The sequence below is a fragment of the Agelaius phoeniceus genome, chromosome 6, assembly GCF_051311805.1.
Source record: "Agelaius phoeniceus isolate bAgePho1 chromosome 6, bAgePho1.hap1, whole genome shotgun sequence".
NCBI classification, from domain to species: Eukaryota; Metazoa; Chordata; class Aves; order Passeriformes; family Icteridae; genus Agelaius; species Agelaius phoeniceus.
The window spans coordinates 54089391-54197120 of record NC_135270.1 but is presented as its reverse complement, the minus strand read 5'-3'; the positions used below and the strand labels follow the sequence as shown (position 1 = coordinate 54197120).

The 107730-nt window shown below is 43.2% G+C and overlaps 2 protein-coding genes, 1 long non-coding RNA gene and 1 other non-coding gene across 19 annotated transcripts in view; 1 reads left to right on the top strand and 3 right to left on the bottom strand.

The window, feature by feature from the left end:
- Positions 1-10962: 10962 nt before the first annotated feature.
- Positions 10963-73263, bottom strand: MARK3 (microtubule affinity regulating kinase 3). 15 transcript variants are annotated; one of them, XM_077180735.1, is made up of 21 exons: positions 72533-73263; positions 64432-64470; positions 59945-60136; positions 54128-54181; positions 47271-47319; positions 46491-46556; positions 43921-43991; positions 38718-38774; positions 37586-37822; positions 37360-37479; positions 36574-36673; positions 36216-36328; positions 35323-35476; positions 33644-33861; positions 29030-29107; positions 28266-28369; positions 23548-23712; positions 22536-22751; positions 20165-20191; positions 15476-15520; positions 10963-13409 (listed from the first exon to the last, which is right to left on the bottom strand). In XM_077180735.1, the coding sequence occupies exons 1-21, from the start codon at positions 72581-72583 to the stop codon at positions 13064-13066; spliced, it is 2502 nt and encodes an 833-aa protein (XP_077036850.1). In that variant the 5' UTR covers positions 72584-73263; the 3' UTR covers positions 10963-13063. The 15 variants fall into 15 exon arrangements, with proteins under 15 accessions (XP_077036850.1, XP_077036847.1, XP_077036854.1 ...); XM_077180732.1 differs by having other exon boundaries at positions 22536-22793; positions 72533-73259; XM_077180739.1 differs by lacking the exon at positions 23548-23712 and having other exon boundaries at positions 22536-22793; positions 72533-73262.
- A 2573-nt stretch (positions 73264-75836) lies between these two features.
- On the top strand, positions 75837-83540 carry LOC143694421 (uncharacterized). The gene is made up of 3 exons (XR_013182900.1): positions 75837-78836; positions 79309-79400; positions 83154-83540. It is a non-coding gene; the product is annotated as an uncharacterized LOC143694421 (long non-coding RNA).
- An 18935-nt stretch (positions 83541-102475) lies between these two features.
- Positions 102476-107730, bottom strand: part of EIF5 (eukaryotic translation initiation factor 5) — a 7602-nt gene continuing 2347 nt past the window's right edge. For both annotated transcript variants that reach the window (XM_054635886.2, XM_054635887.2), the window contains 10 exons: positions 107281-107560; positions 106940-107021; positions 106561-106733; positions 106144-106255; positions 105327-105466; positions 104663-104821; positions 104300-104461; positions 103882-104046; positions 103527-103661; positions 102476-102874 (listed from right to left, as the gene is read on the bottom strand). In XM_054635886.2, the coding sequence (XP_054491861.1) occupies positions 102782-102874; positions 103527-103661; positions 103882-104046; positions 104300-104461; positions 104663-104821; positions 105327-105466; positions 106144-106255; positions 106561-106733; positions 106940-107021; positions 107281-107352 (1293 nt within the window). In that variant the 5' untranslated portion in view covers positions 107353-107560 and the 3' untranslated portion in view covers positions 102476-102781. The remainder of the gene's footprint in view (positions 102875-103526; positions 103662-103881; positions 104047-104299; positions 104462-104662; positions 104822-105326; positions 105467-106143; positions 106256-106560; positions 106734-106939; positions 107022-107280; positions 107561-107730) is intronic.
- On the bottom strand, positions 105668-105791 carry LOC129122300 (small nucleolar RNA SNORA28). The gene has a single exon (XR_008534569.1). It is a non-coding gene; the product is annotated as a small nucleolar RNA SNORA28 (small nucleolar RNA).

The following is a 107730-nucleotide window of genomic DNA, read 5'->3' as shown; positions in this document are numbered from 1 at the left end:
GCCACAGCAGGGGCCCACCCAAAGGATCCCCAAGAAGGAAAGGGGGGAAAAGCAGGGAAAAGCTGGGCAGAAACCGAGCGGGGTCAGAAAGCCAAGGCCAGGGCTGAGCTGCCGTGGCAGGCTGCGTTCCCCGTGTTCTCATGGAAACGGGAGCCGTGCCCTCCCGCCTGGCTGTTTCCTCAGGTTATTTTTAAAGGCAGCTCCTGTGTAGGCAGAGCAGCCCCTTCCCGGGAGGAGCAGGCAGGGCCGGGGCACAGGAGGGAGAGCATTATCTAATCTGTTCGGCGGGGGAGCCCCATAAATGGCAGCACCAGCAAAACCGGGAGGCTCTGGCAGGGCGGGGATGGCTCCTGGGCCTGCTCCAGGTCCAAGTCACAACCGGCAGGGCCCAGGAGCAGAGCTGGTGCCTTTCGACTTCCCCTCTACACTGAGCAGGCCAAGCATCCTCTAAATAAAAAGCCTCCCTTGGCCTCTGCGTAGGAAACAGCCGCACTTCGAGCAGCTGGGTCGAGCAAGAGACTTCCAAATGAGGGCATGGCAGCCCCGCCGCGGCCCCGGCGCTGCCTGAGGAGGCTCTGCCGCTCCCTGCGCTGCGAACTGCGCTGCCTGCTCCTATTAAAGGATATTGTTTACTCTCCAGCCCGGTGATGCTCACGCAGGCTGGAAGCTGCAGCCCAGGAGAAACCTTTGGCAAGTGTCATTAGGACGTCAGGTCTGTTTTGGGATGCCAAGCAGGCCCGGTGGTGCTGCTACAGCCGAGAGTGCTGAGCCCCCACCCCACTGCCTGTGTGGGGCTGCACCCCCTGCCCTGCCCCGGGACAGACCCACACTGGTGTGGGATTGTGAGTCCTGCAGCTCTGAGGGGTGCTCTGTGAGCCTGGGTGTCACTCTGCAGGTGACAAGACCACGTGTCAGGCAGGAGAGGGGGACATGGCCCCCTGAGGTCTGGCAGAACAAGCTCCACCATGGGGGTGACAGGTCAGGTGAGCACCCACCAGACACTGAGGGGTCACAGCACGCAGGTGCACCAGGAACCCCAGCACCTGGCTGGATTTGGGCTGGGCTGGCAGGTGAAAGCTGCCTGCACAAACAGTGCCAGCAGGAAGGGCACAGTCCTTCACTGACCAGGGTTTGTGACCTCCAATTTCACTGCTTTCAGCCCAGGCTGACCCCACAGCAGCAGGTTGTGGATAGGATTCCATTTCCCTTTGAAGCTCTGTTTCCAGGCATTCACCTGCATGTCACACACCTGAGGCCACCAAGGGTTACTGCAATTTGTGACCCGTTTTAAACCACAAGCGGTACTTACTGCCACCTCAGAGTCCACCAAGCTGAGAGGGGCCAAACCTGACACGATGTGTCCTGCAAAGCATTAGGATTTCTTCTGATGTCTTCACCTCACTGAGGTGTAGCTTGCCTCAGAGGTTCACAAAAGCCATAGCTGATGCCGTCCAGGAGCAGTGAAAGGGGCAAAGAGCTACCTTGCTTTTTCCTGCTCACACACCAAGGCATCAAACTTTGCCTTTAGTCCAGGCACAGCCAGGTCTGTGTGCACTAAGCCACCTCCATCCCTCCTGTCTCCTCCTCCTCCCAGCTCCCCAAAGGCAGGGAGGGGTGCAGGCTCATCACAGGGGCAGATGACTTTTTCCACAGAAACAGATGCCTGCTTCAGCCAACACATTGTCTTTGTGTTGAGCTCAATCCCATCTATTCTGATTGTCACTGTTGTTATTATTTCCATAACTGTTTTTCCTCCAGACTTCTGGCTCCAGGAACAAATTACTTCAGCCCTGCCCACTCCCAGGGCTGTGAGGCTTCAAAAGATGTCTGAAAGACCTGTCCTTCCGGGTGACAAGTGCTCCTTCCTTTGTATTCTCCGGGGGCCAATGTCTGCAGCATGTCACAGGTAGGGAGGAGCTGCCCAAGAGAGCAGGACCATGGCAGGAGGGATGGAGTTCTGGCAGCCAGCTCAGGAACAGCTCAGAATGGGGCAGGAGGGGAAGGGGTGATACTCCTGGCTAGCACCAAATCAGAGGTGGTTTCACTTCTTTGCCAAAGGAGAAAGCTTCTCTTGAATTCAAGCATAAGACAGTGTGAGCAGGTGCCTGGGCTCAAGATTTTTATGGATCACTGCAGGCTGAGAGGTTCCCAAAACAGCCTGCTGCTTCCTTCAGCAGTGGAAGTGAGGCAGTCACAGTTACCCATCCAGGGAGACTTCAGCATGGATCCCCCAGCTCCCTCCCTGGGACATGCACAGGATTCCCCAGGTCCAGCTGACACAGGCAGCCATGCCTCAGCCATAGCCAGGGCTGTCAATGAGATGCACAGTCCTTTTCAGCAGCTTCAAACACACATTAGCTCTGTACAGTGAAGATCCAAGAGACTTTCTGGCTCCCCAGAGACTTCACTGGCTGACCCTCAGAGCTGACTGACTATTTATGACCTCCAGGAAGGACAGCAGCAGCTTGAGCACAGGACAAGTAACCACAGGGCTGGGTATTGTGCTTCCTCCTAGTTGTTTGCTGAGCCTTGTGACTATAAAACAAACCTCAAGGTCCTCCTTGCATACTGTGAATCCCTTCTCCAGGACAGAAAATTTCAGGAAGGTTCTCACAGCACTGTGAAAACATATCACCTCACTTTGCCAAGAAGAAAATTTGGGACCTTCTCAAACTACTCCACTTCCATTTACCAACAGAGTGCTTTTGTTGTCCTACACGTCAGCGTGGCGGCCAGACAGAGATCTAACTTGAGCCTTGGGAAAGTCTGACTCCTACTCTTCCTGCCTTGTGACAGACACTTGTACGAGCTGCACCACTCCCTCTGAGTGAGAGAGCAGGACCTTCCCTTCCTCTTTCACACAGGCACCAGTCTTGGCCACGTGGAAGGGCAGCAGAAAAGCATCCAGCCAGCCAAAGAAGAAGTTGGTTTAGCAACTAGACAAGAAACCAGGGCTCAGAAGTGTCCTGGCCCCAGCCCAGTGTGTATTCAGACCAGAACAGAGAAACGAAACCAGCTGAGACAGGAAGAAACTTTTTGCTATCATCAGGCAGAGTTTTGTCCTTCACCCTCCAGCTCGCCCCTATCTGGAGCAGCTACCACCCCTGCCAGCCAGAGCTCTGGGATACAGGGTAACACAGCAGCAGACCAGGGTGCTCTGCTGAGGAAATCCACGCCTGGAGAGGGATGTGCCAGTGGGGCTCTTTTTCTTGTGGTGCTCCCAGGACTGCCAGGCTGGACCCTTGCTGCAGGCAGGGGTGACCACTGTGACCATACACTGGTACTGGGTCCCTGTCATAAGCACTGGGAGAAGGAACAAGTGACTGTCCCAAGAACTGACCCAATCCTCCAGCAATGCCTGGGAGAAGTGTGCCAAGGGAAGGAGCTGCTGCTACTCCCTTTTCAAATGCATAGATCTATTCCACCTGCTTGAAAATAGGAGCCAAGATTAGATCACCCCAACCTGTCCTCCTCTAGATTTGCCTCCATTTCTGCTCAGTCTCCTGCCTCAGGACATGGCCTATTTAGGGACCCCCATCACCCACAGACACAGATTTTAGTACCTTTCCCTAAATCTCAGCACACTCTAGGATTTTCCACATGGCAGCTGGTGAGTGGGATTGCTGGCAGCCCTTTGTGTCTCCGGTGGCATCAAGGCTGAGCAGGGCTGTGTTCTAGCTCCTACTGGGTTTAACACCTCATTTCCTTTGCTGTCTGCCCCAGAAACATGAGGAAGGGAGGCTCTGTGCCCTTCAGGCTCAACAGCAAGTTGTACAGCACCACAAGCACCAGCAGCTATGAGCTGAAGAACTGGTCTGGGAGCCCAGGTTTGCTGGTGCAGACTCTTTGCACATACACTGATTCCTAAATGAGCACAAGCAGCTCTTGGGTGCTCCCAAGCTGCATAAATTTGGTCTATGAGCTAAATAAGCTGCTTATAGAGTCACAGGTAGGGTAGGAAGGGACCTTAAAGACCATTTAGTTCCACCTCCCCTGCCATGGGCAGGGATACCTCCCATTAGACCAGGCTGCTCAAAGCCTCATCCAAGCTGGCCTTGAACTGTTCCAGAGACAGGGGATCCCCAACTGGAGATGGCAACCTTTTCCATGGGCAACCTGGTTTTATGCCCCTTGCAGCAGAAGCCAGGCTGGAGGGTGCTCTGCAGCCAGGGGGGTGTTCAGTCCCCTTTGAGAGGAGACTAAGGCTCAGTTCTCAGCTTGAATGTTGTGCCAGCCTTGGTTAGTCACCATCAGGACTGGGGGTGCCTCCTCTTCTTCATTGCACTTCCACACCTACAGCCTGGCTGTGAGGGAGCCAGAAAATCCTCCAGCATAGCCAGTGAAACAGGTGCAATCAGCATAGCCACAAATTTCAATGCAGCACAGTGCTGATCCAGAGCTTTACTTCCAGGCTTTTGGTTTTTCCTTTAGCAGCATGTCTATCTTTGGTTCAGTCCCAATTTAGGACTTGTTTTCATCCCCTGCCTTCCCTGAACTCTGCTGCTAGATCAATGAAACTCAGCTTTGCAATGAAATGTGGAATGCTACTGCTCCCAAGACAGAAACTGGGAAAAGGCATCATCTGAGTGACAAAAAAAGGATTAAACATTCTTTATTCTTACACGTTGTTGGAGGACAGAAGGGTAAGGTAGAGGCAATAGTAAGTTAATGAGAAGTGCTGGATGCTGGTTAAATAAACAGCATGTGTCTGTCCCTATAAACCTTGGCTCTCATCCCTCTGCTTTATTTTTAGCCTTGATGAATGCTTTTGTCACTGCCTTTACTTCTACTGCTTTGCAAAGGTGGTTCCACAATTCCCCACTTCTGCAGCAGAATTAGCCAGACATAAGACCATTTTTTTTCCTGACTATTTTGCATCATGCAACGCCCACCCGACAGACCCAGCTCATAATGTCAGTGGCAGACAGAAAATTGGAGAAGCATCTTTAATATTTTAAACTACCCAAGTTATTTGGTGCACAAATCAGAGCTCAGCTCCCCTTTGCACCCAGCAGAATTCTCCCCGGTTCCATCAGGATTCACCCCAAGTGCAGCTCTGACCTAAAAAGTGACCTTTAGAGACGAGATACCTTTTGGCTAGCAGCTCTGGTCCCTGCTGTGAACTGTCACAGTTTTGGGCTGGTTTCCCAGAGAAACAAGCCTCATGTGGCCACACACTGTGTGTGAGAGCTTGGGCTCAGTCTGTGCCCCCTGGAGCTGTGGCACCTGCAAGTGAGCAAGGCAGAAGGGTCAGAGAGAAACCTCCCTGCTCGTGCCCTGAGAGGAATGAGCCCCTCCATGCAGCTCCTGTGGGCTGCAGCTTCACTGCAGGAGCTGTTTGTTCCAACAGACTGTGAGACAATATGGAAAACAGTACACTGAGCTCCAGACTCAAATCCACACAGGCAAGGGGCCCTTTGAAGTGGTGCTCACTGAGCTCCTCTTCTGTCACGGGTAAGCTCCCACCATGTCTCCCTTTTCACCTTGCAGTATTCATTTCCATGTCTGAGTGGAGCTAAAGGGCAACCAGGAAGAAAAATGGATTTCCCACAGCAACATGGCCAGGATGAGCTTTTGCTCCTGCGTGTGGCAGCCTTGCAGTGAGAGCAGGCTGCTCCATGGCAGCCCCAAGAGCAGGACAGCCCTGCCCTGTCCATGAGCACCCGGAGCCTCCCAGCCCTTCTGGGCTATTCTGTGCTCCTTGCCCATCTCTGCCCCATGCATTAGAGAATACACCCAATAAAGAGCGTTCTGGTGAGGTGGTTGATTCCCTAATGAGAGGCCTGGAAAACACCCAGGAAGTGAAGCTATCCAGAACTGATGTCTCTCTTTTCCCCTATCCCAGGGACTGCTCTAAATGCTAGATTCATTACAGCCTTGGCTTTAATTGAGCTAAGCCATCCTGCAGGTCTGGATTTACTTCAGCCACTGAGCACTGAGGAGATCCCGTTGCTCTTGCCATGCTCTGCACTATGGACCAGCATGGAGATGCTTCAGGGACCCCAGAGCACTTGGACTCTTTCTCCAGCCAGAAAAGCACTCACAGATCTGGTCTGTAGAGACTCATGGAGCTCTGACACCATAGGAGACCTTAAAAAGGGACTGTCCCTTGAAGCAAGACTTAGCTTAGAAGGGTTCAGCCAAGGCTTGTCTCTGGAGATACGGAGTAAGCAACAAGTTTTGAAAGCCAAGGATAAAGAGGTTCATCAAGGGGTCAGTTAGATAAAACCACTAAAATATATTTGACCTAACAAAGTGACTCTGGTGCTGCTTCCAGATCAGTGATGAGGAACAGGACTTCCCAACAGCAGAACTCTGCTTTTACTGCTCCCACTGCAGTCACACACAGCGGGGTGAACCCTGTGCACGCCTCTCACCACAACCAACACTCCAGGAATTGCCTTGGGAGGCTCAGAAAAGGGCTCAGCAGCAGCCCATGGTTCTGGGACTGCAGGAAGGAGGGGATGAGACACAGACTCCTTCACAGAACAAGCACCAAGGAGCCTGAAATAAACAGCTTCTCCATTCCCACTTGCCAAGTCCAAACACCCCAGTGATAAATATTAGTACCAGTCACTATTAATCCCACAACAGCAAAACTTGGATTACAGTACAAGTGAAAGCTGGAGCAAAATATGCAATTTGAAAAAAGCTCCTGAGCAAATAAGGAAGTTTCACTTCTTGCCTACTTGAAGCACATGTGACATGATTTGTTTGAAGAATAAAATAGACTGCAGGCATGGAAAATGCCAGGCATAAAGCTTTAGAGAGTTACTAATACTGTGGAATATAAATGGCAAGCGATCCCAGATTATTTTAGAAAAGGCTGGCTGCAATTTACAGCCTTGATTAGACTGATTACTAAAGGATGAACAGCAAAATAACTTCAGTAATTAAATTTCCGAAGAGGAAACCGAAGGTTCTTACTCGTGAAATGAGCTGCAAATGAATTTAAATATTCTGTATGACTTTTGTCCTTCTCAGCAGAAGAGCATACTGCCTGACATGGTCATTTTCTAGGAAAGGAGATTGAGCAAGGCTTAACAAAGAAATGAAAAAGGGCTTTGTAGCCCTTTAGCTTTTCCATGGGAAAGCCCATTGGAACTCCACTTCAGCTCAGAAAGCAATACAACTGAATGGGAAAATAGAAGTATCATTAGGGTGTGTTTCAAGGTGAAAAATAAAGTTTCCATCAATACCTTGTGGTCAGTTTCCCTCTGTAATTAAGTGAAAGTTGTCCGAGCAGATGGTAACACCGATAACCGATGTAAAATCGCAGGGAGGGAGTGATCCATGGAGTTCTTTTCTAAAAAAATTCCAGGAGAACCCCAACCAGAGCTGTCTCTGCGTTTGGGAGACATCCTGTGGCCGCTGCAGACACTGCACGTGCCTCTGCAGCTCGCCTTGCCGTGCAGAGGGGACCGACCATCCATCCATCCATCCATCCATCCATCCATCCATCCATCCATCCATCCATCCATCCATCCATCCATCCATCCATCCATCCATCCATCCATCCATCCATCCATCCATCCACCCACCCATCCATCCATCCCTGACATTTCAGCAGCCACACTCCACCACTCCTCTGGGCACCACAGACACGGGACCATTGTGACAATGCCTCCAAGCTCCTATCAGTGTTTTTCCCATCCATCTGGAAACACGTGTGAAAACACTTCATTTCATGCCTTTTGACTGCTCCTGTGTGAGCCAGGGGAGGAAATTATTCCATGCTCAGAAACTTTGCTGTTTGTGGTGCTCAGGCTGAGGTCTTGGTAAGAGGCACCTCCAAGCAAAGAGGATTTTACCTCAAGACAGGAAAATGATTGAAAACCATGTGATAGAAATGCCAGTAGAATTTTACTTTCTGATTTTGCATCCCCATATATTTTAACAGAATTATTTTCGTGGTGAGCTATTTTGTTATCTGATTTTATTCACCTAATACATTCAATGTGATCAGCAACTACAAGGAAACATGAACTGTACAAATATTTTGTTTTTATGCCCTGAATTTTTAAAGGATGTTAAATGATAACATAAGGGTATAAATGGAATGAGAACTGCAACATATCTATGCCTTGAAACTCCATGCTGTGGTTCCCACAGCAACCATAACCATGGCCACTTCTCATGGATTTTACATCCCAGTCTGACACTGTTCCAAGTGCTCAACACACATAAGCAAAAACCAAGCAAAAGCATTTTTTCCCTCTGCAATAAACGTCTAAGTCACAACCACTACAAGGTGTTCATGGCACTCCTAGGTGAAGGTGAACTCCCAACAGCTGACAATTAATGCCCTGAATGTGGCTTCTGTGCAGAGATACTTGCAGGATTCATAGTTGGTATTGACACCCTTCTGTTTTCTGTTAGTGCTGAACAAGAGCCTGCTGTTTGTACCAAAGGTTAAAGCATTCTTAGAAGGCTAAAAGAGAACAGTTAAGGGTCTTTCAAGTTCCTTTGTTTTGAATACCAAACTGTTTCAACTTCAGAAGCACTGAGTGGCTAAGAGACTGTTCCTCCATGGTTTTGCTCATTTTATCCAGCCCCTTTGCTGGTAGGCAGTACCTGGTAGTGCACTAAAAAGAGACTGGCAGAAACAGGAACATGGAAACCCTCACGTCATCCAAGTTTACTGGTTTGCCTTTTTCTTAAAGGCAAACATTTTTAAAATTTTAAAAATCAAACTTTTTCTTGCTCTTAAGTTTGCCAGAAGTAAGGAGCATGCACAGAGACAGCAATTCCAACATCCCCCTTGTTCCTGTTTTTTTTAAGCATTTACTGCTGTTGCAATGCAGGAGTCTGATTGGCCTTGGGTATGAAAAAGTTGAACTTCTAACAAATTATTCATTTCTCTAGGTTGAGCTTTATCCAAAGCTCACGCCCCTTCCTGCTGGATAACAGTTTATTCTATGAAGTGATAGAGTAATTGTCAGTGGTGAAATCAATGAAATGATTCACTGCTACTGGAGGGGAAAACCTCCAGTCAAAGGTGGAATTTTCAAAACTCCACTTCATCAGAATGTCAAATCAAGGGTTTAATTGGCAGCACCAGTGACCTGTAATAACATGAGCCTGTCTTTACTGGAAAGCTCCAGGACTCTTCTGTGAAAACTTACAGAAATGAGATAGTATAGACAGTTACAAGCCTACATATTTAAAATTAAAATGTTAATCCACAGTGGTACCAGTTTTCCAAAACTGTATTTATTCCTAAACATCTGCTGTAAATCAGAAACCAAAATGTTACATTAGTATGACCCCCCCACCCCCACCCCAGATGGCAGAAATACCATCAACTACTGAAATTCTCTAAATATTTAACACTTTATGTTACTAAGAAAAGATGTGGTCCTGGATAGCAGAGCAAGAAACACCCAACCAGCCCCTCCCAGAGATACAGAGAGTGACTCTGGCTCAAGGGGCCTCTGCCCACACCCAGGGGGTACCTGAGCCCTCTGGGGACAGTGGCCACTGTGACTGAGCAGGTTCCAGCACAGGGGCACACACTGCTGCTCCAGGGCTGCACAGGGGGAACAGCTCTCTGGGCTGGCTGCAGGCCTAATTAAATTGCAATCCACAACATGGTCTGTGACACAGCAGCTGTGGGAAATACTGATTAAAAGCATCTACACATTATCCCAATGGGCCCATGTATAGCTGAGCTTTTAACTGGAGACAGCTCTTATTTAAATTCCAGATATGCCACAGTCTTTCCATATGACTGGGAGGACTACTGAACCCTGCACTTCATTCCTACAACATAAACGTGTGGATATTAATTCCATATTTTTATAAATAATCTAATTTATCTTGACACAAACTTCTGTAATTAAAAAAAAAAGGATACAGTATTATGGTATATTTGATCTTGAAGCCTCACTGTAATGCAAGAAAAAAAGCTAAACCTTGCCCAAATCTGTATACTATAAGTCTTTAAATCCCCAAAGATTGGACCAGATGCTGTAGCTTGAACAGAAGTAGTGTGTAAAACATTTAGCCCAGCAGGACTAGCTGTTCCTCCAGCCTACCTCTCTCTACTTCTCAATATGGTCAAGGACCTCAGGTCCTGTAAAGAGGTCAAATAAACTGAAGTGTTTCAGAAATCCTAAGTACAGGGAAGGTTTGCATAAGAAAAAGTGTATCTGAATTTGTTCCTGCTCAGTGTTATTTTGTTTTATGTATGTATTTTTAAATGCTTTTATTTAATAAAGTAAAACCCCACAACCCAAACTCTTAATACATTTTTCTCTGCCAGATTCAGCAATCAGATGATGCCATCAGTGCAGGCTGACACAGGTTTCAGTGATGCAAACCTTCAGCCATGAGCCCATTCCAATCAGCCCGTAACACAGCACTCAGACCACACGCTCCAGGACTCAGCCATGTCACAAAATAAAAACAAACAAACAAACAAACCAACCAGCTTCTTGGTCTTTGTTCACATACCTCAAAACCTCGAGACCTGCTGCTGCCTCCTCACCACACACTGACCTCTGATTATTTTTAAAACTTGCCCCTTAAGGTGAGAAAACCCGGGTGTGGTTCTGCAGAGTCCCATCAGCAGTGGTGCCTGCAAAGCTACAGAGATTCCCAAGAAATATGGACAGGTAAAAAGCCTGTGCTGGGGAAGCAGTTCATCTTTGGTTCGGAGAGCTGAAGAAAGAACTTTCCTTCCCAGGCAGCCCCCGAAGGCTTGAACACCAAGCATGCAGGGTGCTAAATATTCTCACACAAGGTAATTTTACAAGACATTTGGGAAGGAAGCTGTTAAAAATATTTTTCTGATTATAATAAGTGATTTTTTTTTAATACCTCAAATAAAGATTTACTGAAAGAACCTTTTGAGAACACTTTAAGAAAAATACCAAAGTACAAACTTTAAATATCCAAAGTATGATACTGGTGCACTTTTTAGAAACACTTACATACTTAACAGGTGAAGTAGGAAGAGAGTATTTCAGAAAACATTTAATATGAAACCTTTTGGAACTTCCATCGAATACAGATTTACATAATTTATCAGAACACTTTTTCAGTTCAGACAACAAAGTGCACTGCCAGGTGAAAAAAATACATTTGGAGGAGTGCTTAAAATGTAGGGAGTGAAAGGATAGGTGACCATTCACCTGAGAAAGTACAATGACTGCCCTGAAATGTCTTATTGCTATTACAAAATGGAGTTTTCATGGAAAAAACCCATACTGAGCAGCACAGGCATGGGCAGAGCACTGAAAGCCAACTGAACTCTGGTAGCACCTGGAGTTCTCAAGCCATGGCATGATACAGAATATACAGAGAATAAAATGCAAATTCAGGAATATTTACTACATTTAACAACTATGATTACCCTTTAAACTAGCATAATCAATACCAATGCTTAGGGGGGAAAGAGAGGGGAAGTCTGCTGCCTTCACAGACTACAGATCACAAGAGCTAACTTGCAAAATATTAAGGACTTTGCATTTTCACCTCGGGTCAAATCTGAACTGTGTACTATGAGTAACTATTAGCTCACTGCAAATTTAAAATGCAAATTTAGGCTCCAGTTGAAAGCACATGTTAAGTACATGCGTAAGTGCTTCACTGAAATATAACCACAAAACATTAATACAAAAAGTCAAGTAGATAATGCAGGGTATTATCTACACAAGTCCTCGATGAAATAAACCGAGTATCGGTAGGAAACAACGCGCGAAGAAATCTCCTCGTTCTAGTTTGCAAAATCAAATCCCTTTCACCGCCGTGATGGTTACAAGGTGGGGGCTGTCCCAGAGCAGCTCCATGTCCTACCCAAGGCTAGTTGGCCATCAGAGTTCATGGGGGCAGGTGCCACACTGCACGGGGCCAGGGCCAGGGGACTCCCTTGGCAGCATGGGGACACAGACACGCTGGCACAGAGCCATCCACAGCAGCAAGCCTGAGCCAAGGGGCAGCGCACTGGGAGAGTGCAAGGAAAAGCTCCAACTGCTTCGGCCTATGGCTGTAGTTTGGCAAGCTGGACTTTGGACAGAGCAGATCAGGAGCCAATCTGATTCCCATTTTTGGGTTTCAATGCTGAGGGTGTCCAGGAGGCCAGGGACAGCACTGCCCAATGTGCAGCAAGGCCTCGGAGCTGGCAGAGAATGGCCACGATTTGGGAGTCCCTTTGTGCTTTGTATCTGACCTAGTCTAACGTGGCAAACTCGCTCTGAAAGAAAACCACTACTCAGCAATTAGCACCTCCTTTTACACTGCCTCATTCCCGAGAGGAACAACAGAGAAACGTTCTTAGCTGCGGTCAATACTCGTAAGCCAAAAGGACAAAGATACAGTTTTAGTAGTTTAGCAGAAGCAGAAGAATGGAAGCGTTTACCCAAATATTAATGCACAAATTAACTACATTATTAAAATTTGATTCAGACTTAAATAATAAATAGGTGGGCAAAATATAATGCAAGACTTACTCAGTAGAAGTGAATTTTTAATCATCTCATGAGATCTACTTAGAAAACAGGACTAATAATGTTCACAACCATAAATCCAAACCCTTCACACACTTTTTTCTTAACACAGCAGTGAACTGTAAACCTGCATTTACTGGTTAATGCTTCAGTCATTTTAAATATTAACTCAAGTGTTTCCTCCTTGGCCATTTCAATTTTTAGCACCAAAATTAGCCCAAAAAGAGGTACTGGTACAGCTCGATGTTGTAAATGAATCGTTTACATATAATACTTTATATATTATACACACATACTGTACATTCACACATCCACACAAACAGGAGGCATATTTAAATGAATATATTCTGTGTTTCAATTTGTTGTCAAAGACTTAGGAGCAATGGAAATAAAGCAGAAGGGGTAATATTTTACATAGTAGGCAACTTTAATGCTGTAGTGCACTTATAAAAAAGTCCAACTCTCCCTCCCAGCTCAGCAGCTTTTTTTTTTAATATCACTATTCAGAAGGATGCAGAAGTTATTGCCTAAATGTTATTCTATACATTTCCATCGGAATTCTCAAAAACACTTTAAATTGCTAACTAATTTACAACTTAACTATTTTTTTCTTGTTACAGCTTTAACTCATTGGCAATTTTGGAAGCAATGTTTTTGAAAGCTATGGATGTTCCCGATATCCGCTTAAAGCGAACTCCGTTCAGGGACAGTCTTGGCAGTTTACACACCTCCATCTCCCACTGTACGAGGTTTTCTGCGTGCCCATCTCCATGGACACAGAAAAGCAAGAAACGCTCTCTTTGTTCATAGTCACAATTATTGGCATCCAGGACCTTGCGGATTTCCCTCATCATGTCATTGGGATCCATGGAGCTGGTGGTTTTCATGCTCCAGGTAAAACGCAGCGACCGAGGCTTGGCTTCCTTGTTCTCGTCCTTCTGATCCACGGCTACATTGCGGCTGAAAGACAGGAATTCTGGAGTGAGCAGGGCCAGCCACCCTCCCCAGGGCCACCTTAGTGAAGCCACCACTCAACCCACACCAGAGCAGCACTGGAGGCTCTGGCTGTGGCCCAGCCCAGCTCCCCCAGCTGCTTACACACACACAGGGAAAGCTGTAGCTGCTGGGGCTGGAACGAAGGAATGGCACTCACTGGGACACAACTGGCACTCACTGGATTCAGGAGCATGGGGGCAATGACCTTCTGGAGGCAGAACTACATGCAGCACCTACAACTTGATTTTAAGGCAGGTTCTGCTCAAAACTCTACTCTCGGGCCATGTGGGCAGCTGAAACACCAGCTCTGTGCTAGAAGTTTCTGGAACATTGAAATAACAGCTCCCTGTGGCACGAGGGCTCAGCCCAGGCCTTGGGAGGTGCCCACTTACACAGAATGGAGTGAGCCCATGCACAAAGGTGCTGGCGTTCCTCTGCACCTCCTCCTGGGCAGCAGCCAGGAGACAGAGCCCTGGGAGGGCCCCTGGAGCCCCACAGCAGCTGGCTGCAAGCAGAAGGAAGGACAGCAGGACCAGGGTCACCCACCTGCTGCCCAGGGTCACCCTGAGCCCCCCGACCTGGGCTGGCTCAGTTCCACTCTGGCCTTCCCGCTGGGGCGAGTTTGAGATGATCCCTAGGGACACACCCTGGGGGCTGCTCAGAAAGGAGATGCCTCCTCCTGAGTTGGTCAGAAATTCATTAAATACCAAGCACTGACTGAGGTACAGTGATGAAATCCTCTGCAGCTACAAGCTCTGCAGTTAAGTGCCTCTGAGGGGGATGTGGAAGTCACTATTAGACACCTCTTCAACACAGTTTGTAAAGATGGTGAGAGGGTACCATTATTGTCGCACTTTTAAGAGATGAAGCACCAAATATTGAGGGTGCATTCCCAAATCTGCAACTTTTTTTTTTTTTTAATAATAAAAAAAGCTTTCCTTTTGGTATGGATAAGTGAAGTTAAACAGGACAAGGGAAAGAAATGTTCCAGAAATTTCTAGTTTGTAATCATTCTTCTACTTAAATTAAAATCAGTAGTCATGCAGCTAAAGAATAAGGAACTACATTTGGACCTCCAGGGACAAAATACAGATTTGCTTTGTGAATATTTGTACACTGCCAGTCACCTCTTCAAATTTAATTAACTATATTGACTGTCATACTTAACTATTAGCTAACCTGACTGGCCCCCAACCATGCAGTTTAGGTCTCATGTCGAGCCTCCATATTAAGCAAGCTGCCCTTTGAAATAGATGGCAATGGTTACACTAAGTTTTATTTCTACTACCATTAAGCAGGCAGTTATGAAAAAGTTAAATAAAAAGTGATAGCAAGGCCACAACTAAATGAATATATTTCTCAAATATAACCTATTTCATAATTCTTCTATTAAAAGATTTCTTGTGACTGTGAGAATCATAAGACTATGCAATGTGATTTGCCAGATGTTACAAAATTCATCACACAAATTAAACAGTATTTTGTTTTGAGGTTTTAATTTAATAGGGCTGTAAAAGACCAGGGAAAACCCCAATTTTTATTCAATGCTCATTTTCTTTTTGGAAGCTTTTTCTACTTGAAAACAGTCGGCAAACCCAGCAGTTTGATAATTTCTAATATTTTTTTGATATGCTGATTTTGCAAGAAGTACAACATGAAAAATATTTAACTACCTGTGATTTTGGAGATGAGAAATATCTTATCACCTTTCAGTGGTTATTCCACACATTTGCAGCCTCACTAGAGACCACTTATCTACACATCTACACGACAACAGCAAATTACAATGACTAAAATGCAAAAAAAAAGAAAAACCACACAAGGAAAAAGGCAACAGGAAAGCTGAAAGTTTAGAACCAAGTCAGTCAGTGCTTTAATAGCTGTTTTGCAGACAGAAATGCTTCTTTGTTTAGTTCCAATGACTTACATGAAAAAAAAAGCTGCTGCCTGAAGCCACTATGCCACATAATCAAGGGAAGAAAGGTTCAAACTCACCTAAGTAACGTTTTAAACAAAAATTTTACCCTCACCTTGAGCCCTCAAATCTCCCGTTCCTCTCATATTCAGTCGGGAGCCTCAATGAAAAGAATGCAGAAGCAAAAGGAAGTGGGAAAGAGAAGACAAATCTTACACTACAGTATATAATATCTGAGTAGTTGCTAAAAGATACTGCAATCATACCAAAGGTGTGTTAAAATACAAAACAACAAAGATGTAAAGAACTTGGTAGGTCAGGACAAAGACAGAAAGTAACATATTGTCAAACCAAATGGAAGTCTATAAACTTCCATTTTTTAAGTTTTTAAACTGTCCATAACTAATTTTAACAGTATATGTTTATATTTTAAATCTGTAGAACTCATGGAATAAATCTGAAGTTCTAAAAGCAGAAAATGTGAAACTAGTTACAAAGCATATTGAAGTGACTGTATTATTTACTAAGTACCTCCTAAAAGAGAAATAACTCCCAAATATTTTTAGGTTAATGTTATTTCAAAGTTTTATCTGGAATAAAGTATATATTTGAAAAAATCCCCATAACTATTTACAGACAAGTCTCATCACCTTGTGTATTTGCATGCTCATCAGATCTGCATGTTCAAACAATACCAAAATACCTTAATGCAAAAGAAGATGCACATACATTTTAACAGAACTTTAAGAGCCAAATCCAAGATTTCTCAAGCTGTGCTAACTCCATCCCAGTAATTCCACACTGATGCATCTTCCCCATCCAAGAACAAGCTTAAGCTTTCTGTCTTCTTGCAGTGCTTAAGGCTACACTGCTGGTCACTACCATCTATTGAAAGCCCAGGGTCAAGAAGAATTAAGGGGAAATTATCTTTCTCTACCTTCCCATTGTTGAAGGAGGATGGTTCAACACATCAGCATTAATTCTGCTCAGGGGGATGCTGCCTGTACACTGATTTCATCCAGACCAAGGCATACATGGCTTCCCTGAGTAACACAAACACTGCAGTTTGGGTGGCAGGTGTCTAGGGACAGCAATGTAAGACAGTAACCTTATTTCTGATGCAGAGAGATATTTATATCAGGGTGTGTGGGGTGTTACAAGGTGTGATTTCCTCCTTTCCTTCCTTTTGAGAGCTCTGGTGAGGGATCAGCCTTGCAAGGTGCCTCTGGCAGTCCGTGTCACAGGGGACCAGGAGCTGTGCTGGCACTGTGAGGGGCAGGGTGGCAGCACTGGCTGCATGGGCCACAGAACCAGCCCAAATTCAACTCAGGGGCTACTGCAAAGCAACTGCAATTAACAGAGTGCAAAGCTGCTCAGCTGAGAGCTGCTGGTCATGGCAGCATCCGAGCAGGACCCTGCTCTCTGAGCTACCACACAGCTCATGGCACAACAGGGACAATGCCACTGGCAAATGCACAGCTGTGAGCAGAAAAGATACAGAAAAAATGAGAAGAAGACAATTGGAAGTGCCAGTGCAAAGTGGGCAGTTGTTGAATTTATTTTCAAGAGATCTCATGCTGCTAATCTATGGTGGATATAAGAGAAGGTGGAAAAAGATTTTTCATGCCTGTATATACCAAGAGCATGAAGTCATCCCCTATGAGAGCTCTACAGGACCAAAAAAGGGGTAGGTAGGAACCACCACATGGACCAACTGAACATATCCTCCCCTTTCAGATGATTATTTTACTGGGCAAAGCCACCAACAAGTTAGAAAACACTTCCCAACTGAAAAATTAAAGAGTACTTAAACTTCAGAGAGCCTTCTGTGTTCCTAGGAAGTGGAAGATGGCAGCTTTAAGAGCTGCAAACATTTACAGATTTTTGTTGGGTTTTTGGTGTATTGTTTTGAAGCTTGCCAAAGGTTGTAGAAAATGGGAGCACAACCAGTTTCCCCAACAATGAACAGCCTTACTGTTGCTGGAAGCTGTCCAGAAAAGTCTGTAAGGAAAAATCCCTAGTGATGTTCTGACACACTTCTCAGTTTGAAATTAAGCCAAAGTGTTCAGTTTGTAAACCACAGTACTCTAAATCTAAGAAAGGTCATTATTTAGAATATACCTGCCACTTTGAAATAATAAACATTCTCATGGAAGCCTCTCAGAAAACCCTCACTTTGCTCAGTTTTTCCATGCATCAATGTTCCTTTCATTGAGCAGGAGGAGCTGCATAAAGTGACACAGAACCTCAAATGTGAGCCATTATGCCAAGCTTAAGAGAGCTGTGGCAGTCTCTCAAGGTGCTCCTTCCTTCATGGCAGACATGGTTATGGTCCAGCCCTGCAGCCCAGCACTGCTGCTCTGGGAACAGGCACTGACTGTACTGCCAGGATTGTTCTGCTTGGGCTTTGAGAGTCAGAGGCAGCCCTGAGGCCTCCTCAATTGCCAATGCAATCTTCACTTCTGGGCTAGTTTATGCTCTAAATTTTCTGCTTTGCTTGTGTTTTACATAAACTGATTTTATGGACCAAGATGCTTCTTGGTCTTGAGAATGGAACAAATACATAGACAAGTTCTGTTCTCATTTGTCATGGCATGCTTACACATTATCTACCTTATGGTTTATGAAGGGCTTTCACAAATCTGATTGTTTCCACACATCTGTCCCAGATTATGCTGTGTTTCCTGTTCTTTACATCTTTGTATGCTGTTTTAAATATCCAAGTAAACACAAAGAAAACTGTCTAAAAAGATATTGAAAATCAACAAAAAGTGCAAGATGATAAAATAAGATCAATTTATGGAAACAGAGAAATGATGCTGCAATAAAATCCAGAACATTGCGTCATTTTTGCTGTCAGAGAAGAAAAAAAACGTTAAGACTTCCACAATGTGCAGATTGGCAAAGACAGTGCATAGTACAAGATAGATATATATATATACTCACACATATATATATATTTGATACTTCTGTGTACTGAGCACAATATTAAAACTCAGCAGTTTAACAAGGAGTGCCTGATCATCTACTTTCATTCAGCTCCCCAGAACTGATGTTGTGGCACTATGTATACATGCTACTGGGCTACTGTAGTTCTTTCAGAACTAAAAAGACAGTGAGCTCAGGTAGGATTCATAGCAGATAAAGCCAGGAGAAACTGCCAAAAGCCCCAGCATTTTCAGTTTTTGTACCTACATACAGATCAGGAATGGAGGGACACCACAGATTCTTAAAACAGAATTTGAAAAGCACACTGCTCCTGTTGCAGGTTGTGTGAGATTTAACAAATTTCTTATTCAAAAAGACACATTCATGGAAGCTGTAGCAGATACTTCCACCACGGTCTAGGACTCCTGGCCTCAAGTCAAAGGTAATTTTTAAAAAATTACTTTAAAATTACCTGAAATCTCAAATTTAAACAATAACCTTCTAGTTTAAAACTGTACCCATATTAGCATTTCCCATCTTTCTTCAGAACAAATGTAGATGCATCCAGCTGTGGAGGGTTGCACAGATCACAGAGCTTTGTTTTAGAAGTGGGCTGCCCCCCACAGCTGATGATGCACACTGGGTTTAAGCCACTGGCCCTGCTCAGTTCCAGCTGTAGGCTGAGTTGCATGGTTTCTTTCCTTAACTAAGTTGTTGCATTTTCTCAAGTCAGCTGTGACAATGCCAGCCAAGCCAACCAACACCAGTTCCAAACATGGACATGTTTGGGAGAGCACTGATTATCATCACCATGGCATGGAATTCACTCAGTTCATCAGGTAGGGTACTTTCAGCCTTGCACTGTACACAATAAATCCAGATTCAGGCAGCAATTTACATATGTCAGGACTCTCTAAGCATTTCCTTGAAATGGTCTAACTCCAAATTACAGTCACAAGCAGAGCCTTGTATTCTGAAGGTTAAAACAGATGCCTGGTTTCTGGCCCCATCTCCCTGGTTTTGATCAGTAGTAGGAAACTGGAAGTACCACCCTTTGAGAAGTTCCAAGATGTGGTAGAACTAAACAGGCTGTTACAAAACTCTACTGGAAAATTGACCTGCACATCAAAATTGTATAAGCAATTTTCATGAATCATAATGGATTAATGAGAAATATAGCAGCTTGATTCATTCCCAAATTGCAAAACTAAATTCAATCCTTTGGTTTGAAATGTGAATCAGACTTCTGAGCTTTTCCCTTTTGCTGATAAATTTGCATAAATGTTGTACTTTTTGTTTAGAATTGAAGAGCTCTATTTGCACTTCAGCTGCAACTCACTTCAACAAATGCACCCCATTTTAAAATAAATATACAGCTATTGAATCTTCATTCAATCTTCCACACAAAACTTCAACTCACAGCTGTGCTCAGCTGCAGGCAATGATTCAGACCTTTTTTCTCTTCAATATCATAAAACAGACAGAGAGATAACAAATTTAACAACACTTACCTTTATTTGCTTGTAACCTTATGTTTTGTTTATACTTTCATCATTGTTATCAAACACCTCATTCTTCAAACATAAGCATGCTAAGTGTATTAGTACAGAGAACAGAATTACTTTGGCACTACCAACTCTATCAAAGAAAGAAGAATTCACAAGGCATGCTTAGCATCTTGTTATACAACACAGATGGTGCCACAGATTCTTAGGTATCATCATGAGTTAATGGATTTATTCTATGCTTTCCTCTGAAGAAAGAAAGTATTTAGTTCTCAGCAGGAAGTTTAGTTTTCAGAAAACCAAGGCTAGAAAAGCCAAATCTTTTGTTAATTGCAGGAGCCACTTTTTTTTTAAATATAAATAAATCCTACCTTTTGATAAACCTGAATGACATGTTTCTAAAAGAAATTAAGCCAAAATAATAATTAACAAAAAATTTGTACAAAATAAATTGAAAAAGGCATTTAGAGCGAAACATGCAAAAATATCTCATTTTAAATGCACAACTAAATTACACTTCAATACATTCTCAGATTAGGCAGATGATTTAGGGGCTGAAGAGTCAAACTCCTGGCACTGTTACTTTCACTTTTTTCAGGGAAATATGTAACCAGTATTTATTATGAATTAAAATATGTACTGGTGTCAAAACACTTGAAAACTCAAAATCTGCAAGGTCAGGTAAAAATATGTTTGGATCTTCTTCATATATTTATCATGGAAAGCAAAAATCAGTAACACTACCATGATTCTATCTTGAGTATCTTCAGAGTTAGGTTGCCTCCTTTCTTCATAACATTAGGTCAGCCATGTTGTGCTAAAAACTGCCTTAAATATTTAGCTTTTTTAGTGGCAGAAGCTGTAACAATTGCCTACACCAGAACATAAGTAGTTAATCACCAAAAGAATTCTGATTCCCCATTGAGAATGCTACAATAAATTAATGAGTAATAAGGTTTAAAAAAAATCTAATTAACAGGAAGAAACATAACCATGTCCTTCAGTGGCACTATCCACCTCCTCAGTAGTTTGCACAGCACTGAATATAACAGAGCCCCAGCTGCAAGAGATCCTCCAAGAGCAAACTAATCATCTGTAACTGTGCTATTGTGTTACAATTGCTTGTTATTTAATCAAGTCCAGATGGAATTTAAACTACTGTCAAAAGTCGTGGGGAAAGACTTCTTCAAGAAAACCACACTGCACTGCAAAAGATGAAACTCTGAGGTAATGATAGAAGTTTGAATGCTGCCTAAACAACTGAGTGAAAAGTTTGCATGTTCACAGTTTGAGCGTCCACATTTGGAACGTCAAATGGAAAATTAAGTAAGGATATTACAAACAAAAGTACAGAAAGAAAGACATGCCAAAAGGATGTGCCTGATTAAGACTTCACTTGACAGAAAGCAGATGGCTTAACACTTAAAAAATATTCAAATTAAACTTCTCTCTCTCTCTCTCAACATAAAAAGATGGGGAAAAACCCAAACCAAATTTCCTACAGCACAGTTTTTCCCAGAGAAGTGTTACCTGGCAGAGAACTGTGCAAATTAAAACATTTATCAAAGGCTAGGCTCTCATGTTCTTGTTTTGCAAAGAAGCAACTTCTACATTTTTAAGGAAATTCACCCTCTAAACTGAAATCAGCCATTTGTGAAAAAGTGGAGTGTGGCTTAGCACTATTTTGTAGGAATGGGAGTCTGCAAAGGTGATACTGAGAGGGAGGCATCCATAGCCATAAAGTAGATAGGAAGGAAATGGCTTGCTGCTGACGTGGAATAAGCTTAAAACAAAAGCTAGCAGGCCAAGATTAGAATGATCTTGTCCAAAAAACTTCATCTGATAAGGAATGTACAAAAGCTTGATGATTATCTTAGATCAAAGACAAACAAGCCCTCAATTCTGCAAATGCAAGTTGTGGAGATCAGTGGTCTGAAGTATGTGGTGTGGGAACTGACAGGTTTCAAATAGAGAAGGAAAAAAAAAATCAATTTTAGGGTTTGTAGTAACTAATCTAAATAATACATGGATTTGAAACTAGAAGTTCAGTTAGAATAAAATTGTTAGTGCAGGAGCAAGACCTGCTGAAGCTCGGCTTTGGCTGGACCACCACACCTTCACACCTAACACAGAACCTGCACATCAACTAAAGGCCAAAGTAGGAGTAAATTTTTTTAGGTTTGACCAGACTCCTGTCTGGTCTGAAACAGACTGAAACACTAATACTGCCATGATTTTAAGATGGCCTGTGACAGCACTGCTGCCAACAGAAGCTTTTTTCTCCTGCCCCTACTGCTTCACCTGTGATATTTCTATTTCTGTGTGGCTAGCAAGGTTATACTGGAAACACTGATGGACTAAGTGACTGGAAAACACAATCTGAGCTGCTAATGCTACATGAAATATCTAGACTGGGCTCCTAGTTTATACGATCTACTGAGCAGCTTTTCAACTGAGCTGAAATGTTTCATCTCTGCAGACATGAGGCTGAAGAGCACAGAAGAAACAGCACAGACCAAACTGTTTCCCATTTAATCCCATTTGACTCAACACCCAAAAACAAATGGCTTCTGTAACCAAAATAGAAAATATGAAAATATCACAAGCAACTGCATTTTAAGTCGCAGAACTTCAGCCATTAATCAGTGAATGTGGACAAAAATCGTTTAAGCGATGAAGTATTCCTACTACAAAAAGGAAATAAAAGGCAGCCACACTGCACTGGCATTTTAAGAGGCTTACCTTCTGGTTAGTTTGGAAGTGAGTTTGCTGAAGAGGTTGGTGGAGCCGCGGGCGCGGGTCTGCGAGAGCGGCGTGGCCTCGTGCGACAGGCTGGGCGAGGCGGGCGGGCCGTTGTAGGTGGCGGTGCGGCGCTCGCGCAGCTGCCCGTGGAACGTGCTGCGGCTGGCCGTCCCTCTGGGGAAACGAACACGGTCAGGGGTGCTCGCACTGCTAATGCTGTGGGTGGAAGCAACGGGAGTTCTCTGATCGGGAATAGCGCTAGGGCAGAAAACAAAACAAAGAAACCAACGCTAGAACGCCTCCGCACGGGCACTGCGGCTCAGCAGGAAACACAAAACGCTACGTTCTACGGTAAAGCGTAAGCACACACTTTGGTATAGGCCGAGGTTGGAAATACCAACATCATTACAGCACCGTATGGAATCAAAACTTGTAAGAAGTTAGGATTAAGAGGCTGCCGAAACAGAAACCTACATAGGCAGAAAAGTGCAACAGGAGTATCCTGGAAAAGACCAGATAAACCAGGCCTACGGTGTTTTGCTGAGAAGACTGATAAAAGAATAGACTGGTAAAGTTTCCTCCCAGGAAAGAGAATAGGTAACTTTAATGTCTCTCCCTCCACGTTCTGTACATACATCTTTGAAAGTCTTGCTAATTTGAAAGTATCCTACACAAAATTAATTTGAAAGTCTCCTACACAAAATTCTCTACAAGCGAACCGCTCCAAGTAGTGAAGTCCTTCGGGATACACAGTTAAAAGTCTCCCACAAACTTTGACAATAGGGAATGTCCAATACTCCTAACAATAGGAAAAAATTAAGGTTCACTATTGCAGGATTATGTCACAGACAGCCTGACACACCACAAGACAAATGTAAACGAGACTAAAAAAATGAGGAAACACACATCTTGTGGGCAAAATATACTAGAACAATCTAGGACTAAAATTCCACAGCACAAAGTTAAGAAGCAGTGGGTATAAGTTAGTGTCACAACGATTTCTGGTTCTTACATAGGCCTGAAGTTATCTGCGCCATTGTCTATTGGAGGCAACATCATCTTCGTGTGCACAGAGGCTGACATGGACATCGACTTCTGATGTCGCAGCCGAACACTGGAGAAGGATGTGGTACAAACTGAAGCAGGGCTAGCTGCGTAAGCGAACATTTCTGTCAGGCTGCGAGGGGGTTTGGGTTCAGGCAGAGGCAGAAAGAAGAGCATGATGGACCAACAACAAACTACTGCATAGAAAAAAAAAGCAAACTTTTCCTTCTATTAACTGGTTTATCAAAGAACACGAACTCTAACAGCCCTCCTCTTCTATGTAACAGCAATAACTGCCCTACACTCCCCTTAAAAAGCATCCTTACTTACATGGCACTGCACATCTGTACGTGCCCATGCTCTTACCATTAGCATTAGTTTGCAGCGATACCCTCCTTGATGTACAGAACCTGAATAACTCAGAATTCTATGCCAAAGCTCTACGATAAAGCACTGATGTAACTTGTATTGCTCTTAACAGTAAACAATGCATTAAAACCCCCACCAAATGGACTTTCCAAAAGACTCATGATAGTTCCATTACTACAGCAAAATCCTTTGTTTTCAGAATGTTAAAAGAAATTAGTGAAAGCTGGTCAAGCTGTTAAATCTACATCAGATAACTGAGAGACTTCACAGGTACAATCAAAACCAAAAATACCATGATCTTTAACAACTCCAGAGATGCCAAAAGAAAAAGGCTGCTAATAATGAACCTGTATGTGTAATAAGCACTGACATGCTTGCTGCTCCCTGAAGAAAGAAGAATGACTGTTGAAGAGCATCTTGTATTGCTTTGACCATGAGCATTAAATTTTCCAAATTACCGTTCAGGCTTTGAAGGAATGTATAGAGCACTGTCTTTGCAGAATGGCCAGTAAGCTGCCAGCTGCATGGTATGTTCAAATAGGAGCATTAAATTTAGTTATTTATTTAAGCCAAAATACTTTTGCAGCCTTCACATTATCTAGTAATGATAAGGATAGGAGAAAAGTGAGAAGCCACAAGATGTTTTGGCCCTTTCAGACTACACCACCACCTCATTCATCTGAAGTTTGCTTTAAAAGTAAGACAGCTATAATTCAGAAATTCTGCTTGAGGTTAAGAAATCAATAATTCTCAGTGACAGTTTCATGACACTGCATGTTCACTTCCAAGTTACTTCTTGGTTACACACAAAATCTCAAATCCTGTTACCAAATTCTGGCACATCAGACTCTGGAGAGAAGAATGCTAGTGCAGCTACAAGTGTCAGCTCCCCCACTTCTCAGGCTTGGCTCCCAAAGCACCAGTGCAAAGCACCACACAGCTCAGACATCTGAACTGCTACCTAAAATGCTTAGCAAAACATACTTGTTTTTGGTTTGTTTTTAACTTTTCAGGATCTGAAAAACTTCATCTGAGTCATGCATACATCTCAACAATGTTGAATCCATCAGGATGACAACTACAAGCACTACTTACAATGAAGCCTTCAATACAGGCACAGCATTTACATTACTCCGGGGTTTTAAGGAATTTTCAGAAAATGAACATTCATCCCAAAACTAATACCCTGAAGTCACAAAATTGGTCACTAGTCTCTCAAGCTCTTCCAGCTCATTTCCTGTACATTTACTACAAAAGATAAAGAATCTAGTTTTACAATACAAGACTCCAATTTTTAGTCACCTGCCTCCAAAGATGTGATATCTAAAGATATCAATAAAGGACCATCTCTTCCTCTGATGCTTTACTAGAAATCAGCTTCTTTGGATTACTAGCCTGGGAACACAGGAACAGTGAACTAACAATCACCAATTAGTGCCAAGGCTTATTAAAAATCTGAAGCTGTTGTAAATCATTTGTGTTACAAATGATTTAAAGCAATTGCCTATCATTATGAAGAGTGTTTCATGAGTCCCCAAGTGCGTTAATTAATGCTCAGGCTTTGGAGGAAAGCCAAAGGAGTTGTCTCCAGCAGAACGCCTGTGTCAGCCACACAATGTGTTAAAGAGAGATGGGAGACTCAGAACTCTTTGCTTCCACCAGTCTGGCATGGGTCTTCAAGACTACTGTCTCCAACATCAGATCTACTGACTATTGATTCTTTAAAGCTTTCACACTTTCAGAAACAGTGCCTTCTCATAATTCAATGTGCAAGATAAAAGCAGAATAAGCTTATGTTTTAACGCTTTCTCTACAGAAAAAAGTGGAGATTTTAAATGTGTGCATCTTGCCTTTTATGGTAAGTCTCCCAAGTTTTTACTGAGTCACAGTCAGTATCTGAGTAGCTATGGAAAATCTAAAATCTAATCTGTAATAAACCAATTCCAGCAATTACTCTAGCCTGTAACATTTGCCACCAACAGACATTTCAAAAGCATAGAAGTAATTTTTAACTAAACCTTGTATATGTGCAAAGCCCAGGTTCAACTTCAGATCTTGCTTTATAGAAGAAAAAAGAACAAGTTTCTAGAGTTACTTTCTGCCAAGCTGAGAGTACAGTAACATTAAAGATTAATTCTGAAGAGCCAGTCCCATCAATCACCACGTTGATTTTTCCTGCATTAAAGGTCCCTGCACTTTGTGTGACCAGTCAATGCTTTACCCAGTTACAGCAACAAAATACATTCAGATGTAAATTCTGAATTCTGTGCCAAATCACAGTAATTCTGAAACTGTGCCAAAATGAACATGCAGTTTAGTATTGAAGCATTTCAGACAATGAAAGGTCTCCAACTGTAATACAATTAGCAATGCATTCTCATTACCCTTTCTGTTTTTAACCCTCTATGAAAAGTAATGAATGTAATAATCAAAAAATGCACAATAAAAGCTATAAAGACATTTTTACATGTGCAAATATAAATTCTCAGACATTTCAAATGACCCACATAAGGTTGGTTTATAGAAAAAGCTAATGATGTTTAAATACCACATTGACAATAAAAGGTAAATTACACAAGGATAACCAATTATGAATATAAACCACAACTAATATAGTTGTCAAGTGCTACTCAATCTTAACTTTAAGGTCTATATGTGACAAACCAGAAAACATCAGTTTCCTGAGAAACTGAAAGCTGGGGAAATAAAATTACTTCATAAGATAGTTCTTTATGAGTATGAACTTACTCCAAAATTAAGGGAACATCTAAATCTCAAGCATTCCCAGTAAACAATATCTAGTAGCTTTTAAAAATGCAATAAAGAAACTGTAGGCAAGATATTAGTTTACGGATGAACAGAAATGGTACTAAACCAAGTAATCAAGTAGTAAAAATTTATCAAAACTATTACGGACAGAAAGATTCATTTTTTCAAAGAGTGCTTGGAAAGAAAAAAAGCTATTAACACATCAAATCAGAGAAAGGATGGTGACTTTTACCCTAAACAACTTGGTAACATTAACAAGGAGTAACCAGTGTATGCTGAGACAGACACACTAAGGGACAGCACCAAAGAGCTGGGCTGTACTTCACAAAACAGGTGACTGCACACCCAGCTGGCCAACTACACTTTTGGCAGTCTTCAAACTTACATCTGACTCTTTCCTTAAGCACTTTCCATTTGCAGAAAGCTAGGAGGAAGAGACAGGGTCAAAATCATGCTCTTTATCCCTAGGCTCCAGGAATCAAACAGGGAATAGACAGGCTTTCCAGTCAACATCTCAATTCCTTATCAACTCCCAAAAGGAGGGGAAAAAATTTGTGCAAAAACACAAGTTAGAAGATATAATACTAGGAAGGGCTGGAGAAAATTGGGAAGCACAGTAGAAGGGAACACATTCTTTTAAGCACCAGGCAAGGGTTAACTATTTAATTGTTACCATCTTTTGACAGCAGTAAAATTCTGACAAGAAGGGCTGGATACTAAAAAACCTCAGCCAGCCAGGAAATTTGGTGGTGTTCCTCCCAACTGCTACTCTATACCTGACATCTATGTTCACTATAATATTATTTCTGACAGCTCTTCTCAGTCTTCACAGCATGGCAGTAGATGTGGCCACAGTGCCAACACATACAGTGGTTAGCTCCAGTTCTACTGCATGCTCTACTCAGGCCTTCATTCAGTAAATTAAAAAGAAATGTGTTATTTCTCTGACTGTTTTCACTCAGAATATGGAGATATTGCCTCAGAAGGGAAGCAGCTGAGTTCTGTAAATCCTGGGAAGCTAAACTGCCAGAGTATCAGCAAGGAACACTGTTAGCCCCAGACAATGGTGGATCACCATTTCATCTTTGCTCAGAAAAAATTACCTTCTCCCTGAGACTTTGCAGCAAAACCAGTATTTCAAATAATTCCAGTGAAGCAGATTTTAGAGTGAAATAAAAAAAGAGAATGGCTCAAGAGAGATGGACTTTGTAGTCTGACACTAAACAAGGCTCTTCTGCAAGCACATGCAGAAGAGTTTGGCCACAGGGGTTCATAACAGATTTAAGATGAAGGCTGCTACAAATATTTCATTTATTTAACCAGAAATTAGAAACTTCCTTTCACATTCTAAGTATAAAGACTATTAAATGAAATACAGGAAGAAAACCCAAGCCCCAACATACTTACAGGTGCTCCATAACCAAAGATCTGTACTCACCTTTCATCATGAATTACATTAGAATACCACTTATTTTAAAATAAGGCATTAGAATTTCTTTGGAAAGGTGAAGACAAGTGACATACACCATAGGAAGACATTTCATATACCTGTTCTCCTTGCCATTTTGTATCACTGAATGCCTATCAGCAGTGGTTCTTTCACTACAAACATAAGTGTTGCGCCGTGTCATTGCTCCAGGGGTAGTATTATTCTACAATTAAAAAACATAGGTTTGTTATTCCCCACAGAAGGCTTTTCTGAGGTTAGTCTGCATATAACTGAAGGCTTTTTACTTAATGCTAGTTCTACACAGCTCTAAAACTTACAATAATGAAATAACTTAATATACAAACTCCATCTAGTATTTGTAAGGAATATTGCAATCAGAAAAATAATTCTAACAAGTTGTTCTTGTATTTCATACTGATGGCTCAAAATTAATATTCCTTAAAGGTTTTAATTACAAATGTTCTGCATTACAAATTCTCAGTATATACAGCATTCTTCTACATCTGCATAGCCTGTGTCTTTATAACCTATTTTTGAAATACTTTACCACTTGTAGCTTGGAGAATTTTCCTTTAAGTTAAAATCATACCCTTAAACAAGATAGGAAAAGCAAAGACTTAACAAACAAATGTGGTAAAATTCAGTGGGAAGGTAAACATGGACTTTTAAATATTAAGATACTATGAAACACTAGACAAGTTTTAAAAACAGGGAAGAATAAGAGACAAATTGCAGAGAATTTTAGTACGACAATTTTTAAAAATACACATTTCAATGCAAGCATAATACATTGAGGACAAGAGAACCAGGGGGACTTAAACTACAGACCTTACTTTAGAGGGGAGAAAAGAAATAGAATTACTTTGCCTCTGTCTTTACAGAGAAAGAGGGTGGAGATATGCCCAAGTTGGCGGTCAATTTTCCAGGAACGACTGAGAAGCTATAGGTAATTCACAGATAACAGAATTATAAAGAGTTAGATGCAATTACTGCAGGAAAAGCAGGGTGGTCCAGACAAACATGCACCCCCAGGTCGTAGAGGAAGTAAAAGCTGGCAAGCCTTTGTATTTTTTTCTCCCCACCCCAAGAACAAAACACAGGAAACTGCAAATGGTTGAAAAAGTAGAAAAAAATCTTTCAACGTTTTCTTTAAAGAAAAGGATCACGGGGCAAAGCAGGAAGCAAAAAAGGCTATAAACTTCAAACATCACTGCTGGGGAAAGTCTTGGAGGAGGTCAGCTTAAGGGAATGACTGGTCAGCACCTGGATAAGCACATGTTGAGTAAGAAGGGCCACTAAGAATCAGGCAGGGGACTTCATGCTCAACTAACCTTTTGGAGCTCTTTGAAGAATTATGCTATGACGGACAAGGGAAACTCAGCAGATTTTAAAAATAGCATTAAGAAAAGGTTTCGCATAAACGGTCACAGGAGAGAATCATGGCAAGAAGGATTAAAAAAAAAAGAAAGGAAAAACTAGTTCAAGCACAAAAGCAGAGTAGCCAAACCTTTTTTGTTTCCGAACCTGAAATAAAACTGTTAAAGTGGAGTATTCCCAATAAATACCAAAAGCTCCTCCAGTGCCTTAAGGCAAAATATCTGCTATGTAGGGAGTCTCAAGCAACACATTCCCTGAGCTATTTAACCTTGAAGCCATCTTGTCTAAGGGACTGCTGACCTGTTTGTTACACAGCTTTTTACACAAATGTACAGTGCACAACCTCCTGGTGTTAAAAAGTACAAAGACAAAGGATATTTTAGATTGGCAGAACAATTAATTAATATGTTAGATGCATGCAGCTGTCTAAAGGGTTCTCAAGTATTCTTCACTATAGTCCTTAGGGATAAACATGTGGCAAGTGTCACATGCCTTCCTGACCCTTTCCTTGTGCTTTACTCCTTATACATCACTTGTCTTCATATACATTTATTTATTTTAAAAAACCCCACCACCAATTCTTCCACTCTGACATTTATCACTGTATAAACTCCTCTCTCTTTACTAAGCATGCCAGCAATGAAAGCTGTGCACCTAAGGTGAAGTTTTGTTTATCTGTTCTTGGGAAGCCACACTTTGCAGGACACTTCATGCAGGCCTGACAAACCAATGGTACAGCAAAATATTGCTTATTAGTATTTGCAGATCATTTTGTTCCTGAACATACTAGAGGATGAAGCACCTCAAACATCCAACACTGCTCTTCTGGTGGGAAATAAGCAAAATAATCAGTGGCTTCCTTCTTTCCACCTGCTCCCTTTGAACATGAAATGTTGGTTTCCCTTGAGAAAACACCACATAACATTACAATGTATTGTCATGTGGCACATCTGGAAAGACAAGACTGCAATCTCTGTGCTGGACCAGACTTTTAAGACTATGCATTTTCAGGTTAGAGAGTTTTGCTATTCAAATCTGAAATGAGAGGACTGCAAGGACAGGCTCTCCCAGCTCATTCTGAAATGCAAAGATGGAAGCATCAGTATACATTTTTTCCTGTTTGACTCAAATTTCAGAGGTCAGAGGAAGAGATTAAGCACTTCAAAGTTTCAAATTTCAGTTTTGGCAAGAATAGTCTTGGTATTGAGGCCTTTACACTTTCTAGTGTATGACCTTTCACGATTCATCAAGGAAGCTCTTCAGCTGTGACTTTTTGTTCAGCCAATCTCCAGACTGTTAATCTCTGGACTTGACTAAACAGCACAGGTGCACAGCACTGGAAACTGGTGAGAGCAGCCTTCCCTGATGGAATGACAACCCCCAGGCTCAGGGGTGGCTGCCTAAGTTCATCTTCATGGCATTGTGTGCCTTCTTTGCAGGAGGAGCTGACCCAGCCCAGCACATGTTGAGACTTGTGAGCACATGCACGAGGTCCAGTCAGAGCACAAAGGATGAATCTGTGCTACAGAGTCCTCCTCTTTTCCTAGAGAGAGTCCTGTGTGCACTGCTCAGACAGGCTATTTCCCACTAAGACACACCAGGGGAAGGACTGATGGAAAATTTTCATATAAAACTTCTGACTTACAGCAGTGAACCAATGTATTTAGTTAAGAGCACTAGTATGGTTTTTGGTCCTGGATAACTTTTCAAAGGTAACACCTATTCTCCTATTTCAGTTTTCTCAAAGCTATTCTAAGGGTTCTGGGACAGCTTTATTACAACACTGAGAAAAAAATCCAAAGCTCTAAGAAACAAAAAAGGAATTATTAAGACACAGATATATCAGTTCCTGCTAACTATCCAATGTCTGTAGCAGGTTTTCCTTATTAATTTGGTATTTGCCCAAATAGCTTGAAGATTTTTGATCTGTACTTGTTCAGCTTGCAGAACAATTTTGTTTACAAGAGTTTAAACACTCTTATCAACTTTAGAAGTACAGCTTGGAGCCCCTCACTCCAGTCCCAGACTCAGCTATCTGCTCTCCAAGCACAACTCTTATCCTCAAGTGCAGGCTTTTATGCTTTGTTACTCAATAACAGCAGCACACATCTGACTAAGGGTCTCCAGCAAGGACTGGTTCCACTGCTTTTGCTTTTGTTCTGTGAAAATTCTGATTGTTTTTATAGGATATTTTTACATCTCTTCAGTGGTTTGCCATCATATTACAGATTTCAGGACTTCAGTGCTCAGTAAAACAGAAACTCTCTTCACCTTAAACTTTTTTCAACCTCAGGACAATATGGTAACTCCTGTATTTTTTTTTCCTTCTGGATGCATGCCAACACTGTAAGAAACAGAATTCCCTACTCAGCTGCAGGAAATGACTAAAAACTCATTTTTTGAGTGCTTCCCTTCACTCCCAACAACCAGAAAGCCAAAGTGTCATCTTTGCAGTCTTTTGCAGGGGAGAGAAAAAGGAAAAGGAAAAAAATGAGTTTGAACTGTCTGGTGTGAAGAGCTATAAACAGATACAATTTTAAACACTAATTATTGAGTGACAACATAAGTCTGATTTCCTGTTTACCACCTGGTAACACTGCTAGTAAAAGATCAGCTGGACCAGTTGCACACTGAGTCAGGGAAGCATTGAATGGTTATGAGCTGAAATTTTGTTTCAGGTCCAGGAGTAAGAAATTTGAAATAAGCCTACTGGAATAAATCCCCAATATTTGGGAGTGGCACAGAATAGCAGATGAAAAGCTACTGAATGTAAAGTATGTTGTAACTGTGACACAAATCTTTTGAACAAGGCATCATACAATACCAAGTGAAGTCCAAAGTAGGACAAAAACTGATTTGTTTATCCTACCATTTTGAGATTCAATAGCTAAGAACTGTCTTTTAAGAGAAAACCAAATCTGAATGGTTTCTGGACTGATCAAGGACAAAGGGAAACTGTGGAGGACCACAAAAATAAAAAAGGGTTCCCCAAAATCCTGAATTCTCATTCACATTTATGAATAACAGCTGCTACAGTAGAAAATGTGTTTTTCCAAGGAAACTCTTGGGCTGATATCCTTGAGCCAACTCACTACTAGCCACTGAGTCAACTGACAATACAGGGCCAATGAAGTAAACCAAATTTCATTTCACTTCTTTTGCTTCAGACTGTCCTGCAGCTCAGGAAGTTATGTTCTCATTTGCTGTAAGTAATGGTGCTAATTATTGTGACCAAAGGAACTGTGACAGCTTTGTGGGATGAGTTAAAAAAAACAAAAGTTCTGTTGCAAGTTGAACAAATTGAATAAAGGACTGAGAATTTTTTTCTTCTGAAAAGAAGGAAGTTTTTCAATACAAAATCCCAAAGTTTTAGAAATTAAATATCACATGACTGAAGCATTATGTGAAAACAGATTTCCAACTTTGCCTTTGAGGGAGGAACCACAGAGAACACAAGTTAAAGCCAAAATGAACAAAGGATTTTCTTTCTTTTGGCACGCTGCCTGTTGCTAAACCATGAACATTTACTACTTTTGCTCCTTTGTATGTTTTTATTGTTGTTGTTGTGGTTTAGAGGCAGGTGGGGGAAGCCCACAAGGACAAAAGCCAGGAACACTCCTTTTGAATACAGGCTGAAATACATCTTTAAAGAGTTTTTAGAACTACATTTCTTTGATATTCTTAACAACATAACTATGACTTAAAATAGTAATGTTTGAGGACAAAGATTAGGTGGCTCCTTATACACATGAAACTATAAAACAGGATAACAAAAGTAGAGATTTCATTCTTCTCTACAGAGGCCACAGAGGAGTGGTTGGTATCAGGAGTAACATAACTAACTTTTCCTGCTTTACTTTTTCTTAATACCCAACTCATGTCTGTTTACCAAGAGCTACTAATGCTAATTATGAATACTGACTACTTCAAGACTATTAAGAGGTAAAGTGAATAGCTGACATTGCAAGGGAAAAAATACCTACATTTACTCTTGATAAATGAAAAGTAAAATCAGCACCACTGATAAATCACATATTTAACACTTTTTTACATCTCAAAAAAAAATTTAAGGTTTTGATAAATAAACATTTCTACTTACACTAGGGACAGCTGAACTTTTCTTACGTTCAGGAATATCAGCCTTATTGGGATTGCTGGCATTCCCAAGCATTGGGCTAGCTGGTGCAATTCCTCTTCCTGCAACAGCACTACTGCTGGATTTTCTTGACTGAATTCCTTCCTCTTTGAGGTCACTGTCTGTAGTACTAGTCTGGCTTCTTTTAGGATATGCCACTACTGAGGGGATGGATGGTCCAGCTTAAAAAACAAACAAAAGAAACAGGAAAAGGATTTTTCTTCTCAGAAGTTCAGTGACTATTTTTTATCACAATGGAAATGTATTCAGGAGAACCAACACAGTTAACACTGGGAACCAGAGATGCAAAAAGATAATTAAATTATTGAAATAGATGTATTTCAGGAAACAGTAGAACATTGTGAAAAACAAAAACCTTGTAAGGTGAACATACAACTTGATTTCCATGAAAGTTCCAAGAATTTCATTAAGGTTTCTCATTTGGCTTGCTAGAAAAATGCTTTAGAGACATCTTAAAGACACTTAACAAGTAACTGACTCATTCAAACCAGAGCATCCCTCATTAGCACAGAGCTGCCGTGTGCTGCTCAAGCCAATTTCCTGAGACAGGCAGGTGGTGACACAGCCCTGGTGGCTGCTGCTCTGTGCTCCTGCACCAGTGGCAGTGGCTCAGCCTCCCACGTGTGCCAGGAACACAAAACTGCTCCCACACCTGAGAATGAGGAAGTCCCTTCAACAGTGCCAGGCTCCCTCTTGCTTTAAGAGCCTTCTTCAGACTGGGTGAAGTCTGTGGGGTGTGTCAGGATTGTGTTCTCTGACATCTCACACCTCTGAAGAGGATACATCACGTTACATCAACTTCTTAGTTAAATGTTTTAATAAGAATGAATCAAAAAGTGTATGTATGTATATACACAGACAGAAAAAATACATTTAAATGCATAAACATATAAATATATAATATGTAGCTAAAACATGTTTTACAAGTATCAAAACCCTCAGTAACTGGCATCCCAGTAGACTCCCCAAGCAAAGCAACCTCTGAGTGCAGAGAAAGCTCATGAAAGGAATCCCAGTTTAGGCAAAGTGTCTGAGCAGGAGGATGTTTAAGACATCTAGAAAATCCTAATCCCAACATTGCACTCTCATTAAGCAGAAAAGTTGTAAGTTTGTCAGAGTCATTGTTCTTTAGAAATTAAATTCCTGGGGGACAACCAAGTGACACTAGCCTCAGGAAACAGGAAACCAGAAATATTGGCAAACTGACATTTCTTCAAGTTTTAGACACAAGCTGACCTACTAGTGTCAAAAGAAAACAAAAGCTGAACAGACATACAAGAGGATGGGGGAGGAGTGCTGTGCTTTTCATGAAAAAGGGGGTTGCAACATTCTCTTCAATTTGTGTAACAAGATTTTGCCAGCACAGTCAGGAATTTATGGGACAACACAAGGCAGAACAAGAGAATTAAGTTGGTGTATTCAGTGTTCCCCTAAAAGCTCTTTTGAAAGCTTTATAACAAAACCAATTTAAAAAATCAATTATTCACTAAAATATTTAACCACCATGCTATGAACTATGCTGTTGTCATCCTCCTTACACTTGGGGGATGGAGACAAATCCAGAAACTGAGCAGAACTGGAAGCCACTGTACCCTGCAAGGCTGAAAATGAGAGAAGCTCACCATGATCACTGTACCGCCGCTGCTTCTGGCTGGAAGATATGCTTCTCTGAACTTTGTGATGAGGAGATTGTCCAGTGCTATTATTAAGATCACTACTTGGCCTAACTTTGGCAAGTGAAAGGTTGCTGCTGGAGCTTGAGTCACTTGCATCCAACTACAATACAAACAGGAGTATGAAAACGAGAAGTTCAGACAAAACAAATTAAAGCATCCACCACATTCTGGGAGCAGGAACAGGGGGGTGGAAGGTGGCTCTGCTACATGGGAAATTACTGATGGCATGGGCAGCTGCTTAGAGGTCCCACCTTCTTTAAGGTTGTTGCACAAGTGTCTTAGGTAAAACTCAGGGGAATTTGCAGCTCCTCAAAGGATAATCAGTAAAGAAAATCCATTTGTCCTTTCAGAACTCCCCCCTTAGAGTTCTCCAGGGTTTTAACAGGAAGAGAGGATATACTTTGTAGAGGCCACCACACCAACTCCTCCAGCAGAGGAACCAAGAGCAGCTTACTGATGCTGAGCCCTCTCAGCATTGCATGGAAAGGTAATGTACAATGCAAGAGCTCTTTCAGGTTGGTCACTCCTGCTCCTTGGTTCTCTTAAAATAGTTACAGCTGGCACATTCACACCTGAGCTCCTAGACAAGCCAGGACAGTAACTGCTGAGCAAACAGGGCAGTTCTGGAGAGCCTAAAGGAAAGAGTTCACTGGCTCAAAATCAGGTGAGAACAAATTTGCTTAATTTGGACTGCTGATGAGTAGAACAACATAACTTAAAATGCAATGGATTTTTGTGCAGGAATGCAATGCCTACAGTAACTGACTTAATTTTTGCTTCTAACTCTGCTAAGGACACTTTCTGATTTGCTTCTTTGCAGTTTTAAGAATGGTACTTACCTCTGATGACTTCCTTCCTAGCAGTAAGTATGTAGCTGTGATTTCATCATACTTCATTTTACTAAGGGATTCTTGAATTTCTTCTTGAGAATATCCCATTCCTACCATAATATCTAAAACCAAGCAGACATTTTGTAAGTAACTGAAACTCTGATGTTCAGGCTGGTTGAGTGTTCAAGAGAAAGGATTAAAACAGAATTATTAATTTTGAGAATATAAACCTGATCAAGTATCAGTTTTAAAGGACTAGTTACTTTTTCCAAATGTCAAACAAATACAGAGTGGTGATGGAGGAAAAAAAAAAAAACCCTCCCACATCATGCAAGCAGTATTGTGGTTCTGGGAAGTACTCAATTACCTATTCTTTTCTGGTCCGAGATGTCTAGTTCTGGTTCAACAAAAGGTTTAAGTTCATCCTCCTCATGCCCTGCATTGATCCACCTGTCCTTCATAATTTGCTATGGAAAAAAAAAAAAGTTTTGTTAGTACAGTACACTCAGCAGCAAAGAAATCAAGCTGTGAGAAGAACTTCTTTATACAACAAACACTAAGGTCTTTCCTAGTTTTTATTTTTCAGAACTTTTCCAGCTTTGCTCCAGTGAGGAGAATCAACTACACACATCAAGCCAAGCTTCTCCCCACAGTCAGCTGAATTCCAGCTCACAGCAGAGAGCCAAAAGCCTGCAATGCAGACCAGGAGCAATGTGAAAACTTTGACATGGCTTGGAATTCCAAACTCCACCAACAGAATTCCATGGAAGCCCTGTTTTAGTCTTTACTCCTCCAAGAGGGTACCAAAGGCAACTACAACAGCCAATATCTCCAGCTCACAACTGAGAATGTGGAAAACAATGTGGTGGATCATTAATTAATTAATTAATTAATGCATTAATGCATTAATTAATCCACAAGCTAACTGCCAAGAAAAGTTATATGACATGGAAAGTGTTGTGACACACTGAATTTGAAAGTAACTGGAGTCAGGTGTATTACAACCCCAGTAAAAAATATCTTTGAAGAGTCATGTGCTTTCATCAACAATCCCACCTCCACCCCAAATATGCACAGGAACAGGGTGGAAATAATAAATTACACCTCAAAAATGCACTTTGCAAAATTTGATGCACCTCATTTGTGCAGTTACCTCTAGAGTGCCTCTTTTTGTTGGGTTTAGCACCAGGAAACGTTTGAGGAGGTTTTCACAGTCTGTGGACATGTAGAAAGGAATCCTGTATTTTCCCCTTAGCACTCTTTCTCTAAGTTCCTTGGCAACAGAACAAGAATAGACAGTAAGTTGTAAGCAGCAAGTCACTTAAAATATTAGATAAAATATTAGATAAACATGGCCAACATAGTCCACAAAAAGCTACCTTTAAGTTCTGTCCATCGAAGGGAAGAGATCCACTCACGAGAGTATAAAGAATAACACCTAAACTCCAAACATCTACTTCAGGTCCATCATATTTCTTCCCTTGAAAGAGCTCTGGAGCAGCATATGGTGGGCTGCCACAAAAGGTGTCCAGTTTATTTCCAACTGTAAACTCATTGCTAAAACCAAAGTCAGCTATTTTAATGTTCATATCTGCATCTAGCAATAGATTTTCAGCCTGGAAGAGAAAGAATGGTTTGTAGATTAATAAAATACTTGATTTAAAATGCTGTTGGTTGCTTTCACTCTTTCTTAAAAGGCAAGAAGCTGAAATATCCATTAACATTCCTTTCCTTGCAAAGGTGTGCTTTAGTCAATCATTAGCATGTTCTGTTTTAAAAATTTCAGTACAATGGCTTCAGACTATGGGAGCTGTTTCACTCCCCAAGAACCTGTTACCATGTTTTTCTCCACAGAAATGTATCTTACATTTTGATCTATTCAGATGAAAATAAGATATAATCTCACTATCCATATACTTATTAGCATGGTATTCTTGCAGTAGTTTGGTAATAAAAATTATCTTTAAAGTGCTTTCAAGTGTTCTTTTTTTTTAATGGTGGTATTGGTTTTTGCTTTTTTTAAGTTACAAAGCTATGACAAGTTGAACAAATTATGTAGCAGTACTATTAATATAAAAGGCACAGTTAAAAGAAGAGATAGGCTGTTTCATGCCAAGCTACAAAGAAGCCATACTTCAGTTTCATTATCACTACTGGTAATTCATTCTGTTCAACATCAATTCTTGTCATATCTCTATCAAACTACCACTTTAAAAAAAAAAAAGATTTCTCAGCTAACACTGACCTGCATCAGATCTGAATGCGACCACTGGGGGAGAGGTTATCTTTCAGCAGCCATTAAATGTTTGCATTTAAAAGCTTTATAAATCCTCTTCCTTTTATTTAAACTGGTTCTAAGCTGCAAATATTTCTCAAGACTCACTATAACATATGTAAATAAATAAATAAATCAGAAAGCTCAGTATAAACTGTATTTTATAAACAATAAAGGTCACACCCACAGGTACAGAAGCTGACACACATACACTGCACACACTTTTTCCTACTCACCTTGAGATCTCTGTGAACAATATGCTTTTGATGGCAATACTGCACTGCAGATACTATCTGGATAGAAAACAAGCCAAATTATGTAAGTGACATCTCAAAGAAGCAGGAGCTTTAATTAAAGATTTCAACATTTATTACTGAAGTTGACATGAAGTTATCCACTCAGAGCTACATAACCAACTCCTACAGTGACCAGTATATTTGGGAAAAAGCTGCTGAATAACTTCAATGTTATTTGATCTATTTGCTTTCTCCTATACTTGAACCAGGATTTTGTTTTTCCTGTGGGGCTAATTATAGACCAGTAGAAGCAATGACTTTCAGAAAGGTTACTGAAGTATTTCCATTCCAATACTGTATACAGCTATAAAAGCTTTCCCCCTAGACTGAGGTTTTCCAGGCCCTCTCCAAAGGTGGTTTTTCATGCCATGCCAGAGAGAAAAGGATAAGAAATGGGCTTTGATTACTTGAGAAACTACTGGGAAACAGCCTGTTTGTCAAAATTTATGCAATGAGAAGCAACTAGGCATGTGACAGAGATCTGCTGTCTAAGTGCATATGGTTAAGTGTATTTTGTATACCACAGAAAGCTCAATGGAAAAACTCTCTTGTGTCTCTCAAGTGTAATGGAATAATTTCTTCCATGATAATTTCCAAATATCATAAAGATTTTCCTGCTTTATATAGCAAACCATATTTACACAGTGCAATGTCATAGTACATTGCTTTTCAGAGTCATAAGCATTGCTGCAGAAATTCACATGTATGGAAAAGCTGGATAAAGTATTATTCTTACATGACCACAAATGCAGTCAAATGCATTTTGTCATGCATGCATGGTCAGAATTGAGGCAGATGGTATGACTTGTTAAAATAAGTGGAACTGCACATAAAAATAGTAACTACATTTAAATAAATATTTTTTCAGTCTTCATTCAAGAGTAAGAAGACTTCCCCAGCAGAAAGATGAGGTAGCATTACTGTTACAAGAAAATAACTCCTGATCTGATCACCAGTTTAGTGTAAGGATCCCTTGTACTGGTAAAGGAGCAAAGGTTCTCTCCCTCAGCATTTAGAGCACATGAAAGTTGTTGGGAGGTTCTTGGTAGGTCAAATAACTGATGCACCAGTAAGTTTTGTATTTGAAACTTAAGCACCAAAGTGATCTTTGTGCCCTGTAATATTGAATCACTCCCATGCAAAATGTCACCTTAGACACCAAGCAGACGGTGGAAAGCTGAAGCACTATTTCCATTCCCTACACCTTCATTCTGGTTTGGCTTTTTCCTTTATATGCTGGTTCCCTCTTTCAGACTCCAAGTTCAGCTTTTTCCAGTTACTGAAACTGCCAAAGTGCTCCCATGCCACCACTTGTCTCCTCCTTTTGGTTTCCCTTCCTTTTCTCTCTGCTACCATTACCTCAGCCCCAGTCACAAGCTCGCTCTGCAGGGGCTTCCAGTGCTGCCAGCATGACAAACACCTCAGGCTTTATTCAGGATTGCAGAGACACAGCACTACCACCACTCACTCACTCCTGAGCTGCTTTATTGTGCCTGCCTAAGAGCAGAAGGCTGAGCAGATGATCAATCAGCAGCTTCCTTTGGAGATGCTTTTGAACTCCTCTGCACTGCAACAGGATGGCACAGAGACTGCAGAAGTGAGTCCAATCCATGTGAAGTGAAATAATCAAATGTGTAGGACATTAATAATTGAAGAACATAACTGAATGAAAAATAGCACAAGGCATGGCTGCTTCAGACTGAAACCTTTGTCTTCCAGCTTCCATCACTGTTTCCATTGACAGCTCCCTCACTTCCTAACCTTCATGTGTGAGGAATTTTCTGACACTTGGCAGGTGAAGAGAAGGGGAGAAAAAGCATCTGAGCTTTTTGCTAGAAGTAACAATTGGAACACTGAAAAACTTTTCTAAAGAGTGATTTCAAAAATCTGTATAAATACAGGTTTTGAAGAAGTTCTCTCTAGGCAGAAGAGCCATTCTCTAAAAGGATAAAATGACAAAAGGATGAATGACCTCTCAAGGCCCCTTCCACACTGCTAAGAGTATTCTGTTGCTTTACTAGAACACACCAATAAGATCTATCTTGTGGATTTTATAATTTTCTAAGATCTGTCCTAACATCTATCAGCATTAAGAATTCTAAACTGTTTCAGCAGGGAAACAGTGAGAACACTGAAAAAGGCCAGATCTCATAGCTTGCAGAAAAGACAGGGAATTAACACACACAAATTTAACAAGACTTGCTGCTCTGCATCAGATTTTTTTGTGGAAAAAGGATGAAACTGAACCAGAACTGCCTGGAAGAAGAATAAGGTGACATTAAGAATGCAAAACATTCTCAATTTGAATTTCTCACACATGGCTACACAAAAGGAGTTTGAAATGGAGAACTGTATAGCATAATTGTATTCTTAGACTTTGTACCTTCTCCTGTGTTCCTTGTCAAGTGCAACTGAAATAATATGATTACTGTCTTTTATATTCTCTTTTCCTGCTAAAAACCTTACATATGTTTAACAAAATCGACTAAAACCCATTTTTTTAAATCTTAAACAAGCAAAGAAGGGAAAATTACTGAATCCTGCTCTTTGCCTGCTAGAGAGGAAGTGTCTCCTCAGACAAAACACAAGTGTTTGATCCAGAAATCACATCTACTGGAAGAAGAAACATGATCTGAAAACAAGATATAATACAATCTATTGTAAGAACTCAATACCATGGCACAACTGTTTCTTCAGTTTAGAAAGAGCTGCTGTCTGCTAAAACAGTTAAGAAATTAAAAAAAAAAAAAAAAAGACTATTATGTCACAAGTCTCTATCTAACAGAGAACAGCTGCACTGCATCAGATAAAAGGTCTGCAGAGTGCATTCTTCCTCCAACAATGACCAAAAGTGATACAAAGCTATTCCAGGACTACAGTAAGGTGAAATGAATAGTTTCATGACCTGTGAACCCAGCAAGATCTAATTTCCTTGTTTCCTTTGACACTGTCCCTCAGGCTGAGCTTTAGCATCTAATAAAATGCCAAGCTCTGATCAAAGTTACCTGACTTTCATCCAGCATGAATGCTTTTCTCTCTAGCTTAGCCCAATCAGCTTGTGCTACAGTTTCTCTCCTCTGCTTATTTCCAGGCTTCTCTCTTTTTTCCCAGGAACTGAGGCTTTTGAAGCTTTCAAGAACCTCCCTTCTTTGAGATTAAGGTCCTCTAAAACTGGTTGAGCTCAGCAGCCAGGAAATCAGCTGTTGGGGGAGGACAGAGCACAGCTGTCTGCACCAGGAGACTTACATGAAAAAACTGAAAAGTGTATTCCAGTGCATACAAATGAGGCCATCTATATACCTTTATAAACAGCATTTATTCTACTGAAATACAAAAAAAAACCCCAACAAACCAACTCAAAAAATCAGGCTGAGAGTACATAAACCCAATTCTTGATAGGTCAAACACTCAGCTCAGCAGGTAACTCCCTTGTAAATTCTTTTCCTCCACATTTCTTTTTAAAAATGAAGCTACATATATCCTGTACTACCCACATTATCTCATAAAATGAAGCACTAAGTGTACCTGTAAAACATGTTTGACCTGTTTCTGTATGTTTTTACTTAAAGGGGAGTAAAATTGTTAGGAAAAAAAGGTATTTATTGAAGAATTTTAATGTAATTACTGCAAGATCTTTTTCCATATAGTTCCTGATGAAAGAAATTGAGGACTGAGAGCAAAGAGTCTATCAGCAGAAGTTTCCAATATTCACATGTGAGAGAGAACAGTCAATCCTCTCAAGTCACTCTGAAGCTCTTCAAGTGACATTACAAAGGCAACAGGCAGGGCTTTAGAAGAGAGGGCTGAAGTGGGAATGGCTGTTTCACATCCCACCACTCCTACTGCCAACACAGCACAGAAGCACAAACCAGAAACCTTCAATCACAAAGAAAAACTCTCTACCTACCAAATATAAAAGTGAAGGCAGCAGCTTTAAAAAGACACATGAGAGTGTTGAAGAGTGAGAAAAGTTTTCCTTACTGTCAAGCTGGATAACTCCAGTAATCACAAATGAAGAAGATGAAGATGGGGAGATGAAGTCTACAGCTGCTTTTGGGTTGTTTTGTTTGTTTGGTGGTGGTGGTTTTGGTGTGGGTTTTTTCCCCCAGAAGATTAAAAAGGGTAAATACAAGATTTATTAGGATGAGAGAAAACAAAGCAAAATCATTAATTTGGTTCCTGGAAGTCTCATATCTTACATCAAATTTCTATTATGCATGGCTATACTTAAGAAGTGAAACCATCAGAGCCTCCCCTTCCAAAAGGGCAACATCACTGCCCTGATCCAGCAGTTCCAAACCCCTACACACCATTCAAAAAACCACTCTTGTCCCTACTCATTATTTTCAAGTGTCATTAAGCTGGAGCATAATCTTGACATTTATTATTTGTCACAACATTACTGAGGCTATCCAAGTGACCAAAGGGAATAGGCATTTACAAATTTCAGCAGAGGAGCAGAAAAAAGGGTGTAAGACTGGTCAGATCTGAAACTCCAGATGCTACAAGAGCAGACATTTGGATTTGAATTAGTTATGTAAAAATATCTGGTTTTGTTCAGTACAGCTTGACTGTAGAATGGAAATGCTTTTTGCAGATCAATGAAATTCCAACCCCTTGGCAGGGCTAGCTTATCCATCATAAAGAAAGCTAAACTAACAAGTCTAGACATTACTTTTCTGTCATTTTTTAGAACAACTATTAAACAGTATCTTCTCATGTAAGCAGATGAATGTGAATGGATCCCTACTACATGCACTGTCTGTAGTTTGAAACTGGCCTGTTAGTAGCCTGCTACATTTGAACAACTTCCAAAATGTTACAGACCTGCTGAGCTAAGGACATATGAAATCAGCCCAGAGGAAATGCATTTTGGAATGGAATACACTTCCAAACCAAGCAGTCTCTGTGTTCTGGCACTCTTGGACACCCTGGCACTCAGCACTAAGGAAACAGCACCACTGAACAGACTCTGACTCCTTCAAAGTACTGCTGTGACATAAGATTTTTGTAACTCAGAGCTACAAGCCCACAACATGCTGAACACTGCTGTAAGTCAAATGCAAAGGACAGCTGTTTTACTCATTTCACCATTAAAAACAGGGGTGAGGGGAAAGCTGACATATAGGAATGTTACACATACCTGTCTAAATTTAGCTCTAGCCTCCTTTTCCTTCATTCTTCCATGTGCAACCAGATAGTCAAACACCTCCCCTACAATTCAATAACAAGATACATTAATGCCAATTTCAGAATGTAGAGATTCTTCTCCAGCAGTTGCCCACAGCAGCTTCACTGGAATTACTGTACTTCAAGTTTATGATTACAGGACAGCTCAAGAGAACAAGGCACAACTGCTGTGCAATTTACTACACCATCATCTCTTTTACAAGAAAATAATGAGTGACTGGATATACACAAAGGAAACCATTTCCTTCCAATTACTTAGGATAGAAACTGAGCAGCATACTTCTGTTTTGTAAACAAAGATGACATCTACCCCTTCACAGACTTTCTCACCAGAGTTTCTTTTGCTTCAGAAAGCAAAAGTTTCATATATGAGAACAATTAATGATATTTGTAAATGTAAATGTAAAAAATACCAACGCTAGAATTTTAATTTGTGCATGTGTATAAAATGGTTCTAAACAAAATCAAAACCTTAGCTTTAACCTAGGCTTGGAAGAGGTACCCACAAGGAGGGTCAAGAATGAGCACAGCAGGACACACTGATAAATCCCTCACACAACCATCATACCTGTGAAACACACAGAAAAAGGCCACTGGTGTACAGCTGTGGATGACCAAAGATTACTAAAGATCTACTGTGTTTCAGCTTTTCCCCTCTTTAATCAATGCAGTCATTTTAGAGCACATCAATACAGACTACAATGTCTGAGCTTTGGGTGCAGGCCACTGGCCCATGAAACACTGACATGTTTGTGAAAGCATGGGAGATTTTCTCTACTAAAAACCAACAGTCACGTACGTAAGAACTACAAACACAGAATAATAGCACAGTTTTTGAAAATCCTCACTAGTATGCAAAAACCATAAAATCAGAAGTGGTTCAAATATTTAAACATTCCCTACTGAGCAAGGAAACATGGTTTTGTAGACAGCCACCTCACAAGGGAAGAGCTGAGTAATATATTTATTTTTTTAAAAGACACAACTCCACCAGATTGCAATTAAAAAAAAGGAGTCACACTGCAGGAAAAGCAACCACTGAGCCATCTGAGGGAATGCCAGGACATCCCATAAAATAGTCTTCCCTCTGCAGTGCATTCTGTAATCCTCAACTCAGGTAACTCTCCCAGCTGTATTTCACAGCTGTTTCTTAAAAAACCTTGAAGCAGCAAACCTGAACACTTCTTCATAAATCAGGGAAAAAGACACCAGGGAAAGAACTATCCCCAATTTATGTGAAGTGTTGCAGCTGTAGCAATAATGTCTTTCATCCTGCAGCCAGAGTTCATGTGCAACATGATGACCTCTACCTTGACAAAGAGCAAACAGGGAAGCTGATGCCTGCCACTGTGCTTGCCAGCCATTCCTGTCTTGCACAGCATGGCACATCAACAGGTACAGCTCTTGGCCTTTTAGACCAGTACAGTACTTACCTCTCCCTGATCATCCCAGGAACGGTCCTCACTCCTTCAGAGAACCACTGGCCTTTCTACCTCCTAGAAGCCAATCACTAGATGGCAATAAGACTTCACTTTTAAGTCTAGTACTATCAAACAACACAGAGATGTCTCTCCAAACACCTGTACTAGTCAATATTTTAATGGGATAATGCCCACTCTGTTCCTGTTTGAGCAAACCTTGGCTGAGCATTCAGGAAGCTGCTGGAAGAAAAGACAGGTGGGTAGAGAATCTTGCTTTAGTTGTAGCAATTCATTCAACTTCACATAATCTAATGTAACAGTCTGAATTCAACACTGATTTTCTCTGAAAAAAGTCTATCTCCTTCCTGCCCCTAAAGAAAAGCCCCAACTGTTTGAGATTCCCACATGCTGGTGCTCCAGGGTCACACTGACAAGCTGAGTGATATTAAGTTCTAGCCAGCAAGGAGTAACTTAAGCCTGAATACCTTAATTCTGGCTCTGGTGAAAATATCTGACACTGCACAAAGTGCATTTTTCCATCCCCTGTAGAATCAGGAAGAGCATTTAAGCTCCTTCTAAAATGGCATAAGGCTAAGCCTAACAATTCATGACAGTAGAAGGCCTGTGATTAAGATATGTAAGATGTCATCAACATCTAAAAACAGAAGTTGCAGCGCTCATGCTTTTGAAAGCAACAATTAAAGAAACACAGAAATGTTTCATCTGAACACGATTTCACCAAATATCTTATACAAAATAGGACACCAGAGGTAGGGAACAGAATACAGTAAATTGAGAACATTAGTATTTGTTATGGGCAGGAACAATCAGTGGCTGAGAAAAGATTCCCAGTTAATTTGAGTTGTGAAAAAAAAGCAAATGTTACTAAGTTGTAGTGAATTTAGAAGCTGGTTTTACAAGTTACATGAATTATTTATGTTGACCAAACAAGTCCCAGTGAATATTAAAGATTTTGCTTAATATTTTACACTACCTTGACATAAATATTTGCTGAAAAAGAAAGCAAAACTTTCAAGAAAACAAGTGCTTTCTCTCACTTGGCAATCTGCTCAGTGTGTCACTGCAGAAAAGAGGTACTTACCCCCACTTGCATATTCCATTATTAAATAGAGAGTTTTTTCGGTTTCAATGACTTCAAATAGCTTCACTAGAAAAGAAAGACATTTAGTCATCAGTTAACTAGCTGCAGAAGCATTATGTTAACACCCCACAGAATTCTGTGAGAGAAAAATGCCCAAACTGTTTGCCTGCCACTTGATAATATCAGACTATTTACTCTAAAGAAGCTTTCTGTCCAATGCTCCCAAGTAGAAAATACTATAACACATTTGGTCAACTCATACAGAACAACATATTCTCAAGAACCAATACTTTGCTTCTTTTACATGGGAACATAACTAAACCAAGCAGAACATGCACAGATTTGAGCATCAGCAATAGCCACACATGTGCACTGAACTGACACATGTGGTGACAAATCAGTTACCAGCCTGCTGACAGTCCCATAGGAGTACCACATCATTTAAATGTACAAACTTGAAAAAATTCTTGACCACTTCTTGGTTTTGGTGTATATGTTAATTTTTAATGAGAACCTGAGTTCAGTCAAAGATCAATACTATATTCAAAAGGAGAAAATTTATCAGTTAGCTATGCAAATAACAGTTCTGTGCAATGGGATCACAATGTTTATTTTATTTTTTTAAACACACAGTTCTGAAATACCAGTTATTACTGCTATCTTAGAGTAAATTCACACTCCAGTGCAAAATAATCTTTTAAACTCATGCCACAGCAATCTTAACAGTGAAAAAGCTAAAATTTCTCCAGAGGTGGAAATAATGTGAAAGAAACCAGATACCTATATTTGGATGATTTAAGATCTTCATTATTCTTACTTCTCTAAAGAGCTGAAATAAACATAAAACGTGAAATAAGTTAATGAAATCACTAACAAACAGCCATTCTCCTTAAAGACTGAAGACTTTGATATAGTCATTTAAACAGAAAGAGCAAACATTATTAAACATTATCAATGTAGTTCATGAAATAAGCACTTTTTGAAAGGAAGAGTTAAATGCCTGCTTAACACCCCTCCCAAGCAAATCAACACTCAAAAACCTGCAAACACCCAGGAAGAACTCTAGACAGCTCAGGAAAGAAGTGACCTTAGCCCTGTGGTTTGCAGATTTTTGGGGTCAGAAGAGCACTGTGAGCACATCTTTCACTCCCTTCACAAAAAGCACAGCTCCAAACTCTTATTGAGAATTATTATTATCTTATTCAGAAGACCACTGCAGTATGAATTCAGCATTCTTCAGAACTTTGTTAAAGCCCAAGAACTACTGTGCTACAACAGCAGCTCACAGGTGAAAAATCAGCTGTTTATATTGTGCAAAAACCATGGTATCCACCTACACCAGCAAGGAGCAAGTTCTAAGGAGAGAAGGGAAGACAAGGCCACCCCTGAGCCCTTCAGAAGCATTGCTGCAAGGCAACTGAGGCACAGCTCCCCTGACTCACCCCCAGGCACAGCCTGGTCAGTGCAGCACCCTGCATGTACTGGCCTAAGTTAACAGGGCAGAACACAAATGGTGCTTTCCTCACCCCATCTGCTGCTTCCCTTCCTGCAAGCACTGCTGTTAACCCTGACTGGCACACAAGGTACAGGAATTATTTAACAAAAATATCTCACAAAACACACAATTTCCCATATAAAATCACTCCATCTCTAGCTCACCCCAGCAGGATGGTGGTGAGGGACAACTGCCCATTTCAAGCTGCAGGATGACATTATATCCCCTGCCCTAAATCCAGAGATTGTAAGGATACTGTCATGTTTCATGTCCTGTGTGTCCCTCCCCCACTGCCAATACTTGTTTGAAGAGGGCTGTAATTGAGTAACTATTTCTGAAGATTTCAACTTTGCCTGTCACACAGAGCAAACTCTGTCCTTCTGCAACTTAATGAAAATATGGAGTGACATTTAACAAACTAGAAATGAAAGCAAAGTCATGACTGAACAGTTGTAAATTATTTTCACCTCTCTTCTGCAAAAGACTATTGTAAGATAACACAAATTCATAACCATAATACTAAAAATGCCACAGGTGGTGTTTCTGCACTATAAAACATTGCTTTGAACAAAGCTGGTAAATAGCAGATTAATGAAAAGCAGTTCCAAGATAAAATATTATTACAAAAAAAAGCTTGAAGCATAAATACTCTTGTTTTCAGAAAAGCAAAGAATTCTCTTTTTATACCCAACACTACATGGCAGCCAGGTGTGCAGCTGTTCTCCCTCTGCAGCTCACCCATGCCAGCCCAAGACTCCAGAGGGCTGATGTTCTGCAGTGTCAATTATTCTCTAACAGCATGCTTCAAAAAGTGGGAGTAATCAAGAGGTTTTATTAGATACCTAACACAAATTTCTACTGGAATATCAGTAACCTAACATCATACTGAACTTCGTGTAGAGAGACTGAAGCAGAATAGAAGTCCACAGCTCCAAGCAAATGCAGACATAGGAAAAAACCCAAGAGTTTTGTAAATACAGGATAGGGATAACAGCATAGTTAATTACAGTAAGGAAAAAAAAAAAGTGGTGCTGGAAGATTTGGCTCAGGTCAGATGTCAGATAAAGTGAAGAAATTTGGTATGCCTACACCTATTAGTAACAACTCAAAAACTTGTAAGTGTATTTACTCAGTAATACCAAAGAAAAGGTGAAACTTTGTAATAAAAAAAAAAGGTGAAACATTAGAAATAAACAGAAAACAACCAAATAGTCAACAAAACAAAATCCTTGTGCCTTTGTGATTATTAATAAAAGAAAATGCAAGGGGTGGGTTTTCAATAAATCTATAGGACAAATTCACAATTTGGAGGGCAGCTGTTCAAACCATTCTCTGCTTTCTGATATTTCAGAATCACAGAATTTCTGCAAATGCCAACATCTGGGGAGCAATCCTCACTGCACTGCCCTGGAGACCTCCCTGCTACAGCACCAGCTGGGACTGGCACACGACCTGAACACAAAAAAACCAAACAGTTTTCCAAATGCTTTTGATTATCTTGTTACCCAGGTCTGTGCCTGGGTAGATGACTTTGCTAGATGACAAGCTGCTCAAGTGAAATCACGATTGCTTGATCAGGTAAATTATTGGCCATGCAAAATAGTTTCAAAACCTCTGTGCACACGTTTTCTTTATCCTCTAGAGAGGTAAAATTGCCTTCTTTTCTTTTTTAAACTATGTTATTTCTGGAGCTTTTTCATATGTAATCAGACAGGGTAGAATACATCAGACTCTCTCTTGATCATCAGGAATTTAAAAGCAGCTGAATCTATAGCTATTTTTTTCTTGCTTTTCATTCATTTCAGCTAAACTGGTGTATAATATATTCTGAATACTCCATTAATACTTTTAATCACAGCTTATATAACGGAAAGGCTCTTATCAGTTTTTACAATTTCAAAGAGAGTTGGATTAATTCACTCTCAATTGGTATCTGAAATCTTCCACCCCCAATACCCAGATAAAGCCTACTGGGTCAGACCTTCACCAAAACACTGGTCCACAAAATGACTACCCTGCTTTACTAACCCAAATGAAGCATGTCAAAAAGCAGCTTCTACTTCATGAGCCATTTGTTCAAGTGGGTGACTAGGAACAAGCTCTTTTAAAAAACAGACTATTTCTGCCTCAGAGGAAATTAAAAATAAAAATACTTGAGAATAGGATACAACCACCACCAAACTGTAATTTTAGTTAGATAAATGCACTTTAGATCATGCACCCTTAGTCAGCTTATCTGTTATACGTCATATTTTGACAAAGATGGGGATATCTGGCGAAATAGATATATTTTCTATAAATTCCTGACATTGTAATATGTATTATAGTCTATTTCTGATAGAGGAATAAAATGTACACGTCATACAACTTTCCCAAAGTATGCTGGATAAAGGTTTTACAGATTTTGTTATTTGCATCAGCTTCTGGGAGATGACCTAGTAACTCTCATCACACAATAAAATTCATTGCAAACAGTCAGGTATGATAAAACCTCACACCTCTGAGGTTCCCTGCCCACAGGAACACAGAACAAGGTGTAATATCAGAAAATGTAACACGAGGGTTCTCAATACAGAAACTTATTTTCTTAGTATTAGGAAATTACTTGTCATAATGAAACCATAAAGGCACACAAACAACTGAAAACAGTTCTCATCAGTTTAATTTCTAATACTGAGATCCAAAACTACTCCCAGCTTGTTGAACAGCTCATTTTCCGTCAACAGGAGCTCTACAAACGTTTCCAGGCAAAGACAAACATCCTTAGTCTGCCAAACAAATGGCTTTCAGCTTTGTTGTGGTCTGGTCCTTTGAGTGCAAGCCATGTCAGATACAGGAAAAGAATGCCATTTAATTAATGCTGTGAGCTAAAAAACTGAATAAAAAAACCCCAACGAACCAGTGATGGAAGCTGGTTCTTTTAGGTTAACTCTCTTTGAACACAGCAAAAGACAGACTAGAAGTGCTCCCACAGTAGTTATCACAAGACTGTAACAAATTATTTTAAAAATACTGAAAAAGTTTGCTAAAAAGTGAGTCAGTGCCAGCTGCAGAGCACCAACCCCTCCTGGTCACCTTGTCCCTTAAAGGAGGAGGCTTTTCACAGGATGCTGTCCCAAGCCAGCTCAAGCCTGACCTGTGTATGAGGCTTCTCCTGGTAACTGCTCACTGAAATATGCCCTACATCTAATAAAGAACCTCAAGCAAAAAGCCTTTACACAATACAAGTTTGCCTCAAACTAAGCACAACTTGGAAACAGAAAGGGATACACATTACAAACAGAAGAGCCTGAGCATTTAAAATTCTCATACTTTTCTTGAAGTTCTTAAAACACTGATTGACCCATGGTCAGAAAGGACATGAACCATGTTAAAATTGATGTTTAAGAACACTTAAATGCTTTAACAATAAGTATTGCCCAAGTAAGTGGCAAAACATCTGCACATAATGAACAAAAATATTTGGCTGAGGAGCCAAGTTCTAAAACAGGAAAATGAGAAATGATTTAGTGCTATTACATGGGCTTACTAAAAAAAACCCCTTGCATATAACGGCATTGGTAAATCAAAGGAAAAAAAACCCAAACTGTTTTATTTTTTGTCTAGGAGGAAGTGAACTCTGTAGCATCAGCACTTGTTTGCAGTGAGACCAAGATCCACTGGAATTGCACACACAAGTCCATTTGTGGAGAACAGTGATTATGACTAACACTGCCAGCATGGGAAAAAACCTCTAAGAATTCCCTTTTCTTTCAAAGCAGGGAAGTACCAGTTACAGCTTCCTCTTCACCAAGCAAGAGCAGCAGAGCAGTAATTAGGTCCTAAAACAACAGTAAGGAGTAGCTGCATGTGGCTGCCACAGAACTTCCTCAGCAGCAGAGCAGAAACCCGACCCTTCAGAGCTGTGCTGCTGAGTGTCAGCACAGAGCTGTCAGGGAGGGCATACCAAGAATTACTGCTCCGGAAAGCAAAGCCTGTCCCTAACAAGGTTAACTTCTTCCTGGCAGCTGAAGTATCGATGTGCAAGATGGAACACAAAGAAACCAGAACTGGCGGCCTTTAATCACCATTTGTTTCCCCACCTAAGGATGACTCGGGCATGCAGCTACACTGCAGCTGAGACGCTGTACACCACACCCTCTTCTGGGCACAGCCCTTCCCTCCCCACCATACCTCAAATATTTTATCTCTCTCTGCAGAAGTGCAAGATCAGAAGCACTTCCATCTGAGCTTCCCCCGCATGCACAGGTCCTGTGTGCAGCTGGCTCCAAAGGAACCGGGGCTGCGGTGCTGGGGGAAGGGGCAAAGGCTTGCAACATGAACAGCCTTGGTCAGGCAAAGCTGGCAAGTTGGATGTTGGGCATTCACCCTGCTTCCTATGGCAAGCAGGAATTTAATTTTAATACAGATGCTTTCAGTTTTTGAATTAAAAACTGATACGCCGTACTAAATTCTTTTTGTGCTCGTATAACAAATGAGCTTAGAGACGAGAGCACATTTGCAATTTCACTCCATAAATTTGATCTGATATCTGCCCTGCTATTTGGTACTATTCTTCCAGATTCCCAGGTAAGAAATCCAGTGGTACACAAGATCACACTACAAATCACACTTCATAATCTAATTTTATAAATTGTAAATAAAAATTAAATTACAACAGAGATGGAGCCGTGAGTGGACACTGAGCCAGCTGAAACCCAGTAATCAAAGGCCCATCATGCACACTTCCAGCTTGTAGCTTTTCCAACTGAACACTTGTGACTTGTAAAAGGTTTGTATTGTATCCCCATATGAGCTCAAACTGGCATTAGTGCCCAATCTCAAGTCACACCATCTGAAGGACTATGATTTTACATTTTTAACTGAAAACATGGCACCTTTACTTCTCTCTGACCATTCTTCCCATGCTCTGATATTTCCCATTTTTATCACACAGCTTTTGTTTCAAGTGCTTCAAGCATTCAACCATTTTTATTTAGGCATTTCAAGTTGCAATCTGGCACAGAAATCAACTTTATCTGATCCACCATATTACCTAATTTGCACTTTATTTTCACCCTGCTTATCCAGAAACCACCAGTAATCTCAGGGACTAAACTGAGAAAAATTCTGAGAAAAATGGAACCAGATTATCAACTTTTACCCTGTCTACAGAGTCGTACAAAGCTGCCACCTGCTCAGCTGATGGAGCCTTTCTTCTACAGGTTATTCTTTGCCTCTCAATGAAACCATAAAATGTAAGAACTTGTGTGTTTTTCCAATTTACTTTTGCACCATTAATCTTGATAAAAAGTCTAGTCAAGTGATCTTTTTAGTATTTGCATAAAATACAAATGTGTATATTCTCCAGTTTACTCTAGTTATCCTCTTTCATTTTGTTTGCAGGTTAATTCTGCATATTCTCTTGTTCAAACAGAAATATTTCAAGGGTTTTTTTATCAAAGTACTCAAAAGTAAACAAAAAGCCTTTGACTGCAGAACTTAAAAGGACAGAGTTAGAGAAGTCCCAAGTAAAAGTAACATTTAAATGTACTTCCTGCACGGATTCTCAAACAGACTGGGTTGCCTAATGAAAGAGCAGGGTTTATCACTCTGTACTAAAAAGATAAGGTGATACAACTCTAACAGCACATTAAACATTCAGAGCTAGAGGGAAGAAACCAGAATAGACATGGCCCAATTTGTTTCATACAACTGCATCACCTCTCCTGCTGCAAGCTACATGAAAGGCACAGACACTGCCTGGCCTTCAGTCCACAGGCAGTATTTCCAAGGCCAGTTTTAGAGGACAGAACATAAGTTTTGCATTTCTAAGTTTAACAAAGCAACCGTCACAAAGGAGACATGGGGGCATGACACCAAACCACAGGTCCTCTCTACAGAGTCAGCTCTGCTTGGAAGACAAAGGAAGTGGCAAATACCACTGTTTTCTCAGTTTACAGCTCCACATGAGTTCAGCTTGAACAACTGCAGGGCTGTCAGAAATATCTGTTACAAAACCAGTTATTAAATACAGTAGTCAGATGTGTGCAAAGGTATGCAATGCTTCAGATTCTCCAGCACAGGCATTCAGGGTTAATGGAAGGAGGTGGGGAAGCAAACAAGTCATAATAGAGTTGAAAGATTAAATGTAAAAACATACCTTTTGTAGACTAGTTGGGTTCAGCTGTGTTTTGTCAATTATTTTAATGGCAACCTAAAGGAAGAGTTCATGATCAGTGTTTTCCATAGGAACAATACCACATTATTACAACATGCTCAAATCCAGTAACAGACATGGAAAACATGAAAATTACACAAAAAACGCTTAAGGTCCTTCTGCAAATTATACACTTGTATTTAAACTAGAAGCAGGAATGCAAAAACCCTGGCATTTTAAGGATATTAAGATGAGAAGCTTGCTGAGTCTTTGACTTGACATTAAGACCATCACAGTCATGACAGTGGAAGCTCCAGCAGCAGACAGTGCCCCGATAGAGAGCAGTGTGCCTACAGATAATATTTACACAGCATAATTACACAACAGATTATACTCTAGTGACTGGGCACTGGCAGTTTCTAAAAGCAGAGATTTCTGAGCATATTGAAAGCATTTCCACACAAATTTGGCAAGAAGTAAGTTCATCTTTGGAAATTCACTAAATATTTGTGTCAATTTGTTCCCTGATGGGTATTAAAAAAAGTATCACTTGGAAATCAACAAAAATACATTGGCTGTAGTACAACACTTTGGGTAAGTACATTCCTTGTTCTCCTCTTTTCAGTAAATGTTGCACAGAAATATTAAAGAACATAATAAAAAATTCACACAATAAGCAGAAGAGAATTCCATATCATGCTAACTAGTCAAAACCTGAAGATTTGAAGCAATAAATAGGCAACAGAAACTTCAGTGCAATGCAGTTTGCATACTGGATGAGGTTGAACAAGAAATGAGAATCTTTCTAGAATTACACGTCAATTGATATTTTTTCTTTCTAAATTAGAGACTAAACATACCAGAAGAAGCTCTACAGAAGGAGATGGTGCCTCTCAACGAGGCAAGATGCTGCAACTCAGCTGATTATAATACCTCACTGGTGCAAAGCAAAGGCTTTCAACTCCAATTTTTGGCTCAAACAGTAGATGCTGCTCCTTCCCATGCCACAGCTCCCATTTCCCTGCATCACTTGGAGCTATCTTTGTCACCTCATTAACTTGGGGTTGGTGACATATGGAATAAAGAATATCTTACATCAAAGCCAATTTATATCCCTACATTCAAGTGCAAAAACACAGGGATGGATTGTCACGATGGAGAGGGTAAGAGGGGAACAGTGTTGGATGCTTGGGTGCATCACAGAGTTATATAATGGACATGGTGTTTTCTGAAACTGATATTCAAGACTTATTTTGAGCTCTTCTAGCTGCAAGATACGATGAGACATGACTGAGAAGCCATCTAAGAATGTTTTTACTCTGGGAGTGTTTTCTTCTAAGGCAAGCTACTGAAATTATAGATCACTGTTTCCCGAGGCGAAATTCCATTGCAAAACCTTGAGAAATCACTTCAAAAATACAAACAAGAGAGAAAGGCATTAAGCAATTGGTATTTTTATATTAGCAGCTGTGTACAAAACCAAGAAAGATTTTTATCTCTACCTTTAAGCCTGTTGTTAACGTTGTGACAATAGTTGAAAGTTACTCACTTCCTGCAATCTCTTATAATTCTGGATTATACTGCTGGACTCTTCTAATGCTGGATGTAGTGAGCACTGCCTTTGTCAACAGCAGATAATGTTATTTGAAAGTGACCTGGTGCCCCAAGACTACCCACAGCTGTTCACTTAGTAAGCACATTCCACTCAGAAAAGTTTGCATTTTTGTTCTTGGCTGTACCATTTTGGTGAATCTTTACAAGATGTAAACTTTTTTTTAACCCACCAAGCCTTAAGGTGCCGTGTTACTGCAAAACCAGCTCACCTCAGCTCTGACACTGTCAAACAAATTCAGCCCTGGAGATACAGGGAAGGTACAGACCTCAGTTTTCCAGAACACAGACTCTCAGGCCTGTTCAGTGCACTAATTATAGCCTTAAAGGCAGGGTGAATTCAGAGAATTCCTATCCATATGAACACTGAGAGTACAATGTGTTAACATGGGTTGTGAGAGCTTGAACCCATCATCAGAACAGGGAACAACTTCAGGTGCCTTGATAAGGTCTCCAAATCACAGGCAAAGGCAGCTTGCCCTCAAGAGCAGTTCTGACCAAGTTAAATGGAGACTTTTCTAAGTACAGTTAATAAAACGTTAAATTGTCTTTTAAAGCAGAAACTTTGCTCTCTTTATGTAAAGTGCATTTGGAATGGTTTCATGCACTGTGAGCTAGGGCCAGTGCTGAAAAATGCAAGTCCATCTACACTATTACACCACTGCCATGATATTCTGTGTGAAATTGTTAATAGAATTAAAACTGAGTTTGCTTCCACCATTCACAACAATGTGACTTAAAACATTCCTCCTACATGATTTGAATAAGGGAGTGAAAGAAATCAGAAGTTGGGACACTGACCAAATTGGCCAAACTGCTACTATTCAGAATGCTTTCTCCCTCTTAAATTTCACTTTTTCCAAGAGAAGAACAGAAAGAAGATGACAATAGATTCCTTGGAGTCAGACTTGGGTTCTGAAAGAATTCAGCCTCACTGGGAAACTTCAGCTCCCTGGTTATTAACTGAACATGTCTTTAAAGAACAGAAGGGTCCAGAATAATTTTGGCCACCTCAGTAATAGCAGAAGGTAGCTTTATCTTTTAGATTCATTTTGGCAAGAATGGAAAACTTGTCAGAGGAAACACCTTTTGATAAAACTACAACAGCAAATACATGGATTGCAGTCAAAGAATTGAGAAAAGCAGATTGACAATGAAGACTTGTGGTTTCAAAATGGCAGACAGCCTACAAATAACACTCTCCTAGGCAGAGGACCAAGAAGGATGGTGTGTCCAAACACCAGCCCTAATGCAGGGAAGCTGATCTCTGGCCACACACTCCTTGCAAGACAATTCAACCCCCCAAATTAGGATGATGTTCTGATCATCCCCTGAAGGGCTGAACATTTCTTCCTTTCAGTAATTTGAAGATGGGCACTCATCGTGCATCCTGCAGACACACTAAAAATGGAAATTAAAGAGAGTCCTAGAACTTATTCTAGTTGGAAACATGAAATCTTCATCTCAAGCAACAGGAAAACTCCCAGGGAAGGACTCCAGATGCAAGGAGATGAGCAACTAGCCTAAAAGAATGCTTAAACAAACATATCCTCCTCCCAGGAAGGGACAGAAAAGTGCTGATCTGCTTCAGGATTTGGAAGCTACTCAGCACAGAGATATAAAGAAGGAATTGCCAAAAAGTGAACCTGACATGGTCACTTAAAAGGACATTCAGAACAGAGACACAGTTAACAAGGAAAAGATAAGTGGGGTTCAAATACAGCAAGAACACAGCAGAGATGAAAACTCATTTCAGTGTAACTCCCAAAACTAAGCATTTAGTTTAGGTTTTGGTACATAAGATGGAAAAAAGAACAGGAACAAAGACAGGACAGGCTGCAGGAGAAAGACTGTAAAGCAGGAAATCACAAATTCAGAAAGCTAAGTGCCATCTGGCTGAGGCCAGGCTGAGAATATGACCCTGGAATTCTTACAAGAAGCAGATTTTCAAAGGAGAAAGAAAAAAAAGCCTTCGTGCAGCACAGGTTCCTAGCATCTACCAGGAACAGAAGAGCAGAGCTGGGTTTAGAAATGAGCAGACAATTTTTTTTTTTCCAATTCATCATAAAATTCCTGAACTCAAAACTGGCAGGGAAAAACCAAGGAAAGAGAAGGTTTAAATGCAACATATTTTCCTACAGTTAACTGTACCCTATGGAAACACACAAGATAGAACTACCTGGACTAATGAAAAGCCTCATCTAAGAGGCTGCATGGAAATTTTTCAACTAGATAAGCTGAAAAGTGCACAGAGTTGTTTTTATTTTTTCCTAAAAAAAAGAGGCTAAAGAGATATTAAGTTGGAAATAAATGAGTAAGAGTTTTTCAAGGACAAGATTTTGGGACCAATCTTGTTTAATATCTGTATCAGTGGCCTTGGCAGAGGATGTCAAAGCATAATGATTAAATCTGTTGAAGGAGTTAAGAGGCACCATCAAACACAATGGAAAACCAATTTAAACAGCCTTGGAGATGAGTTAGCAATGAAACTGAGATTCAACATACAAGGTTGGTGCTGTTGCTGATCACAAGCAAAACATATCAATTTAACAGCCATGAGAAAGCCTAGCACAATCTGAAGATTGATCAGATAAATACATATAAAAAGTAAGGGCAAGGGTGAAGCAATGACATTGGGGAAATTGCTATCCAGCATATTGGAAACAATTCTGGTCACAGGCACCAAAAATTATCAACATGGTACAGTTTATCTAGCAAGAAGAGAAATTTTACTCTTCTCCCTCTAAAAAAAAAGTTTGAAATATCTTGAAGAAATTCCCAAAATTAGCTTAATTGTTCCCTTCTAAGGAATAACACTCATTCCAATGGCCACAACCCAGAAAGTATTTATGCTCTGAATTGATTGAGCTACATCAATTCCATGTGAGTGGAAGAAACTTAGTACTCAAATCTTTCCATATTTAGCCAAAAATTTACACTGTCCCCTTTATTTGTTGAAATTTAAAACAAAAATAATGAACCAGAGGTCAACACAGTTATCTGCAAGTAAAAAAATACATACTTCACTTTTTGCAAAGTGTGGCACATATCAACCTCCAAGTTCTATAGCTACAATAAGAGCAAAGAAATACTAAACAAGTACTTGCATATCCCATCTTAAGTATCAGTAAAAAGAGGAGGGAACTTAAGTGGAAAGGAATTAATCAAAAACCTTCTCTACAAATGAGAACTAACTTTAACATCAGAAGACAATGGGAACTGTCAGCCAAAAAAATTAAAATCTATCTCAATAGCTCTTGCAAAACGATGTCCCCTCTCTTCTTCCCTCTGTTCCTGCTACTGAACCCTGTAATAGCTCAGAAAAGAGAAATTCCATTAAAGCACTGCAGTCAGCAACACAGCTTCTGTAAAAGTCCTTGCTGGTATCAGCAAACATTCACTTCATCAGACAGGTTTGGCAAGAAAAGGTTAGCAAGGTGCTTCTCCCTTTTCCAGTACTTCAGAGTTGCTTTTAATAAAACAGCACCAAGAAACACCTTCTTGTAACAAGCAGACAGGACTATAGCTCACCAAATCAGAACCACCATTAAGTGATTAATTACACTGCAATACCATGCAGAAACTAAATATGGAGCTGAGTTTGACTCAAAGAAGAGATGCAAAAGAAAGTTTGTCTATACTGCACACATTGAGCAAACTGTCACTGACACAAGACTATCCCTGAACAAACTGAAGCGTCCTCCCAAGGCCACCCAGCACTGCAGACACCCTGGGATGATCCACCCTAGGATTCCTGGGAGATACATGGCTCTGGCAAGAAAATACTGCATTTGGGCTACTTGGAACATAATTAAGACAACATTTAGTTCTCATGCCCAACTTTGCCTCCAATACAGCCCTACAGTATAGAGACACTAAGAGGCAGTCCTTCCAACAAGCTTATTTAATTGCTGTATATTGATCTGGTTTTTGAAAATGGAGGATTTATCCAAGAATATTAGTAGCAAATTTGAACATAATTCAGCTGGACAGACACTCACCAAATATACAAGTTTAAGAAACCATTTCCAAGAGAAATTGTTTTGTAATCGTTTCTTAAAAAATAGTTTTCAATTTCTGTTTTTTTCTATATCAGTGGCAATATCTCTAGTAAAATGTGCTCTGTGTTCACCAACTTAGATGATGCTATTCCAAGAGAACCTTCACACCTACAGCAACTCACTGCTGTTTACACCCATACCACGTTACCTCTCTGCCAGTTAGGATGTGCCTTGCCAGCTTCACTTTTGCAAAATTCCCCTTTCCAATGGTTTTAAGGAGTCTGTAATTTCCAATATGTGGCTGCTCATCAGCACAGGAGGCTATGGAGTTCCTGCAGCGAGCTCCAGAGCGCCCAGTTCGAGAGGAAACTTCCTGCCGTCCATCTCCATGGGACGTGTGCTGCAACAAAAACACACACGTGGTAAGGCTGAGGAACACAGACAAAACACATCAATGAGGAGAAGCAGACAGCATTCAAAAACATCAGCAATGCCTTTGAAGAAATCTTCAAAGCATCCAACTGAAACTTCACACTCACATTGAACTTTGTTCTGATGGGGGCAATAAAGTGGTGCCCAGTTCATGACACAATATTCACCTCATCACCTGGTCAAGACAGTGGAATATCACCTGCACTGCAACAGCTGAGCCTTTCTAAGTAACTTACATGGACTGCCAGATCAGGCACAAAATATAGAGGTGTTTAATGTTATTTCCCATTTGCATAACTAGTGTAGGAAAGCCTTTGGAAAGGAAACAGATTTTCCAAGATCACAAATTGTTAACCCTTATTGGACAACTTATACTAATAAAAAAAGGGTTCTTTCTTTCCTGTGGTACTAACTTGTGTTCCTACAGATCCATATGACTGCAAACACCCAGGATGATCTGGAGAACAAGGAAAGAAATCTTACCTAATCTACTGAAACCTTGAATATTGATAAGCTCAAAGCCAGTTACAGAGATCTGAGACACTGTCTGCAATCTTTCAAGTTCCTTTCACTCTCATTTCCCTGAATAGCTACTGATTGCAAAAAGGAATGGTTATATATTATCTATAACAGTCTTTACTCATTAGATTACATGGTTAAGATTTAAGTATTTTTTCACTTCCTGATAGCCTGTTTATGAAAGAGCAGGTGCCCTCTTACATTCTTAACTCATGGTTGAGGTCCATACACCAACCACACTCATTAAAGTATTAGTTAGAAATATTTAGGGGCCTCCAAAGGTGGAACAAATATCTGACTCCACCAAAGATGACACATTAAATTCACAGTCATCACAGAAACCCCAGATCTTGCTCTTCTACTACTCCTCCTCTTGCTGAAACCCATTTGGGACAACCAAGAAACTGGCATAGAGCAACATTCAGTCTGCAAATCACTGTAGTGTGAGGATGAGATCATACCTCAAGAGCTAACAACCATAGTACAGGCACAAATGAACAAATTCGTGCTTGCTTGACACTTGGCAAGTTTCACTTGCCTGATGTAACCTTGTGACCATACACTCTCCCATCTTGGGCTCCTTGATTTGTTAATTTGAGTGCAACAGTTGTGATCAAATTATTGTTAAAAACACTTTCATTTAAGAAATGCTACTGATAGGAGTCTATGGCAACTCCTGGGAAATTGTTTCAATAGTTCTATTTTAAAAAACACACAATGTTTTAGTATCAATCTGGCTTTAGCTTCTCCTTACTGCCTGGCTACTGCATTGCCACAAGATTTGCACTTCCCATAGAGGTACTTCATTTCTCTGGTCACAAAACCCTTCCACCACTTCAGGAAGTGATATGCATCTTGAGCTCCCTAAACAGGCTGCTGTACAAATGATTAAAGACAAGAAAACATTTCCTGTACTTCTGCTGAGAACCCTCCTCTATTCTTCCAACATCTTTTTGTGGGGCTCATGGTAGACATGGACCTGCCATACCAAGAGTAGGTGCAGCAGGGCTAAACACAGAGGCTGCATCTTCTTTTCCACACCCCACTGATTTCACAGGGGCAGAACTAACCCTCTTTGCAGAAGACCATATGTACCTGACCACCCAACACCAACCCTGATTTACTGCTTCTCATTCCTCAGTTCTTACAGGCACAATCACATTTGGCTGAAGTGAAATGCAAAGTTTCTTTTCATGCAGAATATCAAGTGCTCCTAATGAGAGGCCCTCCTGCCCTATTTCATAGTCTAACAATTTTATCACAGTTCAGGAGCAAGAGTACACGTTTTTTCCAAACCACTAATAACTGGCCCACATCCATAACAATATCCAGTAAAAATTCAAGGCTTGATAATAATTCAGTGTTCTCAATAATATCTTGAGACCTGCAACAACTGGGTGTTTATCAATCAGTGAGTCTCAAGGAGAAGAAGGGTGAGCAGGCAACAACTGAAGGACCGACTAAAGCCAGTGAAATCCTATATTAACAATTTCAGTATTTTGCATGTCCTTAATGTCAGGCTGGTGCTGATTGTTCAGGCCACCTTAGCCACCCCTGTGTGCACTAGCACAGCAATGCCAATCCTCTGTATTTCCCTGAACTTTGACTTCTAACAAACCTTGCAACACACAATGCAGAGAACTTCTCTGTCAGCTCCTTTCATACCTCTCAGTGTCAAATTATTCAGACCAGCTAGAAAAAAGCAGCAACTGCTGATTCTAGGTGTTAACATCTTCCTGCATTGCTACCCCTGGTGATCAGGGACCAGGATGTTCTGTACCGGGCCATAAGGATATTTCTTGGATATATCAGAGGAAGGTTCATTTCAGTTCAAGTACAGCATCCCAGGAATACAGCTGTACTACTTACACTTCACTAAGTTGATAACCTTCCTCAAAAGAAGAAGTGTATCAGCACTGTTTAAACTACAGCCCTTCCACACCTGGGCACTCGGCACAAGCTGCCTTCAGCAGGAGCCAGACTGCCTCCCAGCAGGGCTTGTTAGCTTAGGCTCTCCAGCAGACAGATTCAACAACTTGAATTCAACAGCTTTTGAACCACATAGCTGACTCTGAAAACACAGCAGTTGTGCTGGAACTAAAACACTGTTAGTCCTGAGCTAGCCTAAGAAGCAGCTGAGATGTGGGCACCAGGCACGACGTAGTCACAAGCCAGAGAACAGGTTAGCCAAAATTGATCTGACTCATACCCTACTTCACATAAGCACTATCAGGAAGGTTCTGTTATACTAACAAACTCTATTCCACATAGCAAACCACCCAGTAATTGTGTCTTGAGAGCTTCACTGTCCTCTTGTTGAAAAATGACTTCTTGTGTCCTATAATTTTTTCATGCTTCCTAGCTTTGCATTTAAAGGGCAGCATGAAAAGCTGTGAACTGATTTGGACTAGGGTTGATAAACTGAACAAAATCTCCTTGTATGGAGGTCTGCATTTCCACTCCAACCCAGATTATTTCTTTTCAAGAATATGACCTTTTTCAGCTGTGGGTTTTAAGTATCAAGCTGCGTGTTCCTAAGCAGTTCAGTTCTCTCCAACTGATTTGCTCAGACATGTTTCCCTCTGTAGAAATCCAGCCATTTGCAACCATATCTAATTTGGACTATATTCCACTTCACATAAATAAATCCATCAGCAAGTCCTTCCTCTGTCAGTTACATTATTATACTGAACAGACAACAAGCTTTCTAAAAACCACAGAAAACAGATTGTCCATTTCAACATGGATTTTCTTTTGCATATGGAAATGAAGAGCATAAACTCAAAACTGAGCGAAAGTGTTTCTCCCAGCCTAGTCATTTTCAAGAAGCCATGATAGGCAGATGGAAAGCTAAATGGTGTAGGCAAAAAGCAAAATATAGGTGGTCCAACAAAAGCTCAAATCATGCATTGGCTTGTACAGCATCTGCCTCAAGTACTTCCCAGGGCAGTTTCCTCAGCAAACAGCTTAACAGTGCCAATCTCAGCCCAGAGAAATGGCAATAGCATCTTCTGCTCTCCAAATTGAGATGAATGCCATTTGTCTTTTCCCTCAAATCTCCAGATTTTGCCTTCCTCACTACACTGACCCCCCAAAACTCTGTTCAGTTTCAGGCTTCTTTTCCAGGTCCACATTTATATGGTTTCAAGAAGATATGGGCTTTGTCCTAAAAACATAAAATTTAAAATCAGCATATGCTCATTTCTAATAAGTTTCCATATATTGTGGTAGGTGAGTTGTATTTCCTGGAGGTGTTTTCTGTGTAAGAATAACACTTGCTAATGAACTCACCAGGGCTAAGTGTTTCCCAAAATATCTGTCTTCATGTAAAGCACGACCATTACACTGTAGAGGGAAACTAAGGCAAGGAGATGAGGTACTTTGTGCAATTTCGGGTTTGACAGTCACCACCTCTTTAAAAAAAAAATTTCCTGAAATCCACTCATGACAATAAAGCACTTTTTTTCCATATCTTGGCATGCACCAGATTGCATTTAAAAATCTTTTAAATACTTTAAACGTTTGTTCTTTTTTTTGCACCATCCATTTCCAAGCTAACAGGACAACCTTTGTCATTAAAAAAAACCCCAAAACAAAACATTCTCCTCCTCCCCTCAGCCCCACCCTATTATTACTCAACGCAGAAGGAAATGAAGTAAAACATCTCCATTTGTGAGAAACCTTACTGCAAGGGAGGGACTGAACCCAAGACCAACTCCATTTGGAACACAACACAAAACCCACCTTTTCGCAAAAGCCTTCCCCCAATGATGAGCCGACATCCTTTCATAGCCAGATAATGATTAGCATGAAGAGAAAGAAAAAAGAAAAGGAAAAAAAGTAAAAAGCAAATGAAGTATGAGGGTGTCAACAACTGAAATCTTTTTGGTAGATGTTAGTTTTAGCCAGCATCTGTATGGTTTCAGATATCTTAACATTCAGAGGATTAGAAACACACAGGGCAGGGGATGACTAGTATCAAAGTTCTTGAACTGCTTAAGAAGGTGACAAACGTTGAGGAAAAAACCTGAAAGAAACAGAATCTGATATCCATTCAAAGAGCTGAAAAACAGTAAGAAATCAGAATGTCCAAGACCTGCAAAAATCCATGTTTAATTACAGTAAATAGGAAACTCTTTCTGAAATGTAGGGAACAAATGGCATCAAGTTTTTAAAAGTATTTATTTAATTAAATAGTGACAACTAGCTTATCATCAGCAAAACTGAACTAATACAATTTAATCTTACTGAAGTTTCCAGGAATATTTATTACCTTAGCTGTTACCTAACCTGTGTATGAAATACTACAAAGTGATATTACAGAATTTCTTGGAAATCTGTCAGACCAGTAACAATCATGACAGCCTCATTTCATTCAGCTTTTTTAATTGTAATAAGAAAAAACCCATACTTAAAGCCTATACCTTATAATGTTAATAATGTAAGGATTCCAGGACATGAATTTTTGAGACACTAAATTGCTTCATTACCTTAACCTGGGTACACAATATATAAATAAATGGTAATTTCTGGCAGTGCACTTGCCACTACCATTCTATTTACAGAAAAACTTAACAGGAAACTCAAAAATATTTTAAATCAAACATGCAAAGACAAAATTTCACTGCAGCCCTTCCCAACAATGTTTTGTATTTTATTTCCCATTCTCATTAACATCTTTAAGAACAGACAGACTGCTGAGTACTGCTCAGTGTAAGAGCAAAAAGGCAGCCCTAAGGATATGCACAGAGGTAGCATCTTACTGAGCAGACATCCCTGAAACAGCACAGCAGGGCATCCTGCAACTGCTGACACAGGAGTTCTACTGGAAAGTCAAACACAGACTTACGTTTCTGGCAGCCACCAAAGGGTGTCACAGCAAACACTCATCCACAATTGTTTATATACCACTTACTGCTCTGGGATTCCCTAAATCATCATGTATTATAAGATATTTTATTATTTTCCTAAATTATAAGCAGGAACACATCAGGTGAAGATGTCCTGTACTTGTCCTGATTTTACTTCCCTCCTACCAGTGACCAAGGCACAAATCAGGATATGGAGTGAGGTGGGTTTTGTCAGACCCAGCATGCATATGTTGATGTTTGCATAACCAATTATTTGGTTCCAACACATATAATTAAAAGGCAGTTTTTAGACTAGCTTGCTCCATAATCAATCTTAAGGGTAAACAGTCATGGCTTCCATCTCACAAAATTTTAAAGGGTCTCCTAAGAAGAAAAATGCTATCCACCTAAAATGGCACTGAAGTTATCAACCCACGAGGGCAGATTTATTCACTGATGTAGGCTACAGCCCAACCATTATGGATGTTGTGATTGAGAGGAACAACTGAAAGGGTCAGAATTCATCAAGGGAGACAAGCAGACCTTCTAGAAATATAATATAGATGTTAAGGGAGAGAAAACACTAATTGGGATGCTTCCATTGTCAAAAGGGGAAGATTTCACTGTGCAGTTCTCAGCCTGTCACAGTGCTCATTCATGTAATTGGTATGACATTCATGAAAAAGAGTGGCTCTTTTAATTAGGTCAGATCTGTCAAACCACCGGATTAAAGGGGAACCTGGAGAGTAAACAGCCTTTAGCACATGGAAGCTATACCTCTGACACACATTCCTAATTCCTCCACACCTCAGTGGGGAAGGCAAAATAAAAGAAAAAAGCCAGGAGTAACACTCAGGATACAGCTCAAAGTGAGCACAGCAATGGAACAGCCTACACTGAGCAGCCTGATGGAAGGGGACAGTAGGGACACAGGATGCCTGGCAAAGTGAAACACTGGGAGAAGAGGGAACACTGCTACCCAAAGCAACACTTGCACACCCCTAATTCTGGCTACTGACCAGCAGTGGGAAGTGCTAGTGACAAGTGCAGCAGTGCTCTGAAGACCAGAGTGGGGAAGTGCTGACAGCAAAGCACTAACAGTCCTCAGCAAAGGCAGGATGCTTCACACACAGGGTCTGGCTCAAGAGTCCTCCCATGCAAAACCACTACAGCCTCTGAGATGTGTTTGGCAGTATTTGGTTCATGCTCTATACAGCATATGAAAGAGAGTGAATCTGTAATTCCATGATTAGCACTGAACAACACAACAGTGAAGAAATCCTGCTTATATAATCAAAAAGATAAGTCTGGTGCCGGTTAGAAAAGCTCTTTAAAAGCTCTTTTGTTGCTTCACATTATCAAGATCTGACATTCATCATATCTTTCCAGCCAAAGTTCCTTTACTGCTGATTAAAATGGATATTTATTGACATCAGCCTGGGGAATAATAGCTAAAGAGCCAACCATATTCTATTCTTCATCAACAATACTGCCAACTAAGTTGTTTCCAGAATCATCACTGTCAGTAATTACATGCTAAACAAAAAAGAAAAAACCCAACCACCTCACAGTTGGTTTTCAAAAACCACATTGAGCTTGCAGATAGAAAGCTTTGCTTAGGGTTTAACCCTGCAGGAACAAATTTTATTTGAAAGTCAATTTCTGTTTATATGTATATATACACATATTGAGCTCAGCAACTTGCTGCTTTATGGGGAGAGAATTCCTCCTAACCCAAGGAGGGTTAGGGTTTCTTCCTTATCACAGGTGTACTCAGTATCTTTCAGGTTTATGTTTTAATAGCAGCATGCACCTATTTATCATATGTTCTAAAGAATTTTAGTGGCAGATGATCTCCACGCAAAGCAGAGCCAACCTTGATATGCCATGAGCCTAAAAAAAAAGTGACCTCCATTTTTGATCTGGCTGACACCCATGAGGCAGCATTACTTGACTGAGGAGAAGAGGAAGTTGCAGACACATGCTACTTATATATCATATGAAATGGAGATTGGGAGAGACAAATGCCTCCACTCTTTGAATTCCTTTGACTTGAGTCACCTGAGACATGTTGTCAACAGGAACTGTCCGCTCACATCAACATGAATATATCTTTTAGCTAGAACTAAAATGGAGAATTGAGCAGGTAAGGATACCAGGTGAGTGGGTAACAAAAGTTAGGAAGAAAACTGTGAAGTTCAGTGTACTAAATACTGTATTTACTCATTTATTTTCTTTCAGCAATTCCTGTAGCTGTGTTGTATTTTTCAGACTGCTACTTCTAAGCCCACAATATAAGCCACATTTGCTGGTGGTAACAAATGAAGTCTAACTATGTAACATTTTCTGGAGTAAGGTCCTGCAACTTAGTTTTTCTGAGGTATTGAAATAATGTAAGAAAGGAAGAAAAAAAAATATATTATTTCCAGGAATAAAACATCCCAAATTACACTGTTGTAAATATGTATCTGTTTGTACTTGTGGCACAACTCAAGTTACCCTAGCCCTAGGGTGCTGTGCTATGACTGGCTTAATTCAAGCCAAAACAAAACCACTAGGAAGCATTTCTAACCTTCCCCACCTGCACTGGACATTCTGTTTACAGCCACAGAATGGAGATAACTCCACTTTTCTTCGGATCAGAGCTGACCAGACTCATCTCAGAGCCCTGTGATAATCAGTGCTGGCACAAACCGCGGGTGGGAAGGGGCACCCGAGGCTGATGCCCCCAGCAGCCTCCCATCAGTGTGAGCTGACTGAAACCAAGTGATTAAACACCACAGCACAGGCTGCTCAGCACAGCTGAGAAATAAATGTCTCACTGCAAAAATGTGAAAATACTAGCAGTTGATGACTCGCAATGTCATGCAGCTCACCAGGTATTTTCTGAGGACACAGTACCAGGCCTATCGAGCATCAGCATTTTTTTCTGCTCTGGGGAATTTTGGCACTATAAAATACATGCCAGGTGAATTCCTAAAATATTTTTTCTTTCTAGTTATTTTGCCATCTTTGCCCAATTTAATTCAAATCAGAACACTTATTACAACTGGTGAAAAATATGGAATAGTGTAGATGGTCCTGTAGAAGAAAATCTGTCAGAAGTGTTGGCCACAGGAACGCTTCCCTCCTCAATCCTTTCTTTAAAAAAAACCCACAGGATTTCATGCTGAGGAAGAAAGCATTCAAATTACAGATCTATCTGTAATAGGAGAAGACTGATAAATAATATATAGAACAATGCAAGCTTGCATATTGTCTGCAAATGCTCTAATGCATTTCATAGTTAATTGGTAATAAACCAAGACACACTGCACTAACTTTCCCAGTAGCTCAAAATACATTTTGTACCTAACTCTGCCTTTGCTAAATCTTTTTAAATAAAAGAAAAAAACAAAAACCAAAAAGGGGTGGTACTTCTGCTGCACAGAATCCTTTTGTGCAAGCACAGTTGCCATCATGCTGGCATTTTTCAATAGCAAATTTTTCACATTAGGCACAGTCATGGAGATAAGAGTATATTTTAGTCTTGCTTTTCCTCAAATTATTTAAATTTTTAATTCAGATTGGCCTGCAGAACCAACACATTCAAAAGAGTTACCCTTTCTCCCCCCAGAAAACACAGCTGTGCAACGAACACAGAGGTTTTAATTAAACTCTTTAATGCAAGATTATTCTTTTCTATTTCATGCTGTTAAAAAAAGTAATCTTCCAACCTCCATACCACCTGTATTTCCTTGTTTCTATCTATAGTTTGCTATCATCTTCCCACTCTTTGAATATTTTTTTTAATGAATAGTTGTCCTACTCCTCACAATCTTGTTTCTTCTGCTCCTATTTCTTTGTCACTGGCTGTCCTCCATCCTGCCATATGCACATTCCTCTGTGACTCCTCTCATCTTTTGTTTTCCACCTTCTATCTTCCTTTTCCACTTTGTTTCCACACTCTATTCTCCTCCATCTTCTCTTCCTTCCTTCTCATCACTAGTAAAACAGGTTTACTCATTCTTCTGTCATCTAAAGTCCTTCTTCTGTGTCTATCCTGTCTCCCAGATTTGCATGAAGGAGGTCTCTGCTTGTCTCTGTTGCTTTCTTTCTCACATGCAGGACATATTTTTGAAAAAGACAGAGAAGATCTGATCCTGTCCTGCACTTCTGTCCCCTAAGCAGCCCCTGCTGCACAAGACATGGCCAGAGAGGAGCTGCCGTGTCTCTGCTCATGGCAGGCCAACAGCCAGCTTCCAACTGTCCAAGTGTGAAGTTCCTATGATCACAGATCATCTGGGATGCCTTTCCTCTCAAAACCAGGTGACTCGCAGCCAAATTCTTTAATCTCAAAGGCACTAAAGGCTTGGTAGCTCTGAGGAGCTTTTGGGGAAAGTCACTGTGACAGTATTTCCACTTCAGCATGTCTTGATAAGAAGCCTTAGGAAAAAAAAATAAAAATCAAGTACTGGCAATTACACTTTTTTATTCAACAGGACCTGCCAACCACTGAACGTGGTTAAGTGCAAGCACAGACAATGATAATTTACACTCACTGTCATTCTGGAGGCTAACTTCATTTTCAAAACTGCAAGTATAGGCATGGATAAGCTATGATCAGCACACTTCAACCAGATTCAACACCAGCCAAGCCTTTGTCAGCAGTGGTAACCTTCCAAGCAGAGAGGAGGCATTAACAGGGTCCACAACCATGGCCCAAAGGCTAGCTGAATACCTTGGCACCTCCTAAGCCTCTTCAAAGAGCCCTCTGAATATTAACTAATTAGACTTCTCTTATGTGAAAGAGAATGAATCAAGGCTCAATTTACCTGCCAACATAACACACCCAGGTTTGGGGTATAGAACAGTTAGCTGAAGTATCAAAATTATTGCATTTGGTATTAAAAAAGAGACCTGGCGTTCACAGCTCTAGGGGGAATTCAGACAGACTAAATGTCAGATTTAAATTTAGTTTTTAAGCAAGGCATAACAAAATAGTTTGTAAATTTCTAGATAGCTGATGGCCAAAACATCAGAGAGCTTCCTGAAGAATATGGTATTGTACTGGGGAGGGCTTGGCTGGCTGGATCTGGCGAGTACTTGGATTAATCACTCCCTGTCAATATCACTACCTACAGGTATTTCTGTGGACACCAGCACAGAATACAGCACTTTAAAAATATGCCTTTTTCTAAACCTAAGGCAATTTATCTGCAAGCAAGACAATCCGTGTATGTCAAATTATGAAGATAACTAAACAGAAGTGTTAGACCAATATTTTGAAGTGAGAATAAGGTGCCTTAAGTGGAAGACATGTAAAAACCTAACTTCAAGTGCTAGAACACACAGCTTGTGAATAATTATGTTTCCTCAAGCACATATTAAGTCTTTCCACTGTTAAGTTATCCACAGTAGAGTTTGAATTAACTGGGGAATCTGATCTGAACACTTTCTGAAATGATTTACTATGTGGCTTCCATACATTCACATGGAGCTTGAAAAGTCCAGTCAGGTTTGATATAGACTAAAATCACCCAAATCAACCATGCACAGTATTTTGTAGAGTGTTTCAACTTCAACTCTCCCCATGGCATAGGAAGGGCTGCATAATATTTTAATTATTTTCTTCCACAAGACAGGAAGCTCATTGAGATTTTACAACCAAATATGCTTAGTTGGCTTTTTGCTCAGTACAGCCCTTAGCCTGCAGGTTGCATGTAGTGCTAAAGCAAATAAAGATCACAGAAGTTAGAAATGCCTATTATGTCAATAAAATCTAAATCCCTAGTAATGCAGTAATTGTTCCATGCAGCATGTTTTCTAACGCTTTGTCTGGTCTTGTTTTAAACAATGGGGCTACCATCACTTTTCTCAGACTATTTATGGTCTGGAACAATCCAACAGTTTTTCCTGATCTTTAACCAAAGTTTCCACCTTTTATGCCAGTCCAAAACATAAGAAGCCCTCCCAAAAAAAAAAAAGAAAAACAAAAACCAAACCCCTCAAAAAAAAGCCTCATCCGTCAAGCTTAGCATCTATCTTGTAAAGAATATCAGATAGCCTTGACAAAAAGCTGAATACAAAGTTCACCTATCAACTCATTTTAGACTACAGTGAGTGACAACTCCCTTCTGTTTATCATTTGGGGACATGTCAGAGCCTCTGCAGAAAAATGGTTAGACAGGATACACCAGGATCAAGTAAGTTTTAACTCAGGAGAAACACAGTTTCTATCTGCAGAAAGGGAGTCTCCTACCGAGCTTCGTTTGTTGCTATATGCTCCTGTGGTAGGGCTAGCTTATTTTTTTGTTCTTTCTTCCTTTAGCATACGACCTTTGTGACTGACTTAATATTGTAAATAAAGTGTCAATTCCTAAACCTTGGCTTTGTCAAGGTAAAAAAAAAAAAAAAAAGGAGGGGGTATTCGGTGTGAAGGGAACAAGCTCCCTTGCGCAAAGGGTAATTCCAATAAAGAAACCCTTTTAATGTCATCTGAACAGGTGACTAGCCTAACAGCGTCATTACCATCGAGAACCCTGCAAATTAAGCAGGGAAGAGGCCTATTATCTAGGTCACCTAGCCCACCCCTAGCCAAGCTGAATTATTCCCATCTGTTTACCAGAGGTTTATTCGGGTGCATTGGCAGTAAGTTCGCATATCAGGAGAAGGCAGCAGCCCCCCAGCGCTCCCCTCCCCACCGCGGATCCCCGTTACCGACATAACCAACGCGATCCTCGCCACCCTGCGACACTCAAATAGAACCGGGGGAATTAAAGAGGGGACACCGGCTTTGGGAGGGATGCCCGCAAACGCCACGGTGCCGGCGAACCGTGCTGTGGAGGGGTTAAAAAAATAATCAATTCAGAATAAATCGGCAATTTGGGCAGCGTACGGGCGGAGGGCGGCTGCTGACAGCGCCCCGCGGGGCGATGCCCGCGCGGCGGGGCCGGGCGGCGCGGGCCGGGCGCGGTGCGGTGGCGCGGCGGGTCCCCCGCGGCCGCGGTACTCACGTTCTCGGTGTCGCGCTCGTTCACCGTGGGCAATGGAGTCCGAGTGGACATTTTCCCTCACTCGGGCGGCCGCGGCGGCGGCGCGCACAGACACACACACGGGCCCCGGGCTGCGCGTCTGCTCCGAGATGGTGGTCGCAGGGAGCCACCATGAAGGACGAGGTGCCTGGCGGGGGGCGGCGTCGCGTCGGTGCCCCCCCACTAGATCCTCCTCGGGGAGCGGAGCGGCCTCGCCCCCTCCGAGTCCTTCGGGCTCATCCTACAGCCGGGGTCCGCAGGGGTCAGCAGCGGGCAGGGGGCCGCCTCATCCAGCGGGGAGGGGATGGAGCCGAGGGAAGGGATGGAGCCGGGGAAAGGGAGGCGGCGAGGGAGCGGCTCCGGGGGGGAGGGGGTGAGCGCAGGGCGGGCGGGAGGAGGCGGCGGCAGCAGGACGCCCCGCAGCCCGGCTTCTCTCCGCTGCCGCCGGGGCACGGCTAGCGCAGGCCCGCCGCCCGGGGGGCTGCCCTCTCCTTCCCCCGCCGCGGCCCCGCTTCACCGCGCCGCCGCTCGCATCGCGACCCGCCCCAGGCTCCGAGAAGGCCGGCGCCCCGCGGGCTGCGGACGCTCGGTGGGTGCCCGCCCGCTGCTCCCTCCCTCCCTGCCTGCCCCCCGCCCGCCCCGCCGCCGCTCCCGGACGAGGCAAGATGGCCGCGCTGCTCCTCCGCGCCAGCCCAGCGCCGACATGAACCGGAAGGTCCCGCCCCCCGCCCGGCGTGTGCGGGGGCCTCGGGGCCGGGACCGGCCCTGCCCTCCGTGCCGGCCCCGCTGTTCTCTGGGGATCGGCCCCTGCCCTCCTGGGACCGGCCCTGCCCTCCGTGCCGGCCCCGCTGTTCTCTGGGGATCGGCCCCTGCCCTCCTGGGACCGGCCCTGCCCTCCGTGCCGGCCCCGCTGTCCTCCGGGGATCGGAGCAGCCCCGGCGCGGCACGGCTTGGGGCGGGTTCGCTTTTGTGAGACCCCACCTGGAGCACTGCATGCAGTTCTGGTGTCCCCAATATAAGGAGGACGTGGAACTGTTGGGGCGAGTCCAGAGGGGACCTTGAAGATGTTAAGAGGACTGGAACATTCCCCCTACAAAGATGGAGAAAGCTGGGGCTGTTCAGCCTGGAGAAGAGAAGGTGGTGTGGGCACCTCAGCAACCTTCCAGTGTCTGAGAGGGTCTGCAGGGAAGCTAGAGAGGGACGCTCCATGAGGAGCTATAGTGATAGGACAAACAGTAATGGGTACAGATTGAAAGAGGGGAAAATTAGATTAGGTTTTAGCAAGAAATTTTTTACCATGAGGGTGGTGAGGCACCAAAACAGGTGAAACTGTGGATGTCCCACCCCTACAAGTGTTGAAGCCCAGCCTGGATAGGGCTTTGGGGAACCTGGTCTGGTGGGAGATGTCCCTGCCCATGGCAGGGGGTTGGCACTGGGTTCTTCCAACCCCTTAAAAGCCTCTGATTCTGTAAAGAGGCCCTCAGGGAGATGTGCCCCCCTTGGCGTGGGAGGAGATGTGGGGTGGGGAGCTCAGGTTTTGGGGAGCACCGTGGGGCAGAGGGGAAGGTGCACAGAGTGGCTGGAGAAATGGCAGATCTCCCTACAGAGCCAGCCCTTGGCTGGGGAAGGGGACAGACCCCACTGCCCACTCACAGCCAGGGAAAGGGACACAGGCAGGCATAGTCCAGGAATGGTCATCCATGTTCAGGGTTCTGTCCTTGGGCCATTTGCCAAAGCATGTCCTTCCTTTCCTTGGGCTTTCCCAGCCCAAGGATGGTGTGTGTTACAGAAGGGAGCTCATACCTGGCGGGGGTCTGAGGCTGCTGTTGGCAGATCTCACCTGGTGCCATCAGACACCCATATAGTGTTACAGCACTGTGTTTTCATCCAACTTGATGCTTGGCTCATTTGTTGAAGGAGGGTGGAAGCCTGAGCTATCAAAACATTCTTTGTGTATCCAGTAGTTACTCTGCATAGTCCTTTTTAAGTCTATGAAGAAGATCTTGGTATAGTCATGAGTAGATCTAATTATGAATGAAAAACAAGAAAGAGAAATAACTTTTGTATGTTCAGCATGTAGGTGGTTTAAAACCAAACTTATTTCTGTTTGGTTTTTTTTTTTTTGGTTTTTTGTTTTTTTGGTTTTTTTTTAACAGAAAAAATATGAACCTCTGTAGAAAAAAAATGTTGGGTCTGGTGGGATTTGTAGAGACTTGGCATATCTGTGGATCTGGCAGCCTAGCAGTAACATTTTGTCTTTCTAAAGTGGAAGGACTAAACTAGACTTCTAAACGTTATGGCTCTCATAAATATTTGAAAGCTCAGCCCTGAAATCCATCCTATGATGTAGGTGATATTTCCCTTGCTTTTAGAGACATGAACAAGGAAAGATGGCCTTTGAATGCCACCCAATAATGTATGTCTGTTACTTCATCTTCAGGAGTACAAAATGCTCCACAATGTCTGACCTGCAGATTTTCCTTACAACCTCTCATTAAGCTGATGTCTTGCTCTTTGTCAATGGCAGGAATTTTGGATTTCAGGACTCTCCCCTTGTGAAAATGTATTTCTGTGTGTATATGCACGTCTATGCGTGTCTTTGCTCAGACAACACATTCTCATAGCAGAGCCACTGTCCCTGGGAAGCAGGTAGGACCCCTTGCACAGAGCAGGGAGCGGGATTTGTCTATATCTGACTTGTCAAGGTCAGTCACAAATCTAAAGCAAAGCCAGGAAAAGTATCCAGATCTCCTGACTCTGCTTTTGCCACAGGGCTGCTGCTTCATCTTTTTCTTTTTGGTTGCCAGTAGAATATGTTCTTTATGATGTGTTTGTAAAAAATTTTAATTGAGTTATGACGGAGTCAGAAAAAGGGCAGCAATTGGGCAGAGGTTTCTTTGGGCTGTCACCCAGCCTGGAGCTCTTGGCCTGCACTCATGGGCACTGCAGCCAGCATGGGAAGGCTGAGCTGCCCACGTTGGAGCTGTTGGCACAGTATGGGAAGTACAGGTAATGCTGTTTGCACCTAGGAGTGTGCCTGTCCTGATCTGTGCAAGTTCTGTGCACGGGCATGAAGAGGCATTAAAAACAGCATTGTGTTTTACATACTTGCATTTCTGCTCTGTGGAAGCAGTAGTCACTCAGATAAAATCTGAGCTGTACAATGGTGGATAGTCAGATGGAATTCCTGGGCCTGTTGATACAGTAGGAGTTCCACTATTGCCGTTGATAAAGTCTACATTTAATACTTGCAGGCCAAATTTAAAGGGGCTGGGGAAAGGGCACAGGGAGCAGGGGAGCTGTGGGGGATGACTGTATCTTTCAGAGTCATGTTTTTCATTGGCAAAGGGATTTTGAAGTAAGAACTTCTGAAGAAGTGCTTAAGACCACAAAAATAACAGTAGCTGATTTTGCTATTTTATTGCCATTAAATGACAACATTGATTAGAGCTGGTTTTACTGTGTAGCAAAACTTGCACAGGGAATGACAAACTGCATAGCAGGTGCTTTCTTCTGCATTTCATTGTTGCTATATTCTGCTTCTCCCATTTAAACAGATAAGTTAATTTCAAAATGTATTCATGTTCTTCCTAGAAATTGGGCCATAGAAAAAAGCTGATTGTATGGGTTTTGTCTTTGTTTTCCATAAATATTCTGTGTATTATCAGGTACTGCTTAAGCCACATTCACAAATCAGAAGGTGATTTCTTTTCCTATATAAAGGTTTTGAAAACTCAGAAAGCAGTCTGATAATCCTATCGTGCTTTCTGGTTCTTGTGCTATCGCTAGTAATGGTGGCAGTGATTTTGTAAGGGGGTCTTCAATGATAGTGTTTGTATCTTACCAGAATAGGCTGCAATTTGTGTTTTGAGCTGTACTGGCTATAGTGCTAGCAGTTATAAAAACTTTTGGCAGTAGAGCTGGAGAATATGACTCAAAAACATACAGGAAGCAGATGATGCCAGTTAAGGTAACTTTTTTATGTCACTCATTTGGCTGCCACCTCACAGAACAATAAGATACAGAATGACATCACTGTGGTGAATAATTTAGATTTTTTTTCTTCTGGACATTAAAAGCCACACTAAGAACCTTTTAACACTGCACTGCACAGAGTAGACTCCAACAGCATTTGCAGTCTGAGCAAAAAATGTTGGACTTGATTACAATTGCTGGGCAAAACATAAAGATTAGGTTTAATGTATTCATATGCACAGGTTTTGAGTCTTAATTCTGGAAGAAGGATTACAAATGCAGAACTGACTGAGGAATTTGTATTCCACTCACTGCTCTTTAAAGGCTGGGAACTGAAAGACATCAGTTGGTAGAGACAAGTAGAGAATCAGCTAATGTAATTGTTATAGGTGCTCTGTTGTGTTCTGCAGCTATGACAATGCTTACCAGCTGGAAACCTGCCCAGGTATTAAATCATTTTAGGTTATACAAAATTCCAGTTTAGATTGATAGTTGTTAACCCTGATGAAACTTTTTTGTTTTTTCCTTAAGCCTTTGAAAAACACATTTTAAAATATGCTACATCCACTGAGATATAGATAATATATTCATTCTTATTCCAATGCCTTTTTCCTATTTCTTATAGAAATTCTAAGGTAATGAAGTGAATTCTTTCACATGCAGGACTGTTTTATCATTAGTGCTGTCTTTAGAACCGAAGTCATTCCTTGTGTTTGAAATCAGTATTTGCATTTGGTTTTAAAATCTTAACTTCCAGGCAATACATAATCTTAACAGTGTTTTATGGTAGGAAAAAGCATGTGATTTTAAAAATGTCAATGGCAAAGCTATTGATAGAAAAGGACTGATTACTGTCTGCAACCTGAATCAATAGTCCATGCTCTGTTATAATGAGGCCCAAGTGCAACCTCCTGCAAGGCTGGAGCAAAATGTGGTGTGGACAGCAGGGAATACATTGGAAAGGGAAAAGATCTTCCTTCTCAGCTTCGTGTCAAGCAGAGACTGAGATCTGAGAGGTGGGAGAAGATTTTGTGTGTGTTGACTTCTCCCTTTGGTCCATACAAGTGCCTGGGGACAGCAGAGTGGCCATGGCACTGTGACTGCTCTGCATTGCCCAGGTGAGGAGAGCTCCAGGGGCTGGGCTGCAGCCGTGGGCAAACAGGAGCAAACAGTGCTGGCTCATGAACTGCATGCCTCATTTATTTCCCTTCCTGCAGGGCCAGGCATGCTGTGCTTTGCCTGCAGAGCCATGCAGTGTGGTGCATGGCACATGAACCTTCGTGGTGGGATTGCTACCAAGTGCCTGAACTGCACTGATTCTGGTGCCATTTGATGCAAATGCCTGTATGGATCGTAGCTCCAGGACAGAATCACAGTGCTGCAGAGAGCTGGTGAGAGCACTGCTCCCATGGCTTGGCACAAGGTCACTGTGAGAGAAGCAGAGGATTGAAAATACCTCCTTGGCTTTCCATGACCCTGGCACCATGGGGGTTATGAAGGCAACACAAAGGACAAGTAGCCAGTTGGTGGTGATGCTACTCTGAATTTGACTCTGTGTGTTTGAAGCTAAAATAGATGTTTTATAGCAAGCCTCTTCCATTCTTAGCACATGACCCCACCGAAGCAACATCCTAGATGCTTTGCCATCAAATTCAGGCGTGTTACTCCTATGCCATTTCCTGTGTGGTTGATACTGAATCAATGACTCTATTCACAATGATGGGAAAATAATAGATGACTCCTGAACATGTCATGTTTTCAAGTGCTGGTTAAGAATTGGTGTGCCCAAGCAATAGTGGGAAGTAAGTATTTTGTAGCAGTAAGATAAATTCCAGGGCTTTGGGGTACAGGTTATCCTAAAAATTGGTATAGCCCATACTTGTTAAATCCACCTTGTTCATACTAGAGTGTGTGTTGAGGTCCAGACATAGGCTGAGCTTCAGTATTTTCTGAAGGCACTTTAGGTGAAGACCCAGGTTGTTGCTCATATAGTCTCCAAAGTTTAGCAGAACCAAGCCCTGAAGTCTCTCTGTGTATTTCCCTGATGTAACTTGTGTTTGATTTGGATTGTATATTTTATTTAAATATTACCAGAGGCAAGGAATCAGTGAGCATTTAGGAAGACTGTCCATGTGATTGTTCCTCCTTGTTTTAGAAACCTTTGCTTCTCTTCTGGATATGCCTGCTAATGACATCTTCCAGCTATGGGAACTTTCCTGTTTTTGTGTCATGGATGATCAGACTTTTACTCCAAATCGGGACCCAGCTCAGCCCACATCCATCAAGAGACTAAAGAGATTGAAGTCTTAGGGTCTGTTATCAAAAGGCATCCTATTCAAATTTGTAAGCAGCAGCATGCATGTTTCCTCTGATTCATTTCTGCCTTATCCATTGGTTTGTGCTGTGGATACCTGATGTGAACATGGTTTTTCATCTGTAATAACGTGAAACCCAAATACAGACATGATGTAGGTTATTTAGCTGATGCCAAAAAACCCATTTAGCCCTCTCAGATACTGTAACTCTGAACTCTGGAAACTCACATTCAGCTGTGTCTCATGTGCCCTTTTGGTATCTCCTAGACTGAAACTACCCTTTATTATTATTATTCCTACAGGTGTCATTTTTTACCTTTGGTCATACTCAACTGTCTATTGTTCATCTGAATGCAATTTTGTAAACTGGTCTGCTTGTACTGGTGACATATCCTTTATTTTTTACCTTTTTTCTCTGTCTTGGTGTCATCCACAAACCTTATTAGCAATCCTTTTGTTTCTTTACAGTTCTTGATAAAATATCACCTGGTGAAGGTGAAGAACCAATTGTGCAGGGTTATGGGACCATATTGCATTTTTCTGATGTTAAAAAATTGTCGGTAAGTAATTGCTATCTTGAAAATCCACACAATGCACAGACCATCCAGGGTGGGAAAGGAAAAATAAACAGCTCTGAGAAAACACGGCTGATTAGTGAGGTCTTCCAGCAAAGCAAAGGGAAGGGGTGCAAGGACTGAGGACTGAATAAAGGGTTGGGGTGGGACACTGAAGGTCCCAGGGTGGCACCCAGGGAGCAGTGCCTGCTGCTCACAATGCCCCAAGCGCCCTTCCAGGAACTCCATGGTGGTGTCTCAGGGATGATTACTGAGACAGCCAATTTGTATGTGCCATACTGGCTTTGGATTGTTCCGGTTTCTTAATCACCATGTCTTGCTGCAACAAGTTGAAGGCCTCAAAGAAATCCAAGTGTTTTACATCAGCTTTGTTACATTTATCACTCACCCTTACAATCTCCTTGGTGAAAGATAACAAGTCAGTTTGAAAGGGTCTCTTTCCATAAACTCCTGTTGATTGGCATTAATGATATTTTCCTCCTTTGATTCTTTGTTAATCTAGATCCATATGAGTCATTCCATTATACTGCTGGGACTCGTGTCAGGAGACAGGCCTATAATTACTTAGATCCTTCTCTCTACCTTTTCCAAAACCTTTTCCAACATTTGCTTTCCTTTGGAGCTTTCCCACTGCCCAAAAAGTTACTGGATATCACAGACATCTGTATTGCTGTGCTTATGTGTTGATAATTACCCAGACAAAGTCAGCAACATTATATGTGCTACTGAAACAAGGTGGGTGTTGAACAATATAGTATAATAACTTTATAATCATAAATAACCTTTGCAAAAGGAAAGAAGAAATATTTTATTTGCATGTTTATCCTGAGTCTCTGTATCACAACCTAGTGTTATGGCTACAAAGGGTAGAAGGTCAATAGCTTCAAACTGAATTGGAAAAATATCACGTTAATGCTGTTGCCCCAATCCTGATTATAATTCACATCACACAAGAACATAAAAACACTTTTGGAGGGAGAGGGGATGTTTTATCATCTAAGCATGGGACAGTTTTCAAGATGCATAGAAGAGCAAGATGAACTAGAAGGAATACTTTATTATTATCAAAATGAAAAGCAAGAATTAAGACTGTCATCATTTCAAACACACACAAAAAATAAACTCAAGTCCTTTATTCATATGCATCTGTATTTATGAGCAGGCATCTCAAGTTGCTGTGGAGGGCCAGGTTCCCCCTGGCTGCCCCTGCAGCCAGCCTGGCTGGTGCTTCCCAGTAGGAAAGATGTACTCCCTGCTCAGGCTTTGGAGGAACAGGATGTCTTTGTCCCAAAATAGTCAGGGCACCAGCTCTGCTTCTTCCTGGCCAAGAGTGCCTGTCACAGCTTAGCCTTTTTTCACTGATGACAATAAACATTCTGGGATTAGGTCTGTGGTCTGTGTGAATCACAGAGCTTTGTAGGACTTGCTTCAAGTGCCTGGCACTATATAGCCATAATAAATGAATAGTCCCTGTTGGCAGTGAAGTCCATGCCTACTGCAGGTATTCTGAGCAGAGAAAATCAAGCCTGTGGTGTACAGCTGAAGAGTTTTCTCCATGTGTCATGGAGTTTCCTGTTGAATAACTTGCTTTGATTTTCTTTTCATGTTACACACCATCACATGATTTATAGGCAAGCATCTACCAACAACTACATAGCATTAATCACCTTTCACTGCTTTTATTCTCTTTTGCCCTTCTCTCTCTTAGCCCAGTACTTCTATGACTTGTTGGACCAAAATCTCCTTTCACCATTCATAAAAATACATCAGAGCAGCCACAGCTGCGAGCTGCTCTGAGCAGGGCAGGAGGGGAGCCCTGGGAACCCTCTTGCCTGGGGAGTGCTGCTTTTTGGGGGCTCTGCACCCCTCCCTTGCCCTCAGTGAATGCCCCCTTTGCCACCTACCTTCTCCTTGGCCCCTTAGCTAGTCTGTCAGCAGAGCGATAATTCTCGCTGGCTGGATTTACCCTTGCAAATATAGGATCCCGTTGAGCTAGTAAATACTTCCTGCCATTGCCTAGGGTTGCCAACAGTAACATTCCCTTCCCCATTTATAGGAGATGCTGAATATGGCATTGGTACTATTAACACCTTTAACATTTCTCCCATTAACATTTTCTGCCTGTAAAAGGATTTTCATATTTTCTGTTGGTTCTGGTTTTACTTTCTTTGGTGGCTACTGAAGCCTGGACCACCTGAGCTTTGAGGAATCAGACCTTTAAATTTGTTTTAAAACTTTTACAATAATCATAGATTTTTCAGTCTAACTTTGAAAAGCAAGACAATATTGGAGAGAAATGTGGGTGTATGACTGAATGCTTTAGGAACCTTTTATATTTACTCTTTTTTTTCAGCAGCAATATGGAATCAAATACCCATGAAAAAGAGACACCAATAATTATTAATATAAGACTTTTCTGTAGAAAAAAAAGGGGAATAAAAGAGGGAAGATTGAAAAAAGGGAAGATAATGGAATGGAGAGGAATTTGCAGGTTTTTAAAGGTTCAGTAAATGCTTGCTCCTGTTTTTCAAATAGCTTTTCCTGAAAGCATTTCTGTGTGTCTACATTAGCAGATGAGATGGTTTTAACCCCAGTAAGCAGGGACGTGGGAGCAGTGCTGGTTCCTGCTGCCTTGTCCCAGGAGGGGAAGTGAAGGATGGCATTGGAGGAGCTGGGTGGGCTGTGGGAGGTTTCCCAGTGAGAGAGGAGGAAGGGAACACACATGTGGACATGAATGAAGAACTGACAGACTGGGAAGGCACATGGATCTGAGGGATGGGGAGAGAGCTAGCAGCTGGAAAAACATGCAGACACTAACCCTGGGAGTAAATCTCTTCTCACAAAGAGGAGTGAACTCAGAGCTACATTAGGTCCCATGCTGGGTGTGATCCTGGATGGTTTGAGTTCTTGTTTCCTCATCCTACTGAGCTTCAGTGAGTATTGCAGTTGGTTATTATGGGGCTGACCCTCTAGGCCACCCTTTAAGAGGGAGAAAACCATTTTGCCTTCTTATGTGATGGAGATGACCTGTGAGGGCACTTGTCTCCAGGGGACACTGCTGAAGATCAGACACGTCACCTTTAGTTACCTGAGACCGAGCCTGGGCTCACCTGGGGCCAAAGTCTGACTGCAGTGAGTTGAGCAAGGATGTTTGAGGACATTGAAGGGCTCCTTTGGTGGGGTTGTCCATTAGAGAAAAAACTGCTGTTTCCACTGGGTTGCATTTGCCATTCAGTGCCACGTCCTGCAGGCCTCCCCATGGCACCATGCCATAGATTTCAGGACCTCTGGGGAGACCCAGCACAGACTGGGAGAGGACTCAGGAAATGCACTCTGTCCTCAAGAGACAGCAGTGTGGGGCAGGCACAGCCAATGCTCCTTGGCAGTGCTGACACATGCTGTGTAAGCATCCATACACACACACACACACACACACACACACACACACATATATTTATATTCCTCTGTGTCTGCATGCATATAGCAGGAAATCTTTTGCTCCCCTTGTAAAAGACCCTCCTGGTATCTCTAAGCATGACACACACTCCCCTTGGGAGTCCATGGAGGCTGTAATGTCTTACAGGGTAGGATTTATCTCCTTCTCTAACACCTAGGGAAAAGCCTAATACTATTTTCTAAAGTGCTGCCTTGTTTTTGGGTTCATCTATATTGCTTTTAATATTTTATGTATGTGAATATGATGTACTGCAATGAAAATACCTTTCTATCTTTTTCTAGTAAGTGCGTCTTTCAGAACTAGAAATGATGTCAAATGATGGAGAGGAGCTCTGGGTCTGGAAGGCACAAGGAAATGCATAAAAGATGAAGGCCTATTTACGTTTCTCACACGCACAAAAAACCCTCCAACCAAAAAAACAACCCACCTACATTAAAGGAACACTATTCAAGCTACAAAGAAAACCAGCCAGCATGTGGTCTCTCAGTACTTGAACATTAGGATCCAGGCTTTAATTACAGGAGTTCATGCTGCCTTCCCAGAGGGCCCTGCACACTCTCCCTGCACTGGGAGCAGAGCTGTGTGTGGGAGAGGAATTCCCTTTGCTGGGTTAGCTGGGTTACAGCAGGTACCTCTACCAGGAGCAGTATAAATGCAATATTAGCACAGCAGAATGGGCTGATTTCCTCTATGCTCAGCAGTTACACTGCTTTGGGGCTCACACAGAGCTGCTTCAGGTATCTCTCAGAGCAGGATTGTGGCTCTGGTGCTGTTCTGCTGCTAGGAACCATCCATGTTGTGCATGGAGATGAGCCTGGGTGGGGAGCCTTGAGGAAACAGTGAAATGGGAAACCTGCAGAGGCAGCTTTGCTCGTGCCCCTGGAGTGGCTGTGTGACCTCGGCTCTCTGAAGGTCACTTGCACACATGCTCACATCTGTGGGGCTGCTCCTGGGTTCCAGCAGAGCACGTGGCAGTCCCCAGCAGGCCCACCTGGGGGTGACAGGGCCAGCAGCACAGCCAGGGTACAGAGGCCACAGGGACAAGTGTGATGGGTCCTAGCAGTGTGTTTGTCCCAGTGAAAGGCTGCTGTCCAAGCATCAACCAATGTTTATGGGACATGGGACCAGAAGGTTCCAGCTGATGATGGAGGAGAAACAGAGGTGGGAATATGTGATTCTCCCCAGACATTGCTGAAGACACATCCCAATGGGGAGAAGGGACTCCTCTTTCCTGCTATCCCATGTCCTCTGATGTTCACTCCTTCCTTTCCCCTAGCTCCATATCCCAACTTGCCCCTCATCAGCCATCCCACCCCATCTCAGACTTTCCCCCTCTATTCCTGGGATGCCCACATCTCTTCTCTTTACCTCTTCATCCCAGAGCTATCCCAAAAGGTCAGGGACAAATCTGTCATCTCCCAGCCTCACCCTTGCCAGACTACCTTGCCTGAGATCTCCTGTTGTGGCAGCCAGCTGGCATCTCTAGGGCCAGCCCTGGTGGTTAGAGCCTGACAAACTGTGTCTGAAGCAGGTTTTACAGAAAGCAGCCCATGCCATGGTGACAGCAGGCAGTGCTGCCATCAGCAGAGACATCCTGTGCCTGAGCAGCCTGCGAGGCTGGCAGAGGCAGGGCCTCTGTGTTCCTGCAGCCCTGGTGCCCATGTGGTTGTAGCCACTGGAGCACGGCTTGAGGATCATTCTGCCTTATTAATCAGGAAAAAATAATTGGCTTCCTTCTCATCAATATCCCTGAGCTCCACCAGCTCTGGGCTTCATGGTGAGCCAGTTCTGGGAACCAATTCTGCAGTTAGGAGCAGACATTCCTGCTGAAGTCAGTGGCTTCTGCTTTCCATCAGGCAAGGTGCTGGCTCCGAAATTCCTTGCAGTTGCCCTCTCTCCTGAGGAAGCTGAGTCCATGCATGGTTTTGTGGGCTTGTAAGCATTTCATAACTTAATAATAGGTCATATAAATTCATTTTTTTTGCTCTGCCTTTACTCTTTAGAAAGATGGAAGTTGTTTTTTAAAAATAAAGCATTGCATATGCTGTATGTGGGAAGTGGTGATTTCTAGCTATGGACTGAGGGGGCAAAATTGTATAATGTGTAACTGTATAAAAAATAATGAGTCTGATGCCTGTGTTACTGTGATTTTATACAAGTCTAAAAGTGGAGTCCTGAAGCCAAGACTCAGCCCTAATATGTTATCACTCCATTGCAGAGCTACAAAACAGTAGAAAACAGGTCCGTAGTTAAACAAGAAAAGTTTCTTTAACTTTATTTTTCACTTCAGCCTATGAGCCAGGCAGTAAATCCATCGCATGATTCAAACCTCTCACTTTTGCACCAGAAGATAGTCTGGGGTAGGTGTGGATTCCTGGACAGGAATCAAGGACTGGCAAGATGTCAGGAAAATACCTGCTCATCTGGACTGCCTCAGGGCAGCTACCCTCACTTGTCCCAGCTGATGAGCTGGCCCTGAAGTCACAAGGCAGCACCAAACCTGCAGCATGCTGTTCTGTGCCTCTCATTTGTTTGACAGACACGAGTGCAAAGCAGGGTGAAGTCTGAACTTTCTCAGCACTGTGAGTTCAGAGAAACAAAAGTTGCTGCTGACTTGCCAATTCTCAGCCTTCCTCAAACATACCCACATTACCATAACTCTGCTGCCTTGAGGGCTGAGGTGTTCGGGCTGGATTCACAGCACATGCATTCAAACACAGAATAAGGGCAGGGTGAAAATCCAAACCAAACAACAGCCACACAAAATGCCAAGGTACAGCTGTCCAGATAATATTTGTGCCCAGCAAGTGTAGGCTCCAGCAGAGTCTGAATAGGAGGGAAGCTGAGGCCCTCTGGCCCTGTGCTGCTGGGGATGCTGTCCCAGGAGATGGCAAAACATGGCAGACTGGACCTGTGTGCAAGGAGCCCCAGGCAGGCTGCTCCTCAGTACACAGGCACAGTCTCTCTCCTCCACAGCCTCTCACACTGAGACAGACACACTTGTGATTTGTCCCCATGGGCTTATCCATCCCGACACCCTTGGGCTGTTCTGTCCCCACCCCACTGCTGGGAATATTGTCCCCACTTCCAGTGCAGCTGCCCCTGGCTGTTTGCACCCCTCACTGCCTCTTGCTGTGCCACAGGTTCCAGGAGCTCAAAGGCCTGATCCTCCTTTTGTGCCAGAGGGACAGTCAGTATCTCCACTGCTGGCTGCAAAGCCTATCCTGATGTTTCCATGCTTAAACAAGAGAAAGCTCAGGCTCCTTCACTGTAGGAAGAAGGCTCCCTGGACAAGGGTAGAAGATATCCATATTTCTATTCTCCTGCCAATGAATCCTTTCATTACAAGTACTAGCAGACCTTTCACTACAGTACACAATAGGGAAAACCATAGGTTTGGATGCCAACCAGAAATTTTCTAGTCTCACAAATTTCACACTTTTCATCTCCCTGACCATCCCTCCAGTTGCAGGACAACACTGCAGCAGGACTCCTTCATCTCCATGTGTGAGAGGGATGGGATGGTCCTTCAGTGGGTTTGCCTTTCCCTGGGAAGGAAGATCTCTGGGGCCATGGCTCCCATCCCAGAGCAGCTCCCTATCCTGGGGCACAAAGGAAGATCTCTGGGGCCATGGCTCCCATCCTGGGGCACAAAGGAAGATCTCTGGGGCCATGGCTCCCACCCTGGGGCACAAAGGAAGATCTCTGGGGCCATGGCTCCCGTCCCAGAGCAGCTCCCCATCCCAGGCTGGCCGCTGCGTGCTTTCCCAGTGAGGTTACACAACGGCTCTGGGGAACGGCGTGTTGGGACAAGGCGTGTGAGTCACCAAAGGTACCAGAGTCTTACATAACCCCAGTGTGCATTTTTGGAGTACACTTCATCTGAAGGGGTTGTCAGGAGCCCTGACTAAAGTGACAGCCTGGGAGGAGCAGGGAGGGCAGAAGAAAACTAATACTTCTGTTTCTTTTCCTCTACTCTTTATGTTTGATCCTGCTGGCAAGACCTTCTCTAGATCCAGGAGGCCTTGGTCAGTCAGAGGACCAGGGGAGTCCTGGTGTGTCCCACAGTGTGTGACAGAATCTTCCCCAGGATGGGCTTCACTGTGGTGTTTTGGACAGCCAAACCATCGGTGAATGTCAGATCTACATAAACAGAATTAATTTACCTCTAACCCTCTGTCTTCTGATTCTGGCTTTGCCTTTTTCTCTCTCAGCTGAGCCTGCACAACCCCATTTTCCCCTCTCTGCTCTTCTCTGAGCTGATATCATGAGCCTTTCCTTGGATTTCTGCCATCCCATCTGTACAAGCTCTGGGTCTAGTGGATACAGCAATAGCAGGGCTGACAAGACATGTCTGAACCCCCTTGTACAGGACCCACCTCAGGATCCCAGCAGGGTCTGCTGGGCAGAAGGACTTTGCTTGGCTCACAGTCCATCCCCCTCATTGGCAAAGAGGGACACAGCCCAGCTTCAGCCTGGGAGTGTGGCACACTCAGAGGTGTAGTTTGGGAGAGTGTAGGTGGGGATCAGAAGAGTTTCCAAGTGATGGGGTAAATTTCTGATTGCTTTAACTGTGAACTGAATACATCTTCCAGTTCCCACATCAAGTCTCACGGTGCAGCCAATATTTCATGTTTCAGGTTCAACTGAAGTTTCATCAGACAGCTCTTCTGGCTCCAGGATAGACTCTTTAGGCAAATCCAGGACAGAGGAGTGTGAAGGGTTATGGCATTGGCTTCTCGCGTAGGGGAGAAAGTGGCAAATGAAGGAATCTCTTGTTATGATTTGAATAATTTCTGCATAAACAAACCTTTAAGAAAGTCTTGGCTCCCTCCCAGCATGGAAGGGGAACACTGCCTGCAGCCTCTACATTATGGGCTCCCCTGATGGCTGAGGTTTCCTGCAGAGCAGCAGAGCAGGGCTGCTGTGGAGGCACCCAGCAGGGCCAGGGGCTGACTCACCAGCAGCCAGGAATGAAATGATGACACATGGACTGGGAAAACACGGGCACAGCTTGGAGCTGGACTTTCCCCAGCAGTGTCCCCTGTGCATGGGCTGGCATCTTTGCAGGAAAGCAGAGACTGGTCCCTGGCACAGCTCCCTCTTACCTTGCTGGGGGTTTCTCTCCGTGGAAAAGTGTTTCAGGGTTGAGCTTGGAGGCTGCATGTATCATGTAATGAATGGAACACGTTCCCAGCAGTTGCCTCTTCCAGACGTGTCCTAGCTCATTCTGGGGCACCCTGTGCAGCACCTTTCCCCCACAATGCTCAAAGGCAGTGAGGAGACTGAGAGCTGCCTCTCTTGGGTGAAAATCCCCTCTGCATCCCATCAAAAGGACCCAGACTTGAATGCCATGAACTCAAGTTCCATGCCTGCATATCTCCATATTTCACAAACACAGGCCAGCCCTGCAGGCATTACTCATTCTGGTGAGCCTGGAGGGGTCGGAGGGGTCGTGTGAAAGAGCCATCAGCTTCCACAGCTGGAGGGAAATGATGCACTTGGCAGTGCACCCCACGGCTGCAGAATGAAATGTGAGTGTGCACACCAGCCCTGAGCACCCCTGCTTCCCCAGCCAGCCTGGGCTTGGGAAGAAGCAGGGCTGAGAACTGACAACCTCCTCACCCTGATGGGGCTGCCTGGGGCTCAGATGGCAAAGTGCCACCACACCATATGGGGCTGGTTGCTGTGGCTCTTGCCCCACACCATTGCTGGGCCAAGCAAACCCATCAGGGGAGTTGGCTGTTTGGGGTTTTGCAAATTTTGCCAGCCCAAGGCGTGTCCCCAAAGAGGACAGCCAGGTGCTCCCGAACAGAGCAGGGAGGGATGGCTCCAGAGTCAGGGCTCCCCTTCCCTGTGCAGCAGCTAATCTTAACTGGGTACACGAGTGTCAACAGGTGCCATGGAGAGGAGAGGGACGAGGGGATATTGGTGCAGCTGGAGGAAGTATTTATAGCTGCTTTTTAAAAAACCCTGTATAGATCACATCTCTGTTAACGTATGTAACACAATCGGGAACCTGAGCTTTTCATGATCCCATGGCTGCAGGATTTCCTGTGGAATCCTCTATGGGCCACAAAAACAAGCTAAAAATAAATGCATTAAAAAGAGACACATACTGAAACATGTGCATGCCCGTGCCTCCTCTCTGGCCAATGAGTTGGATAGTGGCAAGCAGAGCAGGGAAGGGGACAGTCCCTGGAAAACCCTCTGTAGTAACTCCTCCGGTGAGACAGACCCCAAAGGGCTCAAGGCGTGCAAAGGTGAGAGCACGCACTGTTGGTTTCAGGAATCCCAAACACAAGCAGGAGTTATAGAAAAGTTATCTATCAGAAGAGAGCAGAAACAGTCGGGATTCCCCCAGCTGGAAAGCAAACCTGGAGAGTCTGTCTGTCTCCTGTGCAGGCTGGTCCCAGCTCCTTCCAGCAGCCACACAGCAGAGCCAACAGCTACACAGCCCCAGGCTCTGGAGGAGCAGACTTGCACATTTGGCACTCCCATGTATTTTAGGAAAAGATGCAGAAGTTATATTTTCTTGTGCACTGAGAGATGGAAAAGGCCACCAGTTCATCCTTCACAGCTACTCAGCTCCTGTCAGGCTGGCCAGCAAAAGGCAAGAAGAGGGTTTTGGCACTGTTGTGATGCTCATGGGCCAAACCCCACAGGTAGCCCCATCACTGCTCTGCAGTATCTCCCAAGCCCCTCCTGGCACCATAGCTTGTCACTGCCACATCCCCACAGCCAGGCCCTGGGCACCAGCTCCATGAAATCATGGCTGAGACAGGATACAGCTGAGCTCAGGAGGGAGCAGACAGGAGCTGGAGCTGGTGACAGCATCACCTGGCAGCTCAGCTTCTCACCCTCCCTTGGGCTCCCCAGGGTAGCAGGACACCTCCTGCCCTCCCCCGGTGCAGAGCCATCGCCTTGCTGCTGCTGCTGCTGCTGCCTGAATCACGCATTCCTGACACCTGCATTCCCTGTGTACGCTCAGCCACTATCGGGGTACATCGGTAACAGCTTGTCGAGCTACAAAAGGTGTTTGCAAGGGGGGTAGTGAGATTCCCTGCAGCTGAGCAAGATTCCTTGAGCTGAGCCCAAGCTTCATGCCCTCTAATTGCTCCAGGCTGTCCTTTCAGCAAATGCCCTGCAGGCAGCAGCGGTGGAAGGCGGCTTTTCCTGCAGGTCTATTCAGCCCTGTGGTGCTGCACCGCAGCTGCCTACCCCGCACACTCCCGGAGCACTTCTGTCAGGAACACGAGCTCCTGGCCGTGTCCAGCCTCTGCTTTTTGTGGGATCCCTCCACACAGGGGTGCTCCATTCCCTGCCCCTTCTCGGAGCCGCCTCCTGCAGCCCACACAGAGGCAATCCCCTATAGCATGGAGAGCAGGGAGATATTCTGGTACCTCCCTGGCCCCTCTCTCTTGCTAGGGGGGCAGGTAATGGGATTAGTGAGAAGGCACCTCAGCTGAGCTGCTTTGGCATATGTTCCCTTCCCCCAGCACTCTGCTATTAGCTGCCAGGGATGAAAAGCTGCAATGTGCAGAAAGACAGCTGGAGGTGTCAAAGATGTCACCTGCAAGCTGCTCTTTGTGGGGTGGGGATAGGATGGGGATGGAGATGGGTGAGAGCAACCAGCTGGAGGCACCAGAGCAGCCCCATACCCCAGGGGAATGTGGTCAGGGTTGGGGCTGCTCAGCCTGCCCACTCTGCATCCCCACCTCCAGCCCCTCTCCTGCCTGCATTCCCACCTGCATCCCCACCTGCAGCCCCACTCCTGCCTGCATCCCCATCTCCAGCCCCACTCCTGCCTGCAGCCCCACTCCTGCCTGCATCCCCATCTCCAGCCCCATTCTGCATCCCCACCTCCAGCCCCACTCTGCATCCTCACCTCCAGCCCCTCTCCTGCCTGCATCCCCACCTGCATCCCCACCTGCAGCCCCACTCCTGCCTGCATCCCCTCTCCTGCCTGCATCCCCACAGCTGCAGGGGAGCCTCTGGCACTGTGGGAGTGCCTCTGTGGGCAGGGGCAATGGGAGGGAAGGGGCTGCTGCAGCACAAGTGCTGGGGGCTCTAAATGGGTTTCCTGCCATCACCAGGGCTCTAAATGGGTTTCCTGCCACTCCCTTCCCAATGGGGTGTCTTGTGCAGAACAAGCTACAGATGTAAGGGCTGACCTGTTTTTATTTTTATTTTTTGGATGATTTTAAATCAGCACCCAGGGAAAGGAGGCAGCCCATTGAGAGAGAAATAGTTTTAACCATTCTGTGTTGGGGGAAAGAAGCACAGGGACAAAGGCTGTTGGTGTCTACCTCTGTTCACAGTGTTTGGAAGTCAGACCCTGTGTGCTTGGTTATTTCTGGATATACAAACTAGAGAAGAGCAGGAGAAGGCCCTTCATGTCTAGGCCAGCACCATCTCTCATCTTGCATGTTTTAGCCTCTCTGGCTCTGATACATCCCCTGTCACAGCATGTGCAGCCCTTCAAAGCACTTCTGCAAAGCTGCTTTTCCTGGCTTCTTGCTTTGACAGGTTTCCTTTGTATCGCTTCCCTGGCTCTTCTTTCCTCCTTGCATTCAGGAAAAAGTGATCTGCCTTTTACAGGAAGGCCCTTTATAACATTTTCACAACAAACCTGAACTGCCAGCCAGGGACTGAGTGCTCTTTTGTGTCCCAGCAAACAATCTTCTTCCTGCAGAGGTATTTCTTCCTCACAAAAAGGTTCTTCCAAATACCTCATCTTCTTTTCAGGCCTTCTTATACAACCTTACATTAAACATTAGGCAAATTTAGACATTTGCAAAGTCCCACTTGCTGCTGCAGCTGTGACCCTCCAGTGGGTCTGAACCACCCCTCAGCCCCATACATGGCTGCCCCACATAGACATGGCCTTTTTTTTGGGTTTTCCCCTCCTGCAGCACTTATGTGAGTCTTGAGAAACCTCAGGAGCTCCTTGAACCCACTTTGAAACCAAATCAGCCCAGCCTCTGCCATCAGCCTTGTTGAATGTCCTGCTTTCTCAGCAACAAAATTGAGGTGAATCAGCCCCAAAACACCCTCCCACCCTGGGCTGATATGCTCAGAATAGCACTCAAAGAAGCACAGTGCTATTAATACAGAAGGGAAGGGGAAAGGATTGTTTTTCAGAGATGGATTTGGGGTTGTTTGAATAAGAAAGACTTACTTGGAGTCAGTGTATGGCATCATGGCTGCAGTGGAGGCAGACACACCATTTAGACCTGTCCCTGTCCCAGCTGGATGGACTGGACAGAATCCAGTCCTCACAGGACTGCAAGGCTGGGGTTGTTTTTCTGTAGAATTAGCCTTGAAGGCCCACAGCTTCTCTCTGTCCCCCAATAAGATCAAATTTCTATGAAGCTGGAAACCTTGATTAGCAGCCTGCTAGGAGAAACAAATCCCTGGGGTCTTACTGTATGTCCAGAAGACACTGCTCCAGGGTAAATCTCTGCTTCATTTTGCTCTGCAAAAGAGAGAAAGAATTGAGCTGAGCTGTCTTCAAGGAAGCCTACAGATTCACAGGAAAAAAATAGGGAAAAAATGTAGTTTCTTTGGAAGTCATTTTCTCTTAAGAAGTTCTGTCTGCATTTTTTATTAATGATACAACACCCTGGATGTGTCAAAAAAATATGAGAATACATTTCCTGGTGGGGAGCTCCAACCTTGCAGAGTCAGGCAGTGCAGCTGGGCTGTCATTTTCTTCTTGGAATTTCATTTCCTAATCAACACATCCATGAAATGACTGTATTTTCAAAGCTTAGTTTCCAGAGCTGCTGTGATCAAAGACTGGGGAGCTGGGGGGAAGCAGGGAGGGGGAACCTGCCATCCCCATCAGCACCCCAGCACAGAGAAATTACCTGCCTGAGAAAGCCTAAACAAAGGATGGTTTAAGGCCCTGACCAGGCTTTAATGTTTCAGAGCCAAACAAGAAAATTGGGATGCAGAGACCCAACTTTCATCATATTCATGCTTTGGTGAAAAAAAAAAAAAAAATCTACTTCTTAGAAATGTGGGGGCCACGTTGAGATTTGCAGGATCTGTCTGTCCCCTTCTGGGGCAGGAGAGTGATGGAGAGCCCTGGAGCAGAGGGGAGGGGCCTGCAGGGACCCTCCTGAGCCACCCTGTGCTGCTGAAGGTGACACCAGTGCCTGTCTTCACCCTGTCCCTGCAGGCAGAGCCATCACCCAGGCCCAGGATCATCCCTCACCTGCCTCTTTGCCTGTGGTGTCCAGCTGGTCCATGCAGAGACTTGTGGCCACCCAGCCTTTCTGTGAGCATCTCATCTTACAATTGTCAAGTAAGAGGAGCTCAAACACATTAAAATTGCCCCAGTGTGACCCAGGCAATCAGGTTTTTGCTTCTCGGACACCTGCAAGGCCATAAATTCACTTGTCTGGCAGTCACCTTAAAGCCCTCCCACAAGGAGCCTAAGCTTGTCTTTGAAGAATTTAGGAATACTGGGAAAAAAAATTCTGTAAAAACACCCAGACCCCTCTGGTGTCTTCATTTATCAGGAAAAGTGGATGTGCACTCACTGATCATTTGCAGATGAGTTTTGGACAGTGGCTGTGTCTGTCCTCTCACCCTGCCTGGCAGAGCTACATGGATGCAGCCAGATGCCAGCAGCAAGATTTTGGACAGCTCAGCCTCCACCAACCCATCCCACCACCCTGCACCACCTCCCTCACTGCCCAAGCAGAGCCAAGATGCTCAGCCCTGCTTCCCAGGACCAGCTTGAGGCAGGATTCTGTGGGGAGCTCTCCCTTCCTGCACTGCTGATACTCTTGGCTGTTGTGCTTTTCATTTCAGTTTTGCTGTGAGGAGCAGGATCACAGAAAAATCATCAGAGCAAAATGAAAAAGAAATGGACTCTCAGATTCCCCCCATTGGACTGCTGAGCAGGAGCTGGATGGTGTTTGCCATCAGTTTTATTTTCTCTGTGGCTCCCTGCAGCTCTGGGTATGCCCATGCTAACACAGCTCTTCAGAGGTGTTTAATTACAGAAATGCAGATGGAGGGGAGGCCACGAGCTGCATGGTGAGTCACTGCTGTGTGAGAGAGGGCACCATCTTCTTCCCTGCTGGAGGAGGAAATCTGAACAGCCAAGATCATCAGCAGGGCAGGGCAGGCATCCATGCAGGCAAAGCAGCAACTGGCTGTGTGTGCAGGATCTCCTCACATGACATTTGGGTGAGTGCAGCTGGGGAAATGGCTCCTTACAAGACATCTTACTGGGAATGAGTCAGGTAACACACAGGTGTGGAGGTGAGGAGGTTTGTTCCTGCAGGTAAAAGTGCTACTGAGGGTCAGCAGGCTGTGTATGACCTGAATATTTCCTCCAAAGGCATCACTTTGCCCTCCAAGCATGTGCACTGAGATTACATGGACCAGGGGTTTAAGAGCATCCTGGTTGGAGAATGTAAACAAGCAAGCTCTCCCTGCATGTGACACGGATGTACCCATGGACAGTGTGTGATGGAGAGACAGCTGCAGCTCTCCCTCTCTCTCTCTCTCAAGTATTTTCTTGACAGTACTTTCAATAAAGCATTATTTTCACTACCCTCATGCCCTTCCCCATCACACAGCTCCCCACTGTTCCCTTCCAGAGGGAGAGGGACATCTCCCTCACTGCAGTGACAGAGCCGCCCTGGAGCAGAGGGTGACAAGGCAGCCACTGTGCGGCCCCGCTGTGCCAAGGCTCCGCACACCGCCCGGGGCCCTGCAGCAGGGGCAGCTGCGAGGCTGGGAACCCCCTTTCCATCCAACACGGGAGTTTTGCACTTATTCCCCAAAACCGTGCATCAGGCAACGTGAGCTCAGAGGGAGAGGTGCAACCGTGGCAGATCTGTAACCAGGCAATATTCGGGAGGGTGAAAATTGGAAGGAGGGAGACTTTTGGGGAGGTGGTTTTCTTTTTTTTTCCTCCTGCTTTTCTTTTTTTAATTTATTTTTTATTTTCCCCTTGTTTTTATTTTTTGGGGTTTCTGTTTGTTTTGTTTTCCTTTGCTTTATATTTTTATTCTTTTTTCTCCCTTCCGTTCCCCCCGGGTCCGTCCCCGCCTCGGGTCCGTCCCCGCCTCGGGGCCGCTCTGGGCCGGGGCGGCGCCGCTGGCGCGCGGGCGCCCCCTGGCGGTCACTGCGCCTCGGGCGGGGCGGGGCGGGGCCGGGGGGCGGGGCGGGGTGGGGCGGGGGCCCCTGGTGTGTGCGCGCCTCACCGGCACCCCGCAATCCCGGCACCCCGCAATCCCGGCACCCCGCAATCCCGGCACCCCGTTATCCCGGCACCCCGCACCCCCGGCACCCCGCAACCCCGGCACCCCGTTATCCCGGCACCCCGCAACCCCGGCACCCCGCAACCCCGGCACCCCGCACCCCCGGCACCCCGCACCCCCGGCACCCCGCAATCCCGGCACCCCGCAATCCCGGCACCCCGCGCTCCTGGCACATCGCATTCTCTGCATCCCCCACTCCCGGCACCCCGCACTCCCGGGATCCCGCATTCCCGACACTGCATTCCCGGCACTCCTCATTCCCGGCACTCCTCATTCCCAGCACCCCGCACTCCCGGCACCCTGCATTGCCTCGCCATTCCCCGCAGGTGCGCCAGTGCCCGGCCCCAGCTCCCTCTGATCCCGCAATCCCCGCCACGATCCCCCAGCCTGATCCCGCATTCCCCACCACGATCTCAGCCCCCATCCACGATCCCTCTGCCCCACGCAGCCGTGCCCCGCTGGGAGTGGCGGATGCTCGGGGTCACAGGTGGCACCCAGGCGTCGTGGCGGGTCAAAATGTGCCCCTGTGCCCTCCCCGTCCTGCCTGCCCGTCTGGGCTGTGTCCGTGCACGTGTCACGGTGATGGGGGGAGCAAGGTCAGACCCGGCTGGGATCCCTCCTGCAGCCCGGGGACTTTCCTGGGGAATGGGTCTTTGCCAGTGTCATCAAACAGAATTTCGGGAGGAAAAGTAGGTCCCAGAAAATTGCCAGCACTGGTGGCTTCTGTGACACTTAGGTGTCTCCTCAGGGCATGGCCCTCGATGTCAGCCCTCTGACAGCTACAGGCATCTCCCTCCTAAACTCCAAATCCACTGCTGACCAGCCTAGACCAAGGCACAGACTGTTTGACAACACAGCAGAGCAAGGCCCATGGAGCAGGAAAGCAGGACACCTTCCTTCCCATTACTCCTTGAAGGTTATCAGGTCAGGCCCTGAACAGCACGTGGCCTCTTTGCCCAGAGCTGAGAATGGGTTCATGGGAAAGGGGAAGGACAGGAAGGAGCCTGTCATCCCCCATCACCCTCTGGCCTTCCGTGTGCAGGGCAGGGCAAGTTGGGTCATGAGTGCTCCTTCCCCATCCTGCACACATCTGCAGGTTTTCCTGCAGAACAGGTTTTCTGGTATTAGCGATACCACTGCTTCTTTCTGTTTCCCAGTCCCACCCCACAGTGCTGAGGTGAAAAAAAAAGGAACAAAGGCAGAGACAGTATCATAAAAGACTGTAAAAATAAAAAGAAGAAACTGCAGCAGTCAGTGCCTTGCGTTAGTGAAGCTCCGCAGCTCCTCAGCGCACATCCCTGAACGCCCCCAGAAAGGCTCTCACAACAGACAGGTACCTGCTCTCCCACTTTTCCTCCCACCAGGAACACTCAGTTCCCCTTCAGTGATTCAGATAAAACCACCCCCTTACCCAGGAAAAGCCTTTTGGTGTTATAAACAGGAAGGCCTCAGTGATCACCTCTCAATCCTCACCACCCACACACCACAGCCACCTTCACTTCTGGCTTCCCTCTCGGTGACCCGGACCAGGATGCAGCCAGCCATGCCTGTGCTGCTGAGCCTGGCTGCCCTGAGTCTCTCCCCCAGCCCACACGCTCCTGTCCTCTCCCAGGAACAGGTCTGGAGCAGATGTTTCACCCAGGCACACAAACCTGGCCATGCAAAACTGAGAGCACCCCCAGGTCCCCACAGGTGAGGAGGAGGTTCACAGAGGCTGGTTACCCACTGCACAGCTCTGGGGACTCCAGGAACACATCTTGCTTCCTACAGCATTTTTTCCCCAAGTCAATGCATTGCTCCTGTCTTCTGGTATCAGGATTGACCAGGAGCTGGTTAGGAGGACTCATCACCCCTCCATCTCCTTGATTTTTAGTCAGCATGAGGAGTGCACAGTTGATTATTTCTCTCCATATGTTACTGCTTTTTATGGTGGGGTTTTTTCATCCCTGGACTCACCTTCAGCAAGCTGTGCTACTTTGATGAAACTTTGGCTCCTTCATTGACTGCAAGGTGAAGGTGTTGTTCTTCAGTGACCTCTGTTGGGTAGGCTCCAGCCTGCTTTCCTCACAGAGAGGTTTTCCCCTCCCTGTTTCTGTACTGCTCCACCTAAGCAGGGGTTTTGATCTTTGGAGGTGGTGTGTTCCTGACAGCAGCCTGAGTGGCTGCAGCTACCACATCATTCATCTTGTATAAACTGTTTCTTGGGATTTTGATGAAGTCAACCAACAGTCAAGGGTTTTTTTTTTTAATTTTCCTTAAAATTTCCCCTTCTGCATTCTCGATCTTTTATAGGCATCTTTCAGCAGAATAAATCAAAACTACAATCTAGCCAATCCTGTTCATGGAGAAGGCAAACTCTTGTATTAAATGTCAGCTGATAAATAAGAATTTAAAAGATATTGTTTAAATCTCATTACTTCCACACAAAACAGTGTTTTTCTGTCATTGGAGCTGTGCTCCTCTTTGCAATTTTGCCTGTGTTTGCCCACCATCCACAACCACCCCAACTTCCACAGCATGTCCAGCTGGAACCACCAGCTCCTCTGGCTTGTGATACAGAATGTGAGCACAGGCTGGAGGAACAAAGGAGGCAGGAGATGGAAGCTTTTAAATCCAGTTTTCCCAACCCCAGAGACCACCTTTACTCTTTTCATTTAGTATTTTACTTCTTTATTTAGTATTTCACTTCTTTACTTAGTCTTTTCCTATGTGAACTACTCTGTTCACAATTTGTATACCTGTGACTTTGTCTGTAAGAGTGATAATTGATTAATAAATAATTTATTAACAACTCCCTAACAAGACAGGGATAGGATTCTCCTAGGGAAGTATACTTTCCTCATGTTTCTTTTAAAGATGTCAGATGTCTACCTTAATTGCACAGAATCAAAGCCAAACTCCATTGACGTCAATGCAGTTACTTGGGTTTTATTAATATCAGATAAATATAAAAAACAGTATCAAGCACAAATTCACAGAGAATAATAAAGCACCCACACAAACCTCCAGTTGAGTTGTTCCTGGTGCTGATACTTCCCTCATTTGGAATGTATGGCTGTAGTGCCTATGACTCTGTGCTCAGAGCACTCCTTTGAATTGTCTCTTTTCCCCTTGAGAAAATAATGGGCAGAAAATGCCTCTAACACCAGAGTAATGGGGTGAGAGCAGCACCAGAAAATCCACTCCAGACTCAGAAAATATCAAGGACCTGGGAGCAGGAGTAGGCTCTGCAACCCCTTTCCCCTCCTTGCAGGGCAAATGTGGAGCAGCTGAGTAACCTTGGAGCTGAGTGACATGGAAGGAATGGTGGGAGAAAGTCCTGAGAGAAAACACCTGGGGCCAAGGCACCTTGGCACTTGGGCAGGGCCCTTGTAAAGCCTGGTCACCCCCATGGGCAGGGCTGTGCCAGCCCTCAGCCTTGCTGGTCCCAGCCCTGACTCACTGCCCCGGCTGCCTGGCTTCACTCCAAACCTGTCCTGTTACAGCTGATGCCATCTCATCCACAGGACAACCAGGATTGGTAATTTAGCCACAACAAATTAGTTTAAAGAGCCCCAACTATTGAGCAAGCAATGACTTGGAAGCACATACAAGTAGAAAAACTGATGTGCAGAAAAGATGGTTTAGCACTCATTTGGTTTCCCTGACACAAATAACAACAGGAAGAAGAGTTCCCCCTGTTTGAGTGAATCTGTTTCTTAGGTTCCTAACCCAAACTATCAAGATGCTTTTTGATTTTGCTCTGAAAAAAATGGAGGAGTTTTAGAATTTTACTGAATAAAAGCAGCATCACCTGGGCACTGGGGCCATGCCCTTGATGGATGTCAGCTGCAGTAGCTCTAAGGGAGCTGTGGAGATACCCTGGTGCTGGTCTGCACGAGGGAAGGAAGGGACATCCTGGGAAAGCTGCTTGCCAGTGGCTCCAGAACATCTCCTCAGCAATTCCAGGTCCAGAGACAGATTCTGACACCTCTGTGGCAGCAAGATGATCACTTACAAAATGAAAACACCAGCAGCCTATCAAGCATGTAACCTTAAGCTGGAATGTAACCACGTAGTGTTCCACAGATAAGGCTTAAAAGAGCATTGTTTTATTGTTTTCAAGTTTGTTTTTATTTTTTTTTTTTTTTTTTTTTTTTCCCTTTGAGGTTTTTTTTTGTCTTTACTTCTGGGTTTTCTGTTCCAGAACTTCATGGTTCCTCGGTGTTACCGAACGCCAAGGAGTCAATCCTCAGTAACAGGCCTCTGAGGCTCTTTGGGACTAATTAGTTTGAGGAGAAAATAGCTGCCAGAGTTTGGCAAGACTAACTGGGGGTCAGCTACTTTTGTTCCCTCTCTCCTTGCCATGTCCAGTCCCTGCTTTCTCTGGAGCCCAGAGGTCCTGTGATCTTTATTACAACTTCATAGCAGCTCTTAGATGAAAGGACACTTCATTACAGATCACTACATTAAATACTTTTATTTATTTGAAAAGGAGGTGCCTCTCCTTTTCAAACAGCAAGGTTCAGAACTTTCACAATTGGAAGACACCCATATGCTAAGCATTATTTATTATCAACTTTTTAAACTCTGTGGTACATCTGGACAGCAACAAATCAACCAAGCTGTTTGACTTGGGTGGAGATCAGGATCTTTCCACAACCTCCTACCCCAAGGAACAGGGCAGATCTTAGTGAGGAGGAACAACAGCCTTGTAATGATGCCTCACACAAGTGGCCCGGCAGAGGTGACCTCTGGGGGAGCACCACATCACAGGTACTCTGGCAAGGGAAGCCACTACCACAGCAAGGTAAAACAAAAGCACTGAGCACATTGCTCTGCCTACTGCAATCCCTTCAAATCACTTTTCCCATCTTTACTCCTCACCTCACTACAAGCCCAAGCTGTGCACACTCAAGAGCAAAGAGCACATTTTTATCTAACATATGTACAACCAGATCCAACTGAGGTGCTAATGACAGCTCATAGGTTTTAACAGATAAAAGTAAAACCAGGCAATTTTATGTGCTCAACAACAGTCAGGATTTCAAACCCTGGTTGAAGCTGCTGAGCCCCAAGCAGAGCTGGCAGCTCAGCATCTCCTTGTCACCCTTGCTGGAGAAGAGAAACCACTGCCAGAGGCTGCCAAACTGCAGCAAAGCTCCCAATCTCAGGCTCCTGCAAGCAGATGAGGGTTTGAAAAGCTGAGGCTGATGGACCTGCCACAAGCCCCTGCAGCTGCCCAAGGGCAGTGCTCACACTGGGGTTTTCAGCAGAGACACGGTACAGCCCCAAGTGAGGGGAATCACCCAATGGGGTTTCCTTCCTGGGTGCCAGAAGTTTAACTTTGAAGCCTGGAGCAGGTTTTATCTGAACTCCCAGTTGCCTTTTGAAGATGTACTTGTTATTTTTAATCAGATAGCAGAGGCAATACATTCAAAGACTCATGAAACTTTTAAGTCAGACTTCCTTCCCTAAAGAAATAGTCACACAACCAACACAATTTTTATGAGCTAGTGGAATCATTGGTTAATGATCTGAGACAGAAACAGCAACATGAATGTGAAAATGGGGTCAAAAGTGTAACTCAGCACCAGGAATTTCACCGTGGCAGCCTCAGCACTTCTAGAAGCCTCCACCATGACTGAATTAGGGTAGCACTTTGTGATACACTCTGATCCACCTGTGGGTAACTACAGACAAGAACACCTCTCTGCCCTGCATACCCCCACACCTTGTTTTACACCAAATCTACCGTCCTATAGCTTTGGTATGGCATCATCACTTCACTGACCCTATGAAACACTTTTTTGGGTAATTTATTTCTTAGTTTTCCTGAAGGAAGGAACAGGTACGTCTTGCTAATCTTTATCTCCTGGGGGAAAAACCACACTCAAGATTATCCCTATTGGTGGCAGCCTGCAATTGCCACCAAGTCTGCTCTGGAATGGGACTGACCACCCCTGAAATGGCACTTCACTGGTGTCACCAGTCAGAGCAGCCAACACTACAAAGAACCTACTTCAGGCAGAAACCTGAGTGTTACATGAGAGTAACACTTATCCGGGTGTGCTCACAACAGTAAAAGGAGGCATGTGCCTGCACCAGGACGAACAGATGTCTTCCTGAGAGGGTACACAGGGATCAGTAATCAATCTTCCAGGTTCCCAAACATGCATGAAAATGGGTATTTTGGAAATACAAACCTGGTTTAAACCCAATGGGGAACAGGTTTTTTTTCAGAAAAAAGAAGCCAGGAATGAACCTGTCTCTAAATTAAAAATGGTGGGTTTGTATTACAGCAATAAAAACCCACATAAAAGGGCACTTTGAAATGCTCCATGGCTTTACCCCATTGTTCTAGTGCTGTTTGCCACAGCTGCCAGTGCCCATGCTGACTCACTGCCAGGGCCACATGCAACACAAGACACTGCAGAACAGAACTGCAGCTCAAGGCACCCCTGCTGCAATTACCCAAACACAATCTTTACTTTTGTCCAATTCATAGTTCTGCCAGAACAACCTGAGTAGAAAAAGCAGCTCACTGTGCACAGCAGCCTTGATCTCTCTAAACTTCTCATACTGAATCCAACAAAAAAACCCAAAACCCAAACCCACTTGATTTTCCTGGCAGGCAGCTGTGAAGGGCAACAAAACCCCCATCCTTATTAACTCGTGCCTGGCCAAAACCTGTCACACAGCATGTCATACCAGGTTCCTGATTTTGATGGACCAGGTTTAGTTTTATCCTGCTTCTAAAGGAATCTGATTCCTCAACATTGGTATTTAAGACACTCACTTCCAGAGATAAGCAGGTGAACTTTGGGTCCCTCAGCACTCAGGGTGGCAGATCTCCTCCTCTGCCCCTTCCCTCCCCAAATGAGGCTGGAGCTGGACACTGCTTGGCCTGTGCACAGATGAACCCACGGCAATGCCAGCTCCTGAGGGGCAGCCCACACCAACCGCAGCAGTACCAGCTCCTGCTGCTTTAATCCTGGATTTGGAGCTGTTGAAAACCACAGGAAAGGAAAAAACCCAAGCCAAAACCCAACTCATGTATGATTACAACTAAAGTTTGTTTAAAAAAACCAAGCCTCCAAAGATCAGAATACAGACACAGCTGTCTTGCTTTAAGAACCTGGCAGCTGCACATTGTTGATTATCCAACACCTGCTTCTTGCGCAGGTTTCAAATCTCCGCTGTTAAGTGGAGTCTAGGGTTAAGGTGGTTTTTTTTTGTGTCGTTAAAGAGATTGTCACTGTGTGATCAGCTTCACAAATTTCATTGAGATGTGTCAATACTTACTTGAAATAGCAATAAGGGGGTTGAATCACAAATGAAGATTGACCAAAACCAAATCCTTTATTTCCACAACTGTATAAATGTGCTCCAAGTATGTGTCCAACACAAGTTAGAAAAACAAAATAGAACATGCCAGTTGCAAACTAGATCAGTTCACCGACGTGCTGACTCCTTGTATTAGGCTTAGTTACACAAGACCAGTCACAGTAAAAAGATACATTTTAGAGTACAAAGTAGCAGGATGTTAAGCCATTTCAGCTTGTGCACATACAAGTCACACTTCTGGCAGAAAACGCAGAGAAGTTTGCATTATATTATGCTGGAAGCTATGTTGCATCACTTTAAATGGCATCGATATCGATATCATCATCTTTATTGTTTGCAGGCTTCACAGTTTCAACTTTAGGTACACTGGCAGTTGTGGAGTACACCACCTGTGGAGACAAGACACTTCTGTTAATTACAGCACCTACCACTATTCAGCACTGGAGTAATTCCAACACCCGAGCACCCAACCACCCTCCTGACCATGGCCATGAACCCCTGCTTTGTAAGGCAGAGCTGTGCATGTACATCTGGAAGAAGCAGCATGTCCTACTCAGGAGCAGAATAATACAATGCTGGGAGGAGAACAACCAACCAATCCCTGTGTAAAAACACTTCCAGCCACAGCCAGCTGGAGTGTAACCAACAGATTTTACCTAGGCCTAAACTGTGAGGAAGACTGTGGTCAGTTATTCTTCCATCAGCTTATCTAACAAACACATCCCCACTAACTCATCTACAACATGAGACACAATGCTTGGTACCTCCTGTCAACCTTGCACTACATGAGCTGCTACTCTCACTGTAGAATGGTAAAATCTTGGGCTACACCCAGGTGCAACTGCATTACAGTGATCTGATGTAGACATCTGACAACAACTAACAACACTTAAAGCATTGTAAATGGAGTGTTCCTCCTGTTCCTGCACAGTAATACCCCAAGTAATCCATTTCAGAGTGCATCAGGACAAGGTTACAAGACTTAGGCACGCAGGAACAGTGCAGCCTTGGAGCTGCTGACAGTAAAGGAGCCTTTCCTACCTCTATGTTTTCATCTTCATCCTCTTCTTCATTACCGGAAGATTCTTCTTCAGCTTCCTTTAGCCATTTAATAAATGGTTCTGCTTTGACACGGATTTCTTTGGCAAGCTCCTTTGAAACATATTTCTTTGAGGCCTGAAAGACAGATACTTTGTGTGAACACTGAAGGAGTTTACACCAGACTGTATCCAAACACTGCCTAAACTGGAACTCTAATTTCACCCACTGCCTTCCACAGCCCATTTTTGTGAAGGAGGCTTCTTGCTGCACAAGCTACAGCAGAATGGGGAAGCCAGATGCAATAGGCTGCCTTCAGGTGTTTAACTGCTGCAGTACATTACAAACTGCCCTTTACCTTTTCTGCCCAGCCAAGGATGACTTCTTCTTCCAGAAGATCTGCATCATACATTTCCTTCAAAATATGTGGTATTTTTGAAATAAGCTGAGACTGATGCATAGCTACCACACACTCGAAGCCATGGAGAAGGTACCTCTGAGCTTTCTTGTTGTTGTGGCAGAACTAGAATTGTGATAAAAGCAAAAGTGATTGAATGAGCTTTTTTACCCTCTCTCCAGACTGAACAGAGAGCAGAAGCAGCTTTATGAGATTGCAAAATTTACAATAATTCATACTATCCCTTCCCAGCAGCTCCCCCTAGCTAAGGGGAAGTTTAAAAATAAAACACTACAAAAAGTCCTTCCCCACAGTACCAAGCAACTGCTACAAAAAACTCTGAACAGCTGTCACCATGAGTGCAGAAGAGATGGCTTACACGAAGGAAGTGACGTCTGTATTTCCTGATTTGTTCACGAATCTTTTCATCAAAAAGGACTTCAGTGAGAACAAGTGGGCCCATGGCCTTTACATCCAGTCTCTCTGCTTCTGCTACAATGTCTTTGTCAGAAGTATCGATGACACCTTCTTCCTTCTTTTTCTAGAGGGAAACGGGTACAGAGAGAAACTTTTTAATGCCACTTGAGGTCTGCTTTAAGGCTCCTTGCAATCCTCCCTTCCCACTGCTGACAGAGCCAGTACTTTGCAAAAGCTTGAGCAAGTTGCTTTTAGTTTCCTTACAAACATTGTGTACAATTCCAGCTGAGTGATTACATCAAGCCAACAACCAGAGGATAGTTACCTTTACAAAATCAAATAGTAAGTTGACTCTCTCTTCTATAGTTCTTTCCAGATCTTCACTAAGTGTGAGGTTCTTCGCATGGTCACTGATTTCATCCATTCTACGCCTCTGGGCTTCTTCTGTTGTGTCCTCACCCCAGTCATCATCATCCTCCTCCTCCTACAACACAAAACCAAAACAAGAGATCCACACAACATTACTGCAGGCTTAGTATTACGTGAGGATAGAAATGATATGGACTCAATCGCATCATAACACTGAAGAAATGTTTATAGTACAATTTGCAAGTCAAAGATCATGGAGAAAGTGCAAAAATAGGAACTAAGTAATGGAAGCTAAAGCTAATTCTGTAGTCATCTGTAGGGCTAACTGAACTGCAGTTCAACCATTCTACCCAGTACACAGGAGACAATCCAGGTTCCTGAAAAGCACAGATAAAGGACAGGGAGCTTTCACTTAGCAAGGAGCACAAATGCTGGTACTGATGAGCTGATAAAGCTGCTATAGAGGAAAATCAGGGACCCTTCTATTCCAGCACTAAGTTCTGGATACAGTAAGACTTTCAGGTGCAATGTTGACCAGCAAGGAATGCCAGTGACTTCAGAGGTTTAAATCTGAGCAACACACCACACACCCTTATTTCCCCACTTTCCCTTCTACTTACCACAACCTGTGGAGGAGTAATCTCCTCTGGTGGTGGGGGTGGAAGTGTCTCATTGCTGGACACAGAACCATTCTCTTTGTCCTTGCCTTTTCTGTTCTTCTTCTCCTTTTCTTTCTTTCCTGTACCAGTGTCACCACTTTCTGCAAGTGAATTTTAATGTTTTGTTCTATGAACTAGAGCAAACTATAAAGTCCCTGCACCTCTGCCAAATCCCCAATTGGGTTTGGATGCTTTCATTAGCTGCAACTTATGGGTAGTACCCATCCCCAAACACACTCAGGGAAGATGTACATTTGGTGGGGAAACCCCCAGCTGCAGTCAATGTCTTGCTTGTCACCAAAATTGTCCAAGTCTATATAACAGGTGACCTCACAAAGCAGAGACCCCTGGAATAGGTTAGACTTTTCTATTCTAGCAAGCTTAAATTGCAGCAGGCAACTAGATGCTTACTACAGAGTGTTGCTTGCACAGATTACAGTTTGTGTTTACTACAGTTTTTACTTCCTACTCTCACATTTCATGCTGACCTAAAGGAACAACTGCCATGAGCTACTCTAACTACCTTCCTTCCTTTTAAGTTTTGTCCTGCAGAGGCAAATTCCAGCTTTTAACAAATAGCTCTACTTGGGAAGGACACATTGTAAGGAGAAAAGACATTACCAGCACAGCTCCTTAATCCTGATCCCCAAACACACTCTAGGAGTATGCTGGTGCCTCTTCACATTTCAATTAGATGTGAGCTATTTATTTTCCTACTTCCAGAACACCACTAATACAGAAGTTCTCTTTATCCCCAGAAGTAAGGAAAGGCACTTACCAGGTGGGTTTTTGAGAATGAACGTGCAGAGTTTATGGTTTGTGTCAAGCATGCCTCGATAGCCACAGGCTTTGCAAGAGTTACCTATAGTTTGTTTCTTAGGATTGACATGCTGCAAAGAGAACAACCATAAGTTAATTTACTACTTACAAAACAACTGCATTAAAGCCCAGTGTTCACGTTTTAAGCCAGAGGTTTAAATACTTTGTATCACCTTCTAAAGACAAAGTTTAGAAGTAGGAATTTATCCCACAAGTTATGAACTGTTAAGAGATGTAAAACCTTCCCAAAGGGTGCAAGAACGTGTACTTGATTTTCTGTTCATAGATACTGAAGTCTTTTAACTTTGCACCACTTTCACAAATGTCTAACACAGTGTTTCCATAGTGTTACTCTTAATGCAGACAGAGCACTCACCAGATCAGTTTCAGGATTCTCACACTCAGGACAGAGAACAAATTTTTTAATGAATCCATCCAACATGTCTTGCAGCTTATTCGCCTCATGAGATCCATTGACAATGTAACGGTCATTCTTAACATCAAACTGGGTCTGTGCTCCCAGCTCACAACCAAAAAATTTGGTAGGATCTGTAAAGTAAGAATTATAGTCACTACCACATTCATATCTTTGTTGTGATTCTTAAATTTCTGTCCATTATTTAATCCTGAGATAATCACAGTTTTTCCTTACAAATCTTTAAAGAGCAGTATTAATGCTTTACTAGCCAATCAACACTACCACTTCAAACAGAAAAGCATTACAAAATGCTGTGTCATTCCACAACGCTACTTACACGTTGGAGGCCGATTAAGCGCCTTTGCAACGTCAACCATGTTGACTATAACCGTCTTTATTCCATTTCCTTTGCCCTCCACCTAAAGAAAACAAATAATATTTTAAGGTTAAATGCTTGCAACAGCCAAACCCAGTGTGCATTTCCCACTTAACTACAGCAGAATTCTGCTCAGAAGTGCATCTCCTTCTAAGACCTAATGTGCACTTAGTGTGGACTGAAGGAGCAGACTCCCTCCCTGCTCTGAGTGGCCAAGCATCACCATGACCTCTCTTTCCCCTCCTGGGAGAACCAGTTATGGGAGAACACTCCCTGCTCCCAGCTGCTGCTTAGGAAGTTACCTTGGCAATCAGACGGGGCATTTTGTAGCGATAGAACTGATCTGAAACACTGCGGTTGACGTTGACAGACATTTTGCCTTATTAGTAGCTTTATCAATAAGATGAAGAGATCTTTGATTGCAGTTTTTTGGTATCTTCTGTCTGGAGAAGACGGGATGACATAAACGACTGCAAGAGTTCTCGGTCTCTGACATGAAAAAATTTTCGCCACCGAGGCTGTAAGGTTCTTGCTTGTACGCTATGTTTCCCCAATACAGGTACCAGTGGCTGCGCAACAGCTCTGCAAGCGTTAACACACAAAAAAATGGAAGTTTAGCTCAATGTACATCAATCCACTCTTGCTACAAAGCTATATAAGGGATGAAATCTAGGCTGAGAAAAAGGGAAAAGTACATTTGTTATGCTATGGCTTTCTTCAACCTATGGAACTGAAATCCATCCCTGGCTTGT

Excerpts from the sequence above, each read along its gene's own strand:
- MARK3 (XM_077180732.1), bottom strand. The coding sequence starts at position 72,583 with ATGTCCACTCGGACTCCATTGCCCACGGTGAACGAGCGCGACACCGAG. Across the intron at positions 33,862-35,322 it reads GCGGCGGTACAGTGATCATG|CTGGACCATCCATCCCCTCA; the intron begins GTGAGCTTCTCT and ends TTGTTTTTTAAG. Across the intron at positions 22,794-23,547 it reads GCAGATAACTTCAGGCCTAT|CGCTATTCCCGATCAGAGAA; the intron begins GTAAGAACCAGA and ends TTTCTGCCCTAG.